The sequence below is a fragment of the Microchirus variegatus genome (genome assembly GCF_963457635.1).
Source record: "Microchirus variegatus genome assembly, chromosome: 4".
Taxonomy (NCBI): Eukaryota; Metazoa; Chordata; class Actinopteri; order Pleuronectiformes; family Soleidae; genus Microchirus; species Microchirus variegatus.
The window spans coordinates 28,537,987-28,659,882 of NC_139805.1; the positions used below are offsets into that span (position 1 = coordinate 28,537,987).

General features: G+C 42.8%; 1 protein-coding gene across 1 annotated transcript; it reads left to right on the top strand.

The window, feature by feature from the left end:
- Positions 1-52,162: 52,162 nt before the first annotated feature.
- On the top strand, positions 52,163-120,420 carry LOC310926175 (uncharacterized protein; the record flags this gene model as incomplete). Its single annotated transcript, XM_083888275.1, has 8 exons — positions 52,163-52,254; positions 59,995-60,228; positions 78,806-78,872; positions 84,516-84,737; positions 95,466-95,741; positions 96,369-96,441; positions 108,052-108,572; positions 120,415-120,420. 8 exons carry the CDS (start codon positions 52,163-52,165, stop codon positions 120,418-120,420), a joined length of 1,491 nt encoding a protein of 496 aa, XP_083744401.1.
- Positions 120,421-121,896: the final 1,476 nt, after the last annotated feature.

Genomic DNA, 121,896 nt, shown 5'->3' on the forward strand with positions numbered 1-121,896 from the left:
CAACAACTCCTCCCTCAACAACTGCTGCCGCAACTGCAACAACTTCTCCCGCAACAACTGCAACAACTCCTATGGCAACAGCAACAACTCTTGCCCCAATAACTGCAACAACTACTGCCCCAACAACTGCTGCGGTTACTGTATCTACTGTCCCAACAAGTGCTGTGACAAGTGCAACAACTTATGCTGCAACTGCAACATCTCCCTCAACAACTACTGCAGCAACTGCAACAACTCCTGCGGCAACTGCAACAACTCCCATCCCAACAACAACTGCTGCGGCAACTGCAACAACTCCTGTCCCAACATCAACTGCTGCGGCAACTGCAACAACTCCTGCTGCAACTGTTACAACTACTGCCCCAACAACTGCTGCGGCAACTGTATCTACTGTCCCAACAACTCCTGCGGCAACTGCAACAACTCCTGTCCCAACAACAACTGCTGTGGCAACTGCAACAACTCCTGCATCAACTGCTGCAGCGGCATCTGCAACAACTCTTGACCCAACAACCACAACTGCTGCGGCATCAGCAACAACTGCTTCCCCAACAACCACAACTGCTGCGGCAACTGCAACCACTCCTGCCCCAACAACTTCTGTGGCAACTGCCTCATCTACTGTCCCAACAACTACTGCCGCAGCATCTGCAACAACTCCTGCATCAACTACTGCTGCGGCAACTGCAACAACTCCTGGGCCAACAACTGCTACGGCAATTGCAACAACTCCTACATCAACAACTGCTACAGCAACTGCAACAACTTCTCCCTCAACAACTACTGCAGCAACTGCAACAACTTCTGCTGGAACTGCAACAACTCCTGTCCCAACAACAACTGCTGTGGCAACTGCAACAACTCCTGCGGCAACTGCAACAACTACTGCCCCAACAACTGCTGCAGCAACTGTATCTACTGTCCCAACAACTGCTGCTGCAACTGCAACAACTTCTCCCGCAACAACTGCAACAACTCCTGCGGCAACTGCAACAACTCCTGCCCCAATAACTGCAACAACTACTGCCCCAACAACTGCTGCAGCAACTGCAACAACTGCTGTGGCAACTGCAACAACTACTGCCCCAACAACTGCTGCGGCAACTGTATCTACTGTCCCAACAACTACTGCCGCAACTGCAACAACTTCTCCCGCAACAACTGCAACAACTCCTGCTGCAACTGTTACAACTACTGCCCCAACAACTGCTGCGGCAACTGTATCTACTGTCCCAACAACTCCTGCGGCAACTGCAACAACTCCTGTCCCAACAACAACTGCTGTGGCAACTGCAACAACTCCTGTGGCAACTGCCACAACTCCTGCATCAACTGCCTCAGCGGCATCTGCAACAACTCTTGACCCAACAACCACAACTGCTGCGGCATCAGCAACAACTGCTTCCCCAACAACCACAACTGCTGCGGCAACTGCAACCACTCCTGCCCCAACAACTTCTGTGGCAACTGCCTCATCTACTGTCCCAACAACTACTGCCGCAGCATCTGCAACAACTCCTGCATCAACTACTGCTGCGGCAACTGCAACAACTCCTGGGCCAACAACTGCTACGGCAATTGCAACAACTCCTACATCAACAACTGCAGCAGCAACTGCAACAACTTCTCCCTCAACAACTACTGCAGCAACTGCAACAACTTCTGCTGGAACTGCAACAACTCCTGTCCCAACAACAACTGCTGTGGCAACTGCAACAACTCCTGCGGCAACTGCAACAACTACTGCCCCAACAACTGCTGCGGCAACTGTATCTACTGTCCCAACAACTGCTGGGGCAACTGCAACAACTCCTGCCCCAATAACTGCAACAACTACTGCCCCAACAACTGCTGCAGCAACTGCAACAACTGCTGGGGCAACTGCAACAACTCCTGCATCAACTGCAACAACTTCTCCCTCAACAACTACTACAACAACTGCTGCGGCAACTGCAACAACTCCTGCCCCAATAACTGCAACAACGACTGTCACAGCAACTGCTGCGGCAACTGTATCTACTGTCCCAACAACTGCAACAACTGCTGCTGCTACTGCAACAACTCCTGCCTCAACAACTGCTTCAGCAACTGCAACAACTGCTGCAACAACTGCAACAACTCCTGCCCCAACTACATCTTCCTCCAGTGATGCTTGTTGTGGCAGACTGGGTATGGTCCATCTTATGTTTGGACTTATTTTCTTTGTATTATTTTAGTTCTCTGCCATGGATGAATTGCCTCTGAAGTCACCTCATAGACGGTCTGGTGATTTTTTAAGCAAATTTACCTTGTTATTTTGATTGTGTAGTGGAAATTACTTACACTACACTACACAATACTACAGAAAATATGCAACAGGGAAACCAATACTTGATTGGAGAATGACTGCACAGATATGAGTGAGTTATTGAAGTTTAATTTATAGTTACATAAAAATTATTTAAATATTTATTGTGGTTATATAGTATTTCTTGTTTACTGATTGCTGCTTTCACTTATCTTGAAGCAACTTACTTGTGTAAAAGTCAATATTCTGTGTTTGTAAATAAATAAATAAATATATAAAAGGATAACGGTTTTCTTCTGGTCGTCCTCCTTTGACTGCTGTGCCAATACAGAAGCACCTTAACCTCTTCTTCACGGTTGCCCCCAGGATCGGGGGCAGCGTCAGACGCAGTGACAAAAGCGTCATAAAACCATATCTAACTTTAACAGACACAGACTTGCAGCATACCCACAGAAAGGTCAGAAACTCAGCTAAAAGCTCATATAAAACATTCTTATGTTCACGAAACACAATTAAAACACCGATGGATCAAACAGCAGGAGCGGAAAAAAAACGTCACCGCGCACACATTGAAAAGCGGCCTCGGAGCATCAGCGTGATTATGTAAACAAAAAAACCACATGTCAGCTGGACAGCGAAGAATCTACAGATTCCAGCGGAACCATTTTTATCACTCTACGACCAAGATTCACGGATCCAGCCCCAAAATAAGAGCAAAACAACAACTGACTTTCAAGAAATTCAAGCAGAAATGTTGCCTTACCTTTGCTGTTAATCAAAACAAGTTATTTCCACCGGAACAAAAGCGCTTCTATTGAAGAACTACGCTTTCCAGCATGCTTTAGGAACAAATCCCAGTCTGATTGATCATTACAGAGCGACATAAGATCATTCTGATTGGAGAAGGGCCAATGTCCGCACAAATGCGTCATATGCTTTTATGTGCTTTTGACTCGCTAATGAAGTGATTCACACACATTTGGAGACCGGGTCTGATTCTACCGGTTTAAACGTTTAAAACGAGCTGTCAATCACCCTAATTGACTAAGGTAAGTCTACTGTCTACTGTAAGACTTTTACTTTGAAAGAATACAGGTGTCTTTTATTTTGAAGGGATACAGGTGTCTTATTTTGACAGGATACAGGTGTCTTATTTTGACAAGTTACAGGTGTCTTATTTTGACAATTTGCAGGTGTCTTTTATTTTGAAAGAATACAGGTGTTTTTTTATTTTGAAACACTACAGGTGTGTTTTATTTTGAAAGGATACATGTGTTTTATTTTGAAAGGATACAGGTGTGTTTTATTCTGAAAGGACACAGGTGGCTTATTTTGAAAGGATACAGGTGTCTTATTTTGAAAGGATACAGGTGTGTTTTATTCTGACAGGATACAGGTGTCTTATTTTGATAGGATACAGGTGTCTTTTATTTTGACAGGATGATATTAAAGGGTTATTCTGTGAATATTCACTCAGTCATTTACTAATGTTCAACTGAACTGAAGTGAATTTTAGTTTGAAAATCTCGGTGTTGTATTTGTGTAAATGTTTATGACGTTTTAAATTCTGGTGTCATGACAACGTGAGGAGGAGGCGGAGCTTCCACAGGAAGAGGAAGTGACGTCACGACACTTGACTTTACAATTAAAGGATATTTCTTTTGAACGCTGCACAATCAGAAATGTCTTTTAATTGTTTGGTTAAGTTGAGTTTTAACGTGTGTTTTGGCGCCACCTGCTACCTGTAGTGACATAAATAAAATTAAATGGAGTTTTAATAATTTGGTACCTAAGAAATCTCAAATGACACAGATGATGCCAAGCTGTGCCAAAAGTGAGGACGCCCAGACATCTCTTTAATAAAACATCTGTAATTTCACTCTACTTCATTTCAGCAGCATCAGACTTTGCACAGGTCATGTCCACATGTTGTTACATGACCTCCATGTGTTTTTAAGCTCCTACTGCTAATTTTAAAGATAAGATAAGATAAGATAGCTTTATTTATCCCACAGTGGGGAGAGAACAGGGTTTCAGCAGCTCCGTATACAGATTAACAATTACACAATGTTATAAAAACTGTACAAAGAAAGAAATAAGATAAGAGTGAATGTAAATAAGGTGCGTATTTGGTTCAGGTAAAAATAAGACAAATCTAGGCAGACAAGACAAACAGGACAACAACTGTAAACAATAACTAAACAGACCAGCTAAAGACAAGGAACAAAAACTGTAAACAATAACTTAACAGACCAGTAAAAAAACAAAACTGTAAACAATAACTTAACAGACCAGTTAAAACAATAAACTGAACTGTAAACAATAAACATAACAGACCAGTTAAACAACAAAAAAACAAAAACTGTGACAATAACTTAACAGACCAGTTCAAAACAAAAACAACAAAACTGTAAACAATAGCTTAACAGACCAGTTAAAAACGAAAACAAAAAACTGTAAACAATAACATAACAGACCAGCTAAAAACGAGGAACAAAAACTGTAAACAATAACAGACTAATACAGCAGTGACACAAACATAGTTATTTGGTTTGCACACTGTTGTACAGACGGACAGCAGTAGGGATGAACGACCTGCGGAGCCGCTCCGTCCTGCACTTAGGGTGCATCAGTCTCTGACTGAAGGAGCTTCTCAAGGCCCCAACAGTCTCGTGCAGTGGGTGAGAGGTGTTGTCCATGATGGCCGATAGTTTGGCCAGTACCCTCCTCTCTTGGATGACCTCGATGGAGTCCAGGGGACAGCCACAGACCGAGCCGGCTTTTTTAATTATCCGATCTAGTCTGTTTTTGTCCCGCACAGAACAGCCCCCTCCCCAGCACACCACAGCAAACAGGACCACTGACGCAACCACAGTGTCGTAGAAAGTCCTCAGCAGTGTCCTGCTCACCCCAAAAGAGTGCAGTCTCCGCAAAAGATAAAGGCGACTCTGACCCTTCTTGTAGAGCGAGTCAGTGTTGTCAGTCCAGTCCAGTTTATTATTTAGGTGAACACCCAGGTACTTGTATGTTGTCACCCTCTCGATGTCCAGTCCCTGGATGTTCACCGGTGCAGTGATTTGCTTCTTTTTATTTGCTTTAAAATGCAATATTTTTTTAAGCGAGAGAAAAAAATCCTTCATTTATGCGGTGTTCCATGTACATATACTCTGACACAGTGGCATCTACAGTGAAACTTACACCTCTGGTGGAATCTCACAAGTGTTATCTGTAGTTTGATATCAAGATAATTCACATAGAGCTTGTAACTGCAGAGATTTAGTCTATTTAGTTTTGGCATGTCATTTTCGAGCAGGGACTCCAAAAAGAGGGTCAGGGAAGAAGAGGTTAACTACTCCAGGGACCAAATAAAAGTGAATTTCCTATGATAACTCTACTTGAAAAATGTGAGCGTGTCACAGCTGAATTATTTTTCTTGAAATAGATTCAAGACTCACCAACACATTATTTAAAGCACCCAATACTTCAATCAACTGTTGACCTCTTTCTCCAAAATTCCAATACAATGTTCATCTGTAATTCTTACTATCATATACAGTATACCGACAACTGCTGCAATTGGGATTTCATTTTTGAAATCATTGATGAAAAAGGGTTAAGCCCAATTTATACTTCTGCGTAAAGTGCTCTGCGTAGGTTACACAGAGACTCTGCGTCGACGCAGAGCCTGTCGAAGAGCCTCTGCGTCGTCTCCGACTGCACAAAATATTTTTTAAGTGTCCGTCACTCCGTCAAGGGACAACGGAGACAGCAAGGGCTGCGATTGGTCCTCAGGACAAGCCGAGCTAAGCTGCTCTGTGCCGGCTCACAGTGAGCACCGAGCGTCCACAGACGCGGAGCTGATCCCCGCCGATAACGCCGCTGCCAAACTATAAATACGTCATATCTTAACACACACAGCACATGTTTAGACTCTAAATGGCCAATTTCTCGCCTCAAATTATCTTAAAAACTGCGTTCCGTCACACAGAAAAGTGAGAAACGGCTACTGTTTCAACAACAACAGTCTTTCTCTCTCTTTCTTTCTCCGTCGCCATTGCTCTCTGTAGCCTGAAGCGACCCCTACTGATCGGGCGGGAAATTGCAGCGCGTGTCCGTCACCACGACGCAGAAGTATAAAGGCTCGAGGCGTCTCCATGGTGAAGCAGACGGATAACGCATACGCAGTCGAAGAAGTATAATGTGACCTTTAGACTTCACCCCATTCAAGCAACAAGCCTCTGGTGCCCTCTGCTGGTCAAAGTGGAAAATGCAGAAACACAAACAACTGGACAAACAAAGAAACCGCCAAAAACTATACTTCACTCCCACTCCGTGGGGTGGAGGCAGATTTATTCCCAATAAGATAATTTGCTCTCTCGTCATCCTTCTCTTTCTCACATACTGTACTTCACACAGTGGTATAGTGAAATTAGATTAAGATGGAGCGAGAGATAAAGTGACTCTAATTATAATCATTTAATTTATAATTTTTTGATTATTTGTTTCATTTTCTATTTTACGATCACATACCCTGGTAGATACAGTATTTCTGATTTTCTTTAGTTTCGTTTCTGTTGAATAAAGTTCAAAGGCAATTAAGACATTCTGAATTTTACTTTAGATTTTACTCGTTGCATTGCAAAGTGCCCTGACTTGTCTGGTCTATAAACTTATTACTGAATTCTGCCTATTCATTTCGTGAAAACTGAGTTTGTATTATAACTTAATCTGCCACACCTAGTGCAATATTTCCAGAGAGGTGCTGACGTGATTTTCTTGCTAAACAGGTTCCTGTATTCAAAGCATTTGCATTCCAGCCAATGAAACCTTGAAAAAGTGATTCATATCTTGACTGAAGAGAAATTGCAATAACATCAGCAGAACAATTGGAAAGAAGTATGACAATAGCATAGGTGATTGGCCGACAACATAATATTTCAAAACGTAAAATAATCTATTATTTAATCATGAGCAAGCATCTGGGTCACATGGTGGCTAGTGGCTAGCACTGTTGCCTCATAGCAAGAGGTTCCGAGTTCATTACCCTTCTGTGTGGAGTTGCATGTTCTCCCTGTGTGCACTTGTGTGCATGAATGTGACAGTAAATTGTTGTTTGTCTCTGTAAATTGGTGCGATTTTAGACTGCCGGAATGTGCAGGGTGCACTCTGCCTTTTGTCCCGTGGAGGATAAAGCAGTTGACAATAAATCAAATCAAATCAAATTTATATAGCCCACAATTACAACATCCTCTGTCCTTAGATCCTCAACCAGGGTAAGGAAAAACTACTATGGAAAAACCCTTCTAACAGGGAAAAAGAAAGAGGTAGAAATCTTGGGGAGAACCACAGGTGATGGATCCAATCCCTGGACAGACAGACGTGCCGTAGATGTTACCCAAAACATACAATACACAATTACAAAAAATAAAGAGTAAAAAGTCTTCAAATGCCAGGATCCTGGCTTCAATCCAAGCTGGCTGTGACTTTTATTTTGAAACATGGGAAATACAACATAGATCAGAGAGAGCTTAATTGTGCTGAGACACACGGCTTTGAAGCAGAGACAATGGATTGTTCACAAGTATCTCTGGAACTGATACAAGTATAACCTTTAACAAAAATCTGAAAAGATAACTGTTATGTATGAGCCGAAATGTTTTATACCGTTTGCTACTAGTGCGTACGTTGTTGGGTTCTTGTTTACAATAAAAGAAGCAATGAAGAAGTGAGTGAATGTGTCTGCATAGCTTCGTGTGTAAAAGTGTTTACATATTGACATAAAAGGGAGCAACATAACAACAACTTGGGAATTGGGAAACATTCAAGTCATGTCGAAAAAAAAGCAGAAACTTTTCCACACACTTGACTTGACGCCAACCAGCGAGTTTATCAACTCAGGTTCTTCTTCCATGTCTCTACCATCTCTGAACTGACTCGCCGGCCTCGGGCTGCGGAGAGAACTCAAACCAGAAATAGACCACTTTTTATAGTTAGTTTTTTATAATAATAATAGATATTATTCGATTTATATCGATGCAGATATTTTAGATACGATACATCATACGAGTTCATTTGTATTTTGAACCGATGCAACTGCATTGTATATGTTCATATCGATTTACCGATGCAAATCTGTGAATCTTCCCAACCCTAATACAAGTAATTATAATAATTAAAAACTTTTCCTTCACCTCTACTTTTTGGAGTATTTAGGGATCATAATTAAACCTACATTTTGGGACCACAGTGCTCTCTGCTGGAGCATTATGGTAGTAAGAGCTTTTCAAGGTATGACACAGCATACTTGGAAAATTACACATGATGAGTGACAGGTGAGGGATTCGCTCCCTGGACAGACAGACGTGCAGTAGATGTTACCCAAAACATACAATACACAATGACAAGAATAAAAAGTGAAAAAAAAAAAGTATTTAAATGCCAGGATCATCTGGATCACTGGGTTTATCACAGCCTGTAGTGAAGACTGTTGTGGTCAGAGACTTGGGGATGACGGGGTCCTCTTTCCTGTCCTGACCTCATGTCGTTCACTGGTGTCAGCAGAACTGTAAGAGATTAAACATCAGTTAGAGATGTGCTACAAGTAGATTTATGTGCTACATCTCATGGGGGTACATCGGGTAAGTGGTGAGGGATGAAAAATCGAGGACGGGATAGAGAAAGTGCGGCTCGTGCAAAGTCTGTGTGCTCATTCTAAGTGCATGATGGGAAATTCCCCCAGCAGTCTAAGCCTATGGCAGCATAAGATAGACTGTTCTAATCAGGACATACCTGATCTAGCGACTATAGGCTATGTTAAAAAGGTAGGTTTTCAGTCTCACCTTAAAGGCAGAGACCGAGTCAGACTGTCTGACTGAAAGCGGAAGTTGGTTCCACAGGAGAGGAGCCTGGTAGCTAAATGTTCTACCACCGATTCTACTTCTAGTTATTTTAGGAATAACCAGTAGACCTGAGTTCAAGGAGCGCAGCGGTCTATTCGGTTGATATAAAGTGATTAAGTCACAAATGTAAGAAGGTGCCTGATTATTCAGGGCCTTGTATGTAAGTAGAAGTATTTTAAAATCGATTCTACTTTTCACTGGGAGCCAGTGAAGAGAAGCCAAGACAGGAGTTATATGATCACGTCGTCTGGTTCCAGTCAGTATCCGTGCTGCTGCGTTCTGGACAAGTTGAAGGCTTCTCAAGGACTTACTAGGACATCCAGACAGTAAGGAGTTACAGTAATCCAGCCTAGAGGTTATAAAGGCGTGGATAAGTTTCTCAGAGTCTTGTCTTGATATAATGTTTCTAATTGTCTTAATGTTGAGAAGGTGGAAGAAGGCTGTTCTACATATATGCTTAATGTGTTCATCCAGTGATAAATCCTGGTCAAACAGGACTCCTAGGTTCCTTACTGTAGTGCAAGGGACTGAAGTGTTACTGCCTAGGTTTAGAGCTCCAAGTGCTGCTCTTATTTCTTTTGGAAATTTCCAAGGACCATGACCTCAGTTTTTTCTGTGTTAAGCATCAGAAAGTTACGAGTCATCCACGTCTCTATGTCTGAGACAATCCTGGAGTTTAATAGATGGGTTTGGGTCGTCCGGTCGTACAGATACATAGAGCTGGGTGTCGTCTGCATAACAATGAAAATCTATGTTGTGTTTCCTGATAATGTTGCCTAATGGCAGCATGTAGTGAGTATGGAGGATTCCTCGTTTACACTAACAAACTGAAATCTGTCCGATAAATAGGACTTGAACCAGACAAGTGCCGATCCTCTAATCCCAACGTCTTATTCTAGTCTATGTAGCAGGATCTCATGATCTATTGTATCAAATGCTGCACTGAGATCCAACAGAACCAGTATAGAAGCCAGTCCTTTTTCAGAGGAACATAAGAATATCATCTTTTACTCTAAGTAGTGCAGTCTCTGTACTATGGTGGGTTCTAAACCCAGACTGGAACTTTTCAAATACATTATTGCTACACAGGTGATCACACAACTGGATGGCTACAGCTTTTTCTAAAATCTTTGAAATAAAAGGAAGGTTTGAGATCGGTCTATAGTTACTCAGAATGCTGCTGTCGAGAGAAGGCTTTTTAAGTAATGGCTTAATTACTGCCATCTTAAAGGCCTTTGGGACACAGCCGCTCAGTAAAGACATATTTTCTTGATCTAGTAAAATATTACCAACTTGTGGTAGAGCTTCTCTAAGGAGTCTAGCTGGTATAGGGTCCAACTGACATGTAGTTAGTCTAGAGGAGGAGACCAGTGAGGTCAGCTCCGGGAGGCTTATAGGAATAAAATGATTCAGTACATGTAAAGCTGGAGCCGCGATTAAGTCTAGGCTCGCTGTACTAAACTGGTTGTTAATTCTATCTCTGATCGTTTCTATCTTATCGTTAAAAAATGTTATAAAGTCATTACGACTCAGCGATCGAGGGATCGATGGATTCGTTGCATCGTGGCTCTCCGTCAGCCTGGCTACAGTGCTAAAAAGGAACCTGGGGTTGCTCTTATTTTTTTCTATTAACTCTGTGTAATTAGAAGTTCTTGCATGTCTAAGAGCTGTTTTATATATATCAAAACTGTTCTTCCACAAGACATAGTGACTGTCATTATGTGTGGAACGCCATGTTCTTTCTAACTTCCGTGTACTGAGCTTTAACGCTCGAGTTTGGGCTGTATACCACGGGGCAGACTTGTCCCGGGTGATAACCTTTCTCTTAAGAGGAGCAACAGTGTTTAGAACTGTTTGCAAGGTTAAATTTGTGTTGTCCACTATTCCATTAAGTTCCGTGGGAGTGATGTTTCTATAGTCTTCCTCTGTGATAAAACATGGCTGGAGGGCAGACGAGAGCTGTTCAGTGAATTTTTCAACTGAACTGTCAGATAAACAGCGACTGTAATAATGCTGCTGTTTAGGATCAGTAGCATTAGTAAGTACAACTTCAAATGAGACCAGACAGTGGTCCGATATCAAAGGATTCTAATCAAATACTACCAAGTTATGTATGTCAATACCATACGTCAAGATAAGGTCAAGTGTGTGTCCATGACGATGTGTTGGTTTGTTAACCTGCTGCTTGAAGCCAATTGATTCAAGCAAAGCTTTAAAAGATGAGCCAAGACTATTATTGGCTATGTCCACATGAATATTAAAATCACCTACTATGATGATTTTATCTGAACAGAGAACTAAATCAGATAAAAAATCTGCAAAATCACTTAAAAAGTCGGAGTAGGAGTTCGGTGGTCGGTATACAACGATAAGCTGGAGTCTGTTATTCTGTTTAATACTTGAGTCTAACAGACTTAGAGTAAGGTGCTCAAATGATTCATAAGTACCCGTGGGTCGAGCGGTAAGCGAAAGTATACCACCTCTGCCATTACCTCTAGGGGTATGAACATTGGTGTGGGAAGGAGGCGTTGCTCCGCGGACAGTCACCCACTCTCCCTGATTTCCCGGCTGCTCGGGAACTACTGAGGGGGCTGTAGCTAACTGTGATGTAGCGGTGGCTGCAGTTGCTGTTGCGGTTGCTACCGGGCTCGCACTCCTAGGCGAAGGATAGCTAATGCTAGAGACTAGAGGACTAGCTTCAACAGTGCGGAGCCGCGCTTCTAGCTGGCTAATCCTCGCCTCCATGTCCAGAAACACACTACATTTAATACACATACCATTACCGCTAAATGAGGCAGAGGAGTAACTAAACATCGAGCACTGAGCACACGACAGAGCAGGGGAGCAAGAGGGAGCAGGAGAGTTGGGGAGAGAGAGAGAGAAGCCATTGCTAGTGAATGTGCTAAGCTAGGCTGTTAGCACCCGGTTCAGAGGGAGAGTACTGCACTAGTCTACAGACTACTATGGATAAGCTAGAAAGAGCACTTAGCTTCGGTTTTTATGTGACGTGTGGGTAGTATCCCTCGTGGCGAGTGTCAGCTGCTAGAAGTGGCTGCTGCTGCTGGAAGTGGCTGCTGCTGCTGGAAGTCGGAACAGCACAAAGAGTGCAAACATTCTCTAAGCTGGTGACCCCGTGACAGTGTGGTGCAACTCGCCAAACACAAACTCAAAACATAAACAAAAACATGAATATAGTGAGTTATTGTACATAGTTGAGTGGAGCCAGTTTTTTTTTTTTTTTACTGTTAATATATTTAATGTGTAATGACACATGATGGTCATATATGTGACCTGCCATGGACCAAACGGGAACAAGTCGGCCGAGCGCAAAACGAGAAAAACAAGAAAACGTTTTTTTTTTTCAAAATTAGAGATTTCCGTTTTTTTTCAAAATTACACAAGTTGAAGTTTTGAAGAAGCCACTACATGCTTCAAATCACAGTATTGTGGGTCTTAAAACCATAAACTTTGTTGAATTAAGGTTGTTTTATCACTGTGAACAATCAGCTGACAATCACAGAGAATACACATGGCTAATTAATATACAGCTCTCACTCAGAGAGAGCGAGGAGGGGAGAGAGAGTGTCTGGAACTTTCCAGGTATGTGTGCAGTGTGTGTGTGTGTGCAGTGTGTGTGTGTGTGCAGTGTGTATGTGTGCAGTGCGAAATTAAAGCGTGATTATCATCAAAGCAGTCATCATCAAAGCTTTGTTTGACAAAGGAAGGCAAAGAGAACAGGACAATAAGTCAGCTGTGACTGAGCAGCTTCTTCACAAGGACAGCGAAAGCACAGAGACTGCTGTGTGTGGACTGTTAGCATTTTAAGCTAGAGATCTTTATGCTAACGTGTTAGCAGACTTCATGGTCACAAAAACAACAAACAGATGGATTATTCCGCGGCTGAAAGAGAGCAGGACACACACGGTAGTTGACTGAGATGATGACATGACGCCAGCACCGCTCTATCTCCTATCTAATTGGACTTTTGGAGGCGAACAGACGTAAAACTGCGACAAAAAGGAGGAGTCAAAAGTCAGCCGGAATACCTTTCAGTTTCTTATTGGGTGAGTTTTCATTAACGTTGTTAATCTTTGTTATGTTAGTGTTCATTCAAAGTCACATACAGACGCACATAGGGACACTGTCTTTTAATAATCCACTGTGCGTTTCATAACGCTGTTTGGCTACATTGTTATTAGCTATGCTTGCTTAGCTCCCTAGCTCGCTAGCTCGGCACTGTATTATTACAATGAGAATGATGCGCACATCGAAACTTTTGTTCGGTCAGATGAGCGTATTATAAGTCGTAAGAGGAGCATGTCACGGCCCTCTTTGAGATTTTGTACACCCGCAGGTTCAGTTTGATAATTCAAATGCTTTGAGACGAAACTCCCGTGTTCGAAACCTAACATTGCATTGAATGATGTGTGAATGCCACACCTTTGCATGCATGAATCACACATGTGATTAACACAATGTGTGATGAACGTGTTAATTACACGTGCAATTCATGCACATAAAGGTGTGGCATTCACACATCATTCAAGCAATACTAATGATCAATCTATACTGATTCAGTGATTAAATGCCTGTTAACATGAACCATGATCTGAAACAAGTATTTTTTATTTTTTATCAGAATCCTGGGCATAAGGATTGGCATGTGAAGTTGCTGCCAACCCATGTGTCCAAGGCCTCAGTGTGGCGTCAATACATGAGGTCGGCTAAGGCTCTCGGTATGTGTATAAATTGATTTCTATACAATAGCCAAATGCTTATATAGACTGCAATATGTAATGTGTAAAATGTCTTTTTTTGGGGGGAAAAGTTAAATAATTATTTTCATTGTGGTTCTTGCTGTCAACAGGTAGTGGAACACAGCTCTCCTGAAAGTCGCCTCAACATTCCGCAGCTTGTTGGAACGGCAGATGGCAGAGTGATAGTAAAGACCATCGACTGGCAGACACATCTGAGTCCCTACTTTCAAAAGCTCCCACAGATCAAGAGTTATCAGAACTTTAGGTATTTATATTCAAAATTCTGAATTTTATGAATAAAAAAATCACGAATGGACATGATAGTGTTCCATGTGAACAGTGAGCCATGTTTTAAATATCCTGTTGTGTGCTTCTATTCTGTCACAGCTTTGATGCCAACAGACCAGGTGTGGTGCTTGCTCAAACTCACAGTGATGCAGAGCCTATCGAGTTTCAGCTACTGCGCAACCCAGGAGTTCTGCCCCCTGTTGACAGTCTTCCCGTCCTGGCCCCACCTGGACTGACCATGGACAGGCAGATGTATCTTTTTGAAAAAATCAGGCCTTTCTGTTCTGATGAGGCAAAATACTTCACATGCCCAGCACCAAAGGTTACAGCACAGAAGAGGAAGCAGAAGAGTGTGCGCTTGTGATGTCACCATTTAGCCGCATATCAACTGTGATGGACAGAGTGGGTACAGCCACATTGTGGGGGAGGAACTGGTATTGAAGATGATAATATAGTCCATGGTCTGGAAAATATTGAACTCTCCTTCACACACTTAGATATATTTTATTTGATATTTGAAGTATGTATCTATCTTTCACCTTTCTTGTTTCTCATTTTTATTCAAGTGCTTTTTGTAACAGAAGAATTTCCCTCTGGGGATCAATAAAGTAAATTCTGATTCGTATCAGTCCACTGAAGTACTTACAGCAAATAACACTACATTGACATGAACTATATTCATTCCTTTGTTTTCAAACTGCTACACTGTTACTGTAGTGTGTAGTGTAGTGTTAATGTAAGTGAATGTGTAACCATGTAGACTGCAATATAGCTTTTATGATTAAGATGGGACTATGACATATTTGTGTGAATTGCTATTACTATCTCTGGTTCTATTCACTCTGCAAAAGCTGTATAATATGACAAAAAAAAGAAAACTAAATAAGAGGAGATGTGGGGTAAAGGGTCAACAGTATTGGTAGATTGGAACAATTTCAAAAACATTTATTGAAACAAAGTATTCAGTGTTTTTGACATCAACAAATAGAAGTTAGTCTTTGAATTAGTCTCATCATAGAAAATTCACTACTAGGCCCCTGAACTATCTACATTGGAACAAGAGGCAAAGTATTGAAAAAAGATAAGGCTTTTAACCAAATATTTATTGATTTACGTTTGACACATGCATGTGACTTTCACACATTTTAGTATCTTAAAATCAAATGAAAGCAACAATAAATAAAGAACACATACTATAAAGAACAGTCAGTAAATATTTTAAATAATAAATTAACATCTACACAACCAACATGTTTGTGCAGTCAAACAACCTTGAGGTGCAATGAGGCTTTAAAGCGTCTAATTGGTGACTTTGGTGATCATTCTTTTATATTCTAAATAATCTAAAATAGCATGAAGAATACAAGACCTAACAGAAGATGAAATACACCCAGTCTGACACAACAAGCATCACTGGTGGTGATGCTTGTTGACGCTGTAGTTGGGGCAGCAGTCACACTTGGTGCAGCAGATGAAGGACTTGTGATTACTGCTGTTGTGGATGCAGCAATTGATGCAGTTAGTGCAGCTGTTGTAGTCTGTGCAGCAGATGAAGTTGAAATTGCTGCAGTAGTTGCTGTGGTTGTTGGGGCAGAAGGTGTTGTAGATGATGCTGCTGTTGTTGGAGAAGTTGTAGATGAAGCAGTAGTCATAGTTGGTGGAGCAGTTTGCGAAGTTGTTGACAGGGCAGCACTTGTTGCAGTTGGTGCAACATTTGTTGGTGAAGCTGTTGTTGTGGATGCTGCAATTGTTGCAGTTAGTGCAGCTGTTGTAGTGGGTGAAACAGTTGTTGCTGGGCCAGCAAGTGCTGTTGTGGCTGCAGTTGTAGTTGGTGCTGCTGTTGTAGACTGTAGAGGACTTGTGACAATTGGGACACCAGTTGTTGGAGAAGTTGTTGTAGATGCAGCAGTCGGTGGAGCAGTTAGCGTTGTTGATGGGGCAACACCTGTTGCAGTTGGTGTAGCAGTTGTTGGGGCAGCAGGTGTAGTTGGCGCAGCAGTTGTAGATTGTGCAACATTTGTTGTTGCTGTAGCAGTTGTTGGGGCAGCAGATGTAGTTGGCGCAGCAGTTGTAGATTGTGCAACATTTGTTGTTGGTGCAGCAGTTGTAGTTGGTACAGCAGTTACAGGTGGTGCAGCAGATATAGTTGTGGCAGCAGTTGGAGTTGGTTTAGCTGTTGTCGTAGGTAGTGCAGCTGTCGTTGTTGACTGTAGAGCAGTTGTTGCAGTTGGGGCACCAATTGTTGGTGCAACAGTGGTTGTAGTTGGGACAGCTGTTGTTGGAGAAGTTGTAGATGCAGCAGTTGTCATAGTTGGTGGAGCAGTTGTAGCAATTAGTGAAGTTGTTGATACAGCTGTTGTAGACTGTGCAACTGTTGTTGTTGGTGCAGCAGTTGTAGTTGTGGCAGCAGTTGCAGTTGGTGGTGCTGTTGTAGACAGTGTGGCTGTTGTAGACTGTGGAGCAGTTATAGTTGGGGCACCAGTTGTAGTCTCTGAAGTAGTTGGTGCAGCAGTGGTTGTAGTTACTGCAGCTGTCGTAGTCGGTGCAGCAGTTGTAGTTAAGGCAGCTGTTTGTGCAAAAGTGGTTGTAGTTGGTACAACAGTGGTTGAAGTTGGGGAAGCTGTTGTAGTTGGGCCAGCAATTGAAGTCTGTGCAGTTGTTGGTGTAACAATGGTTGTAGTTGGTATAGCTGTTGTTGCTGGGGCAACAGTGGTTGAAGCTGGGGCAGCTGTTGCTGTTGGTGCAACAGGGGTTGTAGTTGATGCAGCAATTGTAGTTGGTGCAGATGTTGTAGTCTGTGCAGTCGTTACTGGCACAGCTGTGGCGGTTGTTGCAACAGTGGTTGTAGTTGGGGCACCTGTTGTAGTTGTGGTAACTGTTGTAGCCTGTGCAGTAGTTGCAGGCGCAACAGTGGAAGTTGGTGCAGTGGTTGTAGTTGGTGCAGCAGTTGTTGCAGTTGGTACAGCTGTTGTTGGTGAAACAGTGGTTGTAGCTGGGACAGCTGTTGTTGGTGCAACAGTGGTTATACTTGGTACAGCTGTTGTTGCTGGTGCAACAGTGGTTGTAGTTGGTACAGCTGATGTTTGTGCAACAATGGTTGTAGTTGGTACAGCTGTTGTTGCTGGGGCAACAGTGGTTGAAGTTGGGGCAGCTGTTGTTGTTGGTCCAACAGTGGTTGTAGTCTGTGCAGTCATTACTGGCACAGCTGTGGCGGTTGTTGCAACAGTGGTTGTAGTTGGGGCACCTGTTGTAGTTGTGGCAACTGTTGTAACCTGTGCAGTAGTTGTAGGCGCAACAGTGGAAGTTGGTGCAGTAGTTGTAGTTGGTGCAGCAGTTGTTGCAGTTGGTACAGCTGTTGTTGGTGAAACAGTGGTTGAAGTTGGGGAAGCTCTTGTTGTAGTTTGGGCAGCAGTTGTTGGTGTAACAGTGGTAGGAGTTGGTACAGCTGTTGTTGGTGCAACAGTGGTTGAAGTTGGGGAAGCTGTTGTAGTTTGGGCAGCAGTTGTTGTTGGTGGTGCAACAGTGGTTGTAGCTGGGGCAGCTGTTGTTGTTGGTGGTGCAACAGTGGTTGTAGTTGATGCAGCAGTTGTAGTTGGTGCAGATGTTGCAGTAGTTACTGGCACAACTGTGGTTATTGTTGGTGCAGCAGTTGTAGTTGGGGCAGCTGTGGTTGTTGTTGCAATAGTGGTTGTAGTTGGGGCAGAACTTGTAGTTGCAGCAGCTGTTGTTGTCTGTGCAGCAGTGGTTGTAGTTTGTAGAGCTGTTGTTGGTGAAACAGTGGTTGTAGCTGGGGCAGCTGTTGTTGGTGCAACAATGGTTGTACTTGGTACAGCTATTGTTGGCGCAACAGTGGTTGTAGTTGGTACAGCTGATGTTGGTGCAACAGTGGTTGTAGCTGGGGCAGCTATTGTTAGTGCAACAGTGGTTGTAGTCTGTGCAGCAGTTGTTGGAACAGTGGTTGTACTTGGTACAGCTGTTGTTGGTGCAACAGTGGTTGAAGTTGGGGAAGCTGTTGTAGTTTGGGCAGCTGTTGTAGTCTGTGCAGCAGTGGTTGTAGCTGGGGCAGCTGTTGTTGGTGGAACAGTGGTTGTACTTGGTACAGCTGTTGTTGGTGCAACAGTGGTTGAAGTTGGGGAATCTGTTGTAGTTTGGGCAGCTGTTGTAGTCTGTGCAGCAGTGGTTGTAGCTGGGGCAGCTGTTGTTGGTGGAACAGTGGTTGTATTTGGTACAGCTGTTGTTGGTGCAACAGTGGTTGAAGTTGGGGAAGCTGTTGTAGTTTGGGCAGATGTCGTAGTCTGTGCAGCAGTGGTTGTAGCTGGGGCAGCTGTTGTTGGTCCATTAGTGGTTGTAGTAGGGGCAGTTGATGTTGGTGCAACAGTGGTTGTAGTTGATGCAGAAGTTGCAGTCTGTGCAGTAGTTACCGGCACAACTGTGGTTGATGGTGCAGCTGTGGCTGTTGTTGCAACAGTGGTTGTAGTTGTGGCAACTGTTGTAGCCTGTGCAGTAGTTGTAGGTGCAACATTGGTTGAAGTTGGGGCAGCTGTTGTAGTCTGTGCAGCAGTTGTTGGTGTAACAATGGTTGTAGTCTGGGCAGCTGTTGTTGGTGCAACAGTTGTTGAAGTTGGGGCAGTTGCAGTTGGTGTAACAGTGGTTGTAGTTGATGCAGCAGTTGTAGTTGGTGCAACAGTGGTTGTAGTTGCAGCAGCTGTTGTTGTGGTCTGTGCAGTGGTTGTTGTTGGTGCAACAGTGGCTGTAGTTGGTGCAGATGTTGCAGTTTGTGCAGTAGTTACTGGCACAACAGTGGTTGTAGTTGGTGCACCTGTTGTAATTGTGGCAACTGTTGTAGCCTGTGCAGTAGTTATAGGTGCAACAGTTGTTGAAGATGGTGCTGTGGTTGTAGTTGGTGCAGCAGTTGTTGCTCCAACAGTGGTTGAAGTTGGGGAAGTTGTTGTTGTAGTTGGGGCAGCTGTTGTTGTTGGTCCAATGGTGGTTGTAGGTGGTACAGCTGTTGTTGATGCAACAGGAGTTGTATTTGGTACAGCAGTTGTTGGTGAAACAGTGGTTGAAGTTGGGGAAGCTGTTGTAGTTTGGGCAGCTGTTGTAGTCTGTGCAGCAGTGGTTGTAGCTGGGGCAGCTGTTGTTGGTGGAACAGTGGTTGTACTTGGTACAGCTGTTGTTGGTGCAACAGTGGTTGAAGTTGGGGAAGCTGTTGTAGTTTGGGCAGCTGTTGTAGTCTGTGCAGCAGTGGTTGTAGCTGGGGCAGCTGTTGTTGGTCCATTAGTGTTTGTAGTAGGGGTAGTTGATGTTGGTGCAACAGTGGTTGTAGTTGATGCATCAGTTGTAGTTGGTGCAGAAGTTGCAGTCTGTGCAGTAGTTAACGGCACAACTGTGGTTGATGGTGCAGCTGTGGCTGTTGTTGCAACAGTGGTTGTAGTTGGTGCACCTGTTGTAATTGTGGCAACTGTTGTAGCCTGTGCAGTAGTTATAGGTGCAACAGTTGTTGAAGATGGTGCTGTGGTTGTAGTTGGTGCAGCAGTTGTTGCTCCAACAGTGGTTGAAGTTGGGGAAGTTGTTGTTGTAGTTGGGGCAGCTGTTGTTGTTGGTCCAATGGTGGTTGTAGGTGGTACAGCTGTTGTTGATGCAACAGGAGTTGTATTTGGTACAGCAGTTGTTGGTGAAACAGTGGTTGAAGTTGGGGAAGCTGTTGTAGTTTGGGCAGCTGTTGTAGTCTGTGCAGCAGTGGTTGTAGCTGGGGCAGCTGTTGTTGGTGGAACAGTGGTTGTACTTGGTACAGCTGTTGTTGGTGCAACAGTGGTTGAAGTTGGGGAAGCTGTTGTAGTTTGGGCAGCTGTTGTAGTCTGTGCAGCAGTGGTTGTAGCTGGGGCAGCTGTTGTTGGTCCATTAGTGTTTGTAGTAGGGGTAGTTGATGTTGGTGCAACAGTGGTTGTAGTTGATGCATCAGTTGTAGTTGGTGCAGAAGTTGCAGTCTGTGCAGTAGTTAACGGCACAACTGTGGTTGATGGTGCAGCTGTGGCTGTTGTTGCAACAGTGGTTGTAGTTGGTGCACCTGTTGTAGTTGTGGCAACTGTTGTAGCCTGTGCAGTAGTTGTAGGTGCAACATTGGTTGAAGTTGGTGCCGTGGTTGTAGTTGGTGCAGCAGTTGTTGGTCCAACAGTGGTTGAAGTTGGGGCAGCTGTTGTAGTCTGTGCAGCAGTTGTTGGTGTAACAATGGTTGTAGTCTGGGCAGCTGTTGTTGTTGGTGCAACAGTGGTTAAAGTTGGGGCAGCTGTTGTTGGTCCATTAGTGGTTGTAGTAGGGGCAGTTGCTGTTGGTGTAACAGTGGTTGTAGTTGATGCAGCAGTTGTAGTTGGTGCAACAGTGGTTGTAGTTGCAGCAGCTGTTGTTGTGGTCTGTGCAGCGGTTGTTGTTGGTGCAACAGTGGCTGTAGTTGGTGCAGCTGTGGTAGTTGGTGCAGTTGCAGTTTGTGCAGTAGTTACTGGCACAACAGTGGTTGTAGTTGGTGCACCTGTTGTAATTGTGGCAACTGTTGTAGCCTGTGCAGTAGTTATAGGTGCAACAGTTGTTGAAGTTGGTGCTGTGGTTGTAGTTGGTGCAGCAGTCGTTGCTCCAACAGTGGTTGAAGTTGGAGAAGTTGTTGTTGTAGTTGGGGCAGCTGTTGTTGTTGGTCCAATGGTGGTTGTAGGTGGTACAGCTGTTGTTGATGCAACAGGGGTTGTAGTTGGTACAGCTGTTGTTGGTGCAACAGTGGTTGTAGTTGGTAAAGCTGTTGTTGTTGGTGCAACAGTGGTTGTAGTTGGGGCAGGTGTTGTTGGTCCAACAGTAGTTGTAGTTGATACAGCTGTTGTTCGTGAAAGAGTGGTTGTAGTTGGTACAGCTGTTGTTGTTTGTGCAACAGTGGCTGTAGTTGGTACAGCTGTTGTTGGTGCAACAGTGGTTGAAGTTGGGGAAGCTGTTGATGTTGGTGCAACAGTGGTTGTAGTTGGTACAGCTGTAGTTGGTGCAACACCAGTTGTAGTTAGGGCAGCTGTTGTTGTTGGTCCAACAGTGGTTGTAGGTGGTACAGCTGTTGATGTTAGTGCAACAGTGGTTGTAGTTGGTGCACCTGTTGTAGTTGTGACAACTGTTGTAGCCTGTACAGCAGTTGTTGCTCCAACAGTGGTTGAAGATGGGGAAGCTGATGTTGTAGTTGGGGCAGCTGTTGTAGTCTGTGCAGCAGTTGTTGGTGTAACAGTGGTTGTAGTTGGTACTGCTGTTGTTGGTGTAAAAGTGGTTGTAGTTGGTACAGCTGTTGTTGTTGGTGCAACAGTGGTTGTAGTTGGTACCGCTGTTGTCGTTGGTGTAAAAGTGGTTGTAGTTGGGGCAGCTGTTGCTGTTGGTCCAACAGTGGTTGTAGTTGGTACCGCTGTTGTCGTTGGTGTAAAAGTGGTTGTAGTTGGGGTAGCTGTTGCTGTTGGTCCAACAGTGGTTGTAGTTGGTACAGCTGTTGTTGTTTGTGCAACAGTGGTTGTAGTTGGTACAGCTGTTGTTGGTGCAACAGTGGTTGTAGTTGGGGCAGCTGTTGTCGTTGTGGCAACTGTTGTAGCCTGTGCAGCAGTTGTTGGTGTAACAGTGGTTGCAGTTGGTACAGCTGTATTTGGTGCAACAGTGGTTGTAGTTGGTACTGCTGTTGTCGTTGGTGTAAAAGTGGTTGTAGTTGGTACCGCTGTTGTCGTTGGTGTAAAAGTGGTTGTAGTTGGGGCAGCTGTTGCTGTTGGTCCAACAGTGGTTGTAGTTGGTACCGCTGTTGTCGTTGGTGTAAAAGTGGTTGTAGTTGGGGTAGCTGTTGCTGTTGGTCCAACAGTGGTTGTAGTTGGTACAGCTGTTGTTGTTTGTGCAACAGTGGTTGTAGTTGGTACAGCTGTTGTTGGTGCAACAGTGGTTGTAGTTGGGGCAGCTGTTGTCGTTGTGGCAACTGTTGTAGCCTGTGCAGCAGTTGTTGGTGTAACAGTGGTTGCAGTTGGTACAGCTGTATTTGGTGCAACAGTGGTTGTAGTTGGTACTGCTGTTGTCGTTGGTGTAAAAGTGGTTGTAGTTGGTACAGCTGTTGTTGTTGGTGCAACAGTGGTTGTAGTTGGGGCAGCTGTTGTTGTTTGTCCGACAGTGGTTGTAGTTGGTACAGCTGTTGTTGGTGAAACTGTGGTTGTAGTTGGGGCAGCTGTTGTTGTTGTTCCAACAGTGATTGTAGTTGGTACAGCTGTTGTTGGTGGAAAAGTGGTTGTAGTTGGTTCAGCTGTTTGTGCAACAGTGGTTGTAGAAGGTACAGCTGTAGTTGGTGCAACAGTGGTTGAAGTTGGTGCAGCTGTTGTTGGTCCAACAGTGGTTGTCGGTGGTACAGCTGTTGTAGTCAGTGCAATCGTTGGTGAAGCAGCAGTTGTAGTTGGTGTAGTCGTTGTAGTTGGGGCAGCTGTTGTTGCTGTAACATGGGTTATTGGTGCAACAGTGGTTGTAGTTAAGGCAGCTGTTGTTGTAGTTGGTGCATCTGTTGTTACAGTTGTTGGTGTCGTAGTTGTTGTTGTGAGAGTGTTACATAGGTTTGTCCCACAACAGGTAGGTCCACTGCTAATGCTGCCAACGTTTTGCATAAAAGGTAGTGTCCCCAGGCTGGCAGAAGCTGCACACATGTTAGTAGATGCACAACCAAAGGCTGAAGAAGTGGTGACCCCAGCTGTCACTGATGATGAAAAGTCACATGGTTTAATTAATTTAGCTGAATTAAATTTGAGTATTTGAACAATTGAACAGTTACATGATCAGTCAATTAGGATTTTAAATTAAATTAAAAAAAAGAAAATCAAAATCTTTGCAAAGTTAGGAAATGGATGGAATTTCTCCAGCGTTATAGTCAAATTGTGTATTGTTTTTGCTTGAGATCATGGAATTGGTGATAAGCACTTGCATGACATCTGTTTTGTAAAAAATATCACTCTCAGATTACATTAAAGTGGAAATAATCAACAGCTACATCTTCCCACATTCTTTCACTCTGTATTAAGCTGTAGTAAGTTTACAGTTACATGCACTCTTTACGAAGTAAGGATTGTGTATTTTTGTGTTGGTTGTATTCCTTTAAACTAGATTAAAATCATGTGTATCATGTGTTAGAGGAATCAATAAAAGCTATATCAGGGTATGCATTTTAAAAAAAAATCAATTTACTCAAGTGGTTGTTTGTTATATATTTCAAGAGGATCTAATAAATCAAATGTACATCTAATGTTGTACACAGATTGTAGGGACAGATTAACTGATTATTTATATGGACACATGCATCATTCATCAAAACAATTCAATCAAAAAATCAGTAACCAAACAGTGACACCACCACACAATAGTATGTGAACACAACTTATAAGTGATGAGAGAGACTAAATTATATACATGCATAAATACTCACAACTTGCTTGAAAGCAGCGATCCTCTGTTCCTTTACACTGTACTGAAGTGGTGCATTGTGATGTGAAAGGGTCACATGAATAACACTGGAGGCTGTTGTTGGATGGAGTGGTGGGGACTGAACACGAAGACGATGAAATTGTGTTAGGGTTCGATAAAATTGTCTTTCTCATGATTTGAATGTGATAATCATCCACCTGTACTTACAAGGTAGAGTGGCTGAGTTGCAGTCATCTGTGTTGCAGCACGTAGCAGATGCAAGTGCACTCGAAACACCTAAGTTGGCTGAAAATGTCTGAGATCCTGTGGCTGGACAAAGGGAGGATGATGCACACGCCTTGAAGATTTGTTGTCCAAGAGTTCCAGTTGAAACGGCTGGAAAGTACAGTTTGTTCATTTTAATTGAAAGTACTTGGCAGCACGTTTTGTTACTAAAAAATAATAAATGACGTACTGAAAATAATACCTTTAATGGCGGCAGTTATACACATTGTCTCTGTGGAACATGTTTGCGACACGATGCTCGTACATGAATTGTCTGTGCAAGTCCGGCACACGAGAGCTCCAGCTGCAATGAAGAAAGGAATGACACATTCATAACATCAAAAATCACCAGAGCAGTCTTTAAGATTAAGCTTAAAATGTTTGTTGTCTTTCCCTGTTTTTTTTTTTTTGTTAGGGCGACCCCTAATTTATCTACTTTACTTAAAACTGACTTTTACTGACTTACTTGGCTTCAATTCAGTCAAGTTTTTTTTTTCAACTGATTTTAATACTATCTGTTGTTATAAGTGTTTTATTTCAGTGTACTGTTCTTTTGCAGTCAGTGACCATCCATAGCCCTCGTTGGGCTGTGTTCATCATTAGCTTTAAGTCAACATGTTGAATTGCTGTCACTGCACCTCAATGAGACTACTCAGCGAGTACTAATTGTTATTTAGCACCAGCCAATCCAAAGACATTAATAAAGAAACAGGTAATGAAGAAACTCATATACACAACGTTTATTAATTTCCACTTCTTTATTCTGGACATTTGGAAGTGGAGACAACTACATTGTCATATTTGACTGAATAACAAGATGAACAAAAACTGCAGTTTATATGTGCCAGGCTGTCAGGGCGGTGTTAATAATATACATTTATATTTATTTATTTATTTTTAAAGAAATAAAATATTAAATGTGCACACACACATATTATATAATATCAGTATTTAAAAAAAAAAATAAAAATAAAATAAATAAATACTGTGAATTTAAATGAAAAGTAGTTACCTGTGCTGAAGAGAGCCCAGCTCAGAGTCAGAGAAAGGAGCAGCTTCATCATGATCAACAAGTACTGTGGATTTGTAACTTAACCTTACAGCACAGAGGCACTCTATATATATTGTGAAGGTGATGAATACAGTTACGACTGATGCATGTCTAGATGCGTCAGGGATTGGGTGTGTTCTTATTTTTACAGTTACACAATTCACAGCATCAATTCACTCTGTTGTCTCACAGAAAACAAAAACAATCGAAACACTCCTTCACACACCTTTCACACCTTCATTTTTCAGTGTTTGCATGTTTATAATTGTGTCCCCAAAATAGAATGAGATATACAAAACATTACTGTCTATGAAAAGGAAAATTAATTTTGATTTGCCTCAATATCACTTTTCTTTTTTAACCCTCCTCCTCTTTTTTGATAGCATTTTATATAGATTCTACATTTTGCTTGTTCTCCTAACAACACTGAAACGCATCACTTTGACAGGTAAAGGCCACCTCTTCGTGACACCTCATCAAATAATGTCCTTACATTGGTCTCACGTCAAATGTGCTTTTATGGAATGTTGTAAAACCGGTGTGTCATCTGTCCTCTACATTTATTAAAAGCATCTACATATTTTAACAAAAATAATAGTTTTTGTTGTGTTAGCCACGTCTGTACATACCTTCTTTTTACTTTTAATCTTTTAAGCATTTACGGTTGTTGAATAAAAATAATTGCGCCATATGGACACAACATGGAATCATATAATAGTTGTGACTATGTTACTTACTCAATACAGTCTAAGTTTGTAGAATTCACTGTACTTCTGAAAAAAACAACAATAGGTTTCAAGACATCATTCTACCACAATAATTATTGAATCTTTGAAGAATAAGAAATATGTGAGCAAATATTACAGAGATGAAATCAGGAAGAAAAAGGGTGAGTGTTGAATGACGATGAAAATGTTCAGTGCTATGAAAGGACCTGATTTATTTACATTCAAATGTATTACATTCACTCCCAAGATTGTGTCTTTCCTTCACCCTCACTCTATCTGTCCTCATTGTGAAGGCTGCAGGATCCAGATCCTCTTTTGAGGCTATTATTATGATTTAATTATTACTATCATGTGCAGTAGTAGTATCCATCCATCCATCCATTATCTACCGCTTCATCCTCCACCAGAGGGTCACGGGGGGTGCTGTGCCTATCTCAGCAGACATTGGGCGATAGGCAGGGTACACCCTGGACAGTTCGCCAGTCCATCACAGGGCCACATATAGACAAACAACCATTCATTCACACACTCACACCTACGGTCAATTTAGAGTGACCAATTCACTTAATCCCCATATCGCATGTTTTTGGACTGTATTGCCATCATTATTTTGCTACAATTAAAATTGATTGACTGATTTTTCTATCAACAATCTATGCTACTGCTTGTATAAATGATGTTGTACTATGAAATTATCATAACCAATTTACTGTCTAAACCTATAACATATAGAACTGTAAATGAGTCTGGTTCTGTCAGCGATGTATTCCTGTTAACCCTTTGTGCAAAATGGCACAAATCTGTGCTGCAGGTGTGCCCATGGTAAATTGCTGTGGGAATACTTTTATTTTTGTTCATAAAAACGAACCAAATGTTTTTGAACGGTGACTTATTTCCAAATGTCATAAATTCCATCAGATTTAAACATTTTGAGTATTTTTTGCTATGATTTAACATAGCAGCCAAAATGCTCTGTTCTAAGGGTTAAAAGTGAGTAATTTCTCTCCACTGATGCCTAGTGTTTGATCGTTGTGGGTGAACTGTGTGTCTTCTCTCTATAATACTGTAAATGGTTCTGCCTTATGATATGTAGTGCCTTGAGATAATGTACATTGTGATGTGGTGCTATACAAATAAAATTGAATTGAACTGAATAAATAACTAACTATTTTGGATACACAGCTCTAAACACGTAAACACTGGGCAAATCAAGGTGTGTGAGGTGTGTTGAGGAGTGTTTTGATGATGTTTTCTCTGAAAGACAAAAGAGGAACTAATGCTATGAATCATGCAACTGTTCAAATGGTATCACACCCAATCAATTATGTATTTAGATGTGCATCAGTCGTAACTGTATTCATCACCTTCACAATATATAGAGTGTCTCTGTGCTGTAGGGTTTAGTAACAAATCTACAGCAGTGGTAGATCATGATGAGGCTACTTCTTTCTCTGATGCTCATCTGGGCTCTCTCCAGCACAAGTAAGTGTACTTTTTTTTTTTTTAAACAAAAATTGTCCAGGGCTGATTATCATAGATAATTTAAAGATTTACATGAACCAAAAGCCAGATTGTAATTTCAGATTTTTAAAAAAATATTATGAGGCCTGGACACACCAGCCTGATTATAAACCAACATCAAAGGGAGACAACCATCCATGACACTGCCTCATATGTTGGTTGTGAAAAAACTGCACTCACACACATTGCATCAACGGCAACCAATGAACAACCATCACATGCATTCTACACCTTACCAGCAAGTGGCAGTCGTCTGTATAAACAGCAGCATTTGTTTATCTTTTTATTTACTCGAAATTAAATGAGAAAGATGTAGTAAATAGTTTATTTATATGAACACTTTGTCGATACACAGTTGTTTGTAAGTTGCTTTCTTCATCCTTTACTTGTCTTTTCCTATCTTGTGATTGGTAAGAGCAAAACAGACCCAACAAGGGCAATGGTAATTGACTTTCGATAGGTGATCATCTGAGGTTTAAGAGGGAAAGTTCATGTCACACTACAGCAAAACCAGAACCAGTCTAAACATGAATCAAACAGATGAGATACTTAAGAGTCAAGTTATGGAGGGTGACATATTAAACCAAATTTAAATCATGACAAATTCCATGTTTTAAAAGCAACAATATTAACATTTTTGAGCCTTAATTAATGACAGTCTTGTCATCTTGAGGATTGTTCCTCAAGATTTTTAACGTGACTGATCACAGATTTCTTTCTTCATTGCAGCTGGAGCTCTCGTGTGCCAGACTTGCACAGATAATTCATGTACGAGCATCGTGCCGCTAACATGTTCCACAGAGACAATGTGTATAACTGCCGCCATTAAAGGTATTATTTTATTTATTATTTTTTAGTGACAAAACGTGCTGCCAAGTGCTGTTAATTAAAATGAACAAACTGTACTTTCCAGCCGTTTCACCTGGAACTCCTGGACAACAAATCTTCAAGGCGTGTGCATCGTCCTCCCTTTGTCCAGTCACAGGATCTCAGACATTTTCAGCCAACTTAGGTGTTTCGAGTGCACTTGCATCTGCTACGTGCTGCAACACAGATAACTGCAACTCAGCCACTCTACCTTGTAAGTACAGGTGGATGATCATCACCTTCAAAACATGAGAAAGACAATTTATTGAACCCTAACACAATTTCATCATCTTCTTGTTCAGTCCCCACCACTCCATCAGACAACAGCCTTCAGTGTTATTCATGTGACTCTGTCACATCACAATGCACCACTTCAGTACAGTGTAAAGGAACAGAGGATCGCTGCTTTCAAGCAAGTTGTGAGTCTCATTATATCGCTCAGTCATTTGGTCAATTCAGCATCACCTAAGATGTGTTTGAATCATCATTCCAAACCAGTCAGTCATGCTATACAATGTAGTGGAACAAAGATGAAATTCAAACCGATTGTTCTACACTATCATTAAATCATTATTTTTCTCTTTCTTTTTATTAATTGGATTTTAAAGTTTTAATGGTGATCATTTAACTGATTGGTTGCCGTGGCTCAAATAAATTAAATTAAATACATACTGTAATATCAGATACATCTTTCCATAAAATCATAATAATCTAAATTATTTTCATCTTCAGTGAAAAATGGGGCCACCACTTCTCCTGCCTTTGGTTGTGCATCTGTAAACACGTGTGCAGCTGCTAGTAGCCTGGGGACACTACCTTTTATGCAGAATGTTGGCAGCATTAGCAGTGGACCAACCTGTTGTGAGACAAATTTATGTAACACTATGACAACAACTGCGGCCCCAACTACAACTGCTGCCCCAACTACAACTGCTGCAGCAACTACAACTGCTGCAGTAACTACAACTGCTTCCCAAGCTACAACTGTTCCAACTACAACTGCTGACCCAACTACAACTGTTGTTCCAACTACGATACCTGCTGTTCCAACTACAACTGCCGCCCCAACTATAACTGCTGCCCAAACTATTACTGCTGCCCCAACTACAACTGCTCCAACTACAACTGCTGCCCAAACTACAACAACTGATCCAACTACAACTGCTGCCCAAACTACAATAACTGATCCAACTGCAACTGCTGCCCAAACTACAACAACTGCTCCAACTACAACTGCTGCCCAAACTACAACAACTGATCCAACTACAACTGCTGCCCAAACTACAACAACTGCTCCAACTACAACTGCTGCCCAAACTACAACAACTGATCCAACTACAACTGCTGCCCAAACTACAACAACTGCTCCAACTACAACTGCTGCCCAAACTACAACAACTGCTCCAACTACAACTGCTGCCCAAACTACAACAACTGCTCCAACTACAACTGCTGCCCAAACTACAACAACTGATCCAACTACAACTGCTGCCCAAACTACAACTGTTGCCCAAACTATAACTGCTGCCCAAACTACAACTGTTGCCGCAACTACAACTGTTGCCCCAACTACAACTGCTGCTCCAACTACAACTGCTGCCCAAACTACTGCTGCTTTTCCAACTATAACTCCTGCAGCAACTACAACTGCTGCCCAAACTACTACTGCTTCCCCAACTTCAATTACTGCCCCAACTGCAGCAACCCCTGCCCCAACAGTCCTCTCGACCATAGCAACCTCTGTTCCACCAACAGCAACGTCAAACTTAGTGACACAAGCAAACCCAACTACAACTACCTCCAGTTCTGCTGGTTTTATCAGACTGGGTATGATCCAACTTCTCTTAGTACTTGTTGTATTTACCCTCTTTTAGAATACTGACATGGATGAATGACCACTGAAGCCACCAATAGACTGTGGTGATTTTTCATTTGCCTTATTGCCATCTTTAGGTGGTGGTTGTGTGAAGTAGAAGTTACACATTTAGTCAAAAGTCTAAAGAGTCTGGGTGAAACTGACTCTGCTAAAAATGACACCATGACAATACTCCCAGGAAAGAAACTTCTTACCAACTTTTTTTTAATAGTATGTGTATTTCAAATTAATTGAATGTTGTAAAATTGTTTGCACTCAAATCTTCCTAATACTTGTACACATCTGATTGTTACATGTGTATTTGCTGGTTAAAATGATAAAAGAAATTGGCCCTACAAAACACACATTATTTCAGTAAGTTGATGTAGTGTCTGTTTAATTATTATTTCAAAATGTGTTGTTTATGTATGTAACATATTTGCTGATCATTGATTTAATTTATTTGTGAAGAAACACTTGGTTTAAAGCTCTCATTAATGTGTTAATGTTTGAATAGTCAATGCTTTGTGGGAAATAAAAGCATGGTAAATGACTTACTGAAATGTGTTCTTTGTTATTACTTTATTTCTCTGGTTTTTATCAAAATAAACAATACAGAAAAATCAACACTTATACATTGCGAGAACATCTCAACCAAATGATTACTGACAGTGTATTTATAACCAGAGACAGCAATGTCACACAAAGATAGATCATATAAAGGTTAAAGTCAAAATAAAACTTTAATATTTTCTCTTATACTGTAAATATTAGAGTATTGTCCCAAAAACCTTTGGTTTTAAATGGCCTAATACTGGAGCATAAATCGGTCCATGTGAAACCTGGTTTCTTATTTTCTCTCGTGTGGAAAAAAGGTTTTGGCCTTGAGTGTATCCTCATGATCTTCTGATGTGTCAGATCACTTTAATTGTGTCTGAAGTTACACTACCTTGTCCACAAATCCTAATATTTGTAAGTCTCGATTAGAATCTGCTAGACGTCACTTCTCTGTTATCATCATGTGGAGTCCACCTCCAGTGCACCAGGGGCCATGATTGGTCTGCTGTTTTCTCATTCTGTGCTTGGCCAAAACCGCATCCTCACCAGACATGTCTACAGAGCAAAAGCAAATGGCTAGCAGATTTGGTTGGGTTCCCCTAGGCTAAGCTGAACATGAGTGCATGTAAAAAAAAATATGCCTGTCGACTGTATAGCAGACAGTTTCCTCTGTTTTAATTTTTACCTCTTTGTAGCATTACTGTGGATACTATCTCGAACATAATTGACCTCCACTAGGAGGTATATGTTTTCGCCAGAGTTTGGTTGTTGTCTGTCTCTCTGTCTGTCTGTCTGTTAGCAACATAACTTGAAAAGTCACAAACAGATGTGGATGAAATTTTCAGGAAATGTCTGCAATGGGACCAGGAACAAGTGATTACATTTTGGGCGTGACCCGTAGGGGGCTGATCTGCCTTGGCAGAGGTCTGCGCTCTCTTGGTTGCTTTTCTAGTTCACTATATAGTATTTTAAGTTTTAGCTCTACACAATGGTATTCTTTAATGATTTAATAATTTTATTAGTAGTAGAAATGTATCCGCGCAGCATTGGTTTTTCCATACGTCTGAGCTGGCTTAACATGATTAAAGAATATATTGTTTTTGCAACAAATATTCCATAATGTACATCAGATGTCATTTGGACAGGTGAAGGCAACCTTAAATACCTCATAAAATAATGCCCTTACATTTGTCACACATCGTTTGCACATGTGCTCATTGTTTGTCTTCATCTGGAATGTTGTAATACTGGTGAATCATCTGTCCTCTTCATTCAATGATGGCATCTACCAATCTTGACGCACAAAAATAACTGTCTGTACGTACGTACTTGTTTTAACTTTAGATTTTCTAAGCATCTACGGTTATTGAATAAAAAATGATTGCACCACATGGACACAGTGCATAAACTGTGTTACTATGTTAGTAACTCTATACTGTCTAAGTTAATAGTATTTGTAGGTTTCAAGACTGATTTTGATGACAATTTGGCTTCTACCACAATGACTGAATCTTAAAATAGTAAGACTGAAAAGGTGAAATCAGAAAAAAGAAAGTACATTACATTGTGAAAATGTATTATCAAAACACCTGCTTATTTACAAATCACCTGGCTTCAGAAATGGATTGTTTCTATTCACTGGCAGCAGCATATTCTTTTAATTTTTTTCTGTTCAAGCTCATCTAAGAATTTGCCTCATGTTCTTTGAACCCTAGCAATTCTTACATTTGGCAGGCATTCATTCTGTGACATGACAATATCCTGGGATAAATAAAGCACTGTAACAAAATAAAGAATCTTTAAAGAAAGGTCAAGAGGGTAAACAGTGTTTATATTTAATTTACTATTTTAGACACACAGTTGTAAACACATAAACACTGGAAAATGAAGGTGTGTGTTGAGGAGTGTTTTGACGTGGTTTTCTGAAAGATAAAAGAGGACATGACGTTATGACTGATGACACTGTAAAGAGTATGACACACCCGATCATTGATGTAATTAGATGCGCATCAGTCATAGCTGTTTTCATCACCTTCACAATATATATAGTGTCTCCCTGCTGTAAAGTTTAGTAACAAATCTGCAGTAGTGGTAGATCATGATGAAGCTACTTCTTTCTCTGACTCTCATCTGGGCTCTCTCCAGTACAAGTAAGTTTACTTTTTTACTATAATATTATTACAACAGCTACTACGGAATGTGTTGATTATCACAGAGGATTTAAAGCTTTAAATCAACCAAAAGCCAGTTTGCATTTTAATTTATTATGAGGCCTGGGACACACCGCCCCAATAATCAACCAACAGCAAAGGCAGAAAACCAAACAGACCCAATGGTTATTGACCTTTGTTAGGTGATCATTGGGGCATCACAGGCTTAAGAGAGGAAGTTCATGTCACATTACAGAAGAACCAGAACCAGTGTAAACATGAATAAAACAGATGAGATGCTTAAGAGTCAATTTGTGTCAGATGACAAATTAAACCAAATTGAAAACATTCAGTTTGAAAATTAACGATGTTCATATTTTTGATTCTTCACATGTATTTTTTTCCAGATTGCAGCGACGCTCTTGTGTGTCAGACTTGCACAGAAGAGTCATGTACAAGCACCGTCCCACTAACATGTTCCACAGAGATAATGTGTATAACTGCTGCCATTAAAGGTATTATTTTCAACAAGTCATTTATTAATTTTCAGTGACAAAATGTGGTGCAAAGTGCTGTCAATTAAAATGAACAAACTGTACTTTTCAGCCGTTTCATCTGGAACTCCTGGACAACAAATCTTCAAGGCGTGTGCATCGTCCTCCCTTTGTCCAGCCACAGGATCTCAGACATTTTCAGTCAACTTGGATGTTTCGAGTGCACTTGCATCTGCTACGTGCTGCAACACAGATAACTGCAACTCAGCCACTCTACCTTGTAAGTACAGGTGGATGATCATCACCTTCAAAACATGAGAAATACAATTTAATCTAATACTAATTAACACAATATCATTTGTCTTCTTTTTAGTCCCCACCACTCCATCAGTCAACAGCCTCCAGTGTTATACATGTGACCCTGTCACATCACAATGCACCACTTCAGTACAGTGTACAGGAACTCAAGATCGCTGCTTTCAAGCAAGTGGTGAGTCTTATTATTATATATTTTAGTAATTTGGCCAATTCAGGATCAATTAAGCTCTAACATTTCAATCCGTCAAACATTCAGTCTATACAGTGTAGTTGAGCAAAGATAAATTCAAACCTATTGTGCTGCATTGCAATAATGTTTAATGTGTTAAAATGCCTGTCTGCAACCACTTCTATTATGTCTTGATGACATAAAAGCATGGATGTCACTGAACTTTTTAAAATTTAATGAAAAGAAGACGGAAGTCATAATGTTTGGTCCTAGCGGCTCTAGTGAACCCCCCCCTGCTGATTTGGGCCCTTTGGCATCGTATGTGAAGCCTTTAGTGACAAACTTAGGTTTTATTATGGACAGTGATTTTAAATTGGACCGGCAAATTGGGGCAACAGTAAAGTCCAGCTTTTTTCACCTCAGGCAGCTGGCAAAGGTGAGGCCCTTTCTCTCACAAAAGCACTTTGAAACAGTAATCCATGCCTTTGTTACATCTCGGCTGGATTACTGTAACGCTCTTTATCTTGGGGTCAGCCAGTCCTCCCTCTCACGTCTCCAGTTGGTCCAGAACGCTGCTGCTCGCCTCTTAACTGGAGCACGTAAGAGGGAGCACATTACTCCCATTTTGGCCTCCCTTCACTGGCTGCCTGTGCATTTTAGAGTCCATTTTAAGATTCTTTTATTTGTTTTTAAATCTTTAAATGGTCTTGCCCCGCCTTACCTCTCTGAGCTTCTCCATCCTTACACTCCTGCTCGGTGCCTCAGGTCAGCTGACCAGCTGCTCCTGGAGGTACCGAGGTCTAAACGGAAGCTCAGAGGGGAAAGAGCTTTCTCCATTGCCGGTCCCAAACTTTGGAACGCCCTCCCGCTTCATATTAGACAGGCCCCCTCACTGTCCATTTTTAAAACTCATCTTAAAACACATTTTTATTCTTCTGCGTTCAACTCAGCATGAGACTCTGCTCTTGTTTTAGTGTTTTATTGTTTAAACATTTTTATTGTTTTATAGTTTTATTGTTTTTTTTATTATTTAAACATTGTTACTGTTTTATAGTTTTATTGTTTTTATTTTGTCTCCTATGTTTTATGTGCCATGTTTTATTTATTGTACTGTTAAGCACTTTGTACCAGCTTTAGCTGCCTAAAGCGCTCTATAAATAAAGTTGAGTTGAGTTGAGTGTTCTACTGAACAGAGAATTTAGGAAATTATAATGGAAACCAGTGCCATTTAGGCCACTCAAACAGAAGTAATGAACTGTAACTTTATATAATAAAATAACAGAAACACAATATATTACTTTATTCAAATTTATTCTGCATGACTTGCATCTTCAGTGACAGATGGAGCCTCCACTTCACCTGCCTTTGGTTGTGCATCAGCAAACATGTGTGCCGCTGCTGGTAGCCTGGGGACACTACCTTTTGTGCAAAATGTTGGCAGCATTAGCAGTGGACCAACCTGTTGTGAGACAAATCTATGTAACACTCTGACAACTGCTGCCTCAACTACAACAACTGCTTCACCAACTTCAACTGCTGCCCCAACTACAACTGCTGCCCCAACTACAACAACTGCGTCACCAACTTCAACTGCTGCTGCAACTACTTCACCAACTTCCACTGCTGCCCCAACTACAACTGCTTCATCAACTACATCTGTTGCCGCAACTACAACTGCTGCGCCAACTACAACTGCTGCACCAACTACAACTGCTTCACCAACTTCAACTGCTGCCCCTACTACAATTGCTGCCCCTACTACAACTGCTTCACCAACTTCAACTGCTGCTGCAACAACTACTGCCCCTACTACAACTGCTGCCGCAACCACAACTGCCGCAATGACAACTGCTTCCCCAACTTCAACTGGTGCCCCATCTGCCACAACAGGTGCAGCAACTACAACATCTCCTGCCCCAACATCAGTCCTCTCAACAATAACAACCTCTGCTTCACCAACAGCAACATCCAACTTTGCGACACAAACCAACCCAACTACAACTACCTCCAGTTCTGCTTGTTGTATCAGACTGGGGATGATCTATCTTCTCTTAGGGTTTGTTGTATTCACCCTCCTTTAGAATATTGACATCTATGAATGACCACTGAAGCCACCAATAGACCATGGGGTGTTTTTTTATTAACCTTATTGCCATCTTAAGTTGAGGTTGTGTGAAGTCGAAGTTTTAGTCAAAAGTCTAAAGAGTCTGGATGAAACTGACTTTGCTGAAGATGACACCAATACAATACTCTGCACAGATATAGTTTCACTTGAATTTAACTAATTTAAACATTATTTAACTCATAACTTAACTTGTACTTACTAATACTCACATTTTCAATATTCACTTTGTTCAATGGGTATTTCAAATGAACTGAATACTTAAACATTACATGCACTTTAAATTATTTTAATTACTATACAAATCGGTGTTTAAAACAATGTGTTATCCAGTTGGGCAGGACCTTACTGACAAGATGTATTGTTTATTTATTTATATAACTATATTATTTATTTATTGGTGATTTAATTTATTGAGAAGCACCTTAACTTCTCCAGTAAGTAAAATGTTCTATAATAAAACTGATTAAAACTGATTTATTGATGTCTGATGAGTCAGTGCTTTGTGTTTCTTTTTTATGACTTGAATTCTCTAAAACTTCCCCTTTTGAAGTTTATACCAAAATAAACAATACAGAGAAATCAACACTTCCACTGTGTGGGGACAATATCTAAACCAAATCATTACTGTCACTGGATTTAGAACCAGAGACAGCAATGCTATGACACAATGATGTTTCAGTGTCTTCGTAATTATATAAGCATAATGCATTATTTAATTCAAAATCTTCACTGGTGTTTTGTCACTCAAAACACCAGTGAAGAGAAAAAAAAATAGTATTAGCTGTACTGCAATCTATTTTGATACATCATTAAATACACAGCATACAACTTTCAACTTTATGAACATTGTAATTAGTTGCAGTCATTCATTTCTAATTAAAGCTGCAGTACTTAAACCTTTTTTGTTGCTGATTATCATCTGTCTCTCTTTAGTTGTAATGAATAGAAATGATGTCATATTATTTGCATGCTGTCTCCATCGAAAAATGGGCTCCGTCAAGCAATACTATCAGACCTAACTGAGGGAACGTTTGTGTGTATATATTGGCAATGTGAGGACATGAAGCGTTTATACAATCCAATCCAATCCAATCCACTTTATTTATAAAGCACAAGTTTAAACAAACAAACTGTTACCAAAGTGCTGCACAATAGGTAAAACAGAGATAAAAATAAAAACAGAAATAAAATAGAAAGATAAAATCGAAAATGTGACACAACAAAACAAATACAGTCACAAAAAACACATCAAATCAACGCTCTACGTAGTGTTAAAAGCGAAAGAAAAGAGGTGGGTTTTAAGAAGAATTTTAAAATGGGACAAAGAAGTGGCCTTTCTAATATGGCGCAGCAGCGCGTTCCAAAGACTCGGGGCTGCAATCGAAAAGGCTCGGTCCCCTCTGAGCTTGAGCCGAGCCTTAGGTACTGACAGGAGCAGCTGGTCAGCTGACCTGAGAGATCGGCTCGGCACGTAGGGCTGCAGGAGCTCAGTAAGGTAAGGTGGGGCAAGTCCATTCAGGACTTTAAAAGCAAATAAAATAATTTTAAAATGAATTCTAAGATGGATGGGCAGCCAGTGAAGTGATGCTAAAATCGGTGAGATGTGCTCATGCTTCCTTGTACCAGTTAAAATACGTGCAGCAGCATTCTGTACCAGTTGGAGACGTGCAATGGAGGACCCACTAACCCCCATATAAAGTGCATTACAGTAATCCAGCCTCGTGGTCACAAAGGCGTGGATTACTGTCTCAAATTGCTTTTTCTGAAGAACTGGTTTTATTTTTGCGAGCTGCCTTAACTGGTAAAAGCTGGACTTCACCACAGCTTTGATCTGGCTGTCAAATTTCAGGTCTGAGTCCACTTTAACGCTCAAGTTGTTTACAATTGGCTTGAAGTACTGTGCCAAAGAAAGCAAGTCAACATGGGGAAGGGTCGCAGAAGAGCCACCAAAGACCATAACTTCTGTCTTTTTGTCATTAAAATTCAGAAAGTTCAATGACATCCATGCCTTTATGTCGTCTAAACATTTTAGTAATGGCTTGACATTGTATGAATCAGCCTTTTTGAGGGGGACATAGATTTGGCTGTCGTCTGCATAGCAATGGAAAGAAATGCCATGTTTTCTGAGAATAGAACCAAGTGGTAAAAGATAAAGAGAAAATAAAAGAGGGCCAAGCACAGAGCCTTGTGGGACCCCCCATGGAGGAGGAGCAGTGGAGGACACAGAGTCATCAAGGCTGACGCAGAAAGTCCGATGTGACAGGTAGGACCTGAACCAGTCTAGTGCTGTGCCACTGATGCCAACCCAGTGCTCTAAACGATCAATCAGTATCTGATGGTCAACTGTATCAAATGCTGCAGTCAAGTCTAAGAGTACCAGGACAACACAGTGACCAGACTCAGTAGCTAAAAATATGTCATTAAAAACTCTTAAAAGTGCTGATTCTGTGCTGTGTAGTGTTTTAAAACCCGATTGGAAAATCTCAAGAACATTTTGATCATTTAAAAAATCCATGAGCTGGGAATAGACAATTTTTTCTAGGATTTTAGAGAAAAAGGGCAATTTGGAGATGTAGGCCTGTAATTTGCTAAGAGAGCAGGGTCCAGCCCGGTTTTTTTAGTAATGGCTGCACAACTGCATGTTTCAAATTCACAGGGACTACTCCAGAGGACAGACTGCTATTAATAATGGAGAGACAAAAAGGTCCAACAGTAGAAAAAACCTCCTTAAATAAGCGGGGCGGGACAGTATCAGCTTCAAATGACTCACAATCTCCTGCACAGAAGACAGAGTCACAGGTTCAAATGTGTCCAACACAGTGGAGCAGGGGACAAACACTGAAGGATCAGAAACAGGAGGTGAAATAAGTGCTCTGGCAGAAGTGACTTTGTCAATAAAGTGGTGAAGAAAGTTCTCACACACAGCAGGGGAGGCCTCAATTCCCGTCTGTGGTGCATTCAAGACAGAATTGATAACTTTAAACAGCACACGAGGCTTATGGCAGTTTAAAACAACAATATCAGAAAACTATTTTCTTTTAGCCTCTTTCACAGTGGATTGGTAATGACGCCAACAATCTCTCAGGATTTGAAAATTGCATGAAAATTGAAACTTGCAATTTGTCCTTTTTCCACTTTCACTCAGCTCTTCGACAGACCTGTCTGGCATTGCGGGTTGTTTCATTCAGCCAGGGCTCTGATTTAGCTTTCTGCTGCCTGGTCTTTAATGGAGCCGCAATGTCAATGGCAGTTTGACAGATGTCATGAAACCATGCGATAAGAGTCTCTGTGTCCTCACACACAGACTCAGAGATGACACAGTTCTCACTGAAAACTGCGGAGAAGTGAGCAGCAGTGGAGGGGTTAACAACTCAACGTCTGCGAGGAGCAGCGCAAGGTTTAAATGTGGGACAGTGGACAGCAGCTTCAAAAAGTACAGGCATATGATCCGAGAAAAAGGCATCACAGACCTCCAGGTTAAGAACAGGCAGACCATAAGATAAAACCAGATCCAGTGTGTGGCCACTTTCATGTGTAGGCCCAAGTACCGACTGCACGAGATTAAAAGAGTCAGTGATATTTAAAAAGTCTCGTGCCAAAGAATTTTCAGAACAGCACACATGGATATTGCAATCTCTAACAATAAGGAAACGGTCGTATTTGGGCATAATATCAGCCAAGAACGCAAAAAAATCTGTTAAAAAGTCTCTGTTATATTTAGGGGGTCTGTAGATCACAGCGCATAGAACCTTGTGAGAACGACCCAGCTCAAACAAACTGAGCTCAAAGCTGGTGAAGGAAGCTGACAGCGATAACTGTCTACATTCAAATACATTCTTAAAAACTGTCGCAATTCCTCCTCCTCGGCAAGAAGTCCGCGGAGAATTAAAAAAGCAGCACTCATCAGGTACAAGTTCGGTAAAAACACTGGACTCAGCGACACTCAGCCAGGTCTCGAAGATAAAGAGGAAATCCAGTTCGCGGGATATGAAAAAATCCTTAAGAATAAATGATTTGTTCACCAGCGATCTTGCGTTAACCAGGAAGAACCTGACAGGAGCTGGCGGTTCCGGGCAAACAGCTGACAGGGAGACCCGAGACAGCGGCCGGAGATTCCCCAGATCCACTCCGCGCCAGCGGAGACAGGGAGAGCAGGGTCCGCGGGGGTGGAACATCCCATCCGATCCCGATACCAGTACCAACCAGGCAGCGACAGGATCCAGCGAACGTCCCGAAACACAAAGGCGAGGCCCCGCTCTGTATCGTCCTCGATCAGGACGAACCAACCTGGCCCTTAGCCTCACCAGACAGCCACTACGTTTACCCCGGCGGCGGTGGCGTTTACGCCGAGGAGGTGTCGCTGGATACGGCAGAGGCACGACGGGAACTCAGGGAGGAAAGGAGGCAGAGTTTTTTGTCTGTAACCACCAAAGTTTACCAGATTCATGGCCGATATTCTCAGATCTAGGAGCGATTGGCGATCATACACCAGCAGAGGGTTGACGGTATGTGCAACAAGTGTAAGGAACAACAGAAACACACACAATAGTCGGAGCAGCTGACGGCATCCCTCACACACTGGCGCCATCTTGCCACCCAAAATTCAACAAAAAATACAACAATTTAAAGTGTTGAATGACCAATTTTAATTGAGCAGTAGAATTCACTCATTTTATCAGCACATCATTTCTGTTACCACAGTCTGTTTGTGGCACCCTGCATCTCACCATTAGACGTGTCTAATTCTGACACAGTTCACCTTTAAGTCCGTAAGTGGAGCTGTCCCACATTATATTATTTTCTTCATTTTACCATATAAACTTCCAAGAATACTCCCCAAAATAAAAAAAAACCAATATCAATTATGTAGAAGCATAAATTGTATTAATTTGACCAAGTTTCTATTTCATATTTTAGGTCTCAGGGTCCCCACCACCCAACATTTAAAGTTGGGGATGGTTCTGTCACAATACTTACCAAGCACGAGAGAAACAGGTCAATCTTGGAAAGGCTTGTTGATATGTGGCAGGAAGTAAAAATGTAAAGGATGTGATAACCTTACAGTTCCAGAGGCATGACCAACGGCCGTAGATCAAAACCTAAAAACAATCACACTAGTGATCTGGATGATGTATGCAGGACAATGAAGAGCATAATGCGCTTGTAGTTTTCTAGGAGTGATGGCTATATAGTAATGGTGTGTAATGATGGGGGAGCTCAGGGAGGATTCCCATAAAATGGTAACAATTGCTGAATCAGAAGACAGCTTTTCATTGGTGGCCTCTATGTTGGATAAATACAAAAGCTGCTCAACGTCGATTCTCTGTCATCATTGTGGGAAGTCTACACAATGCTTCCTCGGGAGACCAATCACAACCCCTGACGCATAAGAGCACCAGGGGTTTTGATCGGTCTTAGATTCTGTCCTTGGCCAAAACCGCATACTTGCCAGACGTGTCTGCAGAGCAAAAGCAAATTCCTGGCAGATTTGGCTGTGTTCATGCAGGCTAAGCAAGAAAATAAGTGTCTATTAAAAAAATTATGCCTGTAGACTGTGCCTACCCAAACTTTTTTTTTTCGTTCATCCAATTTCTTCTACTTTAATTTTTCCACTTTGGAGCATTACTGCAGATACCTTGAACAAAATTCAGTCTGTATATTTATGATTTTACTAATTACTAATATTAACTAACAAAATCATATTATTTTAAGATTAAATCATCACTTCGTTTTTTGTGGCTCTGTGTCGCCAGAGGCTTGTTGCGTGAATGAAGTCTGCCATATCTGATCGCCTTGGTTTAATAGTAGTAGAAATGCAGCATTGTTTTTTTCTATAAATCTTAGCTAGCTTAACATGCATGAAGAATGTATGATTTTTGGCTTCAAAAGTTTCACAAGGTGAGTAAGACATCACTTTGATAGGTGAAGGCCACCTCTTTGAATACCTCATCAAATAATGTCCTGACATGTCACACGTCACTTGTATGTGCCACACATCGCTTGGAGATGTGCTTGTTGTTTGTTTGTCATCACCTGGAATGCTGTACAACTGGTGAGTCCTCTGTCCTCTTCATTCATTTATAGCATCTGCTTATCTTGACGCAACAAACAATGTCTGTGCGTATGTGTTTGTTTTAACTTTAGATTTTTTAAGCATTTACGGATGTTGAATTAAAAAAATGTCACCATAAGGACACAACATGGAATACCTTAATAGCTGTAGCTATATTAGTAACTGTATAAAGTCGAAGTTGAGATTAGTTTTAGGTTTCAAGACTGATTTCGGTGTCAATTTGGTTTATAGAACAACATAATACACTCTTTACTACCACAATGACTGAATCTTAATTTTAAAATAAAATATATGAGTAAATATTACAGAGGTGAAATCAGAGAAAAAGTAAGAATGTGACATTTTGAAAATTAGTGCTGTCAGTTAAACCCGTTAATTAATGCGTTAACGTGAACTTTGTGAAAAAACTTTGGGTAACACTTCATAATAACTATCTGTTATAACTAGTTAATACATCATTAGTAAACTGTTGATTAATGAGTTGCTAATGACTTGTTAAGTGTCTGTTAACAGGTTTGTTAAGGATTTATAACAATGCCTAATAAAGTAGTAATAGATCATGAACAAGCTATTAGTAAACTATTTACTAATGACTTGTTCAGTACCAGTTAATAGTTTGTATATGTTATTGGGACGTTATTCTAAAGTTGCAACTATTCCTCATTTATTAACCTTTAGTAAATGAGGAATAGTTGCAACTTTAGAATAACTTTCCAATAACATACATAAGCTAATAACTAATACTTAACTAATATATTTACTCACACATTACAGTTCAGTTGTTAATAGTTTGTTAACCATCTACTAATACCAGTGTAGAACAGCAAATGGGTGGAACAATTCAATCTACAGAAATTTGATATGATATTTCAAATATCAAATTTTTGTACCTCAACCTTGTTCCACCCATAGGCTTTTCTGTGTACTCTATTTTACCAAAGAAACACCACAGATGAGATGTTGAACATTGTGTTTAATGTATAGAAACACACATACTGAGCCGTCACATGGCAGAACGTGAGTAGAACGTGAGTGTGAGTAAATATATTAGTTAAGTATTAGTTATTAGCTTATGTATGTTATTGGAACGTTATTCTAAAGTTGCAACTATTCCTCATTTACTAAAGGTTAAAAAATGAGGAATAGTTGCAACTTTAGAATAACGTCCCAATAACATATACAAACTATTAACTGGTACTGAACAAGTCATTAGTAAATAGTTTACTAATAGCTTGTTCATGATCTCTTACTACTTTATAAGGTATAGTTATAAATCATTAACATACAGTTAAACAAGTAATTTATAACTCACTTAACTAACAGCTTGTAAGATATCTATTGGCTATCTATAAGGCATCGTTATAAATCCTTAACAAACCTGTTAACAGACACTTAACAAGTCATTAGCAACTCATTACTCAACAGTTTACTAATGATGTATTAACTAGTTATAACAAATAGTTATTATAAAGTGTTACCAAACTTGGTTGTTTTTTCACATGGTGTTGCAGCAAATAGTAACGTTAGAGCAACTACAACACCACACCGGATCTAGATAGACCAGAACAGACACGCTGACCAAAGAGTAGTCGCGTAAGTAAGAGTAAATGTTCCGTTTTGAGCGAATGGCGAGCGATGTGCGCTTCTCCCATGGATGTATTATATAAACTGGAAAGAGCACCGCCCCCTTGCTTCCGTTCATTCCTATGAAGCTGCTCACCCAGTGCATATGCCCAAAAAGTTTTTGACTTCTGCGTTTATTTCCGGGTTATGGGGCCCATAGAGCATGCGCAGTAGTGTCACTACCATATAAAGATCTATAAAAGCCTGTGTCCATGTCTCGAGGTGTCCTGTGGACACTTTTATGGGCATTTCTTTTACTATTGCGGTCAATGGGAAAACATTTTTTGGGCTCCATGGGGTTTTCTGTTGCAGTACCCACAGCGGCCACCATGTAAAAATTGTCTTCAAGGCAGAGGGGGTGGTGCTCTATCCAGTTCATATTATACATCCATGGCTTCTCCGCTAGCTCCTTCAGCTCGGATTAGCTCGTTACGGCAACAACACATAAAACCATGGGACTTCGTTTGCGTTGAAGAACAGCTCTTTATTCACAGAACTGCGGGGTGATACACAGCCTATCTTATTATTGTGCGACTCATACAATAAGAGGAAGAACTAAAAATATGCAGAGTGACGGAGATATGTACCTGCGGATCGCTAATATAAACACACGGAACACATTTCTTCCTGCACCTACGTACCTCTCTGACGTCACACGGGAATGTCTCGTACCTCCTACAGCACACACACAAGTTACACACACCAGGTTTAGCCTGTAACATAGATTAGTTTGTGTCTGCCAGGGTGGTTCAGTCTGTAGAATAAGATGTGTAATAATAATTCATCTTAAATTAGATTTTGGCTTGAACAAATATTATATTATAAATATTGTGTCTTGAAATTGCAGTAAGCTGTATTGCAATTTAGATGAATTTTGATTCATTATTTAGCCCTACACTACAGTATATGCCAAAATATGCAAATAACCTTTACACAAAGCAAGCCAATCCACTTTTCTATGTTGATAAGAGTATTCAAATGAGGAAGAATAATGGTACAAAAAGAAATCAAGGGACATTTAGAATAAAATGTGCGATTAATTGCGATTAAATATTTTGACAGCACTAATGAAAATGTTAAGTGCTATCAACATTTTAAAGTCCTGAATATTAACATATCATTTGGCTTCAGAAATGTATTGGTTCTAATTTTATTTATTTTAATTTTTCACTTATAGGTCATTTGTCAGGGGTTCGATCTCTGACATGACAAGATCCTGGAAAATATAGAGCACTCTAACTAAATATAGAATCTTCAAAGGAAGGGCAAGAGGGATAAAAAGTGTTTATATTTACTATTTTAGGCACACAGTTGTAAACAAACACTGGAAAAATTTAGGTGTGTTGGGGAGTGTTCGGACATTGTGGTTTGATGTTGTGGAAAGACAAAAGGACATGACGTTATGACTGATGTCACTTAAAAAATGACACACCCGATCATTGATGTAATTAGATGTGTATCAGTCATAGCTGTATTCATCACCTTCACAATATATAGAGTGTCTCTGTGCTGTAGGATTTAGTAACAAATCTGCAGTCATGATGAAGCTACTTCTTTCGCTGACTCTCATCTGGGCTCTCTCCAGCACAAGTAAGTTTACTTTTTTACTACAGTATTATCACAATAGCTACGACAGAATGTGTTTGAATTTAAGTAAAAGTATCCAGGGGTGATTATCGCAGAGTATTTAAAACATTACATCAACAAAAAGCCTGTTTGTAATTTCACAGTCTTAAAAATATTGTGACACACTGTCCCAATATCAACCAACAGCAAAGACAGAAAACCAAACAGACCCAACAAGGTCAGTGGTTAGTGACCATTGTTAGGTGATCACCGGGGCATCACAGGCTTAAGTGAGGAAGTTCATGGCACATTACAGAATAACCAGAACCAGTCTAAACATGAATCAAACAGATGAGATACTTAAAAGTCAAGTAGTGTGGGGTGACATATTAAACCAAATTAAGTGACCATATGCATCTTTTCGAGCCTTGATGAAAGTCCTGTCATCTTGAGGACTCTGTTTCTTATCATGTTTTTATTTTTACCACCATATAGCAGCAGATCTTGTGTGTCAGACTTGCACAGATGATTAATGTATGAGCACCATGCCACTGACATGTTCCACAGAGACAATGTGTAAAACTTCTGCCCTTGAAGGTATTATTTTCAACACATCATTTATCATTTTTCAGTGAATATTACAACTGCTGCCCCAACTTCAACTGCTGCCCCAACTACAACAGCTGCTCCAACTACAACAACTGCTGCCGCAACTACAACAGCTGCTCCAACTACAACAACTGCTGCCGCAACTACAACTGCTGCTCCAACTACAACAACTGCTGCCGCAACTACAACTGCTGCTGCCACTACAACTGCTGCCACAACTACAACTGCTGCCACAACTACAACTGCTGCCGCAACTACAACAACTGCTGCCCCAAGTACAACTGCTGCCCCAACTACAACTGTTGCTGCAACTACAACTGCTCCCGCAACTACAACTGCTGCCCCAACAACAACTGCTGCCCCAACATCAACTGTTGCCGCAACTACAACTGCTGCCCCAACATCAACTGCTGCTCCAGCTACAACTGCTGTCCCAACATCAACTGCTACTCCAACTACAACTGCTGCTCCAACTACAACAACTGCTGCCGCAACTACAACAACTGCTGCCGCAACTACAACTGCTGCTGCAACTTCAACTGCTGCCCCAACTACAACTGCTGCTACAACTACAACTGCTGCCTCAACTACAACGGCTGCCCCAACTACAACTGCTGCCCCAACTACAACTGCTGCCCCAACTACAACAACTGCTCCCGCAACTACAACTGCTGCTACAACTACAACTGCTGCCTCAACTACAACGGCTGCTGCAACTACAACTACTGTTGCTGGAACTACAACTGCTGCCGCAACTACAACTGCTGCTGCAACTACAACTACTGTTGCTGCAACTACAACTGCTGCCGCAACTACAACTGCTGCCGCAACTACAACTGCTGCCCCAACTTTAACTGCTACCGCAACTACAACTGCTTCACCAACTACAACTGCTGCTGCTACAACTACAACGGCTGCCTCAACTACAACGGCTGCCACAACTACAACTGCTGTCCCAACTACAACAGCTGCCCCAACAACAACTGCTGCCGCAACTACAACTGCTGCCCCAACTTCAACTGCTGCCGCAACTACAACTGCATCACCAACTTCAACTGCTGCAACTACAACAGTTTCACCAACTTCCACTGCTCTCCCAACTACAACTACTACTGCTCCAACTACAAGTGTTGCCCCATCTACAACTGCTTCCCCAACTTCAACTGCTGTCCCAACTACAACTGCTTCACCAACTACAACTGCTTCACCAACTACAACTGCTGCCGCAACTACAACTGCTTCCCCAACTTCAACTGCTGCCCCAACTACAACTGCTTCACCAACTACAACTGTTGCCACAACTACAACCCCAACTTCAACTGCTGCTCCAACTACAACTGCTGCTGCAACAACTGCTGCCCCAACTACAACTGCTGCTCCAACTACAACTGCTGCTCCAACTACAACCGCTGCCGCAACTTCAACTGCTGCTGCAACTACAACTGCTGCTCCAACTACAACCGCTGCCGCAACTTCAACTGCTGCTGCAACTACAACTGCTGCTCCAACTACAACTGCTGGAGCAACTACAACTGCTGCCACAACTACAACTGCTGCCACAACTACAACTGCTTCAGCCACTACAACTGTTGCTCCAACTACAACTGTGTCTTCAATTACAACAACTGCTGCACCAACTACTGCTGCCCCGACAACAACAGCTGCTTCCCCAACTTCAACTGCTGGCGCAACTACAACTGCTGGCTCAACTACCACTGCTACAACTACAACCACTTCACCAACTTCCACTGCTGCAACTACAACCACTTCACTAACTTCCACTGCTGCAACTACAACTGTTGCTCCAACTACAACTGTGTCTCCAATTGCAACAACTGCTGCTTCTGCAACTTCAACTGCTGCAGCAACTATGACTGCTGGGGCAACAACAATGGCTTCACCAACTTCCACTGCTCTCCCAACGACAACTACTGCTGCTCCAACTACAGCTGCTTCCTCAACTACAACTGCTGCCCCAACTACAACAGCTACAGCAACTACAACTGCTTCCTCAACTACAACTGTTGCCGCAACTACAGCTGCTGCAGCCACTACAACTGTTGCTCTAACTACAACTGTGTCCCCAATTACAACAACTGCTGCACCAACTTCGATTGCTGCCCCAACAACTGCTTCGTCAACAACAGCTGCTTCCCCAACTTCAACTGCTGGTGCAACTATAACTGGTGGCGCAACTACAACCGCTGGAGCAACTACAACTGCTGCAACTACAACGGCTTCACCAACTTCCACTGCTCTCCCAACTACAACAGCTACAGCAACTACAACAGCTACAGCAACTACAACTGTTGCCCCAACTACAACTGCTTCGTCAACAACAGCTGCTTCTGCAACTTCAACTGCTGCAGCAACTACGACTGCTGGCGCAACTACAACTGCTACAACTACAATGGCTTCTCCAACTTCCACTGCTCTCCCAACGACAACTACCGCTGCTCCAACTACAGCTGCTGCCTCAACTACAACTGCTGCACCAACTACAACAGCTACAGCAACTACAACTGCTGCCCCAACTACAGCTGCTTCCCCAACTTCAACTGCTGGAGCAACTACGACTGCTGGCGCAACTACAACTGCTGGTGTAACTACCACTGCTGCAACTACCACGGCTTCACCAACTTCCACTGCTGCTCCAACTACATCTGCCTCAACTACAACTGTTGCCCCAACTACAACTGCTGCCTCAACTACAACTGCTACAGCAACTACAACTGCTGCCCCAACTACAACTGCTTCTTCAACAACAGCTGCTTCCCCAACTACAACTGCTGCCCCAACTACCACTGCTGCAACTACAACAGCTACACCAACTTCAACTGCTCTTCCAACTACAACTACTGCTGCTCCGACTACAACTGCTGCCCCATCTACAACAACTGCTCTCCCAACTTCAACTGCTGGCGCAACTACAACAGCTGCCTCAACTGCAACAGCTGCCTCAACTACAACTGCTGCAGCAACTACAACTGCTTCACCAACTACAACTGCTGCCACGTCTACAACTGCTTCCCTAACCTCAACCCAACCCAACCCATCTACTACTACCTCCAGTTCTGCTTGTTGTATCAGACTGGGTATGATACATCTTCTCTTAGGTCTTGTTGTATTCACTCTCTTTTAGAATATTTACATCTATGAATGACCACTGAAGCCACCAATTGACTGTGAGGTGATTTTTTTGATTAGCCTTATTGCCATCTTTAGGTGGTGGTTGTGTGAAGTAGAAGTTTTAGTCAAAAGTCTGAAGAGTCTGGGTGAAACTGAATTTTGCTGAAGATGACGCCAATATAATACTTTCTACAGAAATACTTTCTTACTGCTTACTTGAACTTAACTAATTTAAACATTGTACAATCTAAAACTTAACATGTACTTACTAATACTCACTTTTTCAATATTAACTGCGTTTTATGTGTATTTCAAATGATCTGAATACTTTAACATTCCATGTACTTTAAATTAACTTAATTATTGTACAAATTGGTGTTTAAAACAATATGTGCTATCCAGTGGGCAGGACCTTACTGACAATATTTATTGTTTATTTGTTTATATAACTTATTATTTATTGATTGTTGATTTCATTTGTTTGTGAAGAAAAGCACCTTATCTACTCCAGTAACCAAATATATGCTAAGTTTTTTCTAATAAAACTGATGTAAAAGAAAAAAAAATGCTTTGTGTTTCTTTTTTTGACTTGAATTCCCTAAAATGTCCCCTTGTGAAGTTAATACCAAAATAAACAGTAAAGTGTAATCAACACTTACATAGTGTCCTAATCATAAAAAAAGCATGTAATGCAGGATTCAATGAGTTGTCTCTCAAAACATCAGTGAGAGAAAATTATTTTCAGAAACCTAAATCTGAAAACAGAATCATTATTAAAGGAAGTGTATTGTATTAGCTGTACTGCAATCTATGTTGATGCATCATTAAATACACAGCAGCAGGAACCAAAACAAAGTTGGACTTTGTTTTGAGTCTTGCTGAGATAGTTCTAGTATGCAGATGCACTGCAGCCATGGTTATAAGTATGAGCAGTAGTGCAGCAGCAGTCATTTTGGAAATGGAAAGACTTTACACCACACAGGGGCTTTGGAAATGATCATGAACTCTGAGGATTCAGAGGCCGACATGGATGAGGCCTCAGAAGTAGAAACGGACCAGCTGTTGTCCAACTCCAACTCATCTGAAGACTGATCTGAAGATGAGAGTGAAGTGGAGGTGGATTATGCTTTTATGAAGACACACAATGATCTCAAAAAGAAAAGGAAAGGAAGAGAGAAAGTAAATATTACAACAGATGCAAAAGGTGACAATAACCTTGATCAGGTACGTGCCATTACGCATCAGTTACTCACACATTTATTTATAGTTACTCTAATGTTCTTGTGTAAAATATATGTCAGTTTTTTTTGTTGCAAATGTCCTTATTTGGCATAACATAAATAATATATGTATCATGAGAAAGAATTCTTGGATCGATTTTTTTATATTGTTGTTTTAAGTGTTGTTGTTTTTCTTTTGTTAGGTTGTCGGCACCAACCGCTGCAGAAGGAGAATAAATAGGTAGCAACTGGACCTTTCACAACCTGGTTGATGTATGGCTGTATAACACCTTTATGCTGTGGTGGGAGAGATGCTGGTGACCCCCCACACATCGAGAGTAGAGGGCGGCTTCCCTGCTCATCAGCTTCTGCAGGAATGGTTGCATACCTGCAGGGTGCTGATGCTGCAGGTCCTTTTCTCATGAGTAAATGTGAGGACAGGAGGCGGTGTCATTTTTGCACTGATAGAAAGACAAGAGTTGGCAGCACCTGTTGCAAATGTAGGGAGTTTACGTGCAAAGACCAAAGCCTGTACATTTGGAGTCTCTCACACATGCTGCAGTCAGTCAGTCAGTCACTCAGTCACTGACTCACTCGCCATCTCTATCTTTTGCTCTCTCCCATCTCCAACAACACACCTAACTGCCCCATGTTTCATATTCAATGTTCATATTTCAGTGTTCATCATTCAGTGTCCTTCTTTGCAAAATAAATGTTTTTTTCAGGTTCAACTTATTATTGTTTGTTTATTTATCTTAAAACAACATGTGGTAATAATTATTTAGCAGGGAAAAAAACATTTCGCTTGTAGCAGGAGACCGATTCAAAATCCATCATATATCACAAGATGAGATTATTAAATTGGATCTGCACCACAAAAAACTAACAATGCATCAAAATCAATGTTTCTACCAATCACTGACCTATCTCAGGGCCTAATACTAATAATAATAACCAAATATTCCTTGAAATATATGTTATGATTGTAACTGGAAATGATAGGAAATTACTGTAGTTGTATGGTTTTTGGGGGGTTTTGTTGATGGAAAAAAAACAGTGGAGTTGCATTAATATAATGGCCTTTAAAGGGTTAAAATGCCAAAAATATAATTAATATTTGACATGTATATTTCAGGATGAAGTGGTTTTAAAAGATAGTCTAATTTAAAATGGAAAAAAATATTAATATTTAATATTACAGCAGTTTTTGGGAAGTTGATATTTGCTGCTGCTAGGATCGAATTAGACAGTTTTTCAAAAAAAAATCTGACATTGCAAAAAAAATAACAATGCATCAAAATCAATGTTTCTGCTAATCATTGACTCATCCCAGGGCCAAATAATAATTATTATCAAATTCTCCTTGAAATGTATTTTAGGGAAGTTATTGTTTTTTTTTGTTGTTTTTAAAAAAAATAACAGTGGAGTTGTGAAAACAAAGTGACCTGTAAAGGGTTAAAATTTCAAAAATATTATTAATATTTGACATGTATATGTCAGCCTGAAGTATCTTTAAAAGACTGACAATTTAAAGTGGAAAAAAAATATTAATAGACAATGTTTTACAGCAGCTTTTGGGAAGGGGCTGTTTTCTGCCACGAAGAACACTTTAGGGATTTTCGGGGAAAATCTGACACTGCATAAAAAAAAAAAAACAGTGCTTCCAAATTCTCCTTGAAATGTATTTTACGGAAGTTATTGTTGTTTTTCAAAATAAATGTTTCTGCCAATCATTGACCCATCTCAAGGTCCAATAGTGAGTATAATCAAATTCCTCTTGAAATGTATTTTATGGAAGTTATTGTTGTTTTTTGTTTTTTTCAATAAGAAAACAGTGGAGTTGTGAAAACAAACTGGCCTTTAAAGGGTTAAAATTTCAAAAATATTATTAATATTTGATATGTATATTTCAGGCTGAAGAAGCTTTAAAAGATTGACTCATTTAAAGTGGAAAAAATATTAACATTTTACAGCAGTTTTTGGCAAGGGGCTGTTTTCTGCCACGAAGAACACTTTAGGGACTTTTTTTAAGGGATTCCTGAGGGTTAAGATAAGTAAAGTGACTCTAATTATTATAATTTGATTTATTTCATGTTCGCACTCCGGTCAAAATTCCTCAGCTCCACTCCAATCACGTAGCCTGGTGCAGTAGAACAGTATGTCTGATTTTGCTAAGTACCACCAGAGGAAGCTCACAAGCTACTGGTGGTGCACGTACCAGTCTGAGAAAGATAATGTGGTAGGCTATGTGTAAGTTTGGAGTGCAATGGGCTTTTTTAACGTCATTTACTACACCTATCTACTTAATTTTACCATATTTTGTCATCTTAAATTTAGCAGTTATAAATGTCAAGTTATTGGTGCCCTCTGCTGTCAAGTTTTATAACCTTTTATAAACTTTCTGTATCTACCCATTTCATGTAATTATGGTCTGTAAATTCTCACAAATTTAAAAATGTGCTGATCCATAAACATGATTACTAAACTGCACTATCACAGCTCAGTGACTCTAAAATATAAATCAAATGCAAAAACAATATATACACATTGCTATTATATAGTATTATAATATATATTCGTAGATATGGCCAATTAACCTAGAGGATGTCAGGTTTATACAAAAGGGCAGGCGTGAAACCAATAGCACGACATTAGACGGCGACAAAGCAGTTCAGGTATAGTAGGTCGAGTTTATTGGACAAAGTTCAAACCAGGAAGGCAGTCCGCGTGGCAACAAATCAGGCAAGGAGCAGGCAAACAGGAAGGTCTCAGGTCGAAGGCAGTTTCAGGCAATAATCAGGCAGAGATAAAATAACGCTGGAATACTAGGATTTGACGCTAGACAATCTGGCAGAGGACAAGGGGAAATGGGCCGGTATATAAAGGAGCAGGGTGATTAGCAGATGGGAGACAGGCGTGTGACAGGGGCAGAGCGGATCAGGTGACTCGGAGTGGCAGGTGGAATGACTGACAGGGTCTGAAATGACAGGAGTGTTAGTAACTGGCATGAGACAGACAATGAGAAATGTACTGATTCAAGTTAGATCTGTGACAGAGGACATGTTTTCCAGCTGCGACTCCTTTTCACACATTGGATGGAACAAAAAGTCATACCAATTTTGTGTGATCTTGTTTTGTAAATAATTGTATTAACTACCCACAGGGTGGCGCTACAGTACTGCTTTAGAAACCAACAACAGCTACAAGAAGTCCGTCATACCAGATTCAACAAAAGCCATGTTAAATACTGTCTTCATTACCCATATAGTGTGTTTTCATTTCATGCTTTTATTGTATTGTGATTCATGGAATGTCTTTTTAAACTGCACAGTAAAACTAAAAACTTTTTTATTTTTCATATAGGTGTACAGTACATGGTTATTACAATAACAATTCTGATTCTATTCTCTCATAGTCTCTCAGCAGTTAATTGATTTCACCTGCTGTCAAGTGTCACAGCTCAGTTACTCCCCACATCTCTTGTAGCTCCTCTCTCAGCCCTTGGTATTTCCCAAGCTTTTTACCCATATACTAATATTGGATATATAAATATGGTATAGTAATTGTGCTTGTGTAGTTGAGATTTAAAAGTTTAATTTGTAATTGTATAAATAGATGCCTTGTCTTGCACCTCTGGACATATTCAAAAGGTCAGCTCGTCATCAAGCTCTGCTGAAGCCTGATAACGAGCGGTTCATCTGAATCAGGTGTGTTGGAGCAGGGCAACATCTAAAACATGGGTTGGGAAACACTGCTCTAGTTAATGACTTGTCTTTTCAGCATGAACATTACATAACATTATGAAACATACTGCACATAGACTAAGTATGCATTTACTAATAATCCAATGTTTGATGAACATCAACACTCATATAAAATCACTGTTGTAGAATAGACAGGCTGTTTACCATGTCTCCCCAAACATTTGTTTCATCCACTTTCTACTGCATATCCTAGTTCCCCCTAATGTAGTTTGGACTTTTAAGTCCCTCTGTGCTGCATTTTGTTATTGTACATTTAGCAGTTATACATTAGAAGCACTGAATTACTTTTCTTTTGAATACATTTTGACTAGACTTTCTTTTGACTTATTTATCAGCATTTATTTATCCATAGAGGTTATTCTAACTATTTTGCATAGCAAATCTCCTCTACCATATTTTTTGACTTGAAATGTAAATTGGAATCTGAAAACTAGAGGCAGTGAACATCCACTGAGCAGCTCCTGGGGACCCTCTTCAGATGGAATGTGAGTGTCTTGAAATCAACACTTCCACAGTATGGGTACAATATCTAAACCAAATCATTACTGTCAGTGTATTTAGAACCATAGACAGCAATGCGATGACACAATGATGTTTCAGTGTCCTTCTAATTATATGAAAGCATAATGCATTATTTAATGGTTTGTCACTCAAAAACACCAGTGAAGAGAAGAAAAAAAAAATCAGAAACCTAAATGTAAAAACAGAATAACTGTACACAATAGTAAAGGATGTCTATTGTATTAGCTGTACTGCAATCTATTTTGATACATCATTAAATACACAGCATACAACTTTCAACTTTATGAACATTGTAATTGGTTGCAGTCATTCATTTGTACTTAAAGCTGCAGTACTTAACCTTTTTTTGTTGCTGATTATCATCTGCCTCTCTTTAGTTGTCATGAATAGAAATGATCTCACATTTGAATGCTGTCTCCATCTAAAAATGGGCTCTGTCAAGCAATACTATCAGACCTAACTGAGGGAACGTTTGTGTGTATATATTGCAATGTGAGGACATGAAGCGTTTATACAATTTAAAGTGTTGAATGACCAATTTTAATTGAGAAGTAGAATTCACTTAAAGTTTTCATGGATACATTTTTTTATTTGAATTCATCCTACAACCTCTTTGCAGCAGTCTCATTTTATCAGCACATAATTTCTGTTGCCACAGTCTGTACTCTGTTTCGGGCACCCTGCATCTCACCATTAGACGTCTAATTCTGACACAGTTCACCTTTAAGTCCCTAAGTGGAGCTGTCCCACATTATATTATTTACTTCATTATACCATATAAACTTCCAAGAATACTCCCCCCCAACAATAACAATTATGTCGAAGCATAAATTGTATTCATTTGACCAAGATTCTATTTCATATTTTAGGTCTCAGGGTCCCCACCACCCAACATTTAAAGTTAGGGATGGTTCTGTCAGAATACTTACCAAGCACGAGAGAAACAGGTCAATCTTGGAAAGGCTTGTTGATATGTGGCAGGAACTAAGTATGTAAAGGATGTAGTAACCTTCCAGTTCCAGAGGCATGACCAACGGCTGTAGATCAAAATGCCTCTGCATTGACCTAAAAACAATCACAGTAGTGATCTGGATGATGTATGCAGAACAATGAAGAGCATAAATTCGCTTGTTGTTGTCTAGGAGTGATGGCTATCTAGTAATGGTGTGTAATGATGGGGGAGCTCAGGGAGGATTCACATACAATGAAAAAACAACTGTTCACAATATTGCATCATGATATCACATGTATACTTAATAATACTATATATGATGCAAAATTAATGTATTAAAGGGACAATCTGTAGTATTTATGGGTTTATATAACCCAAAATCCACTTTTTTATACATATGATGTGCTCCTGCTTTGTCTAGTCGCTGTATAATAGTTGTTGTTTCATTTTCGTAGTGTGTCACAAAGTCATGTAAAATAACATGGTCGCGGGCCGCGGTCGCATAGCCACTGTTAGCAGCGAGATGCCATGTTTCTACCGGAGCCTGTAAGTACAAACGCGAGAGAACAAAACAAGCGTCTCTTTACTTGTAGCGGAAGTCCCGCCTCCACTCTCTCCGCTTCGTCTGCTACGGCCGCGGTAGCTCGCCCTCTCCCTCGCCTCACGAACCTCATTTGCTGACACAGAGAAAGACAACGAGGACGACATTTGACCGGCTGCGGATACCGTAGCGCTCAGGGAAGGGAGGGGGTGAGCAGAGCAGCAGGTCTTTGTTGTAAATTTCAGCCTCTCCTCTAGATGGCACCATAAACTACTTATTTCCCCTTTAATATCAAAAACAGATTAAAATTACATAAATATTTGTGTGGACAACTGTAATTAAAATTCGTACCAGGAACCATTTCGGCCACTGCCATTCGTGGCTCGGGCCCTAATAAGCGTATTTATATAGTTATTGAATGTTGGGATAATTATGACAAAATGTCTTTACTGTTATAAAACACATTGCTAGCAAACATATATTATATTCTATCACCTCGCTGGCAGCTGTGCCTCAGCTACACACTGTGTTGTTGCAACAAAAGAAGGTGAGGTTGTGGGCCATATTTTCATTATAACATGATATCAAATGGGGGGCTTCATGCAATCGATTGGGGCGCCGCCAGTTTAAGACCCCTGCTGTAGACTGTGCCTACCCAAAAAAAATTTTGTTTATCCAATTTCTTCTACTTTAATTTTTCCACTTTCGAGCATTACTGCAGATACTACCTTGTACATAATTCAGTCTGTATATTTATGATTTTACTAATTTCTAATATAAACGAAAAAAAATCATATTATTTTAAGATTAACTCATCACTTCACCACATGGAGTGGGAGTGAAGTATTGTTTTTTGTGGCTCTGTGTCACTAGAGGCTTGTTGCGTGAATGAAGTCTGCCATATTTGATTGCCTTGTTTTAATAGTAGTAGAAATGCAGCATTGTTTTTCCCGTACGTCTTAGCTAGCTTAACATGCATGAAGAAAGTATGATTTTTGCTCCAAAAATTTCACAAGGTGCGTAAGACGTCACTTTGATAAGTGAAGTCCACCTCTTTGAATATCTCATCAAATAATGTCCTGACATGTCACACGTCACTTGTATGTGCCACAAATCGCTTGCAAATGTGCTTGTTGTTTGTCATCACCTGGAATGCTGTAAAACTGGTGAGTCATCTGTCCTCTTCATTCATTTATAACATCTACTCATCTTGACGCAACAAAAACAATCTCTGTGCGTAATTTAACTTAAGATTTTTTAAGCATTAATGGATGTTGAATTAAAAAGAATTGCACCACAAGGACACAACATGGAATACCTTAAAGCTGTAGCTATGTTAGTAACTGTATAAAGTCGAAGTTGAGATTATTTGCAGGTTTCAAGATTGATTTTGGTGTCAATTTGGTTTAAAGAACAATATCATACACTTTTACTCTATCCCAATGACTGAATCTTAATCTTAAAATAAAATGTCTGAGTAAATATTACAGAGGTGAAATCAGAGAAAAAGTAAGAATGTGACATTATGAAAATGTTAAGTGCTATCACAATTTTAAAAGTCCTGAATATTAACATATCATTTGGCTTCAGAAATGTTTTGGTTCCATTTTTATTCATTTTAGTTTTTCAGTTATAGGTCATTTGTCAGGGGTTCAAACTCCGACTTGACAATATCCTGGAAAATATAGGGCACTATAACTAAATATAGAATCTTCAAAGTAAGGACAAGAGGTTACAAAGTGTTTATATTTACTATTTTAGGCACACAGTTGTAAACATAAACACTGGAAAAATGTAGGTGTGTTGAGGAGTGTTTGGACGTTGTGGTTTGATGTTGTGGAAAGAAAAGGACATGACGTTATGACTGATGAAAAAAATGACACACCCGATCATTGATGTAATTAGATGTGTATCAGTCATAGCTGTATTCATCACCTTCACAATATATAGAGTGTCTCTGTGCTGTAGGATTTAGTAACAAATCTGCAGTCATGATGAAGCTACTTCTTTCGCTGACTCTCATCTGGGCTCTCTCCAGCACAAGTAAGTTTACATTTTTACTACAGTATTATTACAATAGCTACAACAGAATGTGTTTGAATTTAAGTAAAAGTATCCAGGGGTGATTATCGCAGAGTATTTAAAACATTACATCAACGAAAAGCCAGTTTGTAATTTCATAGTCTTGAAAATATTGCGAGGCATGGGACACACTGTCTCAATATCAACAAACAGCAAAGACAGAAAACCAAACAGACCCAACAAGGTCAGTGGTTAGTGACCAATGTTAGGTGATCACCGGGGCATCACAGGCTTAAGAGAGGAAGTTCATGACACATTACAGAATAACCAGAACCCGTCTAAACATTTATCAAACAGATGAGATACTTAAAAGTAAAGTAGCGTGGGGTGACATATTAAACCAAATTAAAACATTACAAATACTATGTTTTAAAATCAGTTTTAAAAGTGACCATATGCATCTTTTTGAGCCTTGATGAAAGTCCTGTCATTTTGAAGACTCGTTTCTTATCATGTTCTTATTTTTACCACATTGCAGCTCAGCTCTTGTGTGTCAGACTTGCACAGATGATTAATGTATGAGCACCATGCCACTAACATGTTCCACAGAGACAATGTGTATAACTTCTACCCTTGAAGGTATTATTTTCAACACATCATTTATCATTTTTCAGTGAATATTACAAATGCTGCCGCAACTACAACAGCTGCCGCAACTACAACAACTGCTGCAGCAACTACAACTGCTGCCGCAACTACAACTGCTGCCGCAACTACAACAACTGCTGCCGCAACTACAACTGCTGCCCCAACTACAACTGCTGCCACAACTACAACAACTGCTGCTGCAACTACAACTGCTGCCGCAACTACAACTGCAGCCACAACTACAACTGCTGCTCCAACTACAACAAGTACTGCTCCAACTACGACAACTACTGCTCCAACTACAACAACTGCTGCAACTACAACTGCTGCCCCAACTACAACTGCTGCCGCAACTACAACTGCTGCCGCAACTACAACTGCTGCCCCAACTACAACAACTGCTGCCGCAACTACAACAACTGCTGCCGCAACTACAACTGCTGCCGCAACTACAACAACTGCTGCTGCAACTACAATGGCTTCACAAACTTCCACTGCTCTCCCAATGACAACTACTGCTGCTCCAACTACAGCTGCTGCCTCAACTACAACTGCCGCCCCAACTACAACAGCTACAGCAACTACAACTGCTGCCCCAACTACAGCTGCTTCATCAACAACAGCTGCTTCCCCAACTTCAACTGCTGACGCAACTACAACTGCTGGTGCAACTACAACTGCTGCCCCAACTACCACTGCTGCAACTACAACGGCTTCACCAACTTCAATTGCTGGCGCAACTACGACTGCTGGCGCAACTACGACTGCTGGCGCAACTACAACTGCTGGCGCAACGACAACTGCTGCCACAACTACAACTGCTGCAATTACAACGGCTTCACCAACTTCCACTGCTCTCCCAACGACAACTACTGCTGCTCCCACTACATCTGCCTCAACCACAGCTGCTGCCTCTACAACAACTACTGCTCCAACTACAACAACTGCTGCCACAACTACAACTGCTGCCGCAACTACAACTGCTGCCCCAACTACAACAACTGCTGCCGCAACTACAACTGCTGCCGCAACTACAACAACTGCTGCTGCATCTACAACGGCTTCACCAACTTCCACTGCTCTCCCAATGACAACAACTGCTGCCCCAACTACAGCTGCTTCATCAACAACAGCTGCTTCCCCAACTTCAACTGCTGGCGCAACTACAACTGCTGGCGCAACTACAACTGCTGGTGCAACTACAACTGCTGCCCCAACTACCACTGCTGCAACTACAACGGCTTCACCAACTTCAATTGCTGGCGCAACTACGACTGCTGGCGCAACTACAACTGCTGCCCCAACTACAACTGCTGGCGCAACTACAACTGCTGCCCCAACTACCACTGCTGCAACTACAACGGCTTCACCAACTTCAACTGCTGGCGCAACTGCGACTGCTGGTGCAACTACAACTGCTGGCGCAACTACAACTGCTGCCCCAACTACAACTGCTGCCCCAACTACAACGGCTTCACCAACTTCCACTGCTCTCCCAACGACAACTACTGCTGCTCCAACTACATCTGCCTCAACCACAGCTGCTGCCTCAACTACAACAGCTGCCCCAACTACAACTGCTACAGCAACTACAGCTGCTGCCCCAACTACAACTGCTTCTTCAACAACAGCTGCTTCCCCAACTTCGACTGCTGCCTCAACTACAACTCCTGCAGCAACTACAACTGCTTCACCAACTACAACTGCTTCCCCAACCTCAACCCAACCCAACCCAACTACTACTACCTCCAGTTCTGCTTGTTGTATCAGACTGGGTATGATTCATCTTCTCTTAGGTCTTGTTGTATTCACTCTATTTTAGAATATTTACATCTATGAATGACCACTGAAGCCACCAATTGACTGTGAGGTGATTTTTTTAATTAGCCTTATTGCCATCTTTAGGTGGTGGTTGTGTGAAGTAGAAGTTTTAGTCAAAAGTCTGAAAGTCTGGGTGAAACTGAATTTGCTGAAGATGACACCAATACAATACTTCGTACAGAAATACTTTCACTTGAACTTAACTAATTTAAACATTATATAACTTTACATGTACTTACTGTTATTCACTTTTCCAATTTTAACTGCTTTTTATGTGTATTTCAAATTACCTGAATATTTTAACATTCCATGTGCTTTAAATTATCTTAATAATTGTACAAATTGGTGTTTAAAACGATATGTGCTATCCAGGGGGCAGGACCTTACTGACAATATATATTGTTTATTTGTTTATATAACTATTTATTGATTGTTGATTTCATTTGTTTGTGAAGAAAAACTTGGTTAAAGTCTCTCTTCTAGCTGGCGAAAAGCACCTTATCTATTCCAGTAACCAAATATATGCTAAGTTTCTATAATAAAACTGATTTAAAAAACACACAAAAAATGCTTTGTGTTTCTTTTTTGACTTGAATTCCCTAAAATGTCCCCTTGTGAAGTTTATACCAAAATAAACAGTAAAGTGAAATCAACACTTACATAGTGTCCTAATCATAAAAAAAATCATGTAATGCAGGATTCAATGATTTGTCACTCAAAACACCAGTGAGAGAATGACTAGGTTCATATATATATATATATATATATATATACATACACATACATATATATATATACATACATACAAATATATATATATACATACATACATATATATATATATACACATACATATATATATACACATACATATATTTATATATATATATATATACATATTGCTATTATAATATATATTCATAGATATGGTCAATAAACCTAGAAGATGTCAGGTTTATACAAAAGAGCAGGCGTGAACCCAATAGCACAACAGATCAGAGGAGACAGAGCAGTTCAGGTATAGTAGGTCGAGTTTATTCGACAAAGTTCAAACCAGGAAGGCAGTCTGCGTGGCAAACAAATCAGGCAAGGAGCAGGCAAACAGGAAGGTCTCAGGTCAAAGGCAGGTTCAGGCAATAATCAGGCAGAGAGAATAACGCTGGAATACTAGGATTTAAAGTTAGACAATCTGGCAGAGGACAAGGGGAAATGGGCCGGTGTATAAAGGGGCAGGGTGATTAGCAGATGGGAGACAGGCGTGTGACAGGGGCAGAGCGGATCAGGTGACTCGGAGTGGCAGGTGGAATGACTGACAGGGTCTGAAATGACAGGAGTGTTAGTAACTGGCATGAGACAGACAATGAGAAATGTACTGATTCAAGTTGGATCTGTGACAGAAGACATGTTTTCCAGCTGCGACTCCTTTTCACACATTGGATGGAACAATCAGTCCATTCAAAATGTACATTTTGTAAATAATTGTATTAACTGCCCACAGGGTGGCGCTACAGTACTGCTTTAGAAACCAACAACAGCTACAAAAATACTGTCTCCATTACCCATATAGTGTGTTTTTCTTTCATGCTTTTATTGTATTGTGATTCATGGAATGTCTTTTTAAACTGCACCGTAAAACTAAAAACTTTTTTATTTTTCATATAGGTGGACAGTACATGGTTATTACAGTAACAATTCTGATTCTATTCTCTCATAGTCTCTCAGCAGGTAATTGATTTCATCTGCTGTCAAGTGTCACAGCTCAGTTACTCCCCACATCTCTTGTAGCTCCTCTCTCAGCGCTTGGTATTTCCCAAGCTTTTTACCCATATACTAATATTGGATATATAAATATGGTGTAGTAACTGTGCGTGTGTAGTTGAGATTTAAGAATTTAAGTTGTAATTATATAAATAGATGCCTTGTCTTGCACCTCTGGACATATTCAAATGGTCAGCTCGTCATCAAGCTCTGCTGAAGCCTGATAACGAGAGGTTCATCTGAATCAGGTGTGTTGGAGCAGGGCAACATCTAAAACATGCAGGGTAGTGTTCCCTGAGGACCAGGGTTGGGAAACACTGCTCTAGTTAATATGACATGTCTTTTCAGCATGAACATTACATAACATAATGAAACATACTGAACATAGACTAAGTATGCATTAACTAATAGGCCAATGTTTGATGTGGCAAGAACATGAACACTCATATAAAATCACTGTTGTAGAATAGACAGGCTGTGTTTACCATGTCGCCCCAAACATTTGTTTCATCCACTTTCTACTGCATATCATAGTTCTAGACATAGACCTTTAAGTCCCTCTGTGCTGTATTTTGTTGTTGTACATTTAGCAGTTATACATTAGAAGCACTGAATTACTTTTCTTTTGAATAGATTTTGACTAGACTTTCTTTTGACTTATTTATCAGCATTTATATATTCATAGAGGTTATTTTAAATATGTTGCATAAAAAAATCTCCTCTGCCATACTTTTTGACTTTTGACTGAATGACAAGTCTTGGACCGGGGCACTGACATAATACCCTAGCACAGTGTTTCTCAATCACTGTATATTTTAGAAATGTCCTCTCTCCAACACATCGGATTCAAATGGTCAGCTTGTCATTAGACAGATAAGACAGATGATGACATTTATTTGACTCAGGTGTGTTGTGTTCATCGTAGGAGGAACCAGACAATGTGTAGAAAACCCACCTGAACAAAGAGTGAATGTACAAACTCGACCTGCTGGACATTGTCCTCCCTAATTAGCCTTGAGTTGGGTATGCAAACTAGTCTGTGTGGTACCTCGCCTACCATTGAAGCAGATGGGCAGGCAGCGATTGGTGCGGCTGCAGTACCTACAATTGTCTCACTCCTAAAGGAAGAAGACAAGAAGCCCTCTCCCAGTCCAGACTGGGAGCTTCTGAGAGTCAGAGCGCCTCATGCTCAGTTGCAATTTGTGATCTTGTTTGTGATTTTTGCCTTGAGTAATGCTGTGTGGCATGTCTTTGAATGTTTAGGCTACATAGAAATTGGGCTCAGATCTTGTCTGGAGATACAAGGTTTAGCAATGCTGTTCCATTCATTAAACTGTCCACAGGGAGGTGCTACTGTGCTGTTACAGTATCCAAAAACATCTACTAGAGTTGCATACCATAACTGTCATTATCCCTGAAGAAAACCCAGGAGTCATTACAGTAACATTACAGATCAAACTACTCATTATAGACAAAAACTTGCTAAAGTAAATTGTTTTAAGTATTTGCATATTCATTGTTTGAAATATTCCAAACCAGTTAAAAATAGGACATTGGGTAGAGGAGAACATAATATCCAGTATTGAAAACAAGGCTGTGTGTTACCTGTATTAATTTAGACTCACTGCCCAGTGTAAACAGTCTGTGAAACTGTAAACTGTCACTGAGGGCAGTGAGTTGCTTGCCATGTGCTCATGGCGAATGATCGAAATATTTTTGGGAATTTTTCTAATATTTGCTTTACAGCTCGAAAAAGGTCACAGCTGTGTTGTATTGTTTGGAACAGCATAGTACATTTGTCTATGTTAATGATAATGCCTCGTTGCACACACAACAATGTATTATGGAGTTCCACAACCACTATAACTCTACTTTTTACCCTACATGCTTCTTCTAGGCAACATTATTATAAAGGACAGCATACATTTCCATTGTTATGTAGATGACACACAGCTTTATTTATCAATGAGGCTGAAACAAGAAAATCAGGTTGTTAAACTCCAGGGATGTCTCATAGACATTAACGTGAGTCTGTAAATTTCTACTTTTAAACTCAGACAAGTCATTATACTTGGCCCTAAACACCATTTAGAGGAAAACATTCTGACCACATTGTCACTTTAGATGACATCACCATGGGTTCCAGTTCCACTGTTAGGAACCAAATTTTTGAAAAAAAAAAAAAAAATGTTGTCACTGAAATGTACAGTTTTGTCCCAGTTTTGGACATTTCAATAATCAATTAAAAAAATATGATTGCACACAGTTAAAGGCACTTTTGTCAAGAAAAACATGTTACATGTCATTGACATTAGGTTTCACAAAATCTCTGTTTGAACCTGGCCACAAGCACGGAAGGCAAACCATAACAAAATTAACCTACTGATTTTTGAATCATGTGATTAAAATGTAATAGAAAAAGCAGCTTCTTATTGCACTTTCTTTTATTTTAATGTAAAGATGACATGTAAAAACTTCACATGCTGAACAAATTGCCTATTAAAAACAGTATTACGAACATACATATATTACATATATTTACAGTATTATGAACATATGCCAAATATTATATTGTTTTTGAGAAAAAAGGCAGTTCACTGTCAAAGTGCATCAGGGCGAATGGATAATTTCCTCAAATTCAAAAATTCATTAAAATTATTCCTTAAGAGTTTTGCAAATATTTTCAATGGATTCTTATTCAGGGCAATGCCAACAATTCTGATAGTAAATTTCAAGTAATTCCGAGATACTTTTAGTTTTTGAGTCTAAAGTCAGTTCACTGTCAAAGTGCATCAGGGCAAATGGATCATTTCCTGAAAATCAAAAATTCATTCAAATTATTCCTTAATAGTTTTGCAAATATTTTCAACTGATCCTTGTTCATGGCGATGCCGACTATTATGATGGTAAATTTCAACTCATTCCGAGATACTTTTTATCTTTGAGTCTAAAGTCAGTTCACTGTCAAAGTGCATCAGAGCAAATGGATCATTTCCTGAATTTCAAAAATTCATTAAAATTATTCCTTAATAGGTTTGCAAATAATTTCAACTGATCCTTGTTCATGGTGATGCCGACTATTATGATGGTAAATTTCAAGTCATTCCAAGATACTTTTTGTTTTTGAGTCTAAAGTCAGTTCACTGTCAAAGTGCATCAGGGCAAATGGATCATTTCCTGAATTTCAAAAATTCATTAAAATTACTCCTTAATAGTTTTGCAAATATTTTATAACTGATCCTTGTTCATGGCGATGCTGACTATTATGATGGTAAATTTCAAGTCATTCCGAGATACTTTTTGTTTTTGAGTCTAAAGTCAGTTCACTGTCAAAGTGCATCAGGGCAAATGGATCATTTCCTGAAAATCAAAAATTCATTCAAATTATTCCTTAATAGTTTTGCAAATATTTTCAATGGATTCTTGTTCAGGGCGATGTCGTCTGTTATGATTGTAAATGTTAAGTCATTCTGAGATACTTTTTGTTTTTGAGAAGAAAGTCAGCTCACTGTCAAAGTGTATCAGGGCAAATTGATCATTTGCTGAATTTCAAAAATTCATTAAAATTACTCCTTAATAGTTTTGCAAATATTTTATAACTGATCCTTGTTCATGGCGATGCTGACTATTATGATGGTAAATTTCAAGTCATTCCGAGATACTTTTTGTTTTTGAGTCTAAAGTCAGTTCACTGTCAAAGTGCATCAGGGCAAATGGATCATTTCCTGAAAATCAAAAATTCATTCAAATTATTCCTTAATAGTTTTGCAAATATTTTCAACTGATCCTTGTTCATGGCGATGCCGACTATTATGATGGTAAATTTCAACTCATTCCGAGATACTTTTTGTTTTTGAGTCTAAAGTCAGTTCACTGTCAAAGTGCATCAGAGCAAATGGATCATTTCCTGAATTTCAAAAATTCATTAAAATTATTCCTTAATAGGTTTGCAAATAATTTCAACTGATCCTTGTTCATGGTGATGCCGACTATTATGATGGTAAATTTCAAGTCATTCCGAGATATTTTTTTGTTTTTGAGTCTAAAGTCAGTTCACTGTCAAAGTGCATCAGGGCAAATGGATCATTTCCTGAATTTCAAAAATTCATTAAAATTATTCCTTAAGAATTTTGCAAATATTTTCAACTGATCCTTGTTCAGGGTGATGCATACTATTATGATGGTAAATTTCAAGTCATTCAGAGATACTTTTTGTTTTTAAGAAGAAAGTCAGCTCACTGTCAAAGTGCATCAGGGCAAATGGATCATTTCCTGAATTTCAAAAATTCATTAAAATTATTGATTAAGACGTTTGCAAATATTTACAATGGATTCTTGTTCATGGCAATGCCGACTATTATGATGGTAAATTTCAACTCATTCGGATATACTTTTTGTTTTTGGGAAGAAAGTCAGCTCACTGTCAAAGTGCATCAGGGCAAATGGATCATTTCCTGAATTCCAAAAATTAATTAAAATTATTCCTTAAGAGGTTTGCTAATATTTTCAATGGATCCTTGTTCAGGGCGATGCCAACAATTCTGATGGTAAATTTCAACTCATTCAGAGAAACTTTTTGTTTTTGAGACTAAAGTCAGTTCACTGTCAAAGTGCAGCAGGGCAAATGGGTCATTTCCTTAATTTCAGGAAAAAAGTGCTGTTTATTAAAAAAAACACCTTAATACTGTTGAAATTCTGCTGTAAATTCACAGTAATTATTTACAGTGTGCAAGAGGCAGACACCCTCTCTGTATTTAAAGTTAGGCTTAAAACCTTCCTTTTTGATAAAGCTTATAGTTGAGGCACCTCTTATTTAGGCTGCTACAGACATACAGACTGCTGGGGGAACTCTTTTGGTGCACTAACACTTTCTTCCTATTCAGGGTATGATTATGACATTATAACATGACTTCAACCTTGGCCAGTCTTCCCTTTTCGTGCCTCCAGCTGGTTCAAAATGCAGTTGACAAACACTCCAAGGTGCAAACACATCACATCACCCCCGTTTTATATGAACTCCATTGACTGCTGGTTAATTTTTATAATTCATTGTAAGATTTTCCTTTTTGTTTTCAAAGCCATTAACAGCCTATAGCTCTCCATTCTCTCCATTGATGCCAAAAATTGCTCATCGGGTGTTTGTCCCACATAAAGTGCCTTAACATTGTGTTGTGATATAGTGCTACAAAATTATATGAAAATGACTAAATGAACTTAATGAGTCATCTCATTTGTTTCCTGCTGGCCCACTGATATGATGTGGATTAAGCAGCAGTAATTACAAAATTAGGTGTTACCATCCACACCTGTTTGGTATTGCTCTGTTGATTGTCTTGTCATTGCTGTGGTGTGAGCACATAATCCACTCTGTTTTTTGTTAGGGCACATGTTACTCAGCAAATCCATGATTATGACGTGGTTTGATTGGCTGCAATATACATGCAATGAATACACAAACTGCTTTGACAGGAAAATCACGCTGAACATACTTGTGAACCTTGCAATAATACACCAGGTGTGGCATTTTCTTAGAACCTTAGATTATCCCTTAATTCTGAAGTCAGAGCATAAACTTGTTGTCTTATTTTGTGTTTCCTCTTTCAATCCAAGTACTCTGATAGTGAATCTCCTGGACCGGCCCTCCAGGTCCATCAACTAAGCATCCATTTGAATGTGGAGTTTGAGCATCTCAGCGGCAGTCTCCTCGTTAACCTGTGATCGAATAGAGTCCCTAATGCCCATCAGTTGGACAATGATGTCTTTCCTGAATTTGTGCAGTTCTTTCAGTATTAGGTCCACTCTCGCCCCGCTAGCTTGTTCTGTTCCATCTGTTAGCATATTGTTGTCTAGTCTCCGTCTCCCTTGTGTAATTCATGCTGCAAAGTTCTTCTAACATTCTTTACATTTGTCATCTTCTTACCTCTCAGTGTCACTGAAGTCTGTAAATTTGTCACTATTTTAAATTAAAATGTCCAGATTGCATTTGCCTATGATGCCCATCCTCTCCCTTATTTTGCATTTCATTTACTTCTTTTGATATTATTTTGTTTATTTTGTGTCTGTGGTTTAATAAACGGTACTTTGGAACTGAGACTGCAGAGGTCAAGTTATGGAGCTAGACCAGTGACAGAAAACTGAGGTATTGAAAATAAATATTGGCATTGAAAATTAATATTGGCAAGTTATGTCACAGGAACAAATTTTCAACTGAAAGATAAAGCACAAACATGAAAAAAAATACAATCTCACAATCATTTTTTTTTATTTCATCTTTATATGCATAATTATGTTATTATGATTATTTTTTTTTAATTTCAATCTTTAGATTTCTTCCTTGATGTCTGTCTTTCATATCAAGTGACCTTCCATGCATGCTGTCTCCTGGCTCCTGGACATTTCTGGGTTTAAGTCAGTTGCTTGGCAGCGGTGATTTAGTTAATAATTGTACTGCTTTATTTCATATAGGAAGCCTGTAGTGGCTCTAAACAGCTTTGTTGTCCTTTTCTACCATTTCCAATCTACCACTATTGTGATTTTGTAGTTATCCCTCTGAGATAATTTCGAGACACCCCTGTTATGAAAGACCTTTTGTTTTGCATTCAATTATTTGCTATGAAGTGTTCTGAACCAAAATTACTGATCAACATAAACAATACACCTTAATAACATCATTTTCTCTCTGTGGATCCTGTTTTCACAGCCTCACGTTAAAAATAGATTTCCACCCAGTGTTATTAGTTTAACATCAGAAGGTGTGGCAATCTTTCAGAACAATCTCCAGTACAACACATCTCCAACCAATCCTGTCTGACACCCTTTATCCAAATTAAAGTGAAACCTAAGGAAATCCCAAGGCATTTGAGAAAACAAAAAGTAAACACACCTTTTTTTAACGAATAAAACAGCCTTTATTTTTTATTGTCTTATTTCCATTTAATAGTACACAATGACATTTCCCAACACAGAATTGTCTGTGATCATTAAAAAGCAATATCATATATGAGCTGAGGGTGTCTGTGTGAAAAATGCTGTCAATGCAGGAGCAGGAGCTGTGGTTATGCATCAGAGCTCATCAACAATACTGCACAATATTATTTAATCTCCAACCAATCCTGTCTGTCACCCTTTAATCAAATTAAAGTGAAACCTTAGGAAATCCCAGGGCATTTGAGACAACAAAAAGTAAACTCACCTTTTTTTCAAACATATAACACAGGTTTCATTGTTTATTGTCTTATTCCCATTTATTAATACACCATGACATTTCCCAGCACAGAAATGTCAGTGATCATTAAAAACAATATCATAATAGAGCCAATAGTGTCTGTGTGAAAAATGCTGTCAATTCAGGAGCAGGAGGTGTGGCAATGCATCAGCGCAGATAAACAATACTGCACAATATTATTTAATCTCTGGCCAATCCTGTATGACGTCTTTGAAGCAAATTCTTTATTGACATGAAAGCATGATTAAGGAGACAACAGGGCAACTGGCACAACAGAAGCAAACAATCATACATAACCCTGAATGTTTCTGCAGTCGCTATTTCCACGTTACAAAACAGGTTTTTGCTGTTGGAGGCTTCACTCGATCAAATGTAGCTGACAGTAACAAAGAACCTGCATGGAGAGGGGTTTAAAACACAAACTGATAGTGTAATACTGTATTATAATCACTTAACAAACTATATTTTGTTGAGTTTGCATCATAACACTATGATCTCTTTTAGAGTCCATCACTTTAGCATTTGAACTTTGTTTCATATGAACCTGAAGCTACACTGAAAATGGCCGACATTGTTTTATTGTTGCTTCCTCTTTGTTATTAGAGCATGTGCTGTTCGAACAATAACAAGCAAAAAGAATGTCACATATTTGTTTGCGTATGCGTGAAAGGTAGATGGAGAGTAGTTAATACACTCATAGACACTATGCATTCCCTAGACTCTAACCTTAACCATCACAAGTTAATGCCTAATTCTAACCCTAAACCCAAGTCTTAACCCTCAGAAAGTCCTTTTAAGGGGTGACAAAACATGAAGTCCTCACTCCCTATGGTTTATAATTCTTTTTGGTCCTCACAATCAGACCCATACAAGAACAACCACTCAAGCTTTGGGGGACCAAAGCTGGTGCTGTTTGACAATGTTTGTACAGAATATAAACACACATGCTTCAGTATAACATTTTAAATATATTACATTTAATGACTCTCAAATTAAATTGTTAAAGAAGAAGATTTTTAAAGTTAAAATTAATTTCACAAGTGAAATTACACCATGTGGGAGTTGTTTGCAAACTGAAATGCTATATACATTTTAAAAGACTTGATCACTTGTATAATATTGTAGCTGTATTAACCCCGGCATCAGGAACATTCGCCATCTTCAAATCCCATCTGAAAACCCACCTTTTTAAACAGGCCTACTCCCTCTAACTCTCTAACTCTCTACCCGTTGCTTGTACCTTTTGTTATTTTTTATTTTGTTGTTGTACGGTGACATTGAGTGTCTTGAAAGGCACCTTAAATATAATGCATTATTATTATTACCTTTTTGTTTACTGGCAGCATTACATAAATTAATGTAACGACATGTACATACTATTAAAATATAAGGACAATAATAATAATAATAATAATAATCATTTTGCCAATTAAAGTTTTCCTTTGTGTTCTCGACTAATTTCTTTACTTCCCACTAGTGTTTTAAAAGGAAAATGTTCCTCTCACCAAGATTCTTAAAAATATTTCAAAACATAGGACCAATAATTTATCAGTCAAAATGAAGACCTAAGGTGCAGCTAAAAAGAAGGTTTTAGTTTTTGTTTCTCTTCTGGGAGCATGGCTAATATGATTAGGCAGCTTGTTGCAGTGGCTTGGAGAATTCAATTTAAAGTGGTGAGGAGTTCCGCTGGTTCTTAGCACACAAGCAAGTTGTAGAAATATTAATGTTCCATACGTCAACACTGACAGCACAAAAAAAGACCGCCTCCTTTGTGGGGGTCATACCCTCATTGTGACTTTTTGCTTTTTTTCTCTTGCCATGCTGACACTCGCACTAAAGCTATACATATTTGCTGCTTCTTGTTTGAAAAAAATATGATCGGGTGTCCGAAACCTTTTTGCGTTTGTGTGTCAGGAGAGAGATTGACAACCGACATGACCCACGTAGAGTACATTTTCAAAAGTCAAAGGATAGATATAAAAATAAACTGCAGCTGTAGGATCAGTACAACAACAGAAGGTGTGGTAATTATGAAAGAACAGCAATGCAACAAAGAACTCTCATAACACCTGTGATTAAAATATGATTTAATGCCTTTGAATTGGAATTCTTTATCTGGCATGAAACAACGGTGATTCAAAAGAATGGCATTCTAACCTTAAACATAAATTACACTGGGAAAACTTTAAACCTGCTTCTTGGTACAATAATGACCACTGTCACTCGTATGTATGTGACAAAGTATACACAGCATCTGACAGTAGATTGATCCTTAATAGCAATATTTAGGCATATTTTAAAATTCCACTAACATATCAAGAATTATATTAACTAAGAGTCTACCGTTTTATCCTCCATATGAGGGACGCAGGGAGCTGGAGTCAAATCCTAGCTGTAGTACATAATAAGTGAAATTACAGAATTATAAAGAGAAAATGGACAATAATTATATTGACTGAAGATCTACATAATACAAACTTTCTGTATGACAGACGCTTTCTGTTAATTTAACATTTGTTGTACTCTTTTGGTTTAAAGATAATAAATATGTGAAAGTTTTCAGTTTTAGCGTTAGATTCATTCCTATAATGTCCCCTAGAAATCTTAAACAACACCGAAACAGCCATTTGCAGTCTTATATGTCTGTAAATGAATGTCTTTTTCTTTTTTTAAAGCGTAATCCATCGTACTTCATCACTAATGAATGAAAAAGGTGTGATGTTTTTTTTGACACTTAAGAGTGACTGGCAACCTTAGGATGTCACTGTAAAAAAAAAAACACGCCCAGTCATTGAAGTTTTCAGTCATACACGTGTTGTGTTGAAAACCTGTACAGCATATAAGCATCTAGGTCGACCTGCATGCAGTTCTCACCTGGATTGTAGATCACGATGAAGCTGCTGCTTTTGTTGACTTTCATCTGGGCTCTTTCCAGTGCAGGTAACTGTTCTAATCTTATTTATACAATTTTCCAACAGCAAATTCGTAAACTGATTTTAATGAAATTAAATATTTCATGGTGATTAAAAACAAAAGAACAAACAAAAAAACACTTGTGTTTTCTTGAAAAACAAAAACATTTCCAGGAAATTAACTCAGAAAATGAGCGAAAAGAAAACATACTGAAAATGTTTCAATAAACAATATACGATTTTGAAATCGATGCCCACATCGGTAGAATAAATAACAGTAATCTGTTTGGTTGGAGGTTAAAGCATTGTACTTTGGTGTGATCAATACAGGTTTGAATGCCATGTTAGACTTTAACATGCAGCTATTTTTTTTGTTATGTCATTGTCTGTAATTTACTGCCTAGTCCTATCTTTTTTAGCCCTAACTCTAACCTCACTAACCCTTGTGTAGTGTAGTGGACAATACTGGTGCACTAAAATCATACCTATGGGTCGTATTCAGGGGTTGTGCCAAAGCGGCCCACAGTTACATTTCAGTTGGGGACAGGTTGAGATGAAACAAGGTCTAAATACTATATGAGTCCAGCCATGGAAAAAAACAGGAACAAGTAGGCTCAGGGGCATTTTGAGTTAATTACATATTCCGTAAAAGCTTTAGATCAATGTCTGACATGTGGAAATCTATTGAGATGTGGCCATCTGAATGTAGGCACTACTCAAAAATTTTAGTAAAATTGCCTCAAAATTTACACCTTCTGGGAGCCAAGAGACAATATCTTCATATGTACATAGATCGACCCCCTCCTGCTCTAGCCGTCAGTGACATCTGATATGCCTTAGCCCGCTGGACATAAGATAGATACATTATTTCTTATATTGAATCAAATCAAATCAAATACATTTAAAGGTGAAGTAAATAGTTTATAGTGACATCTAGAGGAGAGGCTGAAATTTACAACAATGAACTGCTCCTCTGCTCACCCCCTCCCTTCCCTGAGCGCTATGCTATCCTCAGCCGGTCAAATGTCGTCCTCGTCGTCTTTCTCCGTGGTGCGGGCGTACAGTCAGGTACTGGTGCTCCTTTATCCGCTGTAAAAAACGTGTGGTCCTCCATTCTAAACGCGTAAAATGATCCGCTCTCAGCCTCGTCTCGGGCTCGATTTGTTCTCTCGGGTTTGATACAGGCTCACGTAGAAACATGGTGTTTCGCTGCTAAGAGTGGCAATGCAACAGCGGCCCGCGACCATGTTATTTTACATGACTTTTTTAAACACTACGAAAATTAAACAAAAACTATTATACTGTGACTAGACAATGCAGGAGCACATAATATGTATAAAAAAACGGATTTTGGGTTATATAAACCCATAAATACTACTCAGTGTACCTGTGGTGTAGTGTGGATGAAAGTCTGCTGCTGAACTAGCCTACGGTGTCGGGGGCTGACAGCAAGGGGTATATCCGCGAACTTGTCCAATCCTCAACTTTCCAATATACCCAAAGTATACGCACTCGCACCTGCCACTAACTGTTTTAATTAATTATCAATAAATTCGACAAAATAACTGTTAAATATTATGATATAATGCTGACTACACTTTATACATGTTCAAAGTATCCATATAAACTCGATATTGAACACAGAATACCTGAACTCATACATTTCTCTCTAGTTTTTAATAAAACTAGTTAACCTATTATACCTTGTTAAATATTATGAATATTAAAATGCAAACCACACCTGCCATATCTTCAAAGTGTCCAAATTTCATGAAAAAGCATACACTATGTTTATTAAATTTCATGAAAAATGTTCAAACTTTCCATTCAATGCATTAATAAAGAAATGGAGGCTTAACTATTTTTTATATGATGATTAATAAATGTATATTATAATGTAATAAATATTATGAATAAGTGCTAAATAAACCCATGATATCCTCAATGTGTCCAAATGAGCTCAATAATAAAGAAAAAATGCCTTAACTATTTTTTCTGTGTTCACTAATAAGTTAACCAGTTAACTTATTATGTAACTATTACCAATCATAGCCAAAGTAATAATGATTGTACTTGTAGATAGTTGTTACATGAATCATTGTACAACATTTGAAGGCAATATCTCCATCAGTCTGGAAGATAAAGCCGAAAATGTGTTTTTAGCATAATAAATTAATTAATTTGCTAATTAATAATAAAGCTACAAAGATAGGGATAATTCTCAGGTGGTCTGTGATGCCCATGCAAAATTTGAAGCCAATACCTGCAATACTTTGGAAGATACAGGCGAAAATAAGTAGTCAATGTCAACAAATACTTTTCTTTATGATTAGCTGTTTTAAAATATTAAGAGACCCAAGTGATTTAAAGAGGGACATTCAGTGTTACAGGACAACAGAAACAGTATGAACTAAGTCAGGGTCCATCGCATGCATTAGGATTTAATCGTTGATAACATGTCTTAAAATTCTTTTAAACTGCAACCTTGTTGAGATTTTAAGCCTTAACTAATAAATTAAAATTGCAATGTTTTTGTTTTGAATGTGATCAATCCTATGTTTCTCTCCACTTTGCAGCTGGAGCACTTGTGTGTCACACTTGCACAGATGACGATTGTACAAGCACAATGTCACTACCATGTGCCACAGAGAAAATGTGTATAACTGCTGCCATTACAGGTACTTTTGTCAATACATCATTTATTACTATCCATTGACAAACAAGAGTGCTTTGAGAAATATAATTGACAAACTGCACTTTGACTCTACAGCGGTTTCATCTGGAATTCCTGGAACACAAATCTTCAAAGCGTGTGCATCGTCCTCCCTGTGTCCAGTCACAGGTTCCCAGATATTTTCTGGTAACGCGGGTGTTTCGCGTGCACTTGCATCTGCGACGTGCTGCAACACAGATAACTGTAACGCAGACACTCTATCTTGTAAGTACAGGTGGATGATTATCACAATTAATGCTAATGATAAGGAGAGAGATATTATTCTCAATTCTTCATAAACATTATTTCATTGTTTTCTGTTTCAGTCCCCAGTGCTCAACCACCCAACGGCTTACTGTGTTATATATGTGACCCTACCACCTCACTATGCACCACTTCGATACCTTGTACTGGAACAGAGAATCTCTGCTTTCAAGCAAGCCGTGAGTCCCCAACTTATATATTTTAGTAATTTAATAATTTTGGCATCAATTAAGCTGTGTGCTATGATTATTTTCACCAAATGTGCATGTGTGTACATAATATAGACTGATCAATTGTTGGAGCTTTAAATGGAAAAAAACAATTAAATAGAGATTGAGACATCAAGGCTATCACACCCACAGAAGGGTTAAACTAAATGGAAATTATTGTTCATCTTCAGTGACGAATGGGACCTACACTTCTCCTGCCTTTGGTTGTGCATCTACAAACCTGTGTGCAGCTGCTGCCAGTCTGGGGACACTACCTTTTATGCAAGATGTTGGCAGTGTCATGAGCGGACCTGCCTGTTGTGGGACAAATCTGTGTAACACTCAACTCACAACAACTACTGCCCCAACCACTACAACTACTGCATCAACCACAACAAATCCTGCACCAACCTCAACAACTACTGCACCAACCACAACAACTCCTGCACCAACCTCAACAACTACTGCACCAACCACAACAACGACTGCACCAACTACCACAACTACTGCACCAACCACCACAACTACTGCCCCAACCACAACTACTGCACCAACTACCACAACTACTGCACCAACCATCACAACTACTGCACCAACTACCACAACTACTGCACCAACCACCACAACTACTGCCCCAACCACAACTACTGCACCAACTACCACAACTACTGCCCCAACCACAACTACTGCACCAACTACCACAACTACTGCACCAACCATCACAACTACTGCACCAACTACCACAACTACTGCACCAACCACCACAACTACTGCCCCAACCACAACTACTGCACCAACTACCACAACTACTGCACCAACCATCACAACTACTGCACCAACCACTACAACTTCTGCACCAACCACAACGACTGACCCAACCACTACTACTACTGCACCAATAACTACAACTACTGCGCCAACCACAACTACTGCACCAACCACTACTACTACTGCACCGATAACTACAACTACTGAACCAACTACCAAAACTACTGCCCCAACAACTACAACTACTGCACCAACAACTACAACTACTGCACCAACAACTAAAACTACTTCTGCACCAACCACTACAACTTCTGCCCCAACCACCACAACTACAGCATCAACAACTACAACTTCTGCACCAACCACCACAACTACTGCACAAACTAAAACTACTGCACCAACCACTACAATTACTGCACCAACAACTACAACTTCTGCACCAACCACCACAACTACTGCATCAACCACAACAACTACTGCATCAACCACAACTACTGCAACTACAACTGCCCCAACAACTTCTGCCCTAACCACCACAAATACTGCCCCAACCACAACTACTGCACTAACTACCACAACTGCACCAACCATCACAACTACTGCACCAACTACCACAACTACTGCACCAACCACTACAACAACTACGCCAACCACAACTACCGCACCAACTACAACTACTGAACCAACTACCACATCTACTGCCCCAACAACTACAACTACTGCCCGAACCACCACAACTACTGCACCAACTACCACAACTACTGCCCCATCTACAACTTCTGCACCAACCACAACAACTACAGCACCAACGACAACAACTACTGCACCAACCACTACAACTACTGCCCTAACAACTACAACTACAGCATCAACTACCACAACTACTGCCCCTACTACAACTTCTGCACCAACCACAACAACTACAGCACCAACCACAACTAGTGCACCAACTACCACAACTACTGCACCAACCACTACAACTTCTGCCCCAACCACCACAACTACTGCACCAACCACAACACCTCCTGCCCCAACAACTACCACTACTGCACCAACCACAACTACTGCACCAACTACCACAACAACTACTGCACCAATAACTACAACTACTGCGCCAACCACAACGACTGCACCAACCACCACAACTACTGCACCAACCACTACAACTACTGCCCCATCCACAACTACTGCACCACCTACCACAACTACTGCACCAACCATCACAACTACTGCACCAACCACCACAACTACTGCACCAACCACTACAACTACTGCACCAACCACAACAACTACTGCAGCAACCACAACTACTGCAACAACTACAACTGCCCCAACAACAACTGCACCAACGACTACAACTACTGCACCAACCACTACAACTACTGCCCCAACCACAACAACTGCACTGACTACCACAACAACTGCACCAACCATCACAACTACTACACCAACTACCACAACTACTAAACCAACCACTACAACAATTTCACCAACCACAACTACTGCCCCAACCACTGCTACTACTGCACCAATCACAACTACTGCGCCAACCACAATTACTGCACCAACTACAACTACTGAACCAACTACCACATCTACTGCCCCAACCACCACAACCACTGCACCAACCACAACTCCTGCCCCAACAACTACAACTACTGCACCAACTACCCCAACTACAACTTCTGCACCAACCACAACTACAGCACCAATAACTACAACTGCTACGTCAACCACAACTACTGTACCAACCACAACTACTGCACCAACTACCACAACTACTGCACCAACCATCACAACTACTGCACCAACCACTACAACTACTATCCCAACTGCACCAACCACTACAACTACTGCCCCGACCACAATTACTCTACCAACTACCACAACTACTGCACCAACCACTACAACTACTGCACCAACCACAACTACTGCAACAACCACTACAACTACTGCCCCAACCACTACTACAACTGCACCAACCACTACAACTACTGCACCAACCACTACAACTCCTGCCCCAACCACAACAACTGCACTGACTACCACAACAACTGCACCAACCATCACAACTACTACACCAACTACCACAACTACTGCACCAACCATTACAACAATTGCACCAACCACTACAACTACTGCCCCAACCACAACTACTGCACCAACCACCACAACAACTACTGCACCAATAACTACAACTACTGCGCCAACCACAACTACTGCACCAACCACCACAACTACTGCACCAACCACTACAACTACTGCCCCGACCACAACTACAGCACCACCTACCACAACTACTGCACCAACCATCACAACTACTGCACCAACCACCACAACTACTGCACCAACCACTACAACTACTGCACCAACCACAACAACTACTGCAGCAACCACAACTACTGCAACAACTACAACTGCCCCAACAACAACTGCACCAACCACTACAACTACTGCACCAACCGATACAACTCCTGCCCCAACCACAACAACTGCACTGACTACCACAACAACTGCACCAACCATCACAACTACTACACCAACTACCACAACTACTGCACCAACCACTACAACAATTGCACCAACCACTACAACTACTGCCCCAACCACTGCTACGACTGCACCAATCACGACAACGACTGCGCCAACCACAACTGCACCAACTACAACTACTGAACCAACTACCACATCTACTGCCCCAACCACCACAACCACTGCACCAACCACTACAACTTCTGCACCAACCACAACAACTACAGCACCAACCACAGCTAGTGCACCAACTTCCACAACTACTGCACCAACCACTACAACTTCTGCCCTAACCACCACAACTACTGCACCAACCACAACAACTCCTGCCCCAACAACTACAACTACTGCACCAACCACAGCTACCACAACTACTGCACCAATAACAACAACTACTGCACCAATTACCACAACTACTTCCCCAACTACAACTACTGCACCAACCACAACAACGACTGCACCATCCACAACAACTATTGCACCAACCACAACTACTGCCGCAACAACAACTGCACCAACCACTACATCTACTGCACCAACCACTACAAATACTGCACCAACTACCACAACAACTGCACCAACCATCAAAACTACTGCACCAACTATCACAACTACTGCACCAACCACTACAACTTCTGCACCAACCACTACAACTACTGACCCAACCACTACTACTACTGCACCAATAACTACAACTACTGCGCCAACCACAACTACTGCACCAACTACAACTACTGAACAAACTACCACAACTACTGCCCCAACTACAACTACTGCACCAACCATAACAACTACTGCACCAACCACTACAACTACTGCCCCAACCACTACTACTACTGCACCAATAACTACAACTACTGCGCCAACCACAACTACTGTGCCAACCACAACTACTGCACCAACTACAACTACTGAACCAACTACCACAACAACTGCCCCGACAACTACAACTACTGCACCAACCACAACAACTACTGCACCAACCACAGCTACTGCAACAACCACAGCTACTGCACCAACTACCACAACTACTGCCCCAACTACAACTACTGCACCAACTACCACAACTACTGCACCAACCACTACAACTACTATCCCAACTGCACCAACCACTACAACTACTGCCCTGACCACAACTACTGCACCAACAACTACAACTTCTGCACCAACTACCACAACTACTGCCCCAACTACAACTACTGCACCAACTACCACAACTACTGCACCAACCACTACAACTACTATCCCAACTGCACCAACCACTACAACTACTGCCCTGACCACAACTACTGCACCAACTACCACAACTACTGCACCAACCATCACAACTACTGCACCAACCACTACAACTACTATCCCAACTGCACCAACCACTACAACTACTGCCCCGACCACAACTACTCTACCAACTACCACAACTACTGCACCAACCACTACAACTACTGCACCAACCACAACTACTGCACCAACCACAACTACTGCAACAACCACTACAACTACTGCCCCAACCACTACTACTACTGCACCAATAACTACAACTACTGCGCCAACCACAACTACTGTGCGAACCACAACTACGGCACCAACCACAACTACCACAACAACTGCACCAACGACCACAACTTCTACACCAACCACTACAAATACTGCACCAACCACAACTACTGCAGCAACCACAACTACTGCAACAACTACAACTGCCCCAACAACTGCACCAACCACTACAACTACTGCACCAACCACTACAACTACTGCCCCAACCGCTGCTACTACTGCACCAATCACTACAACTACTGCGCCAACCACAACTACTGCACCAACTACAACTACTGAACCAACTACCACATCTACTGCCCCAACCACCACAACCACTGCACCAACCACAACAACTCCTGCCCCGACAACTACAACTACTGCACCAACTACTACAACTACAACTTCTGCACCAACCAAAACAACTACAGCACCAACCACAGCTACTGCACCAACTACCACAACTACTGCACCAACCACTACAACTCCTGCCCCAACAACTACAGCATCAACTACCACAACTACTGCCCCTACTACAACTTCTGCACCAACCACAACAACTACAGCACCAACCACAGCTAGTGCACCAACTACCACAACTACTGCACCAACCACTACAACTTCTGCCCCAACCACCACAACTACTGCACCAACCACAACAACTCCTGCCCCAACAACTACAACTACTGCACCAACCACAACAACTGCACCAACTACCACAACAACTGCAACAACCACTACAACTACTGCACCAACCACTACAACTGCTGCCCCAACCACAACTACTGTACCAACTACCACAACAACTACTGCACCAATAACTACAACTACTGCGCCAACCACAACTACTGCACCAACCACTACAACTACTGCACCAACCACTACAACTACTGCCCCAACCACAACTACTGCACCAACTACCACAACAACTGCACCAACTACAACTACTGAACCAACTACTACAACTACTGCCCCAACAACTACAACTATTGCAACAACAACTACTGCACCAACCACAACAACTACTGCACCAACCACAACTACTGCACCAACTACCACAACTACTGCCCCAACTACATCTGCACCAAACACAACTACACCACCAACCACAGCTACTGCACCAACTACCACAACTACTGCACCAACTACTACAACTACTATCCCAACTGCACCAACCACTTCAACTACTGCCCCAACCACAACTACTGCACCAACTACCACAACTACTACACCAACCATCACAACTACTGCACCAACCATCACAACTACTGGACCAACTACCACAACTACTGCACCAACCACAACAACTACTGCACCAACCACAACTACTGGACCAACCACTACAACTACTGCACCAACCACAACAACTACTGCACCAACCACAACTACTGCAACAACTACAACTGCCCCAACAACAACTGCACCAACTATCATAACTACTGCACCAACCACTACAACTTCTGCACCAACCACTACAACTACTGACCCAACCTCTACAACTACTGCACCAATAACTACAACTACTGTGCCAACCACAACTACTGCACCAACTACAACTACTGAACCAACTACCACAACTACTGCCCCAACTACAACTACTGCACCAACCATAACTACTGCACCAACCGCTACAACTACTGCCCCAACCACTACTACTACTGCACCAATAACTACAACTACTGCGCCAACCACAACTACTGTGCCAACCACAACTACTGCACCAACTACAACTACTGAACCAACTACCACAACTACTGCACCAACTACAACTACTGAAACAACAACCACAACAACTACTGCACCAACCACAACAACTACTGCACCAACCACAGCTACTGCACCAACTACCACAACTACTGCCTCAACTTCAACGTCTGCACCAACCACCACAACTCCTGCCCCAACTACTGCACCAACTACCACAACTACTGCCCCAACTACAACTTCTGCACCAACCAAAACAACTACAGCACCAACCACAGCTACTGCACCAACTACCACAACTACTGCCTCAACTTCAACGTCTGCACCAACCACCACAACTCCTGCCCCAACTACTGCACCAACTACCACAACTACTGCCCCAACTACAACTTCTGCACCAACCAAAACAACTACAGCACCAACCACAGCTACTGCACCAACTACCACAACTACTGCACCAACCACTACAACTCATGCCCCAACAACTACAACTACAGCATCAACTACCACAACTACTGCCCCTACTACAACTTCTGCAACAACCAATACAACTACAGCACCAACCACAGCTAGTGCACCAACTACCACAACTACTGCACCAACCACTACAACTTCTGCCCCAACCACCAGAACTACTGCACCGACCACAACAACTCCTGCCCCAACAACTACAACTACTGCACCAACCACAACTACTGCACCAACTACCACAACAACTGCAACAACCACTACAACTACTGCACCAACCACTACAACTACTGCCCAAACCACAACTACTGCACCAACTACCACAACAACTACTGCACCAATAACTACAACTACTGCGCCAACCACTACAACTCCTGCCCCAACCACAACAACTGCACTGACTACCACAACAACTGCACCAACCATCACAACTACTACACCAACTACCACAACTACTGCACCAACCATTACAACAATTGCACCAACCACTACAACTACTGCCCCAACCACAACTACTGCACCAACCACCACAACAACTACTGCACCAATAACTACAACTACTGCGCCAACCACAACTACTGCACCAACCACCACAACTACTGCACCAACCACTACAACTACTGCCCCGACCACAACTACAGCACCACCTACCACAACTACTGCACCAACCATCACAACTACTGCACCAACCACCACAACTACTGCACCAACCACTACAACTACTGCACCAACCACAACAACTACTGCAGCAACCACAACTACTGCAACAACTACAACTGCCCCAACAACAACTGCACCAACCACTACAACTACTGCACCAACCGATACAACTCCTGCCCCAACCACAACAACTGCACTGACTACCACAACAACTGCACCAACCATCACAACTACTACACCAACTACCACAACTACTGCACCAACCACTACAACAATTGCACCAACCACTACAACTACTGCCCCAACCACTGCTACGACTGCACCAATCACTACAACGACTGCGCCAACCACAACTGCACCAACTACAACTACTGAACCAACTACCACATCTACTGCCCCAACCACCACAACCACTGCACCAACCACAACAACTCTTGCCCCAACAACTACAACTACTGCACCAACTACCACAACTACTGCCCCAACTACAACTTCTGCACCAACCACAACAACTACAGCACCAACCACAGCTACTGCACCAACTACCACAACTACTGCACCAACCACTACAACTTCTGCACCAACCACAACAACTACAGCACCAACCACAGCTAGTGCACCAACTTCCACAACTACTGCACCAACCACTACAACTTCTGCCCTAACCACCACAACTACTGCACCAACCACAACAACTCCTGCCCCAACAACTACAACTACTGCACCAACCACAGCTACTGCACCAACTACCACAACTACTGCACCAATAACAACAACTACTGCACCAATTACCACAACTACTTCCCCAACTACAACTACTGCACAAACCACAACAACGACTGCACCATCCACAACAACTATTGCACCAACCACAACTACTGCCGCAACAACAACTGCACCAACCACTACATCTACTGCACCAACCACTACAAATACTGCACCAACTACCACAACAACTGCACCAACCATCAAAACTACTGCACCAACTATCACAACTACTGCACCAACCACTACAACTTCTGCACCAACCACTACAACTACTGACCCAACCACTACTACTACTGCACCAATAACTACAACTACTGCGCCAACCACAACTACTGTGCCAACCACAACTACTGCACCAACTACAACTACTGAACCAACTACCACAACAACTGCCCCGACAACTACAACTACTGCACCAACCACAACAACTACTGCACCAACCACAGCTACTGCAACAACCACAGCTACTGCACCAACTACCACAACTACTGCCCCAACTACAACTACTGCACCAACTACCACAACTACTGCACCAACCACTACAACTACTATCCCAACTGCACCAACCACTACAACTACTGCCCTGACCACAACTACTGCACCAACAACTACAACTTCTGCACCAACTACCACAACTACTGCCCCAACTACAACTACTGCACCAACTACCACAACTACTGCACCAACCACTACAACTACTATCCCAACTGCACCAACCACTACAACTACTGCCCTGACCACAACTACTGCACCAACTACCACAACTACTGCACCAACCATCACAACTACTGCACCAACCACTACAACTACTATCCCAACTGCACCAACCACTACAACTACTGCCCCGACCACAACTACTCTACCAACTACCACAACTACTGCACCAACCACTACAACTACTGCACCAACCACAACTACTGCACCAACCACAACTACTGCAACAACCACTACAACTACTGCCCCAACCACTACTACTACTGCACCAATAACTACAACTACTGCGCCAACCACAACTACTGTGCGAACCACAACTACGGCACCAACCACAACTACTGCACCAACTACCACAACAACTGCACCAACGACCACAACTTCTACACCAACCACTACAAATACTGCACCAACCACAAATACTGCACCAACCACAACTACTGCAGCAACCACAACTACTGCAACAACTACAACTGCCCCAACAACTGCACCAACCACTACAACTACTGCACCAACCACTACAACTACTGCCCCAACCGCTGCTACTACTGCACCAATCACTACAACTACTGCGCCAACCACAACTACTGCACCAACTACAACTACTGAACCAACTACCACATCTACTGCCCCAACCACCACAACCACTGCACCAACCACAACAACTCCTGCCCCGACAACTACAACTACTGCACCAACTACTACAACTACAACTTCTGCACCAACCAAAACAACTACAGCACCAACCACAGCTACTGCACCAACTACCACAACTACTGCACCAACCACTACAACTCCTGCCCCAACAACTACAGCATCAACTACCACAACTAATGCCCCTACTACAACTTCTGCACCAACCACAACAACTACAGCACCAACCACAGCTAGTGCACCAACTACCACAACTACTGCACCAACCACTACAACTTCTGCCCCAACCACCACAACTACTGCCCAAACCACAACTACTGCACCAACTACCACAACAACTACTGCACCAATAACTACAACTACTGCGCCAACCACTACAACTCCTGCCCCAACCACAACAACTGCACTGACTACCACAACAACTGCACCAACCATCACAACTACTACACCAACTACCACAACTACTGCACCAACCATTACAACAATTGCACCAACCACTACAACTACTGCCCCAACCACAACTACTGCACCAACCACCACAACAACTACTGCACCAATAACTACAACTACTGCGCCAACCACAACTACTGCACCAACCACCACAACTACTGCACCAACCACTACAACTACTGCCCCGACCACAACTACAGCACCACCTACCACAACTACTGCACCAACCATCACAACTACTGCACCAACCACCACAACTACTGCACCAACCACTACAACTACTGCACCAACCACAACAACTACTGCAGCAACCACAACTACTGCAACAACTACAACTGCCCCAACAACAACTGCACCAACCACTACAACTACTGCACCAACTGATACAACTCCTGCCCCAACCACAACAACTGCACTGACTACCACAACAACTGCACCAACCATCACAACTACTACACCAACTACCACAACTACTGCACCAACCACTACAACAATTGCACCAACCACTACAACTACTGCCCCAACCACTGCTACGACTGCACCAATCACTACAACGACTGCGCCAACCACAACTGCACCAACTACAACTACTGAACCAACTACCACATCTACTGCCCCAACCACCACAACCACTGCACCAACCACAACAACTCTTGCCCCAACAACTACAACTACTGCACCAACTACCACAACTACTGCCCCAACTACAACTTCTGCACCAACCACAACAACTACAGCACCAACCACAGCTACTGCACCAACTACCACAACTACTGCACCAACCACTACAACTTCTGCACCAACCACAACTACAGCACCAACCACAGCTAGTGCACCAACTTCCACAACTACTGCACCAACCACTACAACTTCTGCCCTAACCACCACAACTACTGCACCAACCACAACAACTCCTGCCCCAACAACTACAACTACTGCACCAACCACAGCTACTGCACCAACTACCACAACTACTGCACCAATAACAACAACTACTGCACCAATTACCACAACTACTTCCCCAACTACAACTACTGCACCAACCACAACAACGACTGCACCATCCACAACAACTATTGCACCAACCACAACTACTGCCGCAACAACAACTGCACCAACCACTACATCTACTGCACCAACCACTACAAATACTGCACCAACTACCACAACAACTGCACCAACCATCAAAACTACTGCACCAACTATCACAACTACTGCACCAACCACTACAACCTCTGCACCAACCACTACAACTACTGACCCAACCACTACTACTACTGCACCAATAACTACAACAACTGCGCCAACCACAACTACTGCACCAACTACAACTACTGAACAAACTACCACAACTACTGCCCCAACTACAACTACTGCACCAACCATAACAACTACTGCACCAACCACTACAACTACTGCCCCAACCACTACTACTACTGCACCAATAACTACAACTACTGCGCCAACCACAACTACTGTGCCAACCACAACTACTGCACCAACTACAACTACTGAACCAACTACCACAACAACTGCCCCGACAACTACAACTACTGCACCAACCACAACAACTACTGCACCAACCATCACAACTACTGCACCAATCACTACAACTACTATCCCAACTGCACCAACCACTACAACTACTGCCCCGACCACAACTACTCTACCAACTACCACAACTACTGCACCAACCACTACAACTACTGCACCAACCACAACTACTGCACCAACCACAACTACTGCAACAACCACTACAACTACTGCCCCAACCACTACTACTACTGCACCAATAACTACAACTACTGCGCCAACCACAACTACTGTGCGAACCACAACTACGGCACCAACCACAACTACTGCACCAACTACCACAACAACTGCACCAACGGCCACAACTTCTACACCAACCACTACAAATACTGCACCAACCACAACTACTGCAGCAACCACAACTACTGCAACAACTACAACTGCCCCAACAACTGCACCAACCACTACAACTACTGCACCAACCACTACAACTACTGCCCCAACCGCTGCTACTACTGCACCAATCACTACAACTACTGCGCCAACCACAACTACTGCACCAACTACAACTACTGAACCAACTACCACATCTACTGCCCCAACCACCACAACCACTGCACCAACCACAACAACTCCTGCCCCGACAACTACAACTACTGCACCAACTACTACAACTACAACTTCTGCACCAACCAAAACAACTATAGCACCAACCACAGCTACTGCACCAACTACCACAACTACTGCACCAACCACTACAACTCCTGCCCCAACAACTACAGCATCAACTACCACAACTACTGCCCCTACTACAACTTCTGCACCAACCACAACAACTACAGCACCAACCACAGCTAGTGCACCAACTACCACAACTACTGCACCAACCACTACAACTTCTGCCCCAACCACCACAACTACTGCACCAACCACAACAACTCCTGCCCCAACAACTACAACTACTGCACCAACCACAACAACTGCACCAACTACCACAACAACTGCAACAACCACTACAACTACTGCACCAACCACTACAACTGATGCCCCAACCACAACTACTGTACCAACTACCACAACAACTACTGCACCAATAACTACAACTACTGCGCCAACCACAACTACTGCACCAACCACTACAACTACTGCACCAACCACTACAACTACTGCCCCAACCACAACTACTGCACCAACTACCACAACAACTGCACCAACTACAACTACTGAACCAACTACTACAACTACTGCCCCAACAACTACAACTATTGCAACAACAACTACAACTACTGCACCAACCACAACAACTACTGCACCAACCACAACTACTGCACCAACTACCACAACTACTGCCCCAACTACATCTGCACCAAACACAACTACACCACCAACCACAGCTACTGCACCAACTACCACAACTACTGCACCAACTACTACAACTACTATCCCAACTGCACCAACCACTTCAACTACTGCCCCAACCACAACTACTGCACCAACTACCACAACTACTACACCAACCATCACAACTACTGCACCAACCATCACAACTACTGGACCAACTACCACAACTACTGCACCAACCACAACAACTACTGCACCAACCACAACTACTGGACCAACCACTACAACTACTGCACCAACCACAACAACTACTGCACCAACCACAACTACTGCAACAACTACAACTGCCCCAACAACAACTGCACCAACTATCATAACTTCTGCACCAACCACTACAACTTCTGCACCAACCACTACAACTACTGACCCAACCTCTACAACTACTGCACCAATAACTACAACTACTGTGCCAACCACAACTACTGCACCAACTACAACTACTGAACCAACTACCACAACTACTGCCCCAACTACAACTACTGCACCAACCATAACTACTGCACCAACCGCTACAACTACTGCCCCAACCACTACTACTACTGCACCAATAACTACAACTACTGCGCCAACCACAACTACTGTGCCAACCACAACTACTGCACCAACTACAACTACTGAACCAACTACCACAACTACTGCACCAACTACAACTACTGAACCAACAACCACAACAACTGCCCCGACAAATACAACTACTGCACCAACCACAACAACTACTGCACCAACCACAGCTACTGCACCAACTACCACAACTACTGCCTCAACTTCAACGTCTGCACCAACCACCACAACTCCTGCCCCAACTACTGCACCAACTACCACAACTACTGCCCCAACTACAACTTCTGCACCAACCAAAACAACTACGGCACCAACCACAGCTACTGCACCAACTACCACAACTACTGCCTCAACTTCAATGTCTGCACCAACCACCACAACTCCTGCCCCAACTACTGCACCAACTACCACAACTACTGCCCCAACTACAACTTCTGCACCAACCAAAACAACTACAGCACCAACCACAGCTACTGCACCAACTACCACAACTACTGCACCAACCACTACAACTCATGCCCCAACAACTACAACTACAGCATCAACTACCACAACTACTGCGCCAACCACAACTACTGCACCAACCACTACAACTCCTGCATCAACCACTACAACTACTGCCCCAACCACAACTACTGCACCAACTACCACAACAACTGCACCAACTACAACTACTGAACCAACTACCACAACTTCTGCCCCAACAACTACAACTACTGCCCCAACTACAACGTCTGCACCAACCACAACAACTACACCACCAACCACAGCTACTGCACCAACTACCACAACTACTGCACCAACTACCACAACTACTATCCCAACTGCACCAACCACTACAACTACTGCCCCAACCACAACTACTGCACCAACTACCACAACTACTATACCAACCATCACAACTACTGCACCAACCATCACAACTACTGGACCAACTACCACAACTACTGCACTAACCACTACAACTACTGCACCAACAACAACAACTACTGCACCAACCACAACTACTGCACCAACCAAAACAACTACAGCACCAACCACAGCTACTGCACCAACGACCACAACTACTGCACCAACCACTACAACTCCTGCCCCAACAACTACAACTACAGCATCAACTACCACAACTACTGCCCCTACTACAACTTCTGCACGAACCACAACAACTACAGCACCAACCACAGCTAGTGCACCAACTACCACAACTACTGCACCAACCACTACAACTTCTGCCCCAACCACCACAACTACTGCACCGACCACAACAACTCCTGCCCCAACAACTACAACTACTGCACCAACTACCACAACTACTGCCCCAACAACTACAACTACTGCAACAACAACAACAACTACAACTACTGCACCAACCACAACAACTACTGCACCAACCACAACTACTGCAACAACTACAACTTTCCCAAAAACTGCACCGACCATAACTACTGCACCAACTACCACAACAACTGCACCAACCATCACAACTACTGCACCAACGACTACAACTACTGCACCAACAACTACAACTTCTGCACCAACTAACACTACAACTACTGCACCACCAACTACAACTACTGCACCAACCACAACAACGACTGCACCAACTACCACAACTACTGCACCAACCACTACAACTACTATCCCAACTGCACCAACTACCACAACTACTGCCCCAACTCCAACTACTGCACCAACTACCACAACTACTGCCCCAACCACTACAACTACAATCCCAACTGCACCAACTACCACAACTACTGCCCCAACTACAACTACTGCACCAACTACCACAACTACTGCAACAACCACTACAACTTCTGCCCCAACCACCACAACTACTGCCCCAACCACAACTACTGCACCAACTACCACAACAACTGCACCAACTACAACTACTGAACCAACTACCACAACTACTGCCCCAACAACTACAACTACTGCAACAACAACTACAACTACTGCACCAACCACAACAACTACTGCACCAACCACAACTACTGCACCAACTACCACAACAACTGCACCAACTACAACTACTGAACCAACTACCACAACTACTGCCCCAACAACTACAACTACTGCAACAACAACTACAACTACTGCACCAACTACCACAACTACTGCAACAACCACTACAACTTCTGCCCCAACCACCACAACTACTGCCCCAACCACAACTACTGCACCAACTACCACAACAACTGCACCAACTACAACTACTGAACCAACTACCACAACTACTGCCCCAACAACTACAACTACTGCAACAACAACTACAACTACTGCACCAACCACAACAACTACTGCACCAACCACAACTACTGCACAAACTACCACAACTACTGCCCCAACTACAACTACTGCACCAACCACTACAACTACTGCACCAACAACTACAACTTCTGCACCAACCACTACAACTACTGCACCAACCACAACTACTGCATCAACCACAACTACTGCAACAACTACAACTGCCCCAACAACAACTGCACCAACCATCACAACTTCTGCACCAACCAGTACAACAACTGCACCAATAACTACAACTACTATGTCAACCACAACTACTGCACCAACCACTACAACTACTGCACCAACCACTACAACTACTGCCCCAACCACTACTACTACTGCACCAATTACTACAACTACTGCACCAACCACAACTACTGCGCCAACCACAACTACTGCACCAACTACTGTGCAAACTACAATGTCTACACCAACCACAACAACTAAACCACCTACCACAGCTACTGCACCAACTACCACAACTACTGCACCAATAACAACAACTACTGCGTCAACCACAACTGCTGCACCAACTACTACAACTTCTGCACCAACTACCACAACTACTGCCCCAACTACAACTACTGCACCAACCACAACAATGACTGCACCAACTACCACAACTACTGCACCAAAAACTACAACTACTATCCCAACTGCACCAACCACTACAACTACTGCCCCAATAACTACAACTACTGCACCAACCATCACAACTATTGCACCAACTACCACAACTACTGCACCAACCACTATAGCTACTGCACCAACCACTACAACTACTGCACCAACTGCCACAACAACTGCACCAACCATCACAACTATTGCACCAACTACCACAACTACTGCACCAACCACTATAGCTACTGCACCAACCACTACAACTACTGCACCAACTGCCACAACTACTGCACCAACCACAACAATGACTCAACCAACTACCACAACTACTGCAGCAACCACAACTACTGCCCCAACAACTGCACCATCCACTACAACTACTGCACCAACCACTACAACTACTGCACCAACTACCACAACAACTGCACCAACCATCACAACTACTGCACCAACTACCACAACTACTGCACCAACCACTACAACTTCTGCACCAATAACTACAACTACTGCATCAACCACAACTACTGCAACAACTACAACTGCCCCAACAACAACTGCACCAACCATCACAACTTCTGCACCAACCACTACAACTACTGCCCCAACCACTACTACTACTGCACCAATAACTACAACTACTGTGCCAACCACAACTACTGCACCAACCACTGCAACTACAGCACCAACCACTACAACTACTGCCACAACCACTAGTGCTACTGCACCAACTACCAACACTACTGCACCAACCACTACAACTACTATCCCAACTGCACCAACCACAACTACTGTCCCAACAACTACAACTACTACACCAACCATCACAACTATTGCACCAACTACCACAACTACTGCACCAACCACTACAGCTACTGCACCAACCACAACTACTGCACCAACCACAACAACTATTTCCCCAACAACTGCACCAACCACTACAACTACTGCACCAACCACTTCAACTACTGCACCAACCACTACAACTACTGCCCCAACCACTACAACTACTGAACCAACTACCACAACTACTGCCCCAATAACTACAACTGCTGCACCAACAACTACAATTTCTGCACCAACTACCACAACTACTGCCCCAACTACAACTACTGCACCAACCACAACAACGACTGCACCAACTACCACAACTACTGCAACAACTACAACTGCCCCAACAACAACTGCACCAACAACTACAACTTCTGCACCAACTAACACTACAACTACTGCACCACCAACTACAACTACTGCACCAACCACAACAACGACTGCACCAACTACCACAACTACTGCACCAACCACTACAACTACTATCCCAACTGCACCAACTACCACAACTACTGCACCAACCACTACATCTACTGCACCAACTACCACAACTACTGCACCAACCACTACAACTACTATCCCAACTGCACCAACTACCACAACTACTGCCCCAACTACAACTACTGAACCAACTACCACAACTACTGCCCCAACAACTACAACTACTGCAACAACAACTACAACTACTGCACCAACCACAACAACTACTGCACCAACCACAACTACTGCACCAACTACCACAACAACTGCACCAACTACAACTACTGAACCAACTACCACAACTACTGCCCAAACAACTACAACTACTGCAACAACAACTACAACTACTGCACCAACTACCACAACTACTGCAACAACCACTACAACTTCTGCCCCAACCACCACAACTACTGCCCCAACCACAACTACTGCACCAACTACCACAACAACTGCACCAACTACAACTACTGAACCAACTACCACAACTACTGCCCCAACAACTACAACTACTGCAACAACAACTACAACTACTGCACCAACCACAACAACTACTGCACCAACCACAACTACTGCACAAACTACCACAACTACTGCCCCAACTACAACTACTGCACCAACCACTACAACTACTGCACCAACAACTACAACTTCTGCACCAACCACTACAACTACTGCACCAACCACAACTACTGCATCAACCACAACTACTGCAACAACTACAACTGCCCCAACAAGAACTGCACCAACCATCACAACTTCTGCACCAACCAGTACAACAACTGCACCAATAACTACAACTACTATGTCAACCACAACTACTGCACCAACCACTACAACTACTGCACCAACCACTACAACTACTGCCCCAACCACTACTACTACTGCACCAATTACTACAACTACTGCACCAACCACAACTACTGCGCCAACCACAACTACTGCACCAACTACTGTGCAAACTACAATGTCTACACCAACCACAACAACTAAACCACCTACCACAGCTACTGCACCAACTACCACAACTACTGCACCAATAACAACAACTACTGCGTCAACCACAACTGCTGCACCAACTACTACAACTTCTGCACCAACTACCACAACTACTGCCCCAACTACAACTACTGCACCAACCACAACAATGACTGCACCAACTACCACAACTACTGCACCAAAAACTACAACTACTATCCCAACTGCACCAACCACTACAACTACTGCCCCAACCACAACTACTGCCCCAATAACTACAACTACTGCACCAACCATCACAACTATTGCACCAACTACCACAACTACTGCACCAACCACTATAGCTACTGCACCAACCACTACAACTACTGCACCAACTGCCACAACAACTGCACCAACCATCACAACTATTGCACCAACTACCACAACTACTGCACCAACCACTATAGCTACTGCACCAACCACTACAACTACTGCACCAACTGCCACAACTACTGCACCAACCACAACAATGACTCAACCAACTACCACAACTACTGCAGCAACCACAACTACTGCCCCAACAACTGCACCATCCACTACAACTACTGCACCAACCACTACAACTACTGCACCAACTACCACAACTACTGCAACAACCACTACAACTTCTGCCCCAACCACCACAACTACTGCCCCAACCACAACTACTGCACCAACTACCACAACAACTGCACCAACTACAACTACTGAACCAACTACCACAACTACTGCCCCAACAACTACAACTACTGCAACAACAACTACAACTACTGCACCAACCACAACAACTACTGCACCAACCACAACTACTGCACCAACTACCACAACAACTGCACCAACTACAACTACTGAACCAACTACCACAACTACTGCCCCAACAACTACAACTACTGCAACAACAACTACAACTACTGCACCAACTACCACAACTACTGCAACAACCACTACAACTTCTGCCCCAACCACCACAACTACTGCCCCAACCACAACTACTGCACCAACTACCACAACAACTGCACCAACTACAACTACTGAACCAACTACCACAACTACTGCCCCAACAACTACAACTACTGCAACAACAACTACAACTACTGCACCAACCACAACAACTACTGCACCAACCACAACTACTGCACAAACTACCACAACTACTGCCCCAACTACAACTACTGCACCAACCACTACAACTACTGCACCAACAACTACAACTTCTGCACCAACCACTACAACTACTGCACCAACCACAACTACTGCATCAACCACAACTACTGCAACAACTACAACTGCCCCAACAACAACTGCACCAACCATCACAACTTCTGCACCAACCAGTACAACAACTGCACCAATAACTACAACTACTATGTCAACCACAACTACTGCACCAACCACTACAACTACTGCACCAACCACTACAACTACTGCCCCAACCACTACTACTACTGCACCAATTACTACAACTACTGCACCAACCACAACTACTGCGCCAACCACAACTACTGCACCAACTACTGTGCAAACTACAATGTCTACACCAACCACAACAACTAAACCACCTACCACAGCTACTGCACCAACTACCACAACTACTGCACCAATAACAACAACTACTGCGTCAACCACAACTGCTGCACCAACTACTACAACTTCTGCACCAACTACCACAACTACTGCCCCAACTACAACTACTGCACCAACCACAACAATGACTGCACCAACTACCACAACTACTGCACCAAAAACTACAACTACTATCCCAACTGCACCAACCACTACAACTACTGCCCCAATAACTACAACTACTGCACCAACCATCACAACTATTGCACCAACTACCACAACTACTGCACCAACCACTATAGCTACTGCACCAACCACTACAACTACTGCACCAACTGCCACAACAACTGCACCAACCATCACAACTATTGCACCAACTACCACAACTACTGCACCAACCACTATAGCTACTGCACCAACCACTACAACTACTGCACCAACTGCCACAACTACTGCACCAACCACAACAATGACTCAACCAACTACCACAACTACTGCAGCAACCACAACTACTGCCCCAACAACTGCACCATCCACTACAACTACTGCACCAACCACTACAACTACTGCACCAACTACCACAACAACTGCACCAACCATCACAACTACTGCACCAACTACCACAACTACTGCACCAACCACTACAACTTCTGCACCAATAACTACAACTACTGCATCAACCACAACTACTGCAACAACTACAACTGCCCCAACAACAACTGCACCAACCATCACAACTTCTGCACCAACCACTACAACTACTGCCCCAACCACTACTACTACTGCACCAATAACTACAACTACTGTGCCAACCACAACTACTGCACCAACCACTGCAACTACAGCACCAACCACTACAACTACTGCCACAACCACTAGTACTACTGCACCAACTACCAAAACTACTGCACCAACCACTACAACTACTATCCCAACTGCACCAACCACAACTACTGTCCCAACAACTACAACTACTACACCAACCATCACAACTATTGCACCAACTACCACAACTACTGCACCAACCACTACAGCTACTGCACCAACCACAACTACTGCACCAACCACAACAACTATTTCCCCAACAACTGCACCAACCACTACAACTACTGCACCAACCACTACAACTACTGCACCAACCACTACAACTACTGCCCCAACCACTACAACTACTGAACCAACTACCACAACTACTGCCCCAATAACTACAACTGCTGCACCAACAACTACAATTTCTGCACCAACTACCACAACTACTGCCCCAACTACAACTACTGCACCAACCACAACAACGACTGCACCAACTACCACAACTACTGCAACAACTACAACTGCCCCAACAACAACTGCACCAACAACTACAACTTCTGCACCAACTAACACTACAACTACTGCACCACCAACTACAACTACTGCACCAACCACAACAACGACTGCACCAACTACCACAACTACTGCACCAACCACTACAACTACTATCCCAACTGCACCAACTACCACAACTACTGCCCCAACTACAACTACTGCACCAACTACCACAACTACTGCACCAACCACTACAACTACTATCCCAACTGCACCAACTACCACAACTACTGCCCCAACTACAACTACTGCACCAACTACCACAACTACTGCAACAACCACTACAACTTCTGCCCCAACCACCACAACTACTGCCCCAACCACAACTACTGCACCAACTACCACAACAACTGCACCAACTACAACTACTGAACCAACTACCACAACTACTGCCCCAACAACTACAACTACTGCAACAACAACTACAACTACTGCACCAACCACAACAACCACTGCACCAACCACAACTACTGCACCAACTACAACAACAACTGTGGTAGTTGGTGCACAAACTACCACAACTACTGCACAAACTACCACAACTACTGCCCCAACTACAACTACTGCACCAACCACTACAACTACTGCACCAACAACTACAACTTCTGCACCAACCACTACAACTACTGCACCAACCACAACTACTGCATCAACCACAACTACTGCAACAACTACAACTGCCCCAACAACAACTGCACCAACCATCACAACTTCTGCACCAACCAGTACAACAACTGCACCAATAACTACAACTACTATGTCAACCACAACTACTGCACCAACCACTACAACTACTGCACCAACCACTACAACTACTGCCCCAACCACTACTACTACTGCACCAATTACTACAACTACTGCACCAACCACAACTACTGCGCCAACCACAACTACTGCACCAACTACTGTGCAAACTACAACGTCTACACCAACCACAACAACTAAACCACCTACCACAGCTACTGCACCAACTACCACAACTACTGCACCAATAACAACAACTACTGCGTCAACCACAACTGCTGCACCAACTACTACAACTTCTGCACCAACTACCACAACTACTGCCCCAACTACAACTACTGCACCAACCACAACAATGACTGCACCAACTACCACAACTACTGCACCAACCACTACAACTACTATCCCAACTGCACCAACCACTACAACTACTGCCCCGACCACAACTACTGCCCCAATCACTACAACTACTGCACCAACCATCACAACTATTGCACCAACTACCACAACTACTGCACCAACCACTATAGCTACTGCACCAACCACTACAGCTACTGCACCAACTGCCACAGCAACTGCACCAACCATTACAACTACTGCCCAAACCACAACTACTGCACCAACCACAACAATGACTGAACCAACTACCACAACTACTGCACCAACCACAACTACTGGCCCAACAACTGCACCATCCACTACAACTACTGCACCAACCACTACAACTACTGCACCAACTACCACAACAACTGCACCAACCATCACAACTACTGCACCAACTACCACAACTACTGCACCAACCACTACAACTTCTGCACCAATAACTACAACTACTGCATTAACCACAACTACTGCAACATCTACAACTGCCCCAACAACAACTGCACCAACCATCACAACTTCTGCAACAACCACTACAACTACTGCCCCAACCACTACTACTACTGCACCAATAACTACAACTACTGTGCCAACCACAACTACTGCACCAACCACTGCAACTACAGCACCAACCACTACAACTACTGCCACAACCACTAGTACTACTGCACCAACTACCAAAACTACTGCACCAACCACTACAACTACTATCCCAACTGCACCAACCACAACTACTGCCCCAACAACTACAACTACTACACCAACCATCACAACTATTGCACCAACTACCACAACTACTGCACCAACCACTACAGCTACTGCACCAACCACAACTACTGCACCAACCACAACAACTATTGCCCCAACAACAACTGCACCAACCACTACAACTACTGCACCAACCACTACAACTACTGCACCAACCACTACAACTACTGCCCCAACCACTACAACTACTGAACCAACTACCACAACTACTGCCCCAATAACTACAACTGCTGCACCAACAACTACAATTTCTGCACCAACTACCACAACTACTGCCCCAACTACAACTACTGCACCAACCACAACAACGACTGCACCAACTACCACAACTACTGCAACAACTACAACTGCCCCAACAACAACTGCACCAACAACTACAACTTCTGCATCAACTACCACAACTACTGCCCCAAATACTTCAACTACTGCACCAACCACTACAACTACTGCACCAACCACTACAACTACTGCACCTATCACTACAACTACTGCACCTATCACTACAACTACTGCCCCAACAACTACTACTACTGCACCAATAACTACAACTACTGCGCCAACCACAACTACTGCGCCAACCACAACTACTGCACCAACTACTGCGCCAACTACAATGTCTAGCCCAACCACAACAACTACACCACCAACCACAGCTACTGCACCAACTACCACAACTACTGCACCAATAACAACAACTACTGCGTCAACCACAACTACTGCACCAACTACAACTACTAAAACTACCACAACTACTGCCCCAACTACAACTACTGCACCAACCACAACAATGACTGCACCAACTACCACAACTACTGCACCAACCACAACAACTACTATCCCAACTGCACCAACCACTACAACTACTGCCCCGATCACAACCACTGCCTCAACAACTACAACTACTGCACCAACCATCACAACTATTGCACCAACTACCACAACTACTGCACCAACCACTACAGCTACTGCACCAACCACAACTACTACTGCCCCCACAACTGCACCAACCACTACAACTACTGCACCAACTACCAGAACAACTGCACCAACCATCACAACTACTACACCAACTACCACAACTACTGCACCAACCACTACAACTTCTGCACCAACCACTACAACCACTGACCCAACCACTACTACTGCACCAATAACTACAACTACTGCATCAACCACAACTACTGAAACAACTACAACTGCCCAAACAACAACTGCACCAACCATCACAACTTCTGCACCAACCACTACTACTACTGCACCAATAACTACAACTACTGTGCCAACCACAGCTACTGCACCAACCACTGCAACTACTGCACCAACCACAACAACTACTGCCCCAACCACTACAACTACTACACCAACCATCACAACTATTGCACCAACTACCACAACTACTGCACCAACCACTACAGCTACTGCACCAACCACAACAACTACTGCCCCAACAACAACTGCACCAACCACGACAACTACTGCACCAACCACTACAACTACTGAACCAACCACTACAACTACTGCCCCAACCACTACAACTACTGAACCAACTACCACAACTACTGTCCCAACAACTACAACTGCTGCACCAACAACTACAACTTCTGCACCAACTACCACAACTACTGCCCCAACTACAACGACTGCACCAACCACAACAATGACTTCACCAACTACCACAACTACTGCACCAACCACTACAACTACTATCTCAACTGCACCAACCACTACAACTACTGCCCCAACAACTACAACTAATACACCAACCATCACAACTATTGCACCAACTACCACTACTACTGCACCAACCACTACAAATACTGCCCAAACAACAACTGCACCAACCACTACAACTACTGCACCAACTACTACAACTACTGCACCAACTACCACTACAACTACATCAACCATCACAACTACTGCACCAACTACCACAACTACTGCACCAACCACTACAACTTCTGCACCAACCACTACAACTACTGTGCCAACCACAACTACTGCACCAACCACTACAACTACTGCACCAACTACCAAAACTACTGCACCAACCACTACAACTACTATCCCAACTGCACCAACCACTACAACTACTGCCCCAACAACTACAACTACTACACCAAACATCACAACTATTGCACCAACTACCACAACTACTGCACCAACCACTACAGCTACTGCACCAACCACAACTATTGCACCAACCACAACTACTGCCCCAACAACTGCACCAACCACTACAACTACTGAACCAACTACCACAACTACTGCCCCAACAACTACAACTACTGCAACAACAACTACAACTACTGCACCAACCACAACAACTACTGCACCAACCCAAGCTACTGCACCGACTACCACAACAACTGCCCCAACTACAACTACTGCACCAACCACTACAACTACTGCACCAACAACTACAACACCAACCACTACAACTACTGCACCAACAACTACAACTACTGCACCAACCACAACAACTACTGCACCAACCCAAGCTACTGCACCGACTACCACAACAACTGCCCCAACTACAACTACTGCACAAACCACTACAACTACTGCACCAACAACTACAACACCAACCACTACAACTACTGCAACAACAACTACAACTACTGCACCAACCACAACAACTACTGCACCAACCCAAGCTACTGCACCGACTACCACAACAACTGCCCCAACTACAACTACTGCACCAACCACTACAACTACTGCACCAACAACTACAACACCAACCACTACAACTACTGCACCAACAACTACAACTTCTGCACCAACCACAACAACTACAGCCCCAACTACAACAACTACTGCCCCAACAACTACAACTTCTGCCCCAACCACCACAACTACTGCATCAACAACTACAACTTCTGCACCAACCACCACAACTACTGCACAAACTACCACAACTACTGCCCCAACTACAACTACTGCACCAACCACTACAACTACTGAACGAACCACTTCAACTACTGCACAAACCACTATAACTACTGCCCAAACCACAACTACTGCACCAACTACCACAACAACTGCACCAACCATCACAACTACCATAACTACTGCACCAACAACTACAACTTCTGCCCCAACCACTACAACTTCTGCCCCAACCACCACAACTACTGCATCAACAACTACAACTTCTGCACCAACCACCACAACTACTGCACAAACTACAACGACTACTGCCCCAACTACAACTACTGCACAAACCACTACAACTACTGAACGAACCACTTCAACTACTGCACAAACCACTATAACTAGTGCCCCAACCACAACTACTGCACCAACTACCACAACAACTGCACCAACCATCACAACTACCACAACTACTGCACCAACAACTACAACTTCTGCCCCAACCACTACAACTTCTGCCCCAACCACCACAACTACTGCATTAACAACTACAACTTCTGCACCAACCACGACAACTACTGCATCAACAACTACAACTCCTGCACCAACCACAACTACTGCCCCAACCACAAATGCTGGACCAACCATAACAACTACTGCACCAACCACTACTACTACTGCACCAACCACCACAACTCCTGCACCAACCACAACTACTGCCCCCACCACAACTACTGCACCAACAACTACAACTTCTGCCCCAACCAAAACAACTTCTGCACCAACCACGACAACTACTGCATCAACAACTACAACTCCTGCACCAACCACAACTACTGCCCCAACCACAACTACTGCACCAACAACTACAACTTCTGCCGCAACCACTACAACTTCTGCCCCAACCACCACAACTACTGCATCAACAACTACAACTCCTGCACCAACCACAACTACTGCCCCAACCACAAATGCTGCGCCAACCAAAACAACTTCTGCACCAACCACGACAACTACTGCATCAACAACTACAACTCCTGCACCAACCACAACTACTGCCCCAACCACAAATGCTGCGCAAACCATAACAACTTCTGCACCAAACACGACAACTACTGCATCAACAACTACAACTCCTGCACCAACCACAACTACTGCCCCAACCACAAATGCTGCGCCAACCATAACAACTTCTGCACCAACCACGACAACTACTGCATCAACAACTACAACTCCTGCACCAACCACAACTACTGCACCAACAACTACAACTTCTGCCCCAACCACTACAACTTCTGCCCCAACCACCACAACTACTGCATCAACAACTACAACTTCTGCACCAACCACCACAACTACTGCACAAACTACCACAACTACTGCCCCAACTACAACTACTGCACCAACCACTACAACTACTGAACGAACCACTTCAACTACTGCACAAACCACTACAACTACTGCCCCAACCACAACTAATGCACCAACTACCACAACTACTGCACCAACTACTACAAATACTATCCCAACTGCACCAACCACTACAACTACTGCCCCGACCACAACTTCTGCACCAACTACCACAACTACTGCACCGACCATCACAACTACTGCACCAACCACCACAACTACTGCACCAACCACTACAACCTCTGCACCAACCACAACTACTGCAGCAACCACAACTACTGCAACAACTATAACTGCCCCAACAACAACTGCACCAACCACTACAACTACTGCACCAACCACTACAACTACAACCCCAACCACAACAACTGCACTGACTACCACAACAACTGCACCACCCACTACAACAATTGCACCGACCACTATAACTACTGCCCTAACCACTGCTATTACTGCACCAATCACTACAACTACTGCGCCAACCACAACTACTGCACCAACTACAACTACTGAACCAACTACCACATCTACTGCCCCAACCACGACAACCACTGCACCAACCACAACAACTCCTGCCCCAACAACTACAACTACTGCACCAACTACCACAACTACTGCCCCAACTACAACTTCTGCACCAACCACAACAACTACAGCACCAACCACAGCTACTGCACCAACTACCACAACTACTGCACCAACCACCACAACTCCTGCCCTAACAACTACAACTACAGCATCAACTACCACAACTACTGCCCCTACTGAAACTTCTGCACCAACCACAACTACAGCACCAACCACAGCTAGTGCACCAACTACCACAAATACTGCACCAACCACAACTACTGCACCAACTACCACAACAACTGCAACAACCACTACGACTACTACACCAACCACTTCAACTACTTCCCCAACCACAACTACTGCACCAATTACCACGACAACTACTGTACCAATAACTACAACTACTGCGCCAACCACAACTACTGCACCAACCACTACAACTACTGCACCAACCACTACAACTACTGCCCCAACCACAACTACTGCACCAACCACTACAACTACTATCCCAACTGCACCAACCACTACAACTACTGCCCCAACCACAACTACTGCACCAACTACCACAACTACTGCACCAACCATCACAACTACTGCACCAACCATCACAACTACTGGACCAACTACCACAACTACTGAACGAACCACTTCAACTACTGCACAAACCACTACAACTACTGCCCCAACCACAACTAATGCACCAACTACCACAACTACTGCACCAACTACTACAAATACTATCCCAACTGCACCAACCACTACAACTACTGCCCCGACCACAACTTCTGCACCAACTACCACAACTACTGCACCGACCATCACAACTACTGCACCAACCACCACAACTACTGCACCAACCACTACAACCTCTGCACCAACCACAACTACTGCAGCAACCACAACTACTGCAACAACTATAACTGCCCCAACAACAACTGCACCAACCACTACAACTACTGCACCAACCACTACAACTACAACCCCAACCACAACAACTGCACTGACTACCACAACAACTGCACCACCCACTACAACAATTGCACCGACCACTACAACTACTGCCCTAACCACTGCTATTACTGCACCAATCACTACAACTACTGCGCCAACCACAACTACTGCACCAACTACAACTACTGAACCAACTACCACATCTACTGCCCCAACCACGACAACCACTGCACCAACCACAACAACTCCTGCCCCAACAACTACAACTACTGCACCAACTACCACAACTACTGCCCCAACTACAACTTCTGCACCAACCACAACAACTACAGCACCAACCACAGCTACTGCACCAACTACCACAACTACTGCACCAACCACCACAACTCCTGCCCTAACAACTACAACTACAGCATCAACTACCACAACTACTGCCCCTACTGAAACTTCTGCACCAACCACAACTACAGCACCAACCACAGCTAGTGCACCAACTACCACAAATACTGCACCAACCACAACTACTGCACCAACTACCACAACAACTGCAACAACCACTACGACTACTACACCAACCACTTCAACTACTGCCCCAACCACAACTACTGCACCAATTACCACGACAACTACTGTACCAATAACTACAACTACTGCGCCAACCACAACTACTGCACCAACCACTACAACTACTGCACCAACCACTACAACTACTGCCCCAACCACAACTACTGCACCAACTACTACAACTACTATCCCAACTGCACCAACCACTACAACTACTGCCCCAACCACAACTACTGCACCAACTACCACAACTACTGCACCAACCATCACAACTACTGCACCAACCATCACAACTACTGGACCAACTACCACAACTACTGCACCAACCACTACAACTACTGCACCAACCACAACAACTACAGCACCAAGCACAACTACTGCACCAACTACCACAACAACTGCACCAACCATCACAACTACTGCACCAACGACTACAACTACTGCACCAATTACAACTACTGAACCAACTACCACAACAACTGCACCAACTACAACTACTGAACCAACTACCACAACTACTGCCCCAACAACTACAACTACTACACCACCTACCACAACTACTGCACCAACTACTACAACTACTATCCCAACTGCACCAACCACTACAACTACTGCCCCAACCACAACTACTGCACCAACTACCACAACTACTGCACCAACCATCACAACTACTGCACCAACCGTCACAACTACTGGACCAACTACCACAACTACTGCACCAACCACTTCAACTACTGCACCAACCACAACAACTACTGCACCAACCACAACTACTGCACCAACTACCACAACAACTGCACCAACCATTACAACTACTGCACCAACGACTACAACTACTGCACCAATTACAACTACTGAACCAACTACCACAACTACTGCACCAACCACTACAACTACTGCCCCAACCACAACAACTGCACTGACTACCACAACAACTGCACTAACCATCACAACTACTGCACCAACTACCACAACTACTGCACCAACCACTACAACAATTGCACCAACCACTACAACTACTGCCCCAACCACTGCTACTACTGCACCAATCACTAGAACTACTGTGCCAACCACAACTACTGCACCAACTACAACTACTGAACCAACTACCACATCTACTGCCACAACCACCACAACCACTGCACGAACCATAACAACTCCTGCCCCAACAATTACAACTACTGAACCAACTACCACATCTACTGCCCCAACCACCACAACCACTGCACGAACCACAACAACTCCTGCACCAACTACCACAACAACTGCACCAACCATCACAACTACTGCACCAACGACTACAACTACTGCACCAACCACAGCTACTGCACCAACTACCACAACTACTGCACCAACCACTACAACTCCTTCCCCAACAACTACAACTACAGCATCAACTACCACAACTACTGCCCCTACTACAACTTCTGCACCAACCACTACAACTCCTGCCCCAACAACTACAACTACTGCACCAACCACAACTACTGCCCCTACTACAACTTCTGCACCAACCACAACAACTACTGCACAAACGACTACAACTACTGCACCAACTACAACTACTGAACCAACTACCACAACTACTGCACCAACCACTACAACTACTGCCCCAACCACAACAGCTGCACTTACTACCACAACAACTGCACCAACCATCACCACTACTGCACCAACTACCACAACAACTGCAACAACCACTACAACTACTACACCAACCACTTCAACTACTGCCCCAACCACAACTACTGCACCAACTACCACAACAACTACAACTACTGCGCCAACCACAACTACTGCACCAACGACCACAACTACTGCACCAACTACTACAACTACTATCCCAACTGCACCAACCACTACAACTACTGCCCCAACCACAACTACTGCACCAACTACCACAACTACTGCACCAACTATCACAACTACTGCACCAACCATCACAACTACTGGACCAACTACCACAACTACTGCACCAACCACTACAACTACTGCACCAACCACAACAACTACTGCACCAACCACAACTACTGCAACAACTACAACTGCCCCAACAACAACTGCACCAACCACAACTACTGCACCAAGTACCACAACTGCACCAACCATCACAACTACTGCACCAACGACTACAACTACTGCACCAACTACAACTACTGAACCAACTACCACAACTACTGCACCAACCACTACAACTACTGCCCCAACCACAACAACTGCACTGACTACCACAACAACTGCACCAACCATCACCACTACTGCACCAACTACCACAACTACTGCACCAACCACTACAACAATTGCACCAACCACTACAACTACTGCCCCAACCACTGCTACTACTGCACCAATCACTACAACTACTGCGCCAACCACAACTACTGCACCAACTACAACTACTGAACCAACTACCACATCTACTGCCCCAACCACCACAACCACTGCACGAACCACAACTCCTGCCCCAACAACTACAACTACTGCACCAACTACAACAACTACTGCCCCAACTACAACTTCTGCACCAACCACAACAACTATAGCACCAACCACAGCTACTGCACCAACTACCACAACTACTGCACCAACCACTACAACTCCTGCCCCAACAACTACAACTACAGCATCAACTACCACAACTACTGCCCCTACTACAACTTCTGCACCAACCACAACAACTACAGCCCCAACCACAGCTAGTGCACCAACTACCACAACTACTGCACCAACCACTACAACTTCTGCCCCAACCATCACAACTACTGCACCAACCACAACAACTACTGCCCCAACCACAACAGCTGCACTTACTACCACAACAACTGCACCAACCATCACCACTACTGCACCAACTACCACAACAACTGCAACAACCACTACAACTACTACACCAACCACTTCAACTACTGCCCCAACCACAACTACTGCACCAACTACCACAACAACTACAACTACTGCGCCAACCACAACTACTGCACCAACGACCACAACTACTGCACCAACTACTACAACTACTATCCCAACTGCACCAACCACTACAACTACTGCCCCAACCACAACTACTGCACCAACTACCACAACTACTGCACCAACTATCACAACTACTGCACCAACCATCACAACTACTGGACCAACTACCACAACTACTGCACCAACCACTACAACTACTGCACCAACCACAACAACTACTGCACCAACCACAACTACTGCAACAACTACAACTGCCCCAACAACAACTGCACCAACCACAACTACTGCACCAAGTACCACAACTGCACCAACCATCACAACTACTGCACCAACGACTACAACTACTGCACCAACTACAACTACTGAACCAACTACCACAACTACTGCACCAACCACTACAACTACTGCCCCAACCACAACAACTGCACTGACTACCACAACAACTGCACCAACCATCACCACTACTGCACCAACTACCACAACTACCGCACCAACCACTACAACAATTGCACCAACCACAGCTACTGCACCAACTACCACAACTACTGCACCAACCACTACAACTCCTGCCCCAACAACTACAACTACAGCATCAACTACCACAACTACTGCCCCTACTACAACTTCTGCACCAACCACAACAACTACAGACCCAACCACAGCTAGTGCACCAACTACCACAACTACTGCACCAACCACCACAACTTCTGCCCCAACCATCACAACTACTGCACCAACCACAACAACTACTGCCCCAACCACAACAGCTGCACTTACTACCACAACAACTGCACCAACCATCACCACTACTGCACCAACTACCACAACAACTGCAACAACCACTACAACTACTACACCAACCACTTCAACTACTGCCCCAACCACAACTACTGCACCAACTACCACAACAACTACAACTACTGCGCCAACCACAACTACTGCACCAACGACCACAACTACTGCACCAACTACTACAACTACTATCCCAACTGCACCAACCACTACAACTACTGCCCCAACCACAACTACTGCACCAACTACCACAACTACTGCACCAACTATCACAACTACTGCACCAACCATCACAACTACTGGACCAACTACCACAACTACTGCACCAACCACTACAACTACTGCACCAACCACAACAACTACTGCACCAACCACAACTACTGCAACAACTACAACTGCCCCAACAACAACTGCACCAACCACAACTACTGCACCAAGTACCACAACTGCACCAACCATGACAACTACTGCACCAACGACTACAACTACTGCACCAACTACAACTACTGAACCAACTACCACAACTACTGCACCAACCACTACAACTACTGCCCCAACCACAACAACTGCACTGACTACCACAACAACTGCACCATCCATCACCACTACTGCACCAACTACCACAACTACTGCACCAACCACTACAACAATTGCACCAACCACTACAACTACTGCCCCAACCACTGCTACTACTGCACCAATCACTACAACTACTACGCCAACCACAACTACTGCACCAACTACAACTACTGAACCAACTACCACATCTACTGCCCCAACCACCACAACCGCTGCACGAACCACAACAACTCCTGCCCCAACAACTACAACTACTGCACCAACAACAACAACTACTGCCCCAACTACAACTTCTGCACCAACCACAACAACTACAGCACCAACCACAGCTACTGCACCAACTACCACAACTACTGCACCAACCACTACAACTCCTGCCCCAACAACTACAACTACAGCATCAACTACCACAACTACTGCCCCTACTACAACTTCTGCACCAACCACAACAACTACAGCCCCAACCACAGCTAGTGCACCAACTACCACAACTACTGCACCAACCACTACAACTTCTGCCCCAACCATCACAACTAATGCACCAACCACAACAACTCCTGCCCCAACAACTACAACTGCTGCACCAACCACAACTACTGCACCAACTACCACAACAACTGCAACAACCACTACAACTACTACACCAACCACTTCAACTACTGCCCCAACCACAACTACTGCACCAACTACCACAACTACTGCACCAATAACTGCATCTACTGCACCAACCACAACTACTGCACCAACCACTACAACTACTGCACCAACCACTACAACTACTGCCCCAACCACAACTACTGCACCAACTACCACAACAACTGCACCAACTACAACTACTGAACCAACCACAACTACTGCACCAACTACTACAACGACTATCCCAACTGCACCAACCACTACAACTACTGCACCAACCACAACTACTGCACCAACTACCACAACTACTGCACCAACCATCACAACTACTGCACCAACCATCACAACTACTGGACCAACTACCACAACTACTGCACCAACCACTACAACTACTGCACCAACCACAACTACTGCAACAACAACAACTGCCCCAACAACAACTTCACCAACCACAACTACTGCACCAACTACCACAACAACTACACCAACCATCACAACTACTGCACCAACGACTACAACTACTGAACCAACAACTACAACTTCTGCACCAACTACCACAACTGCTGCCCCAACTACAACTACTGCACCAACCACAACAATGACTGCACCAACTACCACAACTACTGCACCAACCACTACAACTACTGTCCCAACTGCACCAACCACTACAACTACTGCCCAGACCACAACTACTGCACCAACCATCACAACTACTGCACCAACCATCACAACTACTGCACCAACTACCACAACTACTGCACCAACCACTACAGCGACTGCACCAACCACAACTTCTGTACCAACCACAACAACTACTGCCCCAACAACTACTGCACCAAACACTACAACTACTGCACCAACCACTACAACTACTGCACCAACCACTACAACTACTGCACCAACTACCACAACAACTGCACCAACCATCACAACTACTGCACCTACTACCACAACTACTGCACCAACCACTACAACTTCTGCACCAACCACTACAACTACTGCACCAACCACTACAACTACTGCACCAACTACCACAACAACTGCACCAACCATCACAACTACTTCACCAACTACTACAACTACTGCACCAACCACTACAACTTCTGCACCAACTACAACAACTACTGCACCAACTACCACAACTACTGCACGAACCACTACAACTACTATCCCAACTGCACCAACCACTACAACTACGGCCCCAACCACAACAGCTGCACTTACTACCACAACAACTGCACCAACCATCACCACTACTGCACCAACTACCACAACAACTGCAACAACCACTACAACTACTACACCAACCACTTCAACTACTGCCCCAACCACAACTACTGCACCAACTACCACAACAACTACAACTACTGCGCCAACCACAACTACTGCACCAACGACCACAACTACTGCACCAACTACTACAACTACTATCCCAACTGCACCAACCACTACAACTACTGCCCCAACCACAACTACTGCACCAACTACCACAACTACTGCACCAACTATCACAACTACTGCACCAACCATCACAACTACTGGACCAACTACCACAACTACTGCACCAACCACTACAACTACTGCACCAACCACAACTACTGCACCAACCACAACTACTGCAACAACTACAACTGCCCCAACAACAACTGCACCAACCACAACTACTGCACCAAGTACCACAACTGCACCAACCATCACAAATACTGCACCAACGACTACAACTACTGCACCAACTACAACTACTGAACCAACTACCACAACTACTGCACCAACCACTACAACTACTGCCCCAACCACAACAACTGCACTGACTACCACAACAACTGCACCAACCATCACCACTACTGCACCAACTACCACAACTACCGCACCAACCACTACAACAATTGCACCAACCACTACAACTACTGCCCCAACCACTGCTACTACTGCACCAATCACTACAACTACTGTGCCAACCACAACTACTGCACCAACTACAACTACTGAACCAACTACCACATCTACTGCCCCAACCACCACAACCACTGCACGAACCACAACAACTACTGCCCCAACAACTACAACTACTGCACCAAATACAACAACTACTGCCCCAACTACAACTTCTGCACCAACCACAACAACTACAGCACCAACCACAGCTACTGCACCAACTACCACAACTACTGCACCAACCACTACAACTCCTGCCCCAACAACTACAACTACAGCATCAACTACCACAACTACTGGCCCTACTACAACTTCTGCACCAACCACAACAACTACAGCCCCAACCACAGCTAGTGCACCAACTACCACAACTACTGCACCAACCACTACAACTTCTGCCCCAACCATCACAACTACTGCACCAACCACAACAACTACTGCCCCAACCACAACAGCTGCACTTACTACCACAACAACTGCACCAACCATCACCACTACTGCACCAACTACCACAACAACTGCAACAACCACTACAACTACTACACCAACCACTTCAACTACTGCCCCAACCACAACTACTGCACCAACTACCACAACAACTACAACTACTGCGCCAACCACAACTACTGCACCAACGACCACAACTACTGCACCAACTACTACAACTACTATCCCAACTGCACCAACCACTACAACTACTGCCCCAACCACAACTACTGCACCAACTACCACAACTACTGCACCAACTATCACAACTACTGCACCAACCATCACAACTACTGGACCAACTACCACAACTACTGCACCAACCACTACAACTACTGCACCAACCACAGCAACTACTGCACCAACCACAACTACTGCAACAACTACAACTGCCCCAACAACAACTGCACCAACCACAACTACTGCACCAAGTACCACAACTGCACCAACCATCACAACTACTGCACCAACGACTACAACTACTGCACCAACTACAACTACTGAACCAACTACCACAACTACTGCACCAACCACTACAACTACTGCCCCAACCACAACAACTGCACTGACTACCACAACAACTGCACCAACCATCACCACTACTGCACCAACTACCACAACTACTGCACCAACCACTACAACAATTGCACCAACCACTACAACTACTGCCCCAACCACTGCTACTACTGCACCAATCACTACAACTACTGTGCCAACCACAACTACTGCACCAACTACAACTACTGAACCAACTACCACATCTACTGCCCCAACCACCACAACCACTGCACGAACCACAACAACTACTGCCCCAACAACTACAACTACTGCACCAAATACAACAACTACTGCCCCAACTACAACTTCTGCACCAACCACAACAACTACAGCACCAACCACAGCTACTGCACCAACTACCACAACTACTGCACCAACCACTACAACTCCTGCCCCAACAACTACAACTACAGCATCAACTACCACAACTACTGCCCCTACTACAACTTCTGCACCAACCACAACAACTACAGCCCCAACCACAGCTAGTGCACCAACTACCACAACTACTGCACCAACCACTACAACTTCTGCCCCAACCATCACAACTACTGCACCAACCACAACAACTACTGCCCCAACCACAACAGCTGCACTTACTACCACAACAACTGCACCAACCATCACCACTACTGCACCAACTACCACAACAACTGCAACAACCACTACAACTACTACACCAACCACTTCAACTACTGCCCCAACCACAACTACTGCATCAACTACCACAACAACTACAACTACTGCGCCAACCACAACTACTGCACCAACGACCACAACTACTGCACCAACTACTACAACTACTATCCCAACTGCACCAACCACTACAACTACTGCCCCAACCACAACTACTGCACCAACTACCACAACTACTGCACCAACAACCACAACTACTGCACCAACTATCACAACTACTGCACCAACCATCACAACTACTGGACCAACTACCACAACTACTGCACCAACCACTACAACTACTGCACCAACCACAACAACTACTGCACCAACCACAACTACTGCAACAACTACAACTGCCCCAACAACAACTGCACCAACCACAACTACTGCACCAAGTACCACAACTGCACAAACCATCACAACTACTGCACCAACGACTACAACTACTGCACCAACTACAACTACTGAACCAACTACCAAAACTACTGCACCAACCACTACAACTACTGCCCCAACCACAACAACTGCACTGACTACCACAACAACTGCACCAACCATCACCACTACTGCACCAACTACCACAACTACTGCACCAACCACTACAACAATTGCACCAACCACTACAACTACTGCCCCACCCACTGCTACTACTGCACCAATCACTACAACTACTGCGCCAACCACAACTACTGCACCAACTACAACTACTGAACCAACTACCACATCTACAGCACCAACCACAGCTACTGCACCAACTACCACAACTACTGCCCCAACCACCACAACCGCTGCACGAACCACAACAACTCCTGCCCCAACAACTACAACTACTGCACCAACTACAACAACTACTGCCCCAACTACAACTTCTGCACCAACCACAACAACTACAGCACCAACCACAGCTACTGCACCAACTACCACAACTACTGCACCAACCACTACAACTCTTGCCCCAACAACTTCAACTACAGCATCAACTACCACAACTACTGCCCCTACTACAACTTCTGCACCAACCACAACAACTACAGCCCCAACCACAGCTAGTGCACCAACTACCATAACTACTGCACCAACCACTACAACTTCTGCCCCAACCATCACAACTACTGCACCAACCACAACAACTCCTGCCCCAACAACTACAACTGCTGCACCAACCACAACTACTGCACCAACTACCACAACAACTGCAACAACCACTACAACTACTACACCAACAACTTCAACTACTGCCCCAACCACAACTACTGCACCAACTACCACAACTACTGCACCAATAACTACATCTACTGCACCAACCACAACTACTGCACCAACCACTACAACTACTGCACCAACTACTACAACTACTGCCCCAACCACAACTACTGCACCAACTACCACAACAACTGCACCAACTACAACTACTGAACCAACCACAACTACTGCACCAACTACTACAACTTCTATCCCAACTGCACCAACCACTACAACTACTGCCCCAACCACAACTACTGCACCAACTACCACAACTACTGCACCAACCATCACAACTACTGCACCAACCATCACAACTACTGGACCAACTACCACAACTACTGCACCAACCACTACAACTACTGCACCAACCACAACTACTGCAACAACTACAACTGCCCCAACAACAACTGCACCAACCACAACTACTGCACCAACTACCACAACAACTGCACCAACCATCACAACTACTGCACCAACGACTACAACTACTGCACCAACTACAACTACTGAACCAACTACCACAACTTCTGCACCAACAACTACAACTTCTGCACCAACTACCACAACTGCTGCCCCAACTACAACTACTGCACCAACCACAACAATGACTGCACCAACTACCACAACTACTGCACCAACCACTACAACTAATATCCCAACTGCACCAACCACTACAACTACTGTCCCAACCACAACTACTGCACCAACTGCCACAACTAATGCACCAACCACTACAACTACTGCACCAACCACAACAACTACTGCACCAACCACAACTACTGCCCCAACCACAACTGCCCCAACAACAACTGCACCAACCACTACAACTACTGCACCAACCACAACTACTGCACAAACTACCACAACTACTGCGCCAACTACAACTACTGCACCAACCACTACAACTACTGCACCAACAACTATAACTTCTGCACCAACCACTACAACTACTGCACCAACCACAACAACTACTGCACCAACGACAACTACTGCCCCAACCACAACTGCCCCAACAACAACTGCACCAACCACTACAACTACTGCACCAACCACAACTACTTCACAAACTACCACAACTACTGCGCCAACTACAACTACTGCACCAACCACTACAACTACTGCACCAACAACTACAACTTCTGCACCAACCACTACAACTACTGAACCAACCACAACAACTATTGCACCAACCACAACTACTGCACCAACCACAACTACTGCGCCAACTACAACTACTGCACCAACCACAACTACTACTGCACCAACCACAACTTCTTCACCAACCACTACAACAACTGCACCAATAACCACTACTACTACTGCACCAATAACTACAACTACTATGCCAACCACAACTACTGCACCAACCACTACAACTACTGCACCTATCACTACAACTACTGCCTCAACCACTACTACTACTGCACCAATAACTACAACTACTGCGCCAACCACAATTACTGCGCCAACCACAACTACTGTACCATCTACTGTGCAAACTACAACGTCTACACCAACCACAATAACTAAACCACCTACCACAGATACTGCACCAACTACCACAACTACTGCACCAATAACAACAACTACTGCACCAATAACAACAAATACTGCGTCAACCACAACAACTAAACCACCTACCACAGATACTGCACCAACTACCACAACTACTGCACCAATAACAACAACTACTGCACCAATAACAACAAATACTGCGTCAACCACAACTACTGCACCAACTACAACTACTGCCCCAACAACTACAACTGCTGCACCAACAACTACAACTTCCGCACCAACTACCACAACTACTGCCCCAACTACTGCACCAACCACAACAACCACTGCACCAACTACCACAACTACTGCACCAACCACTACAACTACTATCCCAACTGCACCAACCACTACAACTACTGCCCAGACCACAACTACTGCACCAACCATCACAACTACTGCACCAACCATCACAACTACTGCACCAACTACCACAACTACTGCACCAACCACTACAGCGACTGCACCAACCACAACTTCTGTACCAACCACAACTACTGCCCCAACAACTACTGCACCAACCACTACAACTACTGCACCAACCACTACAACTACTGCACCAACCACTACAACTACTGCACCAACTACCACAACAACTGCACCAACCATCACAACTACTGCACCAACTACCACAACTACTGCACCAACCACTACAACTTCTGCACCAACCACTACAACTACTGCACCAACCACTACAACTACTGCACCAACTACCACAACAACTGCACCAACCATCACAACTACTTCACCAACTACCACAACTACTGCACCAACCACTACAACTTCTGCACCAACTACAACAACTACTGCACCAACTACCACAACTACTGCACCAACCACTACAACTACTGCACCAACTACCACAACAACTGCACCAACCATCACAACTACTTCACCAACTACCACAACTACTGCACCAACCACTACAACTTCTGCACCAACTACAACAACTACTGCACCAACTACCACAACTACTGCACCAACCACTACAACTACTATCCCAACTGCACCAACCACTACAACTACTGCCCCGACCACAACAACTGCACCAACTACCACAACTACTGTACCAACCACTACTACTACTGCACCAATAACTACAACTACTGCATCAACCACAACTACTGCAACAACTACAACTGCCCCAACAACAACTGCACCAACCATCACAACTTCTGCACCAACCACTTCAACTACTGCCCCAACCACTACTACTACTGCACCAATAACTACAACTACTGTACCAACCACAACTACTGCACCAACCCATACAACTACTGCACCTATTACTATAACTACTGCCCCAACCACTACTACTACTGCACCAATAACTACAACTACTGCACCAACCACAACTACTGCGCCAACCACAACTACTGCACCAACTACAACTACTGCACCAACTACAACGTCTACACCAACCACAACTACACCACCAACCACAGCTACTGCACCAACTACCACAACTACTGCACCAATAACAACAACTACTGCGCCAACCACAACTACTGCACCAACTACAACTACTGAACCAACTACCACAACTACTGCCCCAACAACTACAACTGCTGCACCAACAACTATCACTTCTGCACCAACTACCACAACTACTGCCCCAACTACAACTACTGCACCAACCACAACAACGACTGCACCAACTACCACAACTACTGCACCAACCACTACAACTACTATCCCAACTGCACCAACCACTACAACTACTGCCCCAACCACAACTACTGCACCAACTACCACAACTACTGCACCAACCATCACAACTACTGCACCAACTACCACAACTACTGCACATACCACTACAACTACTGCACCAACCACAACAACTACTGCACCAACCACCACAAATACTGCACCAACTACAACTGCCCCAACTGCACCAACTACAACTGCACCAACAAATACTGCACCAACCACAACTACTGCACCAACCACCACAATTACTGCACCAACCACCACAACTACTACACCAACTACCACAAGTACTGCACCAACTACCACAACTACTGCACCAACTACTACAACTATTGCCCCATCTACAACTACAGGTAACTGTTCTTATTTATACAACATTGTTTCAGCTGCTACAAAGTGATTTTCTTTCAAAATTATTAACTGGATGGATTTTCATGAAGAAATTACAATTTCACACTCAACAAAGCTTGATTGTAAGAATGAGACAGCCTACTTCTTTAAAATATGCTGAGGCTTTAGTGATTCTCAGAGGGACAAAAAACGTTACAATACAGCAGAATTGGCAACATTCTAAAGACCTTGGGAAGGTAAAATGGTTTTGTCAACTGTGCCTTTAAGATTAAGATTAAGATTAAGATTCCCTTATTAGTCCCGCAATGGGGAAATTCCAATTACTGCAACCGTGAATTAGTGAACACACACACAGCACACAGTGAGGTGAAGTACAAACTAACCCAGAGCAGTGAGCTGCCTGCATTCAGCAGCGCTCGGGGAGCAGTGAGGGGGTTAGGTGCCTTGCTCAGGGGCACTTCAGCCTCGGACTGGTCGAGGATTGAACCAGCTACCTTGCTGTCGCAAGCTCAAAGCCCTAACCACTAGGCCTCAGCTGCCATTTAAACAAAGTACATCATAAAAATAGCTTTGTTTTTCTGAATTCATGACATATTTCATTTTCAATTTTTTTCCATGACAATTTTTTCCTTATTAGTTTTTTCTGCCTCTGAATGAACAAGGTGCCTGCATAAAGTCAACAAACTCAGAAGAGAGACAGGAGAGTCTCCCAGTGTCTAAAAAAAAAAAAAAGGAAATATCAGGAAGAATGATCTCATTCATTGAGAAAAATGTTGAGCTTTTTTTATTTTAAGTGACGAGAATATGCTTCTCTATCTCGGAATGCTTTTGAACTCAGCCATTTTTAAGTGTTTTGAAACTTAATGAACAATTACAGCCATGTAAAGTTGAAGACCCTGCTTTTTAGATTTGAATGCACTCATCCATATTTGTCTTCACTTTACAGCTGGAGCACTTGTGTGTCACACTTGCACAGATGACGATTGTACAAGCACAATGTCACTACCATGTGCCACAGAGACAATGTGTATAACTGCTGCCATTACAGGTACTTTTGTCAATACATAATTTATTACTATCCATTGACAAACAAGAGTGCTTTGAGAAATATAATTGACAAACTGCACTTTGACTCTGCAGCGGTTGCATCTGGAATTCCTGGAACACAAATCTTCAAAGCGTGTGCATCATCCTCCCTGTGTCCAGTCACAGGCTCCCAGATATTTTCTGGTAACGCGGGTGTTTCGCGTGCACTTGCATCTGCGACGTGCTGCAACACAGATAACTGTAACTCAGACACTCCATCTTGTAAGTACAGGTCGATGATTATCACAATTAATGCTAATGATAAGGAGAGAGATATTATTCTCAAATCTTCATCAACTTTTTGTCATTGTTTTCTGTTTCAGTCCTGACTGCTCAACCACCCAACGGCTTACTGTGTTATGTATGTGACCCTGTTACCTCACTATGCACCACTTCAATACCATGTACTGGAACAGAGAATCTCTGCTTTCAAGCAAGCCGTGAGTCGCCTTCTTATATCTTTTAGTAATTTATTAATTTTGGCATCAAAGTAGCTGTGTGCCATGAATTTTTTCACCAAATGTGCATGTGTGTGTGTGTACAGTATATAGACTGATTAATTGTTGGCGCTTTAAATGGAAAAAAACAATTAAATAGAGATTGAGACATCAAGGCTATCACAACCACAGAAGGGTTAAACTAAATGGAAATTATTGTTCATTTTCAGTGACGAATGGGACCTACACTTCTCCTGCCTTTGGTTGTGCATCTACAAACATGTGTGCAGCTGCTGCCAGTCTGGGGACACTACCTTTTATGCAAGATGTTGGCAGTGTCATGAGCGGACCTGCCTGTTGTGGGACAAATCTGTGTAACACTCAACTCACAACAACTACTGCGCCAACCACTACAACTACTGCACCAAGGACCACAACTACTGCACCAACCACAACAACTACTGCACCAACCACAACAACTACTGCACAAACCACAGCTAAAGCACCAACTACCACAACTACTGCCCCAACTACTGCACCAACCACTACAACTACTGCACCAACAACTACAACTTCAGCACCAACCACAGCTACTGCACCAACTACCATAACTACTGCACCAACCACTACAGCTACTGCATCAACCACAACTACCGCACCAACCACAACAACTACTGCACAAACAACAACTGCACCAACTACCACAACTACTGCCCCAACAACTACAACTACTGCAACAACAACTACAACTACTGCACCAACCACAACAACTACTGCACCAACCCAAGCTAATGCACCGACTACCACAACAACTGTCCCAACTACAACTGCTGCACCAACCACTACAACTACTGCACCGACAACTACAACTTCTGCACCAGCCACAACAACTACAGCACCAACTACAACAACTACTGCCCCAACAACTACAACTACGGCACCAACAACTACAACTACTGCACAAACAACTACAACTACTTCTGCACCAACCACTACAACTTCTGCCCCACCAACCACAACAACTTCACCACCAACCACAGTTACTGCACCAACTACCACAACTACTGCACCAACGACTACAACTACTGCACCAACTACCACAACTACTGCACCAACCACAACAACTACTGCACAAACCACAGCTAAAGCACCAACTACCACAACTACTGCCCCAACCACAACAACTACTGCACAAACCACAGCTAAAGCACCAACTACCACAACTACTGCCCCAACTTCAACTTCAGCACCAACCACAGCTACTGCACCAACTACCACAACTAATGCACCAACAACTACTGCAGCAACCACAACAACTACTGCACCAACCCAAGCTAATGCACCGACTACCACAACAACTGCCCCAAC